Source organism: Amia ocellicauda, chromosome 4 (assembly GCF_036373705.1).
Source record: "Amia ocellicauda isolate fAmiCal2 chromosome 4, fAmiCal2.hap1, whole genome shotgun sequence".
NCBI classification, from domain to species: domain Eukaryota; kingdom Metazoa; phylum Chordata; class Actinopteri; order Amiiformes; family Amiidae; genus Amia; species Amia ocellicauda.
The window spans coordinates 36,132,169-36,257,689 of NC_089853.1; the positions used below are offsets into that span (position 1 = coordinate 36,132,169).

The 125,521-nt window shown below is 38.5% G+C and overlaps 3 protein-coding genes across 7 annotated transcripts; 2 read left to right on the plus strand and 1 right to left on the minus strand.

Annotated features, from left to right (window-relative positions):
• The first annotated feature begins 35,675 nt into the window (after positions 1-35,675).
• Positions 35,676-57,476, plus strand: rgma (repulsive guidance molecule BMP co-receptor a). Its single transcript, XM_066701985.1, has 4 exons — positions 35,676-36,296; positions 42,425-42,540; positions 49,609-50,111; positions 53,096-57,476. The coding sequence occupies exons 1-4, from the start codon at positions 36,283-36,285 to the stop codon at positions 53,813-53,815; spliced, it is 1,353 nt and encodes a 450-aa protein (XP_066558082.1). The 5' UTR covers positions 35,676-36,282; the 3' UTR covers positions 53,816-57,476.
• A 3,676-nt stretch (positions 57,477-61,152) lies between these two features.
• Positions 61,153-99,071, minus strand: chd2 (chromodomain helicase DNA binding protein 2). 5 transcript variants are annotated; one of them, XM_066701986.1, is made up of 39 exons: positions 98,372-99,071; positions 97,902-98,014; positions 89,709-89,946; positions 89,044-89,130; positions 88,214-88,278; positions 86,755-86,901; positions 86,018-86,167; positions 85,531-85,667; positions 85,106-85,331; positions 84,884-84,984; positions 83,158-83,202; positions 82,564-82,742; positions 81,961-82,085; positions 81,446-81,662; positions 81,004-81,093; positions 78,987-79,177; positions 78,466-78,654; positions 78,199-78,358; positions 77,907-78,059; positions 76,967-77,038; positions 76,248-76,397; positions 75,987-76,135; positions 75,685-75,781; positions 75,438-75,530; positions 75,066-75,239; positions 74,710-74,879; positions 74,375-74,416; positions 73,890-74,029; positions 73,530-73,668; positions 73,137-73,287; positions 72,369-72,503; positions 72,155-72,277; positions 71,915-72,055; positions 71,614-71,730; positions 69,540-69,718; positions 68,633-68,732; positions 68,097-68,301; positions 67,344-67,593; positions 61,153-64,527 (listed from the first exon to the last, which is right to left on the minus strand). In XM_066701986.1, exons 2-39 carry the CDS (start codon positions 97,961-97,963, stop codon positions 64,224-64,226), a joined length of 5,493 nt encoding a protein of 1,830 aa, XP_066558083.1. In that variant the 5' UTR covers positions 97,964-98,014; positions 98,372-99,071; the 3' UTR covers positions 61,153-64,223. The 5 variants fall into 5 exon arrangements, with proteins under 5 accessions (XP_066558083.1, XP_066558084.1, XP_066558086.1 ...); XM_066701987.1 differs by having other exon boundaries at positions 72,381-72,503; positions 98,372-99,070; XM_066701989.1 differs by lacking the exon at positions 86,755-86,901.
• A 16,705-nt stretch (positions 99,072-115,776) lies between these two features.
• fam174b (family with sequence similarity 174 member B) lies at positions 115,777-120,744 on the plus strand. The gene is made up of 3 exons (XM_066701991.1): positions 115,777-116,576; positions 117,605-117,736; positions 120,337-120,744. The coding sequence occupies exons 1-3, from the start codon at positions 116,302-116,304 to the stop codon at positions 120,338-120,340; spliced, it is 411 nt and encodes a 136-aa protein (XP_066558088.1). The 5' UTR covers positions 115,777-116,301; the 3' UTR covers positions 120,341-120,744.
• Positions 120,745-125,521: the final 4,777 nt, after the last annotated feature.

A 125,521-nucleotide genomic window follows, 5' to 3' on the forward strand; every position in this document is an offset into this window, starting at 1 on the left:
TGCTTAGCTACTGCCTTTCACACTGAAAGGAACAAGATGCCAGTGGCACAATAAAACCCAGCAGTCAAATTCTGGCCAGTGAAGCAGGTTTCCGGAGCCCACGAACAATAAAGACAATCCCTAACTCTCAACAAGTGGCTTAAGAGAAAATGGCAATCGGGGAATCTGAATTTTAATAAAATCCTATTCCCGGTTGTCCTTAAAGCTCATGGAATTTGAATGTCCTTCCATGTGGGGGTTGTTTAATTAGTTTTTTGGACAAAGTGTATTGCTATATACAAGGCTTTGTGAGTGGCACATCACGAAGGTTTGATGTTGCTTCTCCTCCGTTTGTGCAGAGGCTAACGCATATGTCTGAATCTCATTCTTGGAAGAGAGAACAAAGTGTTAGTCATATATCCTGGCAGATGTGCAACTACAGCCTGACTCTCATAGTGAAGCATGGGGAAAAGGGGGAGGAAAAAAATGCAAGTCAGCTAAAAATAACTTGCATATTGATCGCCTTCACTCTTATTCACATATGTCAATGTGTTGTATGTGGTGTGTGTATCAAAGGGGTGGGGGTGGAGATAGGATTGGAGACTTGACAGGCACTTATTGGGTTCTGTCTTTAAAGCCATAAGGTCACCCCTTCTCAATGTGTGGTTCAGGTCAAGTCTCTGGTCGTAGGCAGTCTATATGTTCATAGTATGATCAACTGAAATCAACAGCAGAGCTAGAACAGGCCAAACTAAATTGCCAAATGAGTCCCTCAAGCACCTAAATTGCCTTAATTGATGTGTATGTCTACTATTTTCCTTGTACTGTTATGGACTACTATATAAACAAAGCTAAGCAGAACTATAACATTTTCACTATTGATCTGGATCAAATTAAAACTACGATACACCCACCACTAATACATGAATGGCAGGTTTGCATCAGGCACTAGGCAAAAGGAAGAATCCTCTGACACATTAAAAGCCACCATCAAGTGTTGATTGGATCCAGGATCTAAAACATGTTCAATATTTATGTGAATGAGAGGAAGGGATGCAGCAGTTTGATATATAAATGTTTGTTTTTCTTGCATAATCTGGAAATTACAAGGTATGTACTTGATGTTCCAACGTTTTCTTTAATTAAAATAATCAGAATATCAATTCAGACCAACATCTGCTAATAGGAAAAAATCTAATTATTGTGCTGAAAATAAGATGAGGGCACAACAATCAAAACCAGAGATGTTATTATCAAGAGAGTGAAATAATTCTACAGAAAACTATATAGTAATGAAGACAGCCGTGAACAGTAAGAAGAAGAGGTCTCAATGAACACAAGTGAAATACCAGATGCGATTCCTGAAGTATCTTATGCCATAAAAAATATGAAAAATGGGAAAATCACAGTGGAGATGCTGAAAGAAGCTGGAGAAGAACTGAATAAAATTCTTGCAAAACTCATCATAAAGTGTTTCAGGATTCAAAATATTCCAGATTAAAGGAACAAGGCAACTGCCATCCTCCTTCACGAGAAATTAGACAATGACGATGTAAAGAACTAAAAACTCATTAGTCTACTTCTAATCGTATACAAAGTATTTACAAAGGTACTAAAACATTGCCTTCAAGATACACCGGACTTTGCCCAACCAAGGGAACAAACAGGATTCAGAAGTAGATATAACATGATGGATCATATTGAAGTTGTCTAAGTATTAGAAATATGTAGAGAATATGAGCTTCCATTGTGTCTAGGCTTTATCGACCACAAAAAGCATAACATTCAATATACACAAACTTCAGGGCTATAAGAAATCAATGCATTGAGGAAATGTATATCAATCTTATGAAGTATATCTAAAACAATGCCAACTCCACCAAGATATTGACAAGATCAAAATCTGCAAACGAGTCCGTCAAAGGGAGACAATATCTCCAAAACTCTTCACAGCAACAAGTGTTCAAGACTTTAGACTGGGAAGAGAAAGGAATCGAGATTAATGGAGTCTACTTGAACAACTTAATATTTGCCGATTACATTGCCATCTTTGCAAAAAGATCTTTCTTTGGTGTGGAAGCTTATCAAAATACATTCTACCAGTGCTCACTTATGGCTCTGAAACCTGATTACTAAACTCAAAAATGATACAGAAACTGTTAATGACACAAAGAAGCAAGAAGAGATGCATGCTGTGAATAACAAGAAGAGACAGAAAAATAGATAGATAGATAGATAGATAGATAGATAGATAGATAGATAGATAGATAGATAGATAGATAGAACAAAAATCTGTGATGATTGAAAGAGTGAAAATATTTAATTGGCAATTGGCTGGAATTGAAAGAAGAACAGACCAAAGACAAAAGAAGCCATAGAATGGATCCCAAGAAATGAAAAAAGAACCTAGAAGACGACCAAATAAAAGATGGGAAGATTAAATAATATTTGCTGGCGGGACCTGGAAAAGAGATTTTGTATACAAGTGGAAATATCTTGGAGAGTTCTTCATCCTGTAGTGTATAGATTTAAAGGCTGAAGATGATGATGTTATTGAGTATAGTCAAATGAAATATTTACTGCTATCAGTGTTGAGATTTTTTTTTAAAGATTTCTGATAAAGAAGATGCCAACTTCCCACAGACAATTTCCCATGGTGAAGCTGATCAATACATTTTTAAAATGCAAGGCTAAATTGCTCATCTATATATTCACGTATGGCTGCCTTATGTGTTGTTCATATCCCTTTTCTTAATTTCATATATAGACAGCATAGGTGGTATTGTGTTCATATCAGCAATAAAGATGAGGCAGTCCCTCTGCAGAGGAGGTAAGTTTAATGTGATCAACAAATGTATTAAAATCGGTGTGACAGTAATCCCCTCAGAAATGTGCAGCAGGGAAACTCAATAGAGTTTGCACGGACATGTAGCACAGCTGGTCTTAACGGAAGACAAAATTAAGAAGAAACAGGGCCACAGTAACATCCAGCACAGGGCCTCACAGTTTCCCTGCTGCAATGATTTTGGTGTCTAAACAGACAATAACACCAATGAGAAACACTAACAAAAAAAACTCTCAATACATTCAAGAACGTTAAGCACAGTTAAGTGAAAGGGGCTATATTTAAGGTTCATCCCAACTGGATATATAAGGATTTGGCATAACAAATAAATGTAATACTACATAGTACACTGCTAGTAGTAGTAGTAATAAATACATTAAAAACAAATAACATTTGTTTTGACCATTGCCAGTTCCAATTTGGTGGTTGTAAAAATGTAATTGTGGTTGCAAACATTATTTGTCTCTCAAAGGAGTATTTGTCTCTCCAATATCTTCTCGCTTTCATTTTGTAAAAACAAACAAAAATCAGTAGAATTAAAAACAAAGTTCTACTTCAGTCAAGGTAGATGAACTGAAGTTTCCATGGTGTTAACAAAATGTGTTATTACCTGTTCAGAGAGAGAAAGAGAGAGCAAACTGCCCATGTACGTTAAATTACCGTGAAAATCCAAGGAAACGTGTTGATGAAAAACCATCAGTTTTTTTACGTGCAGTGGTTCCAGGAACTGGCATAATTATTTTGCATTTCATAGTTTTAGTGGTGATGGATTTTATATTCCCGCATGCTATGATGGCATGAGCGTAAAAGCAATTTAGGAAAGAAATTAACAGCCCTGCTGTAGCCTTTCTGAGTGCCCGCTCTGCTGTACCTGCTAATGTAATTGTCGGAAAATAAAACATGCAAGTAATGCATCTGAAGTTCAAAGGGAAATTAATTCCAAAAGAGACCAAATGAAAGAGGAGGAATTGGAAATGACCACAAACAAATCTGGTTTCACATATGCACCATTAAATAGAAACGGCTTATGTCCATTGCAAATGGCATTTGAAAAAAGAGTAATTACAGAATATCCTATCAATCTATCAATCACCAATTGCATTTGAGATCAAATGCAACCAAATAATCATAACCATAATCATAATCATAAATAATAAAAACCAAAATAATCAATCCAAATAAACAACTTAAATAAAACAAAACAAAATCAAAAACATAATACAGCAATACTCACCTATAACAGGCCACCCCGGCCTATGCAAGGTCTCAGTGTAAAGATGCGATATAAGCTTTTATGTAAATATATTGTCGACATTAATGTATTATTTTTAGCTAAATAAGACTTGCTCTTCATCAACTTTTTATCAGACACTCACTTTTTCCCATAGAAATGGTTGCCTACACTGTCAAGGAAATTAACAGGTGAACAGAAACAAGGATCGGCATCAGTCAGGGCACAGGTACTGAAAGAGTGTATCCCTCCTCCCATTGGCTTCCGTTTTCTATAATTTTCTTATCTGTGTGTGATAAGAGAAGCCCTTATGCTGCTCTTTGTAGCCCTTTGCTTTAAGAGCCTGTAATCAGAGCCGTGTGTCTGGCAGTGACATGGTGAATTCGAGTTTTTGGCACACCATTGGAATGTCTGAAGTTTGCCCATTCCACCCCTTTATCCAGGAGGCAGCTATAGGAATGTGTAATGTTTGTGAGAAGAGGCACACCTTTAGACACCAGCAGGTCATCTAGTTCTCAGCACCGACAAGCACCCAGAATGATAAGAATTTGTGTATAAAAGTACAGCCCTTCTGCAATATATATTCTTCTGACTTCTCAAAAGACTTTACACTAGATTGAGCGGTGTTTTGTACAAAAATGTATTTCCTTACTAATATTAGAGAATATGTGTAAAAGTGTAATTCATTTTCTTTTTCTCTTCAGCAGCTCCCCTTTTAATTATCAATTCACATGATGTCACTGACAGGATGCCACTCACACCCTCACCCTGAAACACCTCTCTCTCTCTCTCTCTCTCTCTCTCTCTCTCTCTCTCTCTCTCTCTCTCATGGCTCATGGTCACACACTGGAGTCAGGGTTCAAATGGGGTGGGATGCTTGCTGAGAGTCATACAGTATAAATTACAAAGCAATCAAAACTGCAGGAAACGCAGTCGTTAGTTTCTATATTGATTTGTTTGATTAATTACTGCCAGAGAACAAACCTGGTCTCCTATTTGTGGAGTAGCTTTCCTTCAAAGCATGATGATTTACACAAGGTACACTTTAGGAGGAAATCACTTTCATCCAGGCAGGAAAAGCCCCTAGTTTACAGAAATATATAATGAAAACTCTTTCCCTGCCATGTGATTAAGTGTTGAGAATTGCACTCAAGTATAGATTTACAGAGTTGATTAGTTTGCTTAGTTTCATTATGATAATAAATAATAGCACTGTTCTCATGCACTTATCTGTCCACTGTAAGTTATACTTAAGCATTAGCAGGTATAAGCTTGCATGTTTAATGGTCTGGGGAATGTCAGAAATTGAGGAGATGCTTCAATAGTGGAGTGTGCTGGAGGTGTGCAGTTGTGTACAAGGACAATCTAAAGCATTGAATTGGACACCCAGGGTGGTGTTTCTCAAGAAAATCATAAAAAATCACAAATTACAGTCTAGGCTAGGGTGGTAGGAGGGTGAAAATATGTCACCTGCCTTCTGTAATTTAGCATACAATGGCAATCAGCACCTTCCCTGCACAGAAATTGAAAATCCATGATCCATGATTATTATTTCACATCTGTAGAAGATTGTAGGCTACACATTGGTCAAGCAAAAGAATGAGGCATGCATTCAAACAACAAAATCCTGGACAGCTTGGTTTCCGTGGGTTGGCTTATAATATATAGTGAACGGTTAAACTGACTGTGAATACTGTGAAGGTCTTTTGTTTTTTCATTTTGGGCCACTTGGAACTCTCCCCCCCCACACACACACACACACTCCCAACCACCACCCACTGCTCTCTCCCATCCCACCTATCCAGTCCCAGGTGAAGCGATGAAGAGATAAATGTTGCAGGTATGTTCTAATCACTGATAGAGCTGTGAGTTCTGCAGGAAGTTTCAACAACGGACACCCTCAGGTGCAAGCATGTCAGCACAGACATTCTGCAGCAGGCCTCGGGGGGGGGGGAGAAAAAGAAACAACATTTTTGTAACATGAAGGGAAGCTGAGCTTGATGAGTGATGTCTTCTTTTAACAGACCAAGTTGGTGCTTTTCCCTTCCCTCTCCCACACAGACACGCACACGCACACACACACACACACACACACAGGCTCACAAGATTCTGCAGGGTCACAAGGTCAGGCACATACACAAGCGCACACAAACATGCAAACACAACCTCAGGTGCCTCAGCCAATGAAGGTATCTGGAGCTCTGGGATGAAACGGCAAGGGGCAGGGGAAATACAAATGAGCTTGAACTTTCATTTCATCGTTGGTCTTCTGGGGGCTTAATTTTGATGATGTTTCATTTGTTTGTTTGTTAGTTTTTGCTTTTTCTCCCCCCCCTCTCATCTTGCTTGAGGGTTTTCTGAAAACTATACAACCTCATGAATACGGTGTCAGAAACAGTAGGAGAGGTTGTTTGTAATGAAAGGCACAGTTCACTTCTCCCTTTTCTTTAACTTTTACCAGTTTATTGCTGTAGGAAGAAAAAAAGACACAGCTTACACAGCTTTTTTCATATTATAAAACTATAGGGATTATAAAACTACATAAAGAACCCAGCTCATTGAACCATTGATCAATTCTGAGCCTGAATACAACAGCTGACTTTGACTTTCAGAAAGCTTTCTTCTAACTGTGCACACATATCTATTGTATTTCTATTATACAACAATATATTTCACTTACTGCAGTATACCTGTATAATTATACTTGTGTCTTCACAATGTTGTAGAGCTATGAATTCACTATAATGAATTCCTTTCCTCGGATGCTTACTGTACCCACACCCTCCACCATACCAAAGATAGTATCACCCCCATGTTTTTTTTTCTTTTTTCTTTCTTTGCCACAATGTTGCTGCTTTATAAGAGGTAGGCTTGTCAAGACCTGTTTCCCAAGCCATACTTTCTGACATTTCCATTCTTCCACTCGGCTTTGTGTTCGAAATTTATAGAGCAGATATTTTAGGGTTATTAAAAAACTGGTAAACTGTGATTACTCTGCTTCCGATTTCTTTCAAAGCAGTCCCTGGCTTTTTTTTTGTGTATGTGTCTTTCTTTCTCAGCATAATTTATGTCACCTTATGAGTGAATTACTGTGAAGTCTCTTACCCGAGGCAATCTTAGATAAGATCTAATTGTGATCTTCCACTGAATTGCTGCTGTCCTTTCACGGGCTCTGAACTCATAAAAAATAAACACATGCAATATAGACTATACATATTAAACTAATAATAATAAATTCATAATGAAGCAGTTGCACGCTCAAATGCACCAAAGATCATTACTGTCGCTGGCATGTTGCGAATACGAAGAGCTCGTGCTAAACTGGCTTTTCTCCCAGTCTTCATACACATTAATAACCCCTCATTTTAAGTGAATGTTCGATGACATCATGCAGAAGAGCCACAGATAAAACAATATTGGTGGTTGGCAAATGCAAGATTCTGATTTTTTCCAAAGAGAACAGATAAAAATGTGCTTTTCCAAGACATTTCCTAAACCCTCCTTTGGATGCCATAATAAAACCCTTTCAATGGAAATGACATGTAACCATAATCTGCACCTTAAAAATGTGAAATTGGTTCCATTGCATTAATGAGACTTTAAAATCACTTTACAGATTTTGCCCCTTTTGCAAACCATGCCACCAATGCTCTTTTAATATTAATTATGAATTATCTGAATTGACACTGAGTAGCACTGTATGTTAACACCCACCTGATTTCCCTAACAAGGGAGAAAAGTCAAAGAATTGCAGAAGAGTCACTCAACATTTTGAGAGTGTCTATTTAAGTTAACAAGTACTGTTTTTTTTTTCATCTTTTAAATCAGGGGTCAATTTAACATTTATGTTTTATGAATATTAGCCAGTATCTCAGTATCATTTGTTTTGTTTTTTGTTTTGGAGTTTGATGCACCTATACTTTATTATCTATAGATATAATTTCTTATTATAGGGGAACAGTAGGTAAGATGTGTGTATAATTTATGAATGTATTTTTGCAACAAGCAAATGTAATCCCATAGTTTGATCTAAATTAACCTTTTAATGGGTCAACATAATACATGATGGACTCATATTGTGTGTGTAACCCCTAGTATCTCAGTGTGCTGAATCAGTCAGCGTTGATCTCATTGGTTGTTTATATGCTGTTAAAATCTCATGATTGTAGTGTCATGACTTTTTGTAAGTGCTGTGCTTGGTTACAATTTTTGTATTTTGTGTTCTTGGTGTATTATCCACTAATGGTGTAGTAAACCAAAGCTATTTCAAAATAAAACCAGACAGAATCACCTTTATGTTGCCAGTACCTCCGCTGGCATGACAATGTGTAAACTCTTTTACGCATTTTGTTTACAAATTATGTATTATACAACTAATAATGATGAAAAGAAATTAAATTACTAAGCATGGAGGTCTGTAAGTCTATCTGAGCTAAGGCCACATGGGCAATGCGTTACACAGGGCATGGAAAGAGTTAAGTGGCACCAGATTCGAAACAGTATTACAAAGTATTGTTTGTTTCTTAATAGAAGGTGAAAAGACTTGCAAGCTTTCTCAGTCAGTTTGTTATTTGTTGATAATGCAAACCAAACACAGCTAACCCAGGGAGTTCCACTTGGCAGTGGGCCGTATTTGTACAATAACCGGTTTGATCAAAGGCCGTACTGTACTGGGGTTTGTTCTTGGTATAGATTTAACGGCTTCCCCGTCCCGTACCGGCACCACAGCAGCCCAGGTCCATTTCCGACTGACTTGACAGTTGAGTTGGGTTAAAGCTAAGAGCAGTCTGGGATACCACAAGGGGACCCTGGACAAGAACAGAAAAGAATGGAAGTAAGATAAGTAAGGAGAAAGAGTGAAACATGTGAAATGTAAAGGGTGATACCCTAGTCTAGACAGGTGACTTCTAACACCAACCCTCCTCTGTCACAGAAAGAACTAGTTTGGTATAATATATGTTAAGTATTTCAGACATGATGCCAAGTGGCTGGTGGATAAGTCATTGCGTCGCAGCGGTAGGCTCATTTATTCCAGCTTTTTGTATTTGACTGGAGCTTGTCAGAGTTCATGGTAACAGCAAGGAGTTAATTTTCTCTCATGGAACTTCTTACAGGCCTCACTTCGGTTCCCTTTTTTTTTCCTGAAAGGAGGGCAGTCCAATGTGAGTCATTTCCCACGTTTGACACACAAGCTCTGTTGCCACACTTCTTTAAAGGCAGCAGAACTATGATAGTTACTGAAGAGGCCCATTGTGTCCCGTGATAAATTAAACATATACACACCTCTAAAAGGAGACTTCTTCAGCATTCAATCATTTAAATCGACCGGGCCTGATAAGTAGTGGTACCATTCCCTTAAAAAAAAAGAAAGTCAGCTTACATTAGGTCATAAGTCAGTATTTAATTCAAAGTCCTCTAGTTTGCAGTGTGAGTTCCTAATGTGTCCTTTTTTTGTGATTTTAAGAGATTAAACTTAAAAGTTTTTTTTTGTTTGTTTTTTTAATGTCCAGACTCTAATTAGACATTTTGTTGAGAATGCTTTAGTTACACATGATTAAGCAAACAATGAGACAGAAAATAATTCAATCCCTTGGGTTTAATCACTGTGTTTAAGCCATTCCCGAAAGATAAGGGGAAGAAATAATAAAATAAAAAAGTCTGCATTGAATACATCTGTCATGTGAATGAAGGTTGCCTGTTGTTCAAGACACATGAAAAGACTGAATCAAACTATTTTTCAAAAGTTTTTTTTCTTAATAGCTGAAAGAAGCTGAGAACATAAAATGGAGGAGGGGCGCAATGTTTCTGTAATAATCAGCAGAGCCTGCCCACTCTCATCTCCCTCTTTCCCTCTCTCATTCTCTTCTCCTTCTCCCATTCTTTGGCGCTGTTTGCTTTTGTGGTTGTATTCTATGCCGAGAGAGATTTTTTTTTTTCGCTGCTATTGTGTAGGCACCACACTAGTTGACAGTTGCCTTACTGAAACACAGAGCTTCAGTGCTTTGTCAGTTGGTTGCATTGTGTCAAAGGATTTGCAGGTGCAAAAGAGGGGACTTTGTCAGTGAATGGAAATGTGGGAGGTGGATAGGGGGTGGAGGCATTTTTCAATAAACAGTCAAGCTTCGAGACTCATCGTAGCTCTGGGAACCTGCAGACAGAAAAAACATCCAAAATAAGGAGCTAGCAAGCCTGAGCAGGAAGGCTAGAAGTATGTACTGCTAATAAAAGAATAGAAGACCCCTTAAAACATTCAGATGGGAATATATTCGCTCACACACACACCAGGAGATGTTTACTTAACCATCTTCTGTTGAAACTTTTAAACGTGACAAGCCAAAGCATGAGCTGGTACATAGGCTTTTCAAGTGAAGCCGGCAAAATACTTCACAGAGCCAGTGAAAGCACCCTCATTTCGCATAACAGTCAGGATAGATCATTTGTCCTTGGGTATGAGAGAAATATCTAGCCCCCTGACTGGACTTTTTAAATAGGTAGTGGTTTTGTAGTCTGGCAGTAATGCGAATCTTCACCCCGAAACATCCTATTGAATTTGAATAATTATATATTGTTTTGAAGTAATTTAGCTGCCACCTTTACGCAAGGCAACATGTTTTGTTATTTTATGTTTTTATTGCCTTCGTTTGAAACAATAGTATTCAGCGATTCATTTAGTTTAATAAATATTGTTCATTAAACACACTTTGGATTTGAATTCTATGGAGTATCACTTCAAAGAGTTAAGAGTTAAGTCCTTAGTTCAATTATTTGGAAGCTTTCTCTAGGGTCTATCAGTATTCAGCCAACTCTCTTGTTTAAAATGAAGGGTGTGGATACTTTCAGGTGAACATTACAGATTAAATACTGGTGAGGCTGCTGGGCTAGCAGATGGGATTGGGCATGGTAAAGGGTCAATACCAATTGGTTCTCATATACCCAATCAGTCTGGGCAGAATAATGAGCTGATGGCATCTCCCCCCTCCTGGGTATTGACAAAAGGAGATGCATAGATATTTCTATATTAGTGTGTATGCATTGGTACAAACCCACCTATGTGATTTAATAATTGCCAGAAATACATTTCAGTAGTTTACAACAACGATTGTGATTTGGTGTGAGGTTTAAATGTAAAGAGGTTTGGCTGTACTCACTTGGCTTAGGGAATGAAGGTCTGGCACCACCCATCCCCCATTTGTACGGGGAATGAACCAAGGAGCTGCTGCAGAGGTGGTGACAGGGAAGTGGTGGGATGCAAAATGACGAATTCCCGGGGGATGTGATAAGGACGGGGTATTTATACTTTATTGAATGGAAGCGAGAGAGTTGAATCGGAGTTGTCTAATCCCGAAATTCAATTAAAAATTCAGATTATTTATATACAGTGAGGGAAAAAAGTATTTGATCCCCTGCTGATTTTGTACGTTTGCCCACTGACAAAGAAATGATCAGTCTATAATTTTAATGGTAGGTGTATTTTAACAGTGAGAGACAGAATAACAACAAAAAAATCTAGAAAAACGCATTTCAAAAAAGTTATAAATTGATTTGCATGTTAATGAGGGAAATAAGTATTTGACCCCTTCGACTTAGTACTTGGTGGCAAAACCCTTGTTGGCAATCACAGAGGTCAGACGTTTCTTGTAGTTGGCCACCAGGTTTGCACACATCTCAGGAGGGATTTTGTCCCACTCCTCTTTGCAGATCCTCTTCAAGTCCTCTTCAATGAGGCTGACGTTTGGCAACTCGAACCTTCAGCTCCGTCCACAGATTTTCTATGGGATCAAGGTCTGGAGACTGGCTAGGCCACTCCAGGACCTTAATGTGCTTCTTCTTGAGCCACTCCTTTGTTGCCTTGGCTGTGTGTTTTGGGTCATTGTCATGCTGGAATACCCATCCACGACCCATTTTCAATGCCCTGGCTGAGGGAAGGAGGTTCTCACCCAAGATTTGATGGTACATGGCCCTGTCCATCATCCCTTTGATGCGGTGCAATTGTCCTGTCCCCTTAGCAGAAAAACACCCCCAAAGCATAATGTTTCCACCTCCATGTTTGACGGTGGGGATGGTGTTCTTGGGGTCATTCCTCCTCCTCCAAACACGGCGAGTTGAGTTGATGCCAAAGAGCTCGATTTTGGTCTCATCTGACCACAACACTTTCACCCAGTTCTCCTCTGAATCATTCAGATGTTCATTGGCAAACTTCAGATGGGCCTGTACATGTGCTTTCTTGAGCAGGGGGACATTGCGGGTGCTGCAGGATTTCAGTCCTTCACGGCGTAGTCTGTTACCAATTGTTTTCTTGGTGACTATGGTCCCAGCTGCCTTGAGATCATTAACAAGATCCTCCCGTGTAGTTCTGGACTGATTCCTCACCGTTCTCATGATCATTGAAACTCCACAAGGTGAGATCTTGCATGGAGCCCCAGACCGAGGGAGACTGACAGTTATTTTGTGTTTCTTCCATTTGCAAATAATCCCACCAACTGTTGTCACTTTCTCACCAAGCTGCTTGGCGATGGTCTTGTAGCCCATTCCAGCCTTGTGTAGGTCTACAATATTGTCCCTGACAACCTTGGACAGCTCTTTGGTCTTGGCCATGGTGGAGAGTTTGGAATCTGATTGATTGATTGCTTCTGTGGACAGGTGTCTTTTATACAGGTAACGAGCTGAGGTAACAAGCTTTGTCAGTGGGCAAACGTACAAAATCAGCAGGGGATCAAATACTTTTTTCCCCCACTGTACACCGATCAGCCATAACATCATGACCACTGACAGGTGAAGTGAATAACACTGATAATCTCGTTATCATGGCACCTGTCAGTGGATGGGCAAGCGTAAGGATCTGAGCGACTTTGACAAGGGCCAAATTGTGATGGCTAGACGACTTGGTCAGAGCATCTCCAAAACTGCAGCTCTTGTGGGGTGTTCCCAGTCTGCAGTGGTCAGTACCTATCAAAAGTGGTCCAAGGAAGGAAAAGCGATGAACCGGCGACAGGGTCATGGACGGCCAAGGCTCATTGATGCACGTGGGGAGCGAAGGCTGGCCCATGTAGTTCAATCCAATAGACGAGCTACTGTAGCTCAAATTGCTGAAAAAGTTAATGCTGGTTCCGACAGAAAGGTGTCAGAACACACAGTGCATTGCGTAGCCGCAGACCAGTCAGGGTGCCCATGCTGACCCCTGTCCACTACCGAAAGCGCCTACAATGGCACATGAGCATCAGAACTGGACCACGGAGCAATGGAAGAAAGTGGCCTGGTCTGATGAATCACGAGTTCAAGGTGTTGACTTCTGATGACCAAATTCCCCTGATCTCAATTGAGCATCTGTGGGATGTGCTGGACAAACAAGTCCGATCCATGGAGGCCCCACCTCGCAACTTACAGGACTTAAGGGATCTGCTGCTAACGTCTTGGTGTCAGATACCACAGCACACCTTCAGAGGTCTAGTGGAGTCCATGCCTCGACAGGTCAGGGCTGTTTTGGTGGCAAAAGGGGGACCTACACAATATTAGTCAGGTGGTCATAATGTTATGGCTGATCGGTGTATATATATATATATATATATATATATATATGTGTTAGTATATCCACTTCTGAATCCTGCTTGTTCTGAATCCTGCTGGTTGGGGGGGGAGTACAGTGTGTCTTGCAATATCTTTGTAAATACTTTGTATAAGATAGGAAGTAGACTAATGGGCCTATAGTTCTTCAGATCTTCTGTGTTTCCTTTCTTATGAAGGAGAATGACAGTTGCATTGATCCATTTATCTGGTATTTGTTGATTTCTGAGACACTTTGTGAAAGGTTTTGTCAGAATCTTCTCAATTTCTTCTCCAGCTTCTTATATAATCTCCATTGTGATCCAATTTTTCAATGTTCATCTTCTTTATGGCATGGCCTACTTCTTCTGAAATTACACCATATTTAACTTGTGTTCATTAAGACCACTTCTTCTTTACTACTGTCATCTCTGCTATACGTTTTTGTAGAAATCTTCCACTCTTCTGATTAGTGCATTTTGTTGTGTCATCATCATTTTTGATGCCAATGATCTGATTCTTTCCTATTGCTAGGAAATAACTGTTTTGAATGGTTTTGTATTTGTTTTACATGTTTGATATTCCCACTATTGTCAATGGTTTCTTTAACTAGGTTGTTGTTAAACTTTCTTACATCTTCAGTAATAAGTTTCCTCATGGTTTTGCACAGCTCAATGTAATTAATGTTTGAATTGGGGTCTTGACTGTATTTTATTTCTCTTATTTTCTTCATATGTTCTCTTGTTCTTGTGTACATTTTATCTTCTTGTCATGTGTTGAGTCCTCCACATCTTCTTGCAATTTCAAATCTGTTTACCGTGCAGTCTTCTTTTATATGGTCATGGTTCATTGAGATCCTCCATTAGGAATTCTCCAGGTCCATTTTCATTTTGTCTTTTTCTTGAAAAGAGAATTTGTGATACAATTTGTGATGCAGCAAGGAAATGATAATCCATTGAGGTTTTTTCTTAAACTACTCTTTGATTTGTTCCTGTGTGTCAAGTATGCCTGCTGAAATCTTTTGAATTATTTTCAAAGTCTCGTACTCATGTATATTGGCAGTGGTGCCAGTGCATGACAAACACAGCTGTACACACACACTGCTGCAATCAATAGTTTGCTGTTGCACTGGATAGTTCTCCATTGTTTTTTTTGTAGCCAACCCTCTCTCCTATCTCTTTCTCTTACTCTCTCTCTCTTGTTTCACTCTGCCTACAGTATCTCTGCAAAACATCGACATATAGAGAGCCTTCAACCATGTGACTACCACTGACGTGTCAAGAGTATTCCATCCCACATGGGAGGTGTAGGAGGTAATCACTACCCTGCCAAATGGGGTAAAGGTGGGTTCCAGTGGAAAAAAGTGTGCTCTGTTAGATACAGCTGGGGTTACTGCTGCAGATCCCCTTACTGAAGAAAAGACACTAACAGATGATAGGTATGAAAAAAAAAATCTGCCAAGGCTGATGAGCATAGGCTATTTGGGTGTCTATATTTTATTTAATTTATTCATTTTTAATGTGTTGATTCAGTCTATGCCAATGCCTAAATATATTCCTTTTTTTTTACATTTCACTGGTGAAATAAAATAGTCTTGTTAGCAATGTCTCTCTATCTATCTATCTGTGGACTAGCTATTTTAAAATAGGTGAAACATTGATGAAATAGGGGTTTCAACAGTCTATAGCTGCTGCTGAGAATCTAGAAAGACCTTTTAAACACACAGCTATGAAAAAGGATAATACATGTTTGCCTCAGACTGGAATTGCAATAAAATATAAATGTTCACCCTGTCAGAGTTGAGGAATTCTGCATCTGAGTTCATTTATCCCCCTCCAAAAATATAACTATATAAACAACCTCCTCAACCCACTCATGCCGAAACATTAGTATGAACACATCTGCAAAATACATTAAAATGCAATTTTACCAGAAATACTCTGATTTTGTTTCATAAACGAATGTTTTTAACAGCCAACACGAAAAATAGAAGTGATACAGATGTCATCAATGCAATGCATCAGACAACAAAAGGGAGACCGTGTGTTACAATATGATAAAAGGTGGCAAATTTTAAGTGGAATTCTCCTCCTCCTTCTCTTTTTAATTATAATGTAATTCCTTTTTGTCTCATATATACATTTTAAATATATATATATATATATATACTCGACCTACCTTGCATATGTGACAAAAGATGAGACTGTACATTATAATAACTGTCTTTTTATTTTCACTTCAATGTAACATGATATACTTCTCTCATTCACAAAAGTGTGTGCAAGTCTCGGCTCATTCTTCCCCTACCTTCTTCTCACTCGGAGCCTGAAAAAAGAGACAGACAGAAAAAAAAAAACAGTTGCGTGACCTGGCAAGAAAGGATGGGGTCACCTGCCACAAAAAAACACAACTTCCTGCCTACAGGGCTGTCTCCTAATATCTCAGCAACCAGCTCTTTCATACCTGAGCAGAAAACAAAGTCAAGATACATAGAACAACTGACACTTTGTTTACCATTCTACAGAGGCTCAGCTAATATATCTCTTTTTTCTCTTTCTTCTTATTTTCACACATCTACTTTATGCTGAGATCAGAGTCATGGGATGTGGTATGGAAAATTATTAATTACAAATGAGAAACAACTGTGTCCTAAAGATTGTTGGTATGCACGGCAGGGATCATTCTACATGTTGGTTGTTGGAGAGAGGATAAACCCATCCATTATCGCATTTGTCTATGTATACATATATATACACATCTATAGTACACGGCTGTGTAGAGCTCAGACATGGAGTTCTGCCGTAGGAAGGTTTAAAGGAAAAGCTTTACTACATTGTTGTACTTGTAAAATGCAGTGATATATTGGCACACAAAAAAACATAAGTTGTGTGTTCCCGTCTCACATAAAATAAATAAGTAAATATGGCTTAAACAAACAGTAAAGAAAACAAAGAGTCCTGGAATGCTATATGTTTCCACTGGCCTGAGCCATTATCTAGCTAAAGAAAATGGGATAACCTAAGCCTTCAGGACTTGCTTAGAAATGAAATGTGTTTATTCAGCTGTGATAGGCAACCTTTGTGCTGCTGTGACATGTATTTACTAATTCGGCAGCTTTCGGTAATGTTTGATTAACTAACATTACAGTTGTATCAGATCCATTGCCATGAAGCTGGGCTGAGCTTGTACCGAACAGGCAGATTCCATTTTAAGATTCAAAATGACTTCACTGCAGGTCTTTGTTGTCTCTTCCTCTCAGTTATAAATGTCTTCATCTAGGAGAGACAGCTTCCTATGTCTTTGTTGTTTGCGATTTGCTTTGTTTCTTATTTTCCCTCATATTAAATATTGCCCAACTGTAGTTCATCTTTACCTTCATGTGCATATTTCTGTGTGCAAATTAGTTTTAGGATATTATATGATTAGTCATGTGTTGATCGCAAAGCTGTTCTATAGATTAGAACTGATTTGATTGATCTTTTTTTGGAATGAAAACCAGGTTAATCTATGAAGTTCAGAGGGCATCGGCCATGCCTGGACTTTAAATTGGCTCCAACAACGAAAAACATTTGTATGCAGAGTTATACAGTACAGATCTTTATTATGGCCCATTGGGTCTAATCTAATTAAAAGATTGCTATTGTAACTGCAGACTGTAGCAATTACGGTATAATTGAAATGATCAATAAATGGGTAATTCAGCCAGCTTTCTGGCCTCGTTCCACCTAGAAGGCTTGGATATCTATTGTTTACTTGAAAACAACAGAATCTATAGCAATGATAATTAAAAAGCCCCCTTGCACTGACATATGTTCAGTTACAATCATTTTCTGCAACATTCGTTATGAGTATTGAGTGAGCAATATGTGCGTTAGCTGTTGCAGATGTAACCTGTTACACATGAGAATTTCCTGCCCCTCCAAGCAGAAAGAGGAATTATTCACTTCTGCTTCATTCTTCTGTGCTTTATGTGTAAACTTTCTGTTTGTGATTATATCATGTCCCCTAACACTGTTTGTTTCATTTGAATAAGTTTTGTTTTTGTTGTTTTGTTTTCTTTCTGTATCTTAATCAATTCTAAATGAATGTATGTGTTGTAATGGAACAGTCATTTCCACTCTGTGGGATTTAAAGGGAACTGCAGTGCATTTCTACCTATAACTGCTTTTCTAGGAATTAACAGTGGCAAATTAGTTTCCTCTGTTGACTTAAGGTAGAATTACACCTTAACGTGCTAACCTTGTGCAATACCGTCTGAAAGTTAGCTTCATTTCACAGACTAATTGACATGATTTCACACCAGTAGAGAAAAATAATAAATATATTTTCAAATATTTATATTATTCCACCACAATATGCCTGAGTGCAGTAAAGACTAAAACACATTCAACAATCACTAAGAATTTAATAAACATTTCCTCTGAAAATGTATAATATTTATTCATTTATTAACAAGCATTCTTTTAACTCATTTGTTTTCAGACAGTATTTCACAGCATTTGCCCAACTGTGTTCATACCTTAAATGGAGATGTAAATTACTAATGAACTACTGGCTATTTTTAAAATGAGTAAGGAGTTCAAGAAATTAACAAATGTTTTCAATGTCTGTTTATAAGTATAAAGAAATCTCTCTGATTACAGTATTGCATGTAAATTACTGTCTAGGCTTTAATTACTTTCAGAATTTTACAGTCATAGCTGTGAATGTATTGAAAGAATATTAGGAAATAGACGTCATTCTCAATCTCAGTATGACTGACCTGCAGTTCTGAAGGTGATGGCTTTCAGCTGTCTGCAAAGGATAAGACCTGACAAAGCATATTGAGGCATTGGTAATTACTTTATAGCTGCAATAACTGTTGCTCTTCTTGCTGCCACTCTGCCAGGACATTGGCAAAGCGAAACACAAAGGGCTGAAAGGAAAACTAAGATAAATAGAGGATATAAAAACACCTCACATTACCATGGTCTTTAAACGTTAAGAGTCCAATTTTGTTCATGGCACAGTCTCTCCAACATGGTAATACTGATATTACAAAATACGTTACACTGGTCAGATGTATTGATGAAAGCATAATTAAAAACTCAGAGTTCACTGTACTAAACTGGCCCCCACAGTCACCAGATCTCAACCCAATAGAGCATCTTTGGGATGTGGTGGAACGGGAGCTTCGTGCCCTGGATGTGCATCCCACAAATCTCCATCAACTGCAAGATGCTATCCTATCAATATGGGCCAACATTTCTAAAGAATGCTTTCAGCACCTTGTTGAATCAATGCCACGTAGAATTAAGGCAGTTCTGAAGGCGAAAGGGGGTCAAACACAGTATTAGTATGGTGTTCCTAATAATCCTTTAGGTGAGTGTATATATATATATATATATATATATATGTGTAAATGTGTTCGTATTTCAAACTTAGGAACAATTTGAGTTATTGGGGGGAGCACTGTGGCAACATTCAAACCTCATTTTCCTATAGCAATCTTGCATTGGCAGACATCAGATGAATGGAATAGGACAGCAGATTTTCACATTGCATGTTAGGTGCGATGGCACATTGTCAGCTCTGCTAAAGATCAGGAATGGCAGTGAGGTGGTTTAAAATTCCTATCAAGAACTGTTTTCGAACAGTGTTCATTAGGCCAAAGCTGTCCATTCCTATGTGGCATCATTATTTAGGAGTCATTGTAATGTGTTCTCCATTTCCCTAGGCACCAATGAAAAGCTAGTTCGGTGCTAGCTTTATAGTGGCAGGTAATTTGCAGTGGCTTGATTGAAACTCACTATCTGTGTTTGTCAGCCAGCCTTTTTCATGTCAGTGCCTGATGTTAGTTAGCTAAGCTCCTGCACATCAATATTCTATCAATATACAGCCAAACAAAACTGAGACAAAACTGTTGCATCGCTCCAGCACTGCAGATAATGCAAATTATCCCATTTGCTTAAGGAAACTCAGGATGTGAGCTCTGTGCATGCCAAATGTGCCTCTGTGAATCAAACCTGTACTCTAGTGTGTTTAGTGTTTAGGATTGTTTTCTAAACCCTGTCTTCAGGCTATATGCATTATCCAGCAACAAATGTGAAATGTACACTTGCTTGCATATAATGTTCTCTATCATGATGCATCACAGTGTTCCTTTTCTGTGGACCACAGATTAGTACATGTCCTATTTTGTTACCTTCCCTACATCTCATGCTATGTATCGGAAACAGGACATCTTTTGAAGTGCTTTATAACTTCCCTTATCAGGCTGTTAAGTTTACTATAGTGATCATTTACAAAAATATATACAAAAACCAAATTTTGCTATAGCGGGAAAGAAAGCAATAGAATATAGCAAGCTCATCTAAAAAAAAAAAAAAATCTATATAGTCTACAAATCCTGCACTTGGGTTGATCCATCGTCTGTCAGTTGTTATACATGGACTTATTTTGTAATCATAAGGAGATATATACTTGGATGTTCATATCTGGGAAAAAGCTATCATTATGGGTCCACATTTCAGTGATGTCTATACTATTAATGGGAAATGGGATTCAGTGGGTGGCAAGGGATATTGATTGAGATACACACTTTATTATCCCCTCTGCAAAGATTTCCTTTGCCTTAACAGCAGCAGCCTATAAATAAAAGGTACGATACAGGACTGACGAACCTCAATCTCTGCAGGCTCTGTCTCCTGCAAATACGCTCTAGCGCCAGGCTTGCTGCTCCACAGATTAGATGATATATTAAAGCCCTGTTGCATCAGCAGTGAGTAGTGCAGCTCTAGGTCACTGTTGCTTTCTTTTCCCCTGCAAGTAGCTTGAGGCTGCTAGTAGGCATTCGTCCATAAGTTCAATACAGGATTGCTACCAAGAGTGCCCACGACGGCTTGAGGTAAAGAGATACCCATGCAGAATTACATAGATGTCAGGGTTGTGTAAATATAATTGATAGGAGAAAGGGTTTGATTGTATTTTTTACTGCCATAAGTTGAAATTGACATATTGTTGGAGTGGGAGACATTCAAGACAGAAAGAGATCATCCTTTTCCAGTTCCAGTTCATCCTTTTGTGGAATGCAACTAAGATTTCTACCAACTTGAGGACTGCTAGTCAACAGTATTTGAAACAGGATTTTGAAATTGAAAACAATTTCCTATTGTATTTATGGTGGGAGGCATGGTGGCACTGTGGTTCTGCTGCTTCTCAGCTCTTGGGACACACAGCCTTAGGTTCCTGCCCGTGTGGCGTTGGCATGTTTTCCTCATTGCTGAGTGGGTTTTCTCCTGGGGCTCCGGTTTCCTCCTGCATCCAAGCGAAAGGCTACTTTATTCGGGTGAGTGTGGTATGTGTGTTTGATGGACTGGCATCCCATCCAGGGTTAAGGTTAAATGCTTGACGAGGGAAAGGATGGAGTAAGCAGGTTAGGAATACATTTAGATAAGGTTAGGATCAAGTGCTTAATAGCAATAGGATTAGGTCCCACTGAAACCAAATTGAGTTCATTTTCACAGTGTGGCTCCGGACACAGCCCAACACATCACCCTGCACCTGGGCTGCCCAGCCAGAGCATGACCAAGAGTCCAAGTTATTAATACAAAATAAATGGAAAAGGCATTTCTCAGACTAATATCATAATGAACAGCATTGGCAAACCATGCTGTTACTATAGCAACAAAGCCTCCCAAAAAAGGCTTACAGTGTAATTGCTTTTTTGTGTGTGTGTCCTGTCACCTCATTAACATTTATCTTCTTGTATAGATAATCATCTAAAAATATGGGTTTAGCAAATTTCTAAGATGGCAATAGATCTTCAAACACGATATTCCTTTAGAGATGGTTGGAAAAACTGTGCTGATCAGGATTTTCTGTGATGCTTTTCTTGAAATATAAGTCAAGTATGATATTATTTTATTTTATTTTTAATTTCATGAATTATTTTGTATAAATATATAGGCCTTAATTGTGATTGTGAGTGCTTTTTCTTGATTATTTTATAGAGAGAGACTATCATTCATCCCCAACACACAAAACACAGGCAGACCATATTTTTCAATTATTTTGATGTGTTGTCCTGTCATTTGCTATGTGTATTATGATTAAAATTTTTCCAATAAATAGAATTTAAATAACAATAATAACGAAACGGATGTGTAATAAAAAGAACACACCAAGCTCCTCTGCATACTGTGCTGTCACAGTGCATGTCAGTTTAATACCAATGAATTATCATTTGACAGTGAATGAGTCTCTACAGTGATAGTTCAACCTCACAGACTGCCTGGGTCTCACATCATATTGCAGCTCAGGTATTCACAGGTGGCTTCAGCAGCATAATGTGGCACATATGAACAGAGCCCCTGTTAGGGAGAGCCTTACTAAGTAATTGAATCTTCCAAACAGTACAAAACTCAATTCTCATGGTTCATAATGACATAATGAGACATGAGTAGCCTTCGATTGGATAGCGAATGCATGTCCGTCCTTCACGTTCCATTGTTCAAGTCTGTTTCCCCTTTCCAGATTTCAAATGATAAATCAAATACATCCCAGTCATAATTACTGGCCTACTCCTTTTACATTTGATTCAGCTTGATACCGAGTAGGAATCCATCCTAAATGACTGTGATCCAATCAGGCTGAGAGCCGCTTTATGGCGGGCTTTAATTTACAGCCCCTCGTTGCTCATTCTGAGACACCTTATAGGAATGGACAGCTATAAATTCAATCAGCTGTCTTGATTGTCTTTAAGATATTTCAGAAGCACAACCTGGCTTTGCATACTGACAAGAGCCCATGCTCAGTCCAGTCCAATAAGCTTGTAAAGCTCTCACAGAAGTGCACTGATGATGTTATTGTTAGTTTTTTTAATTATTAAAATAAAAAAAATGGAACTGATTTCTGTCAGCTAAAATGTGTGCTGCCATGGAGTGGATTGTTTTTGGCTGGACTGAGTTTTAAGCAATAAATGGGTTTCTTAACCAGCAATGATGACCAGATTTTTCTTTTCCACAGTATCTCATCTCCACTTACCCAGTTGGATTTATGGTGTGGGTTTAATTGGGGGAAATGACAGGGTATACTTTGAATAAACACGGGGGCTACCAATTAATGGACTGTGAAATGGTTGTTTGACTACCCAGGCAGAGTTTTCTTTCAGGGGTCATAATGCATTTCTAATGAGGTTGTGTCCATGTTACCACACAAAATCTCATAGGTCCCTGTTATTTCGCAACATTGCCCTGACAACATTCGAATCGTATTTATTTTCCTCAAGAACGCTTCTAAAGATACTCATTAACTTTTCACTGAGGTTTTAAATTAACATAATTTATTTTGCACTTAATTAACACCTGCAGTCATTAACCATATGTCAAATTCTTTAGGTATGCCTCAATGTGATTTCAAATAATGAAGCCATAATTGTCACCAAATTTCTATGTGAATACTGGTCTGAATCAAGAATTCCTAGGAATGATATCAAGGAGGTATCCATGTATTATTTTGAATGTATTAATACAATTTTAGCAGGCTGTTAAATAATATATCAAAGTCAGCTGCTTAGCTATAGACTCTTTTAAGCTCTAATAACTGCAGCAGAGAGAGAAATTAGGGGGATGCAAATGGGGGAGTTCTGGATTTTCAACATGCATGGGATTTTTTTCCTATTAGGCAAAATAAAGCAGTTTGGTGGCTTTGGTTTACAAAAAAAAAAAAGTGATGGAGGGATTCAGTTGAAGAGCTTAAATGTGGACAGGAGGTGGAACAGTTGCTAGAAAAAAGAGCCGCCCCTCAAAAGAAAAATGTTCCTGTCTCGTTTTTCTAATTTAATTATTTTTTTATTTCTACAGATTCCTTCCTTATAGGCACCGAGCTTAACAGTGAAAACTGTGAAAACAGTGAATATGGCGAGTGTTTGAGGGCTTAAGGATGGCTGTCTGCTCTCGTTCCTTTCTGGGAAGTGATCAGAAATTCCCTTCCTAATGCCCCCTCTGGCCTGTCTGGATGGAGATGTCATCTCAGAGAGAAGTCAGCAGCACCAAAGGTTAACCAAATATCAGTGCCTGGGGCAGCCCAACTAAACCTGTATAACTGCATTAGGAAAATCTCTTCTATTGACTCAAGAGCACACATGTCTCTGCCCTAGCAAATAGCCTGAAATTATTGCAAGGCTTTGTGCATGCAGGTAGGTGAATAATTGATGAGAGCCCATTCTGTATTTATAGATACTAAGGTATGGCATAAATAATTATAGGATTCCTTTTTTTTATCTGTGTAATTGTAATCACTAGTCAATTGTTGTTATAGATGGGGGGGCTCATGTATTATTCATCGAATCCACATGTGAGGGGATTATCTTGTTAAATATTGTGAGTAAGAGAGATAAATGAGCATCTTTATGGTAGCAGGCACACAATTCAAGGGGAAGTGGCCTACAGCTGTTAAACCAACTGCTATGACTTTGTCTTGATATATCATCCTATCAGATTCGGCTTTCAAATCCTTTGACATCTGTCTTCATCGGTAACTGAACTGATAAAGAGGACTTGTTGAATGCCCCCCCCCCCTCAAGTGTCTGTCTTTCAGCATTAGTGAAGATATACAGTTTTGAATCATGAATTACTAGACTGCATAACATGAAAAACCTGCTGATTTCAAACCAGTTAATTGATTGTTTAAGATCTGTTATTTTTAGAGGGGGGAGGGGGTTACAAAAATGTACTACAGTTTTTATTGGAATTTAAGTATATTTCTTATCCTAAATCCTAATTTTATAGGAGAAGATATTTTCTATCAAAAACTTACAGCACACATCCAAGGGTAAATTATTGACAGAATACTTTGTTTGGTGTGTTTTAAAGGCGTTGTTTGTTATCTCTACAAGTAGGATATTAATACATTAATGTTATTTTTGCTTATCATTCTTACTCTATAAATCATATTTTATTGTGGCAAGGTATTTATAACTTTTAATCTTCCATTATTTTATATTAAAAATGTTTCTATTACAAAGGATTTCATTTTTTATATCAGTCTTTTTGTCTTCTCTTTCATTCCTCTTTCATACCTTTCTACAAGTCTGAAAAGGCTGGTGGCATAAACAGTGATATGAGAACAGCCTGTAAATAATGCATTTTCGGTAGAACTACTGCAACTTGTTGGAAAATTTACAGAATCAATTTCAAAGGCCAGAGCAAAACTGAAAATGGAAAACCTATTTATTCCATTTCCCTTTTCCTACCTCATGTGTTCCCTTGTTACATTTAATTTTTTTACAATCCATGAATTTCAGAAGATGGGAAGTGAATTGTTCATGGAAGTAAAAGCACAATAAAATGACAATGGAAATCCTCAATGAAAATACAAAATGTAACTGTACTCTTGGGTAATATATCCCACGCAGGTTGTGTAATATCAACAAATAACAACGATCATTTTTTATATCAAAACCTCTTGAATCTGATGTCAACAAAACATTCTTGCATTCTAACAAATACCCTCTGTGATTAAATGAAATTAGAACTAAATGTTGAGATGGCTTTCTTTGCATATTTAAAATGTGTAATCAGAGGTAGTATCTCATGTTCTTGGTGAGTGAAATGAATAATATTGCTTATGTAACTGAAAGCTGTTTATGAATTATCATCAATTTGTGTTCGGTCAGGTGTTGCCTCAATGAAAAACTGAAAAAATGGTATTGTCTTTAACCATTGCTGACTTTGTAGAGTACATTCAGGACCAAGTCTCCAAACTCGAGGAGCTGATCTCAGAATGCCCCTGCAGCTAAAACTATGACTGAGAATGTAAACAAACTTGATTTGAAGCAAGGGTTGTCATCGTGCCATTGAATGGATGGGGACCTGGGTTATTAAGAAAGACAGAAACAGGCAATTATCTTCAAATATTATGATTTCCCCGTACTGGGAAAAAGTAGATGTAATTTACTTTCCATTAAGGGGATGTTGAGAAAGCAACACTGTCTGATTAATTTGATTCATTTAGTTGATCTTATTGTCATTTACATGGAATGTCTTGAGGATGTTATTTGACAGAGAACAGAAACAACAAAGGCAATGACCATGCTATGGCCCTCTTGTTGGCCCTGTTGGTTGACAGCCTGTGTGGAAAGCTGTTGGTGTCCATATCCTGTTTCTATTCACCCCAAAGGGTGACAATGACATTTTGCAACTTTTTTGAAATGACAAATGATTTAAAGAGAGATGTGTGTTCAGGGTATTTTAGAAGCTGAAAGACTCACAATATTTATCACTGACACCTTTTTTTAACTCCCCTCCAGGTTCAAGCATGAGTCTTTTCTTAATTCTGTGAACCAGGCTCCTGTTTTCTGTCTGGCCAAGGTGACACCACAGAGTAAATATGATTTTCCTTCACACGTCAGTCTTTGATAGACAAATAATGAACTTGCATAATGGGCCTAAGATAAAGTGGAGACGGGGGTATTTAAAGTGCTGGGATGCAGTTTATAAGACCTACTATGCATTAATTCATACATGCAGACAAGGGCTGATAAGGTCCAAGCTGTCTGCAAGAAGAAAAACTGCTAACTTGTCCAGTCCTTCGCCTTATCTGCTACATTACACTTAATGCAAGAAAGATAAGATAATGCTCTCTTTGAACACCAGGGCCTTTTTATCCTACACTGCATGGCTTCTTAATATGCTAAGGATATTGCAATAGAGTTGTCTAAGTGTATTTCAGCCCTGCCTCTTTATTTATGTATTTATTTGAAATATGAATGTTACCTATGACCTGCTTCTTAAACCCCTCAAAAATAAATAATGTAGTCTTTCCTAATCAAATTAGGCATGCTAATCTACAACTCTCCCATACAAATCAATTAAAAAGTATGTATCTAATTTGCCAAGTACATGCTTAAATAATCTCTACAGTGAAAGACCCTCCCAATCCACGGTGACACCCATCCTGACCTTGAATTTCTATTACATTAGCTGGAATTTAGAAGTTCACAGACCTAAGAGAATCAAAGTAATTGATGAAATGAAAGATAATGAGATTCCCTTTCTCTATATTCATGGGCTCGGGCAAATTAAAGGAAATCACAGGGAACAGAAAGGGACCTCATTGATTGTTCCTTTCATTGTGATAATAATGGTTACATGGCTTCGGCTGATTGTATCTGATTTTCACACAATGAGAGCTCAGATGCACAGATCTTCATTACAGCCTAAACACCACACAGAAAGCTTCTTCACACGTTTTATTTAGAGGTATTCACAACCCCAGACGGGGCGTTTCTATCTCTATGGTTTTAGAAAAAGTCGATGCAAAGTGACATTATTAGGGCATCACATACAAAGAGGAAAGCAATCTGTGGAGAAACGTTTCACGGCAACATTTATAGACTTTACATCACGTTTATAGACAGTGTAACTTCTTTGCATCCTTTTTATCAAATTCCACGCCTGGGTTTAGTAATTTAAACGCTTGTATCATGTACCCTTGGGTTTTCGTAGTGTCTCATCTCTTAATTGTTGCATTTGTTTCCTGCTCTGCTGATCAATAAAACATAGTCATGATTATTACTTCACTGCCAACAATCCAATAGTGCACCTTCTTTTTGCTTTATGAGGATTTTACCTTGGCAAGGACTGTGATCTGTAACAGTTTTCATTTTATTTTGTATTTGAGTCTGCCAAAACATCACACTGATTACTTCATAATGTGCCTCATTCTGTTCCCTCCAGTGCTGTACAATGTTCTTTTGCTGCAGATCTCTGTGCTGATTGTGGCGTGCTGTGCATATCAGTTGAGCCCAAATTTGCTCCATATCACCACAAATTACCTTACTGAAACTTGTAGAAACCATATTTAATTAGTTCTTCCTAACCACAGTTCAGAAATTCAAGTGTGTTTTCCTGGTTTATAGTCAGTGTGGTTTTTATTTCTCATATAGCAACGGCTTCGTTTTATTGCTTTAACAGTCTCTCATTATGCAAAATCTATCTAATGACTTTACCCACAGAGACTCACCAATTTTTATGAAGTAACTGGTGCACGGTTAACAGGATATTGTTTTGATTATTAACTGTATACAATAATTATGGATGTTTGGTGTGTGTATATATGTATGTATGTGTGTATATGTATGTGTTTTGCCCTGGTTACTTAATATAGAGCGTCCTTGGGGAATATTTATAGATGAGATATTTAAATGTCTGAGGATTGTTTGTTTTTCCCTTGGGGTTCAACTCCTGTATTTATTTATTTGGGTGTAAACAGAATAATTAAATGTTTATTTCACACCCCTAAAATCTTTAAACAAAAACCTTTGTGTTATTAAATGTCATTTTCACTCCTGAATGATATGAAGGAACATGCACATAATTTCAGTAGTATTTGTTATATAAGTTTTATACTATAATTTGGGAAACTTCATATGGGAAGCTTTTAATGAATGGTGATTATGATAATTATTTACACTCTAGGGAGTCAATGTGACTGATACTCTTCAGTTCCTTCAGTAGTTCAGTGGCCCAGGCAAGCTTTAGTTGTTCCTGTTGGCTGACTTTGGAGTCAGGCATTAATAAATTGCAGAGAGAAGTGAGGGGGGAATGACATTTTAGAAAATTAAAAAATTATATTTCATAACCAGAGAACTCTTGCCAGTCTTTCATACTTTCAAAGATCAAACTAAATCAAAGGCACTCGTGTGCACTTGTCAGGGACATGATGTGCTTTCCGACTCTTATTCTGAAGAGGGGAAAAAACAAAGTCCACATTTTAGTGAAGTGAACACCGACACTATTTGCTGTCTACGAACCACTGTTTTGATCAGTTCAATAGACTCTCATTATCTGGGCCTTTGATGTTGAATCACACACTCCTGCTAGGAGAGAGCTGGATCAGTGAGGCTCTTGGAGTTTATTGCACTTATGTCAACCGGCCTTGCGCTCGCAGCTGAGTACCGTCTTGTTTACCTGCTCTCGCTCTCATACCTTCAGCTGTGTTTGAGTCTGAGGCTCCATATCCGGCACTCTGGGCCCCATTCTTCACACTCGGGTGGCACCGTTCCATAAAGGAGATCTAGCACCAACATGTCACTGTCCAGTTTCCACCTGAGCCAGCACAGGCTGCACTTCCTATGAGTCTTAAGAACAAGAGACATGCAGCATGTAGTTATTTATATTATAACTTCTGCTATAAGGAAATATAGTCAAGTGTTGGTATTGTTGGTGACTACTGTTTGTTAGTTGTTAGTTCTATCCTTGTATCCTCCCATAGAATCACCTTTTACTTCCTTCCTTTAACTTCACTGAATTCCTGCAATTACAGGAACGCCCCCGTGTGAGTATCATTCAATCCCAAGATAAGAAATAAAACAGCAGCGAAATGTCACTGAAAGGAAAACTACAATAAATGGCTGCTAAAAAAGACTTTACATCACCATGAAATGTTACATGTCTAAATCACACATTTTGTTTATGTCAAAACCTATACAGCTTGTTAATATTGATATGACAGATTACATTACTTTGAACTGCCTAAAGTTTGATGTCTAGGTGAAAGCATAATTAAAAACTGTGTTCTTCAAGCTATAATGTCCCTACAGAGACAAGTGATTTGTTGACATTGTGGTCCAGATGCAACAATGGTCCTATGTCACTTCTAGCAAAAACTAAAATAATCTTGAATTGATTATTTTCTGAGTTCCATTAAATAAGGAATATGTGTTTCAATGAAATTATTTTGTGCAAGTGACAGATGCTAGATTACAGATAAAAGAGTAATTTGTAAGATAGCGATCACTCTGAACATTTTTTGCAGGGTGCAAGCAGACCCAGTGATATGTAGGGGTAACCCTAGCAACCAGAACCCATGTTGGGTACACAAAAATTATGATTAAACCCAAACAGAGAAATATATAACCCAAAGACCTGTGTGCGGAAAGTAGATATGGCCACGTGACTAGTAATGTTAAGAAAGCAGCAAAGACAGCAAAAATGTCCCCCCAAAAAAATAGTTTATTGAAATGGTGAGTTGAATAGGCGAGTTGACAGCAAAGCAGCCAAGAAGCTGTCAACCGATTAGGTGAAGAAGACAAAACAAACATTAAACAAAACAGAAATTAAAGAAAACTGTGCAGAAACTATATTACAAAAAATATGTCCTAACATACTCTTGGTTACACCTTTGTTTAAGAGTCTAATAGCTCTTAATTTGAAGATTCAGTCCATAACATAATAAGCCTGTGGACACCAACCACCACTGATGTATCAGCTAGAACTAGAATAACCACTGGCACGGTGTCGGACCTATAGCTTTCCTGATGCCCCTCCCCATATCTGGATGGGTCTAAAACACACATTAAATAGGTAAGCTTATCATATTACAAAATATATTGTTATTATATTAACTCACAATAACATACAGAAAAAATAAACAAATATATAAATACATTTTACATTGTATACATTTAATTGTATACATTAATTACATTATCAGTCAGAGCTACACATGTAAACAGCACTTTACAGTATTAAGATTATCCCCCGCTTACAAATAATACTTTGCTCCATCACTAAAAAGTCGTCTGGGGTTACGCGCTACACGTAAGCGTCAATGTTATAATTTTTAATTAAAAAACGTAACAATTTCTTAAACTCTTTAAGCGGTTACAGCAATCATCAGAGCCTTAAACATGTATGCTCTCCATAACAGAGAAACCATCAATAATCAACAACAAAGTTTTTAATTGCACATGTCACATTGTCACAGGAATACCTTTACGCTGGCTGTACGTCCCTGTGCAAAGCTTACACTGCGAGGTACGACATACTTGCCTTTAACTTTATTTCCCTTTAACGTTATTTTCTTATAGATGATTTGAATAATCTCACAAGAGGTATACACTCACCTAAAGGATTATTAGGAACACCATACTAATACTGTGTTTGACCCCCTTTCGCCTTCAGAACTGCCTTAATTCTACGTGGCATTGATTCAACAAGGTGCTGAAAGCATTCTTTAGAAATGTTGGCCCATATTGATAGGATAGCATCTTGCAGTTGATGGAGATTTGTGGGATGCACATCCAGGGCACGAAGCTCCCGTTCCACCACATCCCAAAGATGCTCTATTGGGTTGAGATCTGGTGACTGTGGGGGCCAGTTTAGTACAGTGAACTCTGAGTTTTTAATTATGCTTTCATCAATACATCTGACCAGTGTAACGTATTTTGTAATATCAGTATTACCATGTTGGAGAGACTGTGCCATGAACAAAATTGGACTCTTAACGTTTAAAGACCATGGTAATGTGAGGTGTTTTTATATCCTCTATTTATCTTAGTTTTCCTTTCAGCCCTTTGTGTTTCGCTTTGCCAATGTCCTGGCAGAGTGGCAGCAAGAAGAGCAACAGTTATTGCAGCTATAAAGTAATTACCAATGCCTCAATATGCTTTGTCAGGTTCAAGAAACCAATTTGAAATGATTCGACCTTTGTGACATGGTGCATTATCCTGCTGGAAGTAGCCATCAGAGGATGGGTACATGGTGGTCATAAAGGGATGGACATGGTCAGAAACAATGCTCAGGTAGGCCGTGGCATTTAAACGATGCCCAATTGGCACTAAGGGGCCTAAAGTGTGCCAAGAAAACATCCCCCACACCATTACACCACCACCAGCAGCCTGCACAGTGGTAACAAGGCATGATGGATCCATGTTCTCATTCTGTTTACGCCAAATTCTGACTCTACCATCTGAATGTCTCAACAGAAATCGAGACTCATCAGACCAGGCAACATTTTTCCAGTCTTCAACTGTCCAATTTTGGTGAGCTTGTGCAAATTGTAGCCTCTTTTTCCTATTTGTAGTGGAGATGAGTGGTACCCGGTGGGGTCTTCTGCTGTTGTAGCCCATCCGCCTCAAGGTTGTACGTGTTGTGGCTTCACAAATGCTTTGCTGCATACCTCGGTTGTAACGAGTGGTTATTTCAGTCAAAGTTGCTCTTCTATCAGCTTGAATCAGTCGGCCCATTCTCCTCTGACCTCTAGCATCAACAAGGCATTTTCGCCCACAGGACTGCCGCATACTGGATGTTTTTCCCTTTTCACACCATTCTTTGTAAACCCTAGAAATGGTTGTGCGTGAAAATCCCAGTAACTGAGCAGATTGTGAAATACTCAGACCGGCCCGTCTGGCACCAACAACCATGCCACGCTCAAAATTGCTTAAATCACCTTTCTTTCCCATTCAGACATTCAGTTTGGAGTTCAGGAGATTGTCTTGACCAGGACCACGCCCCTAAATGCATTGAAGCAACTGGCATGTGATTGGTTGGTTAGATAATTGCATTAATGAGAAATTGAACAGGTGTTCCTAATAATCCTTTAGGTGAGTGTATTTCTCCATTGAAAAAGGCACAGCTGAGCTCCCGACTCTCGCCTTTGCGCCTCTTCAGGAAGAGTGACAAAATCATGCCGTACATCTCAGTTTTTTTATTTTTTTTATTTTAATGAGTTGTAAAACTAGAAAGTAAGGCACTAGTAATCAATTATTATGATTGTTTGTTGGTCATAAAGCAGGATTTACTTGACTCTGAAATTATTGATTATATCATTATGTATGTAGATGTTGTATTTGGTTTGGCTTGTTCACAGTGCTGCCACCTAGGAAATCGCGCCGATGTTTCCTGTCCGAATATCGAATTATGGATGACGTCAGAAATGATTTTATAGTTTATTTTCTTCGGATCGGTAGGGTTATTTGTAAACTATAATAATATAATGGTAATCTGAATAGCCTATGTACTTTAATTAGAACTACACCCATTGTACTGGGCCTTAAATACATACAAATGTTCTGACCATCAATGGATTTTATCATTTTCTGACTGCTTCTAAATCCACCCCTGTTGATGGGTTTGTTTGTTTGTTTTGTTGTTTTAATTATACAATATCCTTCGAATATCCATACTCTTAAAAAGTAACAGTTTGGGAGGAGTGATTACATTTTAGCCTCCATTATTTATATATAATTCTGAATTTCCACTTTTCCATTGTAGTGGGAGCCTACGCACCTGTTTTGCGGAATTCAAGATGAACTTTTGGAGTAGGCGCAAGGGACTAGTACAACTATTTTAAGTAAACCATTGTGGTATCTGACTTACATAGAATTAAATAATCCGAAAAGGGCAAAGTGTTTTGCGAAACATGAAGAGAACAGCCACTGAGAGCCACAGTGTTCCTGCAGATCGATGCGAGGTCCTGCCTCTTCTTGCTGCTGTGCTGTTTTCTCTGGCTCTCTTCTGCTCCTGCACTTTAATGGGAAGTAAGGCAGTGGGGGTTGCTTCTTCAATCTCCAATCTCTGGGAGCCTGGCTGGCCCTCACCTCCTGGAGTGTGGCTCCCTGCCAGGACAGTGAAAGGGGGTGGGCAAAGGAAGGGAGGGGGTCTCTGAGTTTGATCCTAAACCACAGCTGCAGCCCCATCCTTTCCTTTGACATTTCCATCTGTTTTTTCCCTTTCTTTCCTATTTTAGTTTTAATCACTTTCAAATCAAAACATTCACCATAAGCTGTCTTTTTTTTTTTTGGTGATCAAAACTGATTATTTCAAATGTCACAGCCCAGTAATTTATATATTTTTGTATTTCTTTATATGCATATTTTACTGTGTTCTCGCTGTTACTCCTATGATGAGGCAACATAAAAAATAGCGAAACAAAACTATAGGTAGAATTCATGGTGTGTTCTGCCTGTAAATGTGGGCTTCATTTCTCAATACACAATTCAAACCTATGCAGCTGAGACACTCACTACAGCATACTTTAGCACAGCAATTGCAATGGCCTTTCAACTCCTTTCTCCTCACGCCGGGGATGGAAGGATGCCATTGGTGTTTGGATGAAAATCAATGGTTCACTAGGAAATTAATGTTCATAAAGCATGCAAGTGTCCCACAACATATGTATAGTTAATAGAGCTTGACTCAATAACCTGAAGGAATTTTCCTGGCAATGCATGTGCAAGGTGGCCTACTACATGTTTGCTAATGGTTCCTCAGGCTGCACTGTGGTACACATCACTGTATAGGCAGGTGCTTACATAGAGGGGACAAGGAGCTTAGCTTACTAGAGGCACATTGCAGTTCCTACGTTAGTAGAATGAATGAAAATATGTTCAATTTTAAATGCTAGCTCATATCTTTCAAGTGTCCCAGTACCAAACAAAAAGGACCCTACCGCCATGATCATTCAGATTCAATATTGATCATGTTGCACTCAGATCAAATCAGTTACAGTAGGGGATGCAATTGATTGGTGTTATTGTATGAACAAACCTTCATGCATCACCTTTTGCTGGTTATAACCATGTTCATGATGAGTTTTTCTGATTGAAAAGAAAAAAAAGACCACATTTGATTAATACAGTAGAGCGTAAACAACACTATAACCAATCTGTTTGTTGTAATATGTAGATACGACCACATTTAATATATTTAATGTAACGGTTTAATTTAGATTTATTTCTTAATTGATGGTGAATTCCTGTGGCTTGAGAAGGAAAGGACAGCTTTCTTCCAACATTGTATTTTTGTGCATTTAGCTGTGATATGTTGAAAGTTTGTGTAACAGAAATATCATACTTAGTAAATAAACAAGTAAGCTTCAACCGACTAGCTTTTCTAGTTGATTGTGAACCCAGCCCTCCCTGGACCAACTCGGTAATTGCGCATGGGTGACTAACGGGTGCTGGAATCCAGTGGATTAGTCACACATGATCAATGTTCCCTCATTTCTTGCCCAAACACCTGCACCGCGCACGGAGTTGCAATTTGTAGTGCCATCATTTTGATTATTCAAGTGAAACGCACGCAGGCAGCTAAGAAATGCGGGTGGGAAGCGGGGGTAGTTATGGAAATGAGTTGTAATCAGAGATGTGTGATTTCTCTCTTTCTCTCTTGCCTTCCCCTCGCGTCGTGCACGAATACTTTTACGCATGGCTTCTGACTGGAGGGAAGGGGAGGCACATACGTGTTTAATAGCCTATTTTCTTAAGAAGTATTGTTTGATCAGAGGGAAGGGGAAATGCGTTCACCCAGAACACGATTCGATGTTTTGCATTTAGGTTGCAAGAGTTGCTCTTTGGGAAGATGTAAACGACTTTATGGTGTATCAGTGTTACCTAAAACGACAGTTGTAACATAACCTCAAAAGGATTTTATTCGCCTAGACGGCAAATGATGAGTGACACTAATCACATGATTTCTGATTATGGAATTCAATAATTATAATTCCCAATACAGAGGGCATTGTTGGAAGGTGCATTGCCGCTCTCAAGGCTTGTGAACACCTGTGTTTAAGAGCATTTGCAATTATATATATATATATATATAAAGGTGGAAAGACAATCTACCCAATATGTGTGTGTTCAGAAATATATATATATATATATATATATATATATATATATATATATGAACACACACATATTGGGTAGATTGTCTTTCCACCTTTTGAAATCCACAAGTAGTAGCAGTAGTGCCATAGAAACCGCCTGATGTACGTAGGCAGAAGACCCTCTTGGGTGGGAAAGCTTGATGTTCCGAGCACAACACCAGAACCACTACTATCCGTGGCATGAACAGTCATTAGATAAGACCCCTGTTGAACATGTGTGGTCTATCAACTACTGTGCACCGTTAACACAACCCCCAGTACAGACATTTGCACCGCAAATGTGTTGCAAATGAATCCCAGCAATAATAATAATAATAATAATAATAATAATAATAATAATAATAATAATAATAATAATGTATTGATTTATAATTGCCAATATATATTTAAAATTATATCTTCCTCTATCCTGCAATAAAGGGAAAACCAATCTTCTGAGGTGTTATTTTACACCACAGCAGGGTGTCTATTAATTTATTAGAAACCTCTCAAATATTTTAAAATTATTCTTATTATTATTCTTATTATATTTCATTGCAGTCAGAGATCTTCGAGCACATCTGCCCTCCCTCTATCGTGAAGATGATTGTCGTGCAGTTTCTGGGTTGCGGGACAGTCCCAGAGGCGACAGGCAGCGCAGATGGTTTTGTGCGCCTCTCTCTCTCTCCTCCTAACTCACCATTTCCCAACAGTGCGGCTAGGAGAACAGCCAGCGATAGGAGCACGTGTGGGATCACCACTGGTGCCCCTCAGCGTTATATTCTAGAGCTTGCGATGGAAAAGAAAAAGAAACAGTACGGGACTTACAAAGCTAAAGACAATCTCTATTTTCATTAAACAAATGTGCCATAGAAATATATATTGAAAAGCTCACATTGGCGAGATACACATTCTGGAGGCGCATTCAATGCACAATTCCCCAGTAACACCGCCAGCCTGAACCACCGCCGCTGTAACACCTCACAGTTGACCAGACCTGTTTCTGCAGCTCAGCTATAGGCGACCGATCTTGTGCGAAATCACTTTCATTGCACACCCCTGATCTGGAATACTGCCACTGCAGACACCATGCACAGAAGGTTACCATATTGTCCACCCAGCTGAACAACGGGGTTCATTTGTGTCTCTTGCTGTGGATTGTTACAGCTCTGCAGATTGCCTTTCATTTTTTGTTGCATTCACTCTTGGTGGATCGGGCTCCGTCTGCACTCGGTTCCGCCGCTGCGCTCAGTCCCACGCCGGGCTGGAGAGCTCCATGCAGCCGCAAAGGTAAGCTCGGTTATTGCACAGCACAGGCAGACAGGCTTACTGTCAGCAATAGTTACTTTGATTATTGAACTAAGGTGAAACCAAACCTCATATTGTTACAGAACTGCCTTCTGTGGTTCAAATACGGTAATTTATATTTCATCCCGTTAGTATTTCAATTATTCAAGTTTCAGCATCGTTCTTGTTTTAAGGGACGTTTTCGTCACAAATGTGTTGCTGCAACGTTAAATTGTTACCTGGGCAAGACCTTCTCGGTGGTAAAACGTCTTTGAAATCAACTTTAAATGTATATTGTATCCTTATATACGTCGCATTTCGTATTTCATCCGCATGAAACACGTAGAGCATTTATGATGTAGCCAATTTAGGCTTGTGTTTTCAAATCAAATGACAATTATGCTACAGCCATTAACAGGAAAATATTGCTGTTTTATTTGACACATAAAACCACGCACGACGTGCACTGGAAATGAAATGTGTAGGATTCTGCATAGGACTGGTCAAATATGAATAGAAACTATTAAAACAGACACGACTGAAGTAGGTTAACTAACGGTAATGTCTTGGTGGGCTGCGTTACAAGTGAGCAGGGAAAAAAGTGAATGACAGATGCAAAAATGCACGTCTTTTTTGGTGCTCATATTCTACAGGGCAATGAGTCCTTGTGTCGGCATTGTAACACTGACTGCCAAAAATAGTTTTGGAAGTGGAAGCTGATTTTAAATTTAGGATTTGAGAGAACAGTTGTTCCAGCAGGGATTCAAATCTGAACATGAATTTAAAGACACTGGCACTGCATGGACTGAAATAGCTACTGGGGTCTTTTTTTAAAGATTGCTTATGGGGGTTGCGCTGTGGGTTTATATATTTGTTTAGAAGTAAATATGGGTTTCTTTACTTCTTTCTTTGATATAACCATACCCACATTTATATTTGCGGTTGGGAGGTGACAGATGAAAGTAAGCAAGTGTTTTGATGCGACTCTGATTGGTGTAATTGCATTTCAATTGCTCAGAGGTGGAATCAATTTCCCCAAATTGAGATTTTAATGGGAGAGCTGCGCTTTTGCTATAGGATGCCATGTGGATTTGTCAGGGTGTTCGGTTGCATTTGCTGGAAGAGTTGTAGGATGTTATCCCACAGCAGGTACTAAAAGCGCCACCTATTGGGAAATTGAAATAGCATCGCATGTAACAGTCATTACTGCTTCACCATCCAGCAGTCTTAAAGTCATTTTTGCAATACTTGGTTTCTTAAGATGATTAATGTTTAACATTTGTTATGCATTTTCATAAGCTAGAAAAAGGATGACACTGGAAAAGTGCTGTAATTTCTCACACACAACAGCTGTCATTCAGGTGCTCTGTTTTAAGGTCTGTTCAGGTTTGATTTATTTAATAGAAATCTATACAATTAACAAATCCTGGTCAGCATTTTCCTGTGCATAGCAAGTTTCTGAACTGAACTGAACACTACAACGTAATGAGAAAGCAACTTAGTCTCCTCTTGGGTGGAATTCAAACTAGTCCCAAGAGGAACCAGCAGCACATTTGTTACATATATCCCTTAAAAGACCAAATGTGGTGTAAAATATGTTGGCTTGACCTGTGATGTTATCGGACTTTCCCCATGTATGAGACAAGAACATGGAGGGAAGTTTTAGCTGTTGCTTCTTTTTCCCCAATGTTGAACTGGTTTGGTTGGGACCCAATGCATCTGATAGAGTAGCGTATAATTACCATTCTACTTTTGCCAAAATATATATGTATACATATTTTAGCATTTGTATAATTATGATTAATTATTGCTGTGAATGGTATGTCCGTATTTGATATTTTTGATATTTTTATATTGTATTTGAGACATTTAATTTGTGAATTAGGCCTACATTTTTATTTTTATTTGTATGTATGCATGTGTGTGTGTGTGTGTGTGTGTATATATATATATATATATGCTGTGACATAGAAAAGAGACACTGTACATCAAAACAAGTGAAGATATCTTGGGGAGGCCTTCATCCAGCAGTGAGTTGATAAGGGCTGATAATAATTATATATATATATATATATATATATATATATAAAGAGAAATATCAGTGTTTAACTATTAATTAAAGTTCCATATTTACGTGACTCTCTTCTTGAACTCATGCTTTATTTAAAAACTGCAAAAGCTTTTTTCCGGGCTATTCCTTTCTTATTGATGGAGGTTTATTATTAATGCAATGTCTGTTGACTGTACTTAAACGAGGACGTTCATAGGGTTATTCAAGGCAGTGTTATAAATCATACTGAAAATGAAAATGCTGTTATAAGAAAATCATAAGAAAATGCTGTTAAAGAAAGAGTGAGTGGAACAAGTGTTTGCATACAGACCAATGCCGCAGTGCTGCAGATCTCATTCTTTCAGGATTTCCTAATCACTAATGCTATTTGTTTCTCACTTTATACCAGTCTTCCCAGTGAAAATATTGTGGAGAGCCACTTCAGTAAATCTTATGTTTTTTGACTGGCTACTTGTATATCATTCATTCCCCCATAACTGAACATTAAAAGCAGTGTGTTTTTAAGTTACCCTTATGGACTGGAACTTCAGATATAAGGGAATTTGTTTCCAAGTTGTTGTTTTTAATATATAAATAATACAAGTAATGTTAATAATATAAATTAAATGAAGTTTATGGGTTATGCAGGGGCAAATGAGGGTCTGCTCTTAGCCCCTACCAACAAAAGACCTATATACCCTACCAACAAAAAAACAAAAGACAAGAAAACAGTACAGAATAGTACTTTGGTTGTCAACATGGATAACTATAATCAGCTGCAACAGCAGTCATCTCAAGCATTTGATTCAATGTGCCATTGCCATATACAGTGGTGGTTAAAAGTGTTTACACCCTTCTGTGATTCGTTTAGTTTATTAAATATTGTTCCCTAAGCTGTACTCATAGAAATCAATACAGTGTGTCAGTACAAAATGTACACACCCCTCATCTTCACTCAGATCATTAAGCCGGAATCTGGACACTTTTCTCGAGGCAAACGCTGGAAATATATAACTGACAAGAAAGTGTTGTTCAATGAGCAATATTTATAAAACTAAATGGACTGTGGAATAGTAGTGTTTCAAATGACGAATCTGACTACATCAGCAACAGCTGTGCTCCAGTCAAATCCTTATATACATTAAAGTGTGTACATATACATATAACTGTATGTATGTATGTTTTTTTGCATATATATATATATATATATATATATATATATATATATATATATATATATATATATATAAATACGATAGGTTTAAAAATACAAATGTTTATAATTCAATGTGTGTGTATAGATATAAAGATTCATAATTGGAAGAAGGATTGTGTGTTAGAACAACAAATACTCATAAAATGTAAGTACCCTCAATTGATTTATCAGGCCAGACGCACCCCATCCCCAATTCTACAGTTTTCCCAATAAAACGAGGATGACCAGTACCCTTCTGAGACTGCTTCTGGGAACACACTGTAAATAGCAGTGTGTGTATATAGGAAGAAAGCTTTAAATAGGCAACTTGCATAAAAAATACATATTTTCAAGTGTATTTTTGGTAGGAGCTGATTCATAACAAGGATTCACCTTTCCTTTAATAAATCTGCCTTAAAGTATTTCTGCAAATGAGGTAAACTCATTATCCTGTGCTGTATCTGTGCATTAGTGACCATATGTGGAAACTAGGCCATTTGCCAGGGAGTATATGAGGAAAACAGACCAGTTGTAGTAAATATATGATTTTTTATTTTAATAAAGTGGCAGCCAGAGTTAGCAGTTTGTCTTTTAATTACTTTGCATCGAATATCATATTTGAGAAACATACTGACCATCGTTGCTTCTGTATGGTCCTGAGATGTGTTTCAGAGTCATATGTCTCACGCCTGAGCTGACAGTATAGATTTCAGGACTGATTTTTCTGAAGAAGCCTGAAAGGTTATCCAATTCCCTAGGTGAAAAATGACCTACAATAAATCCAATTCAATCTTAAATTCTGCTCATAAACAGAGGAACTCAAACCTTTAATTCTTATTTAAATACATTAAAATACCTTCAATGTTTTATGTAGTGAAGCTTTTCTGTGCTTAATACAAATGGGACACATATATAGAATGGCAGACTCAATTATACACAGAATGGACCATCATAGCAGCCACTTCTCCACACAGATTTCACATTATTGATTCAATGCAATGTTTTAATTTTCACTGGATTAGCATTCGCACAAAATATAGTATATAAATGCAGTTGTGATTCTGTTTTATTCAATGTTCTTTTTCTTTTTCTTGAAGAACAATAACAACACAGAATTGTGGCTTTCTTCCACAGCCGTGTCATTAATCAAATCTGTGTTCGTCTTTTCTTTTCTTTTTTCTGCTAATAACTTGAGCTCACTTTTAAGGAATGAGCTCTATTAGAAACATTTGTGAGATGTAAAAAGTGTTACTGTCTCGTTGAAGCAATTATATTTCCATTTCAACTGCACATGCACAGCCAAATACCGAATATCTCAAAGATACACTTATAATGCAGCCTCGAAATGTATTCAGATCCTTAACGAAGTGGTATATTTGACACAAAAAATGTGAATGTTATCAGGAAAAGTACTGGAGCATATAAGAGCGCCTGAAATGCTTTTGGCGGTTTTGCATTCTGCACTCCTGGTGGCCTCATTAGCCCTGAAGGATAGATTAATTCCCGGTGCAAATGGACTACCCATCTGAAGCATACATCTATGTCTTGGGCCAAATAGTTAAGGGAGCACATAAACAACACTCTGGAATGGTCATCACAATCTCCAGAACTCATTCCAATAGAAAGTGTGTTATGAACTGGATAAAAACTGTCAACCAGTGGAAGCCATCCTTGAGAGATTCAGCATGGAGGAATGGTTTAATATCTCCTGGAAAGTTGATGAACCTATTAAAAAGCTACTTGAAACTCCTCCTCTATGGTGCCAAAGTGCATTTGCAAAATGCTGAATAATTAGGAATGATGTGTTTAGAAATACATGTAACTAATATTTACATAATGCTATTTTTTCCTTTTCGGTTGATTGTAAACAGCTTTTAGTTGCATTTCTTTAAGAGTCTGAATACCTTTGGAGGCTACAGTGCATTGACACAAATGCATGCTGCACATGTATATTGTACATAGAGCATGTTAGGACTTGCAAGTGTGCCTATGCTGACAAATAAGGGAAAAGGATGGCCACTGACACGAGTGTGATAATGAAGTGACATTGAATTTGTTTCCATTAATGCGTTTATTGATTGATTTATTTACTGACTTCTGGAATTGTTTGGGTCTGTATGTGGTTATGATACAGACATTGGGATTGATTCACACTATACATGATACCATTCAATGCTTTTCATTGAAAAAAGGGGAAATATTATCACTCGGCTATTTGACGTTTCTTTTTGATGGGATGCATTGGGATTCAAAGGGGGACATCTTTATTTCACTTTCAGAAATATATTCTTACAAAAAATGTCATTTACGTTTAGACACAAGAAGATATTCAGCCAGTTTAGCGCTATGGCATATTTAGGCTACGGTTCCACAGATATAGTGAGGGAGTCCACTTATTTATAGTTGTAGGTGCATGTGTGATTTATACATTAGTCTCATTATATAGCTATCCTGTAACTCGTTCAAGATGCAACGTGACTTGGTGCTGTAGTACAGCGAGCCTGGAGCGTCTCCAAGGTCGGGGTGTAATTTGAGACTGGAAGGGGGCCGAGGGCACACCGAGCGGCTGCTCATTGGAGAAGACGGGGTGGGAGGCTGCAACTTCTTGACACCAACGGGGTGGGAGATCGATGCCTAGTTTTCCTATTCGCTTCAAAGAATCCCAAATCACGGAGGGAAGGCAGAGGAGAGGAAAGGGACGGAAAATACACTTCGCTCCGCCACATTTAGACTTGATTAGTTTTTCATTCTGATCCGAAGGGATGGTTTTCCGTCGCTGCTCGCCTTCCGCCTTCGCTGCTTTGCCTTCCTGCCTGGATTTGCAACCTTAAACCACCATGACACAAGTTCATCTCCTGATTGAGTCTGTCCGCCTCTCTTGAGCAGGGAGAGGAGAGAGGTGCGAGCCCGTGCTGGATGGATGGTTATGGGGAAAGGGGCAGGACCTTCGGCGCTAGAAGTCGGCAAGATCCTCACGGTCTTTCTTTACCTTTTTCCGGCAGGTAAGAGTGGAAATCCGCTTTCTTTTTCTATGTGCTCTGCTTTAGACATGTACGTTGTGTGGTTGTGACTGAGTAACCGTACCTGACAAGATACAACCCAGCTAACAGTGCGCTGCTACGACGTTGTGGGGTTTTGTTGCTACAAAGTTGTGCTGCAACGTTGTCACAATGTAACAATGTCCGTTGCACCACAACTTATATTTGAGCCAAGTAACATTTCGTGTTGACCCCAACCAACCCACAACATTGAACAACGTTGTGAGAACTTCGTGTGTTTGTTGGGAACAACATTTCTTAAAGTTTACAGTCAAAACTGTGTGTGTGTGTGTGTGTGTGTGTGTGTATAGCCCAACGAATGCTTAATTCATGCTTAACCGCTATGGTTTATAACATATTTACACTAGAATGTCTAAGAAACATCAAATCTGAAATGGGTAACATAAAGTATAAATTACAGGTAATTTGTAGCGTTGTATTCCTGACTTGGAGTTGGACCGGTCTCCACACAATCTTTCAAACACAATGTAATGATGCTACAATAGGCAACAGTTTGGCATTTTTCATTGATGCATTGTTTTTGTTACTCACTTCTGTGTTAATGTGTGTTAATAAGCAACTTGTCTGCACTATTTACAAAATAAGTAAATTGTGAATACGAAGTCAAGCTGTTGTTATGCGTAAAACAAGTTTGCATAAACAACTACTATTTGGACGTGATGGTCCTGGCACTGTATGGGCCGTTTTCAGGTCACTTTTGCAGCTGTCCCACGTTGCTTTCCTTTTTAGTCACATTGAGCTGGGGGGACATGGAAAAGGACCCACAACATAAAAGTGTGGATGGCTTTGTAATCAGACTCCCACTTCAACACCGCCTCTTGATTGTTGTTTTCTCACGCTAAAAGTGAGGAAGTTCAGAAAAGGAGGTTCTGGACTCTCCAAATTGCATGTCTAATAATTGAGAGCAAAACTGCTGTGCCTCCTCTCGTTTCCCCGTTTTATCTTGTTTTCATTTTCTTGTGCAAAACAGAAAGAGCTGCACATTAGGGAGTCGGAGTCATCTGTTTCCAATGAAACCCTGCAGTTTTTCACAATGCTTTTGGCAGAGCCGTGTCTATGCATTCCTGCGAGCCCCCAGTCCTGTTTTGGGTGGGGGAGGGGAGGTGAACTGCGAAAGAGGGGGGGTGTGTTTTTAATTTTCCAGTGCTTCTTAAATAGTCTTGCATTTTTTAAATATGTATCTACTTGCAAGTTTTTAGTACGTAAACGAGCCAAACATCCATTCTGCCTCGACATTCCCCAGTAAGTGCTACATAAGTTGCACTGTTCCCAATACGCGCAACAGCGATTTATTGTGTACCAGAATTGCATTGTATCTATATTTGAAGAAACAACATAACCCTTAGAATTGTACATGGTAATTGTACATGTTTTGTTTTTAAACAAAGTTTTACAAACTACAGAAATAGTCTTTAAACATTCTTACACTCAAGGATTTGGCTAAACGAGAGAATTCTGTTACATGAGTGTCCATATGTGAAAGGTAATCAAGATCAGTCATTGATAAATCAGTGTATATTGCAGTAGCAATAAGGCCAGTGTTGGTTATGTATTTGAATGCAGCACATCCACTTAAAATACTTAATGGGAAATACAACACATTTACAATATTTGAATATTTAACTGCATGATTAAAACCATCAATCTATTATACCTATAACTTCCATATTTAATCCAGTTTCAAATTGAATCTTTAATTAACTTACAGGGTTTTTAATGAATAAATCACTATATGTTGAAATACAATTTTGAATGATAAAATACATCCACACAAAAGGCGAGAGGCATGCTATAGACCTCACACTTTACAGTTTATATGTTTATATATACAGAATATGTATTTTATATTCTCTACTACTTATCTCCTTTATCAAACACAAACTAATGTCTGGGACTAACTCCTATCATCTTATTGGCATGGGACATGAGGGAGGCTGTGGTAACTTTTCTTTCTCCCAATACAAACTACACTCTTTCATATGCTGTCTAATAAATGCACCCTATCTTTCTCCCTTTGTTTCTTCTGCCCACATATCACCTTTTTCTTTTATATAGCACTCAAATGAAAAGGAGAGAGAATGTATGTGTCACCTTTTGACGTTTATTCTAGATTGAGATTGGTTTATTGGTGTTTATCTGATGGGTGATAAATGCCTTTTGTTGTAGCTGGGAGGCTGGGGGAAGGGAACTGAAACTTGAGTTCAGCCTTAAAGTGGTATTTTCTGCAAAGACAAACTAAGTTTAAAAAAAGCACCATGCTTAACCACCAATCCACAACAAACCCCATATCCAACAAATAATCTTCATCAGAAGAGGTTTACAGTTTGTAAAGTGGTCTATGTGTAAAGTGGTCTATGAAGCACAATGTAAATAATAATGCAACACATTTAACTTTTCTCACCAAGATAAGGATTTATAGCTTCTTTAAGTACACAGGCAATACATTTTTTCTTATTTAAATAAGGCACAGATATTGTCATGGGCATGACTTGTTGTATTTTTTGGAATGGGCCTGTTGCATGGCTTATGTTTTGAATAGAAGTCTTTTCTATAGCTGTACAGTCCAATGCCATAGGTGCTTTGAGCTGTAGCAGATATATTTCTAGTTTGTTAAAGATTACACTGCCAAATTCCTCTCGTCCAGAAATGATAGCTCCTCACAGAAACTTTATCTTTTTAGGCTTCGATTGCAATCTGGAAAGGAAAAGAAAAGAAATAAAGTGTCCTGACTGATCAACAAGATCCTGCTTGTACCGTGAAGTGGTGAAAAACGGTCTGGCAAAAGAAATGCAGTGCTCTGGAAGTCTGCCTTTTCTTTTGATAAAAATGAGGAATGGAGGAGAATTAAAAGGGCTGATGCGATGGTGATGACTGAGTTACTTCTTTGCAGGTTATGTAGACATACTAAATACAAAAAAAATGTCACTGATAGAAGTCATTTTGTGATGGATTAACCTGCAGATTAACAAAGCATGTTACTCCCACGAACAGACATGCCCATTATAGTTCTATATCCCGGGGAAGCTTAAACTTAAAACCCCTGACATACAATTTCAACTTCATGAACCCATTTTAATTAAAGTAATGGTCATGGGAAACATATTTCAGAATTACCACCGAGATGCTTGAAAAGGTTTCTTTGATGCAGATTACATGCCTTAAGAAAAGCCTTTGAAGGGGAATTTATTGTTTTGTTCTTAACATGTGAATATGAGATAATGATAACAAAAACGGATACTATCATTGTGAAGGCACAAAATGAAAGTGTATGGTTTAAAACAATAAATATACAGTGTTTTCACTTCCTTGATATCAGCAAAGTCGGAACATTTGTTACAGAGCATGTATATTTTTGGATGATATTTGTGGGTGAGGTAAGAGATAAGAGTTTTAATTTATTTGGCATCATTTGTTGGAATAGCCTTGTGGACTGCAAGCGAGAGAATCCATCGTGTGCTACAAAAGGCACAAGAGCTTCTTCTTGGCAAGAATCTGCTTTACAAGAAGTTGCCTTTTGCTGTAAAAAGGCGGAGAAATGCACCTTTATTGCTTGATGTGTTTTGGAGGTCCAAAATCAATGTGTACGTGTCACCCCGTATCACCACTATTCTAAACAGTTATTGATTAGTTAAGCAAGTCCCTTGTTCCAATATAGGACATCTAGACCTTGACGGTATTCAGCTGAGGTGCTTTTTTTCAAATAGTGGGGAGTTGACTGAATTGACCAAAACTACAGCTTCATGGATAAGAATAACATTAATAAATGGCAAATTTAAGGGGTTACCTATACTACTGCTGCTGGACTGGAGCCCAGCAGGCCCAGGGTTTGACAGCACAGTTGCAGTAGGAGATTGAGATGTCCAGACAATCATCTGACAAGCAACTTCCTCTCAATAGGTTCCTGTGGGGGTGCAGTCAGACCACAAACCTTGCACAGCGCTGCTGTGACATTGTGTATCTGGTTTTGGGATGTGGAGAACCTTTTTACACTTCGACACTACCCTGCCCCAAGTGTAATCCTAACCCATAAGTGCTGTCTTTTGACTAGAGAAGATTACTGAAGCACAAACATAGAGGGTATTTCCTGTTCTGAGTGGTGGTGGTGTTTTTGTTTGTTGTTGTTTTTGAGTACATTACTGTAGGTGTGGAACAAAAATGAAAACCAATGGAACAGGTGGCATGTTTACATTTGAATATTCTTTTACATATGGGCACACTGAGGTGCAGTTTAGTTATTCCAAACAAATGACCTGCACTTCCAAACATTTAAACTATAGCATCAGATACACCCTCATCAATAGCTACAGTATTGTTAGAGACTTGATCAAGCTGTCAGCTGTAGTTTGGCATTTGTTTATTCTGTGAGAAGGGGGTTGTTCCAGTGGATAAAGCCTTGCTGCCTAGTTATGATGGTGTAGTCTCCTTAAATTTATTTACTTATTTGCTTGTTGGTTGTTTATGTTTTGATTGGTTGACTATTTAGTTCAATATAATGTTTGAATGAGATGTCTCCTGGCTTTGTCCTTTTGTTCTCACAATTTAAGCAACCTCTTTCACATTTAGAAGGATATCAAGCATTTGGCTTTAAGCTCAGTACTGGATTTTATTAATTAATGATTAATCAGTCATGTTTAAGTTTTTACAGTTGGTATTAAACTGTGCTTCAATGTACTGGCAGTGATTACAACAATGAAGAATACCATTAAGATAGCAATTTGTTTGTCCATGGCAAACATAGTGCCACATATAGAGATTGGTATAGTAACAGATCTAGAATTTAATTGACACTTCAAGGAGCTATACAATGAAACAACACAGTCTGTGATGCAGCAAGTAATTAATAAATGAGCTGATCCGTGTGTCTGTTTTGTATTTTCAAGAAAAGACTATTACATGGCAGTCTGTTCACAAGGATTCAATTTTTGTGCAAACACAATGGTCCTGAAGGCATTTTGGAAATCTCTGTGTGTTCGTATTAACTCTAGGAGAGCGTCGAAGTGACTCCAGCGCTTGGGAGCACTTAGACAAAAGAGGCAGAGAAGGGAAAGAGAGAGGGAAGGAGTTTTGTTTAGCCCTTAAAGAGTAAGCAGCAGAAATACAACTTTGTTTTTGTGGGATTTGTACTCACTCCCACCCCCCCCCCCCCACCCAAAAGCAATTTCAGTTTCTGGTCAAGTAATTTAAGTCTCAGAGAATGCATGTTGAAAATTAAGTTTCCTTTAATTACAGCCTTTGCATCAGGCAGGTAGATATCTTATAACCAGTTTGACCTAGGGATTGGGAAGGCAGCTTTTCTGTTCACTGCTTAGAACCTAGAGGTAGAGCTGAAACCGCAAGGGGAAGAAAAAAGGGATCCTGTTTCTTTAAGAGAGCTCTCAACCCCCTCCTCCCCCAATAGATGGCTGCTGAAACTCGATCTAATCCCTTTACACAGGGGTAATTTATTGCTCTGTTGGTCTCCTCTCAATGGCAAATTACATTGTCTTCATTCAGAGCCTAAAGACTAACCCCCCCCCCATCACCACCCTCCTTCTCTTTTTTCCTCTGAAACAGAACTGAATTCTTTTAAGGTGCTTTTCTTTCCCCTCCTCCCTTTTAAGGGGGCGGTCTTACTTTTTCACACCCTTTGCTTTGGAGGCTATTCAAAGGCTTTCTAATAATGTGCTTTGTTATGCAAAGGAGGTCTGTAATAATCAGTCTATTATGATGTGTGATTTCCCCTGATTAGCACTTCCAAAGGAGCATCTCTCCAGAACCATGTTTTTGCTAATGGATGGTGATTGTGATCGTTTTGTTTCAAAATAATTATTAAATTTCACATGGTTTTTGTTTTTAGAAAATACATTAATTGGGCAACAGGAGTTTGTTCCTTGAATTTGTTTTGTGTATTTTTTTGTCTTCAGGTTGTGTTTCTGTCCTCTTATATTTAGTTAGTTAAATTAAATCATTATTGGGTGAAATCCCAATCTTAATCTTAAATGAACAGAAACAAGCAGGGAACTGATTTTTGTTTTTCTTTATTCCCCCAAACTGGATTATCACAGTTCTTTACTCCATTAACATCGCCCCCTCCCTGCATTTGTTTTAAGCCTGGAATAGTGCCATTCCCAGTAAGATAATCGTGTGAACTGATCCAGCCAAAAGTGCATTATATACTACGTAATGAAAGCAATTCAAATTCTTACTGGACTAGGTCAGGAGCTGTGTTTATACATTTTATTTTGCATTATTCTTTTAATTGTTCACACTTTTTTTTATCCTTTTAACAAATTCCAGTCTAGGTGAACAGCTGCCTCTAAAAGCTAAAAACTGAATCTTGCAAAAACTTTAGCTGCTGTGATGTAAATTAAAGTGAAATACCACATAGTGTGAATGTATATAACGGTTTCTACAAGAATGCACATAGCTGGAATTTTGAACAACGTGCACCAATGTTCCTTAATCCCCCAGACTGCATATGGTTTTCTGCAAAACTAAAACTGCTTTCATGGAACCGCAGTGGAATCTCTGGACAAGTTCCCCCAGTTTAAACCCAGACCTCAGATGGGGTTGAAGCTGAGATCATATCTAGCAGCTTGCACCAACCACAGTTTTTTTTTTTTTTTTTTTTGGAACTTGTTTTCTACTTTACTTCAATTACATAATTAGAATAAATTGTTCTTTTTGCTATAATTAACTGTTCACTGATTTTATTTATTTATTAACTTCTTTTTATGTCACTGAGTCCTAGTAATCTTTGGGGGCTGGCATTTCTTGGTCTGTCACCCTATATGGATTGATCGAGTACAGTGTGAGATGTGTGAACTAGATTCTGCTTTATACAGGAGGAGATATAAAATGAAAGCAGCCCATATTCTCCATGAAGTAGCAGGAGTTGCAGATGAATGCCCTGATTCTTTCTGACATAGTTTGACTGTCATTCCCCCTGACCAGAAAGCAATCTTTGGTGCTAACTGGGCTGCGTGTCCTTGTTCCCTTCCTCCCTCCCTCCCTCCCTCCCTCCCTCCGCAGTGAGTCTGCAGTGCAAGATCCTGAAGTGTAACTCGGAGTTCTGGGCCTCCACCTCCAGCTCCGGCCCCGAGGAGGAGTTCTGCACAGCACTGAGAGCCTACAACAACTGCGTCCGGCGGACCGCGCGCACCTGCCGAGGGGACCTGGCTTTCCACTCGGCCCAGCACGGCATCGAGGATCTCATGAGCCAGCACAACTGCTCCAAGGAAGGCCCAACCTCCCAGCCCCGGCCCCGCACCTCTCCGCCACCCAGACCCGACAGCCAGGAGCGCTCCGATGGCCCAGAGATCTGCCACTACGAACGCAGCTTCCACAGGCACTCGGCGCCCCCCAACTACACTCACTGTGGCTTCTTCGGGGACCCCCATCTCCGCACCTTCGCTGACGACTTCCAGACCTGCAAGGTGGAGGGAGCCTGGCCCCTGATCCATAACAAGTACCTATCGGTGCAGGTCACCAACACTCCGGTGCTGCCCGGCTCCTCTGCCACCGCCACCAGCAAGGTGAGAGGCGCTTTTGTTCTAAAGACTGGGCTGGAACTGGTCCTGATTGGAAGCATAGAAAGAAAGTAACAGGGCTCTCCCAAAAATGTAGCATTGTATATCATCCTGCCAAGTCCAAAAATGCTAGAACATAATTTTTTGTATAATTTTTTGCTTGACAGATGCACTTAAGCAGTGAATACCCAAACCTATGTAAACTGACATACTAGAAGTCACTAATTTAGTTGGATTTACACGATACGATGAAAACAAACTTTATCACTACTTGTCCTGCAAATCACAGTTTGAGATCAGATTCACGTCAAAAGGAAAACGTGGCAGATGAAGCCTTGATATTATTGGTGTGTTTTGCTTTTCCTTACACCACCGCTGTTAACAGGCAATGCCCCTGTTGGTTTAGTGGCATTTTTATTGTTTCATGTCTTGAAAAACTAGAGCTAATGATTCTCAATGACAAGCAGCGCTTCTGAATACCTATTTCTTGCTCATGCAGCAAGACACGTTTTCCAAACCCCTCTAGTTCAGCACTGATAGACCCAGGTTTGAGATATTCAGAGAGACTCCCAGCATCCTCTACAGAAGTACTGTCACCATTTAAATTGGTTGCTTTGGTAACAGCGTTTTCGGGGGATTCTGTTTTACAAGTGTTCTGAGCTCAGCACTTGGAACAGCGCTGCAACACATAGAGCTGATAAGCTTTATAAATACCATGCTAGATTTCTAATATTAGTCATAAATCTTAATTTCACTGAACCCCAGTGCAAGACCAGTGTAGACGTTAGTCAGAACTGCAGCGTTGCAGAGACTGGTGTTTCAATGAGCTATTCTTGCATATGGATTAAAATTCTACCACTTAAATCAATAATCTAGTCTATATAGAAACCACACACACACATACAAATGCATACACACATTGATTGACTACATGTTGCTTTATATCTGCCCTGGCTTTGTGTCAATTACGGTTTTCCTAGCTGTTTTTTTAAACACCATTCTGCTGAATAAAGTCTTCCTTATATCTGTATTTTATCAGCAAGTCCAGGCCTTTTATTCCTGAGACGGCTAAAAGTATCTTGCAGATACATGTTAAACTATTCAAACTGTCCAATCGACCTCAGAGAGTGGGAAAATATATATATAACACAGCACAAGAGCACCTGCTCGAGCAAGATTACGGTGTTGCAGAAACGGCTCATTTACCTTGACGGGATTTCACTTGGAACAGTTTGCAATGGTTAGCATGTGTTCCAGTGGCACAGCAAAGCACTATCTGCAAAGCTGGGAGCCGCCGGATGTCAGGACGCTTGACTGGTTAATTACAGAGCAGCTTGCAGCTCACAATTCCACCTCCTTTCCCGGCACAGAGATCTGAACCAAAGTGCTGTCCCGGGGTCACACTTGTGACAACGGCCCACTGCCCTCCTAATGAAATTACAGCACAAGAAATCTGACAAGCCTTATTAAATTGGCTTTAACGCTTGCTCTTACATGCTGGCCAGACTGCAGTTTCCCAACGCCTGGGTCTGAGGTTCTCAGGCAGGTCTGAGATTCTGAATGCTTCGCCTTTGTGTCCATAGACTGAGGCCTAATTTACCATGACTGGGCCCTGTTCTGTGGCTGTGCTTAGTTTGGCTCCTATGAGTTGAGTTACAGCTGAAATGAGGCACTCATGCCACACAGGATCTGTACTGTACAAAGTAGGTGTTTTTGGCTGGACTGCATGTCTCTATTCTGTTAAAAATAAAATTTTAGCAAAGTCTCTTATTTTAGGCAAAATTTTGGTATTGTGAAGAAAATGTAGTTTTTTTCCCCCTAAAAGTTACTTTTGAAATTGCCTGATATTAGAATAGCACCCTCTACATTATATTGCTTAGATTTGTTTTAATAATTTTTTCTACGGATTGGTTATGTGAATTAAGTTTTTTTTTTTTTGGGGGGGGGGGGTTGGAACAGAAAACCTCCAGCTTTGAGAGATTAACAGTGTTCTTAAAGCAAGATTACGTTCCCTAAATTAAGTGGAAAAATTGTGTTTTTGGCCAAACAGTACTTTATATTCTAGATCACTATCTTATCTGATGGGCAGATATTTTCTCTTAAATAATTCTGAAATATAATAACTTTAGGTACAACTTTCTTTAATGGTGAATTTGTTCAATGTAGTCGTCTGCTTTGCACTTAGAAATCAGTGTAAGAAAATAGGGATCGCTCTTTTATTATAGTAGTGATTTGATGTACATAATTACTTTGTAGATATTTGATTAATAATCCTGTAAACATGTTTCTGCCCCCTGATGTTTCCCTTCCTCTAAATTAATTTAATCTGCATCCCTATTAAAGCCTAGAATGGAAATTCATTTGCAAGAAACAGATAGAAATCAGAAGGAGCTTACTCTCTCAGTCAAATTACAGAGCGTATTTTGACAGCGCAAGAAAAGGCAACACAGATCCACCCCTTTGTCTTTCATAGCCCCCTGGATGACTTGTAGGAGTGCGTGGGTATCATTTTTAGACAGCTATAAAACTTGGCAAGAGTGGAACACTAGTCTAGGCAGGCCTCTTTCATTAGTCTGGTCATGACTCACGCCAGTAAGCATTCTTTCTAATGTTTCAAGCAATCATTCTCTTGATAAATTGTTTGCCCTCTTTCCTCTCATTCAATTCAGGAAACAACTGCTACTCAAGAAACTCTTCCCAGTCAAATAAAACACCTTAATTTAGTTTGCGACCGCAACGCATTCCCCTCACAGCTTTTCCTCGACGTAAACGAGGCCTTTACAAGCCAAATCAGATTGTGGCCTTGTTAAGAAAAACAAAAAAATGTAAAGCCTCTGCAAATACAGTGCTTTTTAATTGGGGACGATTTCTTTAATTTTAAGAGAAAAATAAATAAAGGGGAAAAAAATCACCACTGAGTATGCTGTTGACAAAGCATGGATTTGTATAACATTTTCGATTTTGTTTGTCCCCTTTTCTTTTTTTTACAGCTCACCATCATCTTCAAGAACTTCCAAGAATGCGTAGATCAGAAGATGTACCACGCGGAGACGGATGAGCTTCCAGCTGCCTTCGCAGACGGCTCGAAGAACGGAGGCGACCGTCACGGTGCCAACACTCTGCGCATTGTGGAAAAGGTACCTGGGCAGCACGTGGAGATCCAGGCCAGGTACATCGGCACCACCATCGTTGTCCGGCAGGTGGGGCGGTATCTGACATTTGCTGTGAGGATGCCAGAGGAGGTGGTGAACTCCGTGGAGGACAAGGACAACCAGGACTTATACCTCTGCCTGCACGGCTGTCCACACAACCAACGCATTGACTTCCGGACCTTCAGGGCCCGGGCAGCCGAGAGTCACACCCACGCTGGCACTGGAAGTGGGGGCAATAGGGCACCTTTGCCACCACAAGGCTTCACTTATCAGTCGGCCACGTCTAAGTGCAAGGAGAGGCTGCCAGTGGAGGATATGTATTTTCAATCCTGTGTCTTCGACCTGCTGACAACAGGAGACGTCAACTTCACCATGGCGGCCTACTACGCCTTTGAGGATGTCAAAATGCTCCACTCCAACAAGGACAAGTTCCACATCTTCGAAAGGACACTAAATGTGGGGAACGCAGCCCCCAGGGAACCCAGTTCTGCATCTCTCTGTCTCCTTAACTTTTTAGCCTTGCTCTTGTGGATTCAGTGCTGTTTGGTGCATCTATAGTCTTGCGTTCAGCGTGTGCGTGTCCCAATCGTGCCCGTGAGAGACTTTCTTTATCACCACGTCATACCTCAGCTCACTCCACCGTCAGGGTTACGTTTCTCACGACCCTTTCCCATTTACATCAGCCTGGCATTATTGTCCTTCAGCCTTGCTTCCATTACGCTGCGGTGAAGCAGATGAAACGGGGTGGGACTGCCCAGTGCAGGCATGAGCAGCAGACTACATTACATCCCAATTCATCGTCATCCGCATCATCCATGGACTTTTGACCGGTGGTTACCAACATGGCGTCTCCTTCCAGTGTGTTTGTATGTTTTATGGAAGGATCGTGATCATGTAACGATCAGCAGGTGGAGAGTAACCCTAGGGTCTTGGCATTCTAATCCCAACTCGGACATGTAATTCCTCCAATACTTCAAAGGGTAATTTTCCTGGGGCCCTGGTCTCCAGAGAGGAGAACAAAGCTTGAGAATAAACCATTGATGATGGCAGCATAAAGCACATGTAGCTTTGTTCTAGTGTTAGAAACTAGTTTGCCATCCTCTCTGGGCTCTCTGGGCTTCATGGAGTTTACAAAGGAATTACCGTTGGAATGGAGTAAACTTTCAGCCAATAGCATTCATTGTCGGAGCTCCCATTGCGATGAGGTTCCAGGCTGAAAGTAGGACTTTTAGGTGGAAATCCACAGCCAAACAGCAGTCAGATGGGCTAGTCAGGTTGTCTGCAGGGGAGATTTATCGGCCGTAACTCAAAGCGCTGTACAATTCCAGGTCACTCGTACAGTATTTGGAGTATTTGTCTTCGGAAGAGTGAAGGGAAAGTGTTTCCTAATGGCTTTAAATTGCACCCAGGGTTCTAATTTAGATGAGACGGGGTGGCCCAGGGTCAGCTAGTATTGTGTTGTCCTGCCAAGCAGTTACTCTGGAGTGTACTGGCAGTCAAATCACAAAACTTCCTGTTTCGCTGTCTGCCAATCCCAGTGTGAGCGCTCAGTTCATTACATCCCCTGTAACTGTGGCATTAAACTTGAATGGTAGGCTTTTTAGATTTTATGGGTGTCAAACTTCATTTGGGTCATAAATAGGAAAATGGGAGAGAAGGCAGGTAAGAAACTACACAGTGTGGAGAAAAAGCAAGCTGAAATTAGGTCAGACTCTGGGAGTTTTTTCTCAAAATCTTAATTTAGACTCACACACCCCTCCTATTGCAAATACTTCACTTGCAGGCAGTAGTTTGGCGAATAATTACTTTTTGAATACAGAAAAACATTGAGAATTTGTCTAAAAATACATGTGGATGTATCTAATTGGAAAGTCTGACAAATTAACATAAACTAGAACTCGTATTATTAATCATAATAATAATGGCCATTTCCCTCTACTGTAATAGCTCCATATTCCTTACAAATATAGCCTCACTGTCTTGCGATCAGCCTACCAAAACAACAAACGCAAACAGGAATTTTGAGGTAGACCAAGTTGAAATCAAAGTGACATGTACAAGCAGGCCATATTCAAAGGTTGAACTGATACTTGGCTTTAGACCCTGACTCCCAACACTCGAGAGAGAGGTGTCCTGCTGTCACACGGACAGCTCCCAAAAATAAATTAGAAGAGAAAGAACCTTAGAGGTAAAAGAGTGGCGACGCAGCTGTGCTGTAGAGCTTGTTTGACTTGTAGCTCTCTGCAGACTTGTGAATTTATGGCGAAACCCATTGCCAAAGCACAGGACCTCATGCCAACAACTTCCAAATAGCTGAACTCTTTTTTTTTTTTTTTTTTTCTCCTGAGAATCTTGTGGTCAACTAAAGTATTCGGGCCGAACAGAGCCCCAGATTGTATGAAACACTTTTAAGGTGCTGCTAAACAAAATGAGTGGGAGATGGAAAGGTGGGTGGGGGGGATTTTGAAGGGTGGAGGGAGGGATGGGGATATGCAATGCTGTCCATTGATGTACAGAGTCATGACAGCTTCTCTTGTAGCATGGGCACTGCTAACTCGCTTGCAACTAAGACACTTGTGGTGTTTGTGGCATCGTTGCCTTGTTTTGGTCAAGTGATTCCATTGTTGTGATGTGTCAACGCTACCAGGTGTCTGTCTGTCTGTACGAGGGCAGGTCGGGGTTCGGGGGAAGCATTACAGAAGCTACACCAGCGTTTAAACCTCCATAGCAGTAATGCGCTTCTTTTTCGCAACCGACATTGCAGGATAGTTCGTCTGGCTGTTTTGCAGATCTGTGGAGATGTCTTCTGTCCTGCAAATTGGACATCGCGAGGAGCTCATCTCCCTGTCTCCGATTTGTGCAAATTGGAGACAGTGAGACGAGCTGCTCCTGCTACTGTGTAGGACAGGCCTGATCTATGTCAGTAAACCGGTTCAGATGCCTGAAACCCACTCCTACTTCTGTTTTTCCTTTGTGTCATTTGTCATGTACACCAGACATGCAGATTTAAATCATTTGCATTTTTCTCCAAGGCTCAGCTGTAAAGCACCCAAGTTCAGAGACGTGCTTAACGGTGATAAATCGCATGCCCCCATTCATTGGCAGATGCACTGAATCCTATACATACACCTTTACGGTCTGGGCAGCGATGCGCAGCCTTTTGGGTGGGGAAAAAAAAACAACCTTATAACTGCACTTACTGCTGGCTGTTCTTTCTTGCATACCAATTATTGTGCTGTAACATATGGGATGCATGTTAAAGTCAAGTGTAATCCATTACTTAAGGAATTGGACTCACAGATTCAACCATTTAATTACCTGGCTTTTGAGGTAAAGGCCTGTTATTTCTTAGTCACCTCGAGTTTTATCGGTCTTTTCTGGTGCTTAGTTATTGCTATGGAAGGATTTACTGGTGCACTCGAAAATGAATGCAGATAATTCATGACAAGAAAAAAAAAAAGTAATCGTAACATTGAAACTTGTGTTACTTTGTGTAATTTATATTGTCTAAATGATAAATGGATCTTCATGTTAAACCCATGTGATTGTACATAAAGTTGTAAGTTGTTCAGTTGTGAAAGAATAGTGTGTTACCTGTTGTGTTGAAACATTTCTTCTACAATTTTTCTGGGGGGAGGGCATGGGGGGTTGGTGAATGTGACCTTTTTGATTTAAAGAAAAGGATGTGCTAAAAACAGGTGTATCACAGTACTGTAAGACCATTGCTGCTTGTCCACTCGCATTACTGCTACAGAAATGTTATTTCTTGCTGTACTGATTGGGAATGGGTTGGCTTTTAGGTAGATTTTTCTGGGGGGAGCAATTGGGAGCAATCATTCTGATAACGCAACATCCAAAAATATCTGATGGTAAAACTTGTAACAGCTAAACTGTACAGAACAAGAGTTTGGGTCTGACAGCACTGGGATATTCCTGTTTTTATTTTATTTAACAAGAAAAGAAGCACTTTATGATTTAGAGTTCTCTTTTATTTAGCCGTTTGGTTGTAACTTGATTGTGAATAGAGGTCATCCTGACTGGTATTGCTCAAGAAAAAGGGAAATAAACCGAACTAATGTAAAAAGATAGGGAGGGGGAGCAGAGGCCCCGGCAAGATCAAATGTTTGTATGTAGGACGAGAGCGGCTTGTCACCGCCTGTATATACTGTAAATTATTTATTGAGAAAATTAAAGTTTGTTTTGTTCATTTGTTTTTGGACATTGTGTACTGTATTATTGTTGTCCTGTGTCCGGGGTTGTCTGAGGAGGGATGGGATGAGTTTGTGAAGATGTGTGTGGCCTTTAAAAAGGATTTGAATAGGCTTCTGATCCTCAAATGTGGTAAAATCACAGCTTGAGCCCCATAGTCCAGACAGACAGGGCTGGTTTCCGGTCTGGACTCCCGTCAGCTCTTCTGTTTGTATGAGTGTCATAGCCATGAGCCAGGATGGGAACCGTTTGGCAATTCCACATCTGGGAGGCTGTAAAATGCAGAATATAATTGGCAATTTCAAAATAAAATTAATTTATCTGGACTTCATTAGTATCGTCGTCCCCCTTTTACAAGGATTATAAACTTTTCTTTATAAATTTTCGGATCTGATACCTTTTATTAAAGCCTGCTGGAGCATATGTTCTCTCTTGGGGTGGGGTGGGGTTCAGATGACATCCATAAAAAGTTTAAAATGTGCTTATTCCAGGACTAGAAAAAAGTAGCCTAATCTACAGGAGCAAGTGATGCATAGAATTTTGTTAAATATTTTCAGAAAAATATATTTAATTCTCATTTATACTGTTGTATTTGTCTTTCTATAGAGCAACAGAGCAACAATGCTGATGCTTTATATATGTGTGTGTGTGTGTGTGTGAGAGAGAGAGAGAGAAATATAAATATATAATATTCTCAAACCACTACTTTGTCAAGCAAGATAACAAACCGATCCCTGCCTGTGGTTAGAGATGATACACCCTAGTAAACAACATATTCTCACTGGAAGGCAGGTCTCCTAGCAACTGTGTCATGCTTATTTCCCAACTGATAAAAATCTCAGCGGCGCTTTTCCCTTAGATCAGTTCTTCCAATTATTACTTGCCAGCAAGAAACACCTGCTGCTCCCACTGGGCGATAAGAAGAAGGCTATCATACTTGTTTGGAAAATGAGACGGAGACATCCAGTAAGTTCAGTGTGCATCTGCTGAGGCAAACTCAATTCAATAAGCCCTTGTACAAAGGGGCCGCATCTTTCTAAGGCTATGACCACGGGCACTGTTGGATTGATTCACTGCTGAAAAGCATTGAGGCCATTCACCAGTTAAACTGTAAGATTTGGTATGTTTACATGAACGTTAATGTTAAAGTCAATTCTATGAAAGTGAATCGCCCCACACCAAACACACCCCACATGGTCGCGTCAGTGCTATTGTAGCCCGGTGCACACCTAACAAAAGTATCTGACAGTCGCCTGCATCGCCTCAGAAAGATATTCGTTAGTGTGTATCACAACAGATAGTGAGATTTACAGAGATGGCTTAAGATTGGGCATTTTTGAAGTGTGTCGTCAATACTTGGCAGTACACGATTTGATATGCTTGGGAGAAGCTTCCGGAACAACCGAAACCCTTGAATGTGCTGACAAGCATACATGAGAGAAACGTTCATTGCTTGTGTTGTTTTGTGGGCGCCGCAGTTCATAAAAACAGCCTTTTGAATAAAAACACGAACGCTTCCTGCAGGTAAGCCGTCTTCTGTTTTTGAATGCATGTCTTTGTGTTCTTTAAAAAGATGAACCTCGTGTTACATGTATTTAGGTCTGATCATACTAATCAAATTCAATATACTTTATTGTCATTTTTGCTTTCAGACCAAATTCAGGAATCCAAAATGCAAGGCCCTGCCTAGACTCGTCCATGGATTTTAAATTACTCAATGCATCTTGGAAATTTGGCTTATATTATGAAATAATAAAGTGAGGATAAAATGGTAGTAATACGAGGTTCTTTGGTGTATTGTCTATGCATCTTATGTGGGAAAAAAATATTACTTTGATGGATAGATATTTTAGCAAATATAAGATTTAACCAGAGCCATTAGGGTAACCAGAGCCAGTATATTGAAGCATTGTTTCAGCCCCCCCAAGACAGTTTCTCTATGTTTTTACATCATTTCAAAATTAAACTTCACATTCCAACACAAGGTTTTGCTTCTGTGGGACCCCATTACAATGTTAAGCATAAGAGTGGACACCCCACTGAGGTGAAACCAGGCAGGGTTAACAGAAAAACAATGATGCTTAAAAAAGAAATACTGCGAAGAGCTCTGAATAGGTAGGAGAGGCACCTATAGTATCAGGACAGGCCAATAGTGAAGTCTTCAAGTCCAGTGCAGTGATGACGGAGCCCTTGGAGAAGCTGTTGCAACTGGTGGTGGATGCTGCCCTCCAGTGTGGAGTTGTGGACAGTGCACGTTTGAATACAGCGTGAACACATTCTACACGGTTTCTCCACAGGAGAGAGCAGCATGTCTCCTGAAAGAAAATGTTGCAGATTTCTAAATTACATTTCATATTCCTGAGTATCATATCAAATGTACAAACTGGGTTTTAACATTAACATGACATGGGTTATTTTGCACAGTGCTGTGGCTATAGAATGTAGTGTGAAAAGAATAATGCAGTTCAGGGAAAGAAAGGCCATCTTTTATAGAAATATATATCTTACCTCATCCAGGGCGACTTGTTTCAACACATCACATTATTTTTACATACAGCTACTCATTTATACAGCTGGGTTTTTACTGCAGCAATGTGGGCGCAGTACCTTGATCAAGGGAACAGCAGCTGCGTCCCCCACCTGGGATTGAACCCACGACTCTCAGCTCGAGTCCAGAGCCCTGGCCACGTTCAAAACATATAGACCAATGTTCATATTAAACCATTCATTCATATTTTAAAACTGGGCATTCCCCCTTAACACCAAAACTGGTTTCAAGTTGCATTTTATCCTGTGTGATGAATTTGAAACTCTGGATCAAGGACAAGCAACATTCATATGCTAATTACAAAGCAACAACAATGAAAGCATAAAGAATCAATGACATACAGCTGTTCCTAATGATTATTTTAATTACCTGCTGTCATGTATAATTTCGGCCACCAGGGTATCCTGGGCGTTGAATGCATTTTTATTTGATTCTAATGGTTTACTGTGACAAAACATCAGTGGTTTTCAGTGAAACTTCTTAACTACCCCACCCTTAAATTAAGTTTGTAAAGGATACAGTCCTTTCTAATCAATCTAAAAAGCATGTATAAAATGCAAGACCTAACCAAATCACAAAATCAAATGTATAATAATTTCAACCTCACATAATCTTTAATTATTTTTTAACACAGTGGCTGACAACCCTGGTCCTGTTTCTCAATTACTTAATTGAACCCATAATTTATTAATTTCCTTATAATCAGAACCTTTTAATAATTTTTAACAGCAAGTTTTAATTATAACATTGTTAAAAAGCAATTAAGGAACCAATTTTGTATCAGTTACACAATTTTAAAAGTCAAATGTAAGCAAATTATCTATATCAGGTTTGATTATGAACAGGAGAATCACAGCAAAATTAATTATTTTATTATTTCTTAGTAGACACCCTTATCCAGGGATAAATACAGTCGAGATGCTTATTGTACATTTCATTTGTATTTAAATGGTCTATAATGTAATTTTAAAAATGGTATTCTTAAATGTGACAAAACCACCAATATGCACACGTCTTCATCATCGTAAAAAATCATCGTATATCGATATTTAAAACGTGCGAGTAAAATAAAGTTGAAAATATCCACAACTCTGCAGACTAAGAAAAATATATTGAAATAATGCATACGAAAGAAATATCTCAAGAACTCTCTTTAATAAATCCTCAGAGGACAATGGTTTACAATGTAGGAAAAATTTAATACATATAGGACTATAAACAACATATTTACAGCAAAACTCACTTAACAGTGGCTTTTTCACAAATATAAATTATTTTTTCTTCAAAGTTCTTTTATTTTCTTATTTTTTTTAAGACTACACATCGGTGTAATCCTGGAGAAAAAAAAAAAAGCAAATGAGAAAGAAGGGGCTGTTGGCAATGACTCGTCTTCACCTCTTGTAACAATAGAAGTGTCTGTGTCTTTCTGCTGAGGTGTAGTATGCCGTTTCTTCTGTGCAGCTGCATGGTTTTATTCCAGGCGAGGTGTGGGAAAGCCAGCCTCTAAAATTCATGATCAACACTGGGCTGAATCTTTGGGACCTGTAGAAACTGGGCGACACGTACCAGATTTTGCAGTCCATTCCATGCCCCTCACACAATCCATACATAGTAAGTTGCTGTCCTATCAATTAATACTGCATTAATTCCGTATTGTGACAATATCAATATTCAAACACACATTGACGACAATATATCACAAGGATATAAGGCACAGCTGGAAAAGCACACTACAACTTCGAACATTTAACACTTAACCTGGTCAAGACTGCATGTCATATGGCACTGAAATGTATTTAAGATTAGCAACAGCCATTTCAATCACGTTGAAAAAGGTCTATTTATCCCATTTTGAATTCCATCAAGGTTGTTTTCCCTTGCACTGAAAAATCATTGGAGTACAAAAGAAACGGCCTTCTCAAAGATCTATAGATTAAAAAAAAAAGAACATGTATTAAATATCTATATATCCCACAACAAGGACACGTTTTCCTTCCAATAATCATTTACCTGTTGCTACAGAAATACTCAGAATAAAGGAATTTACAACTAATGTTACACATTTCCTGTAACTGAAATACTGTACTTTCAGTGCAAGAGGAGCTTTAAAAAGTACCACATTCATATTGTTAGCTTTTTGTTTCGACGATGGTATTAAAAGATGTTGCAACAGCTCATCTTTCAAACACCAGAAAATATGATTTAAGAATAAATACATTTAGAAGAGCAGTTTTAAAGTAGTGTTTTTTTTATGTGTGTATACAGACACATACATACACACACACACGCACATATATATATATATATATATGTATATATATAGCCTATATGTGTGTTTGTGGTTCTGTGTATAGACAGATGGATATGCATATACATGTATACATACAAATACATATGCATACACTAGATTACCAAATGTATTGGGGCAACACAGAAGAGGCTCCTATTCAGAATGTTTTTAATACCCATCCTTGGCCTTAATTACTTCTAGAATCCTTTGCAGAGATTGCTGGAGGAATACTGTGTAATTCCTTCTGCAGCACCATTGTTTAGTGCAGCGAGAGAAGACTGTGTCTGTGGTCTCTGGTTTGCAATTCAAGTCCATCCCAAAGCTGTGCACCTGGAGTGAGGCCAGAACTGAGCAGGCAGTGAAATGGGTTTCAGCTCTATTGGTCTAGAACCACTGTGCCTCACTCCCAACTGCAGAACGGGCTTCAATCAGGTCCCTTGACTGGCCTTCATGAAACCCTTAACATTAAACCAAGCTTTATTTAGCACACAGCCTCTGGCACGGTCCCATACCAGTGGAGGGAGGCTTATCCCATTCAATTTGGCAATGAAGTGTGTGTGTGTTTGTGTGTATATGTATATATGTATATATGTACATATATATATGTATATATGTATATATATATATATATATATTACACACACACACATTGCCAGTGAAAAATATTTTTTGGAAAGAAAAAATATAGGCTTTTAACTGGGCTAAAAATACATTATCTTGAGATAGAATTCTAGTGTCTTTAAACTTCCTAGTGAGGTCTGTGACAACCTCAAATACTGGGTAGTACCTGCATGTCAAGGTTGACATTAGCATTCAGCTTCATGGATGGCTTAATTAAGATTAGCAACTGATTAGACAAATAAACTATAGCTTAATGACAGGAAAGTGCGGTCAATGCATTTCATAAATCTGAGCGCAGCAATGACGAGTGTCACTTTTATCGAAATATTCAAAGTTATCTGGATAATTAAAAGGAGAAAATAAAGATATTTGCTCTCTGAAAAAGGATAGGCAGTGCATCTGACAAACGGTTTCATCTTTTCACCTTTTTTCCACTAGAATATAAATAAGGTGCAAATATTAAAAGAGTATTTGAGAATTATAAAGAAAACAAAAACATTGCATCTGCCTTTAAAATCAAATTATAATATATCTTATCAATCTGTGTGTAATTTTTTTATATATATATCAAATCAAACTGTAAAGAGACAAATGTTTTCCATTCACATTCATCTGACCTCATTGATAGAGACTTACACTAGCAGGCTGGATAAACATTTGTCCCCATAATGAACCGTTCTTTGGTGCCTCCAACCCCAAAAATCAAGACAATAGATTTGACAGAGAAAAAAAAAATCTACATATGAACAAAATAACAACTTAGGAAATACATCAGTGACATCCAATTGAATACTTTCAAAATCAAAAGCCACGCGTTTTGAGGCACTTTCACATTCTGACCCTGGCCCAGTAATAAAGGCAAAACCAACTCCCAACACAACAGTCCACAGGACTCACCACATTGACATCCTTCTTGTTCATAGCAAACACATAGAAAGATCGTTATGTTTATCATGTTCTTTTTTTATGATCTGCTCTCTAGCATAATGATCTTTCCAGTTGAATTCAAGCACAGGGTATATAAACCATTTTTAGACTTCCATCTGTGCCCATCACATAACCACAGCCACAGGTATGTGAAAAAGTCAATACAAAACGGAGAGGATTAGTCCGCTGGTAAATAGAGCTTTGTCTTTTCGCTCTCTTCTTCTCTCTTTCTGGGTCACCAGATTAAAAACTGGCAACTTCAAAGCAAAGAAGAGTCTAATTCAAAGTCAAGCCATGACTGGTATTTAGCAGCATTGATCTCTTCTCCAGTATCCTCAATCCTTACTGGTTGCGAGTTTAGCCACCGACGTCTATGTTTTTCTGGCGTTCCAGTTGAAGTCAGGGGTTCCTTTCTGTTCTCCAGTCCTTTCTTGTGGAGACCGAGAGTCATGTGGGGATTTCTGGGACGGTGGGGATCGGGGGTCCAGCAAGGCAGGAGGCGGTTTGTAGTCCGCTGGTTTGTCAGTGTGGAAAGGGCGATAGTGTTCTGGCCCCCCCGGGCCGTGGTTGCCCTGAGCTCTGTGTTCAGGCATCCGTCTGAAGTCCTGGCTGCCACCTTGGTGGTAGTTCTGAGAGCGAAATTCATCTGAGCGCCTTCGCTTCGGGTCTTGATGCCTGAATGAAAGAAAAGGACAGATACAACAGTGTCTATATTACCAGGTCGGGGGCAAGGCTGTGATACTAGAAGGGAGTGTAGTATTTAATAGTGGACAAGTTGTGCTCTAAAGAGAGAGTGAGAACTCTATGCTGGGAAAAAATGTTTCTAAACTGCTGATAAGAGGAAATACATTTTTTCTAATTCCTGCTGAAATTCAAATGATCCTTCATAAATAGTCAACACAACTGCATGCAGTTTAAAAAACAAATTACAAAATCACAACAATAACATGTAGAGATATACACTCACCTAAAGGATTATTAGGAACACCATACTAATACTGTGTTTGACCCCCTTTCGCCTTCAGAACTGCCTTAATTCTACGTGGCATTGATTCAACAAGGTGCTGAAAGCATTCTTCAGAAATGTTGGCCCATATTGATAGGATAGCATCTTGCAGTTGATGGAGATTTGTGGGATGCACATCCAGGGCACGAAGCTCCCGTTCCACCACATCCCAAAGATGCTCTATTGGGTTGAGATCTGGTGACTGTGGGGGCCAGTTTAGTACAGTGAACTCATTGTCATGTTCAAGAAACCAATTTGAAATGATTGGACCTTTGTGACATGGTGCATTATCCTGCTGGAAGTAGCCATCAGAGGATGGGTACATGGTGGTCATAAAGGGATGGACATGGTCAGAAACAATGCTCAGGTAGGCCATGGCATTTAAACGATGCCCAATTGGCACTAAGGGGCCTGAAGTGTGCCAAGAAAACATCCCCCACACCATTACAGCACCACCACCAGCCTGCACAGTGGTAACAAGGCATGATGGATCCATGTTCTCATTCTGTTTACGCCAAATTCTGACAGAAATCGAGACTCATCAGACCAGGCAACATTTTTCCAGTCTTCAACTGTCCAATTTTGGTGAGCTTGTGCAAACTGTAGCCCGTTTTTCCTATTTGTAGTGGAGATGAGTGGTACCCGGTGGGGTCTTCTGCTGTTGTAGCCCATCCGCCTCAAGGTTGTACGTGTTGTGGCTTCACAAATGCTTTGCTGCATACCTGAGTTGTAACGAGTGGTTATTTCAGTCAAAGTTGCTCTTCTATCAGCTTGAATCAGTCGGCCCATTCTCCTCTGACCTCTAGCATCAACAAGGCATTTTCGCCCACAGGACTGCCGCATACTGGATGTATTTCCCTTTTCACACCATTCTTTGTAAACCCTAGAAATGGTTGTGCGTGAAAATCCCAGTAACTGAGCAGATTGTGAAATACTCAGACCGGCCCGTCTGGCACCAACAACCATGCCACGCTCAAAATTGCTTAAATCACCTTTCTTTCCCATTCAGACATTCAGTTTGGAGTTCAGGAGATTGTCTTGACCAGGACCACACCCCTAAATGTATTGAAGCAACTGCCATGTGATTGGTTGGTTAGATAATTGCATTCATGAGAAATTTAACAGGTGTTCCTAATAATCCTTTAGGTGAGTGTATACACTCACCTAAAGGATTATTAGGAACACCATACTAATACTGTGTTTGACCCCCTTTCGCCTTCAGAACTGACTTAATTCTACGTGGCATTGATTCAACAAGGTGCTGAAAGCATTCTTTAGAAATGTTGGCCCATATTGATAGGATAGCATCTTGCAGTTGATGGAGATTTGTGGGATGCACATCCAGGGCACGAAGCTCCCGTTCCACCACATCCCAAAGATGCTCTATTGGGTTGAGATCTGGTGACTGTGGGGGCCAGTTTAGTACAGTGAACTCATTGTCATGTTCAAGAAACCAATTTGAAATGATTCGACCTTTGTGACATGGTGCATTATCCTGCTGGAAGTAGCCATCAGAGGATGGGTACATGGTGGTCATAAAGGGATGGACATGGTCAGAAACAATGCTCAGGTAGACCGTGGCATTTAAACGATGCCCAATTGGCACTAAGGGGCCTAAAGTGTGCCAAGAAAACATCCCCCACACCATTACACCACCACCACCAGCCTGCACAGTGGTAACAAGGCATGATGGATCCATGTTCTCATTCTGTTTACGCCAAATTCTGACTCTACCATCTGAATGTCTCAACAGAAATCGAGACTCATCAGACCAGGCAACATTTTCCCAGTCTTCAACTGTCCAATTTTGGTGAGCTTGTGCAAATTGTAGCCTCTTTTTCCTATTTGTAGTGGAGATGAGTGGTACCCGGTGGGGTCTTCTGCTGTTGTAGCCCATCCGCCTCAAGGTTGTATGTGTTGTGGCTTCACAAATGCTTTGCTGCATACCTCGGTTGTAACGAGTGGTTATTTCAGTCAAAGTTGCTCTTCTATCAGCTTGAATCAGTCGGCCCATTCTCCTCTGACCTCTAGCATCAACAAGGCATTTTCGCCCACAGGACTGCCGCATACTGGATGTTTTTCCCTTTTCACACCATTCTTTGTAAACCCTAGAAATGGTTGTGCGTGAAAATCCCAGTAACTGAGCAGATTGTGAAATACTCAGACCGGCCCGTCTGGCACCAACAACCATGCCACGCTCAAAATTGCTTAAATCACCTTTCTTTCCCATTCAGACATTCAGTTTGGAGTTCAGGAGATTGTCTTGACCAGGACCACACCCCTTAATGCATTGAAGCAACTGCCATGTGATTGGTTGGTTAGATAATTGCATTAATGAGAAATTGAACAGGTGTTCCTAATAATCCTTTAGGTGAGTGTATATATATGTGTGAGTGTGTGTATAAGAGAGACTCCTATATTCTAGACCAAGGGATGACTTTAAAACCCACTTTTAAAACACGGATGTAGAAGTCTGCTTCTTTACCTGTCGTAGTATTCCCTGTGGCCGCGGTGGTCACGGTCATTGCCATACTGGTCATACGGCCGCTTCCGGGGGGAGCCGCCCATGCGGTAGTTGCTGGAGCTCCTGTAGGGGTCGCTGTGAGGTCTCCGATCCCCGTAATGGTGATCCTTATAGCGATGCTGGTCGTATGGGTGGTGCCGATCGCCTGACCACGACTGATTGCTGTTTCCCGGGTAACCGTATTTGCGGTCTCTTTGCCAGTCTCCTCGTTCTGCGATGAAAGACAAAAACAATTCTGCGCTTTAATCACGGTTTCAATACTGATAGCAACCGTGGTGCTTCCTACTTCCACAGTCTTGGGCAAAAAGTTGATCATTGGGAGATAAACAAGAAAATAAAGAGCACAATGATACACAGAATTATTAATAGAAAATAAAAAGAATGTACTTATTTGATAACCATTTTGACTTATTAAATAAGAGAAAGAATAAGAGAAAACTTTAAATAATATATTATTACCCGATTTCTTAGCAGACACCCTTATCCAGGGTGACTTACAATTGTTACAACATATCACATTATTTTTACATTTGTACCCATTTATACAACTGGGCATTTACTGGAGTAATCTTGGTGAAGTACCTTGCTAAATGGTACAACAGCAGTGCCCCCACCTGGGGATTGAGCCCACAGCCCTCCACTCAACAGAGTCCAGAGCCCTAACCACTACTCCACCCTGCTGCCCATGAATTCTTGGTAGATAATCCAACTAACCTGCATTCCCAAAATGCCTCTTGTTTGGTTGGTTGTAGGTGTCTCTGTGGTGCCCATGAGGTGGTCCTTGTGGGGAGAGGTGAGACTGAGGCAGGTGTGGCTTCTGGCAGGGCTGGGACCCTATGGAATCGTGACTCGAACCAGAGGGCTCTGGCCGGAATGGCTTTTTACTGCTTGAGGAGTCGTCCTTCTTTTTATGTTCCTTCTGAGGAGATCGAGGCAAAAACAGCAGACACTTAATGAAGGGCAGAGGTCTGCTAGCTTGACACTCGATGGCCAGCGTGTTATTTGGTGGAATTTCAGCTAAGCGCTGAATAACTTAATTGCATCGAATATAAGCTTAATCAGTCAAGATGAACATGATCTTAATGAACAATACATTGGCAACTTTTGTAACTGACCAGGACCTGGCATGGATTTATAGGGATGCAAGACAAAAGTGTCACCCCACCCCCCAACACACACACACACACTGTTCCCCCAACACTTGCAGGACTAAAAATAAAGAAAAAAAGACAAAGGCAAATGAAGCTCACCTCTTCCTCCTGCGATCGCTTCTTTTGTGCCATTTTGTACAGCTTATGAAGCTTCCTGGCATCAAACTCAGTAAACTTTGACACAAAAATCCAGAGGTTTCTGAAATGCAAATTGGAGAGCACGTTAAACTTGATTTAAATGTCACAAGCCACAGTAAGCTGCAAATGTCCCTCAAATGTCACTGTAAACGATGCCTACACCATTCTGAGCTGCAGGATGTCATCCGAAGTTCAGACAACTATTTTCACTATTTAAAGTTTAGACATCTATATACTGCAATATTATGTTACAAAAATAAGCCACATGTACAACAGTACAGATGAGCAGCTTGTACTATTTATTATAAATACTATTTATACCTGTATAAATTGTTGATGGCATTACACTAATACTGTTCCCATTTGAATTTAGTGAAAATAACCAATTCTACTATAGGCTATGATAAATGCATGTTGTGCAGAATTTAAGCTTCCTGCTTTGATTATATGTGAAGTAAGTAAGTCTGCAGCATTTTCATTATTTACATGTAATGATCACAATATGCTATGTTTATAATGTACTGACTCCCATGGTTCCTTGGGGAACGTTGTAAGGATAAACTTTTGCAATCTGCTTAATTATCATGTATTGCAAATAATGGTATAATAATATCAATAATAATAATAATAATAATAATAATAATAGTAATGTATATCATATTTACAAAATACTTTTTATGGATTTCATTATTATTAATCATAATAACATTTAATTTGTTCATATGCAGACACTTATACATTCTGCAATGAAGGCTACGTGTGCTCATGGAGGATGCACAGAGCACAGAAAAGTCGCCGTATTGAGCACTAGCTTTTGACAAACTTTACCCCCACACCCGCGGTGTTTATCAGTGCTTTGTTGTCTTACCGCCTCCATGTCTTCACATGATCCGGGTCGCTGTAGGCTTTAAGGCATTCTGTGATTCGGTCTCCGATTTTCAGCAGGCAAGTACGCGTGTGTTGCAGCTGCTCCTGGACGGACAGGCCCTCATCGGGCTTGTCCAGCTGCTTCAGCGCCTTCTTCACCGGCCGCATCCTCTCCTTACACTGCAATGAGGCAAGGCACAGACACGGCACTTTAGCAACGCATCAGCTGCACATCACTTTCAAAGGCAGCCGCTCTAGTCAGGGGTTGCAAATTAAATATTGAAATCCACCTTTACAAGAAGACCAAATAAAGGAGCTTCGAGCTTCCTCATCTTCCTTTCCTGAACCCGGGTGTATTCAAATAAGCCAGCCTTTTTCAGCTCTTATATAGTTCAGCAGTGTGGAGTAGGGGTGTAACAAAAAATATCACGATATTATAGTATCATGGTATTATGATAATATTATTGGCAATTTAATTTTTAATTTATTAAAAGGTGGTGCATCATCATTATTTACACTTTTCAGAATTCACTTTTGCTGCTGGTAGGTCAAAACAACTGTGTAGATTTTATGTGGAGGTTTTAATGCTAAATGTATAAAAATAGGTCTGAAGTGACGCCTCCGTGAAAAGTCCAGCTTGCTCGAAGCTGAGGCTAATTTATGCGTGACATCATACCAGGTATTGCTCAATGTTTCTCAGGCTGTTTTGCATATAGTTGCATCCAGGAACATAACAACAGCATCTCTATTATTAAATCCTTAAAAAAACTGACAGTGAAGAAACGAGTGACAAGCTATTTTGTGCAGATTCCTGAGCTGGGAGACGCACCTCTCTGTGATACGCTGCTCTGGGCTGCCACCTGACCCACAATCCCAGGACATTGAGACAGGATGGGGTTCAAAATTAGCTGCTAAATTTAAGTAAATTAATGTATTAATTATCCCTGCACTTTCAAAAAAAATAATCAGGTTGCTGAATGACTGACTGTGCAGCAAACAAGGAATTATGATGATCAGTTCAACATCCCGCCTCCGAACAGCCAAGCAACGTTACTGATTGGGAGAGTAACAGAAACTAAACTACTTTAATGTATAAGTGTCTGCATATGAACAAATTAAATGTTATTATGATTAATAATAATGAAATCCATAAAAAGTATTTTGTAAATATGATATACATTACTATTATTATTATTATTGATATTATTATACCATTATTTGCAATGCATGATAATTAAGCACTATCATTAATTTGAGTGAAGGTGTAGGAGCTAATTATCAGGTTAATTTCTCTCAGTTAAGGAGTGTCTCAAAAGTGCAACAGGATTACAACAGTGCTCCACTAAAAAGTGTATATGTCATCCTGCTCTGCTGTCTCTGATGTCGGGGACCGTGGGGGTGAACTGTCGTCCACAACAACACTTTCACACGAAACATCCGAACCAGTGACTTCGCTTTCACTGTCATCTGCCATCGAGCACCAGTGGTTTAAATCAGTGAAATACCTGGTGTGACGTTACGCACTCTCGTTCTTCCGGGTACAGGAGTCAGAGGTTTTTTAAAACGGTCTAACAAAAGAATAGCTTTTTCTCCCATTTTATAAGAAACTGATGTTAATGAAACTTTTAGGGCACATTTAGAAAGTATAGGTACAACTTTTAATGTAAAAAAAGATGATATCCCACCTTTAATGCAATACCTCGAATGAGAAAATGGCAACAGTATGACAACCGTCTGTTTTTAACACCAAGGTGCACTGTGAAACCATTACATCCCTAGTGTGAAGCAGTGGTTAGAAGTCCCAGGTGCAGGACACTGCTGATGTACCCTTGGGCAAGGTACTATACCTAGATTGCTCCAGTAAAAACCCAGCTGTATACATGGGTACACGACCAGCAAGTCACCCTGGCTAAGGGTGTTTGCCTAGATATCTATGATAATTATGCAGTGCCTTTGCCCTTATGGATGTGAAATGGACATTGCTTTGCCACCCATTGTTTGCAGGTATTACTTGTCATGCAGCTTACAACTGAATACACATACAGCTCAAAAGGAAAAGCAGGAGAGGTACTCACAACACTGAAAGTCTCCTGGTCCAGTTCGTCGTCTTCGTCTCCGATGGGCACCGGCTCGCTGCCCGCAGTGATATGCACAGGCCCCTGGGACTTCTTCCCTTTCACTCCTGATTTGGTCTGAGCAAAGGAAATGAAGGACAGGTCAGAGTTCACCGTACTCTGACAGATGACTGACAACAGGGCTCAATGCACAAAAGACACAGGCATCACAAATCAACAGGATTGACTGGTGCTTTTGAAATAACGAGAACAATAATCTCTGTCTACACACATATATGGAAACTAGAGTAAAAAGACGCACCTTTTCTTTTTTTGGCTTTGAACGCTTTTTGTCTTTGTCTCCATCTTTTTCTTTCTTAGGGGTTCCCTGTTTCTCTTTGTTTTCTTTATTATCCTTCTTCTTCTGTTTCTTCTTTGTGGGAGCCTTCTCAGTGCCATCATCCTGTCAGAAAAAATAAAATAAATAAATATGTCCTCCTCAATAATGGTTCTCGAGTCTTGGCTGCAGTAGGGCCAGCCTAAAACATCTGATCAGACGTACCTTGACCTCCCCTTCTTCAGACGCGTTGTCGGAAAGCCGAGGTGAGGAGATATCATTTCCATGCTCATCCTTGGGTGCCTTGTTTTCCTTCTTCAATCTGGGTTTCCTCTTCTTGACTTTGGTCTAATAAGAACACGGCATGATTAAATATAGCGTTTATGATGCAAAGTTATCTGTATATCTGAAGGTATATACAATATTATGAGATAGTCACCTCTTTACTGACCTCATCCCCTTGTGCAGAGGCATCTTTATTTTCTAGCTCCTTCTTCAGCAGCTTGAGGAGGTAATCGGCTCTGGACTGCAACTGCTTCCCTTGGGGCTTCTTTTCAGGGTCGTCTGGCAGAATCTAAAAACGAGAAAGTAATTACCGAGTCAGTTAGCAGACGCTTTTATCCAAGGTTTTAACAGACGCCAACATTCCACCAGCATTCTACATATAAGCAATAGTTTTTCACACCACTCTATGCAGCTTTCAAGTGTAGATGATTATTTTAAAGAAAGACCTGTAGAGCAACGGCTATCACTCTGTGGATATTTCTTCAGTGAAATAATTTACAGTGGTGAAATCTGTTACACAGGTCAGTAAATTATGTTAATAGTTCTTGTTCGCCACATGTATGACTATGTGCACTGTTCTACTTACTAACTCTCAACCCACCGGCTGTTAAAAACATACGATCTGTATCAACAACTAGTCCATACTTTAACTCTGAACAGAAAGAATAATCCTAGACTCAAAGGTGGATCATATATTTGCTTCTCGGCCAAATAATAAGATGATGATAAAATTCATTTTGTTATTACTAAACCTAAAATCTCTACAGATTCTATTTTTCACTTGTAGATGGTACCTTTATTTCTAGACAACTGAGTGGGCACAGCTATCTATGCACACATTTAAGCATCCTAACACAGATCCCAGCAAACGGTTTCAAACATGCAGAATAAAACATGAATTTATAGGAGGAGTGGCTAGTACCTTATTGGCCAGGTTGAGATCTGGGTCAGTTTTGATTAGATCCCAGTTGCTGTAACCATGCTCATAAATCCCCAGCAACAGCTGAGTGTCTTCCTCCACACCCCAGTCCACATCAAAATGGGAAGCCTTCACGCGACAGTGCAGCTGAAACCTGGAGGAGAGTCAAGAGGAGAGCTCTACTACACAAGCCAGTCATGTCCAGCACACTCTCAGGACTGACATCAGTTTCACTTGCTAGGCAATAACAGAGGACAAGAGCTCCAAGAGACACAGAAGACCCAGCACTCAGTTGGACCAAATACATTTTCTTGGATGATAAATGAAGGACACACTATGATACTTATAGCTAAAATAAAATAAAAAGCTTCCACTGAATCTAAGAGTTAAACTTACTTCTTCCTTTCCTCGGTGTCAACAGGTATGGCTTTATGCAGCGGCTCAAACTCTTCCTCGTGTTGAATTATGGACTTGGCATTGACTTGCACTCCTGAAATCTTGATGGTGATACCTCTCCGCTTCCCTGGGCCTTTAGCTATTGCACAAATAAAAAGGACATAATGCGTTATGCTTACAGCTGTTCTGATCATAATTGAAATGCCCCGGCAGTGAAGAACAGTCACCACCATCATATCCAGTTATAGAAAGGTCTATGTAACGATCACTCATAAACAGCTGGTCAGCAGAGATAATACTACTACTAGTAAATTAGAAAATTTCTCAGGCTGGTGTGTGGATGCCTGGATCGGCTCTCACCTTCGCTGGGGTTTTCTTTCAGGTGCTCCTCGTGTTCTTGTACTGCTGCTGCACAGCTGTTGTGAATGAGCTCCCCCAAGCGCTTCAGGTCAGCAATGGACTTATCAACCAGCTCGGCGTCACGAGCAATGGCTTCCAACCTACAGCAGAGACAGCCACCGTCACAAAGGAGCCCTATTCCGCAGTCTGCCATAACGACTGAATACTCTTTCAGGGGTAACTCATGATGGGAACTAAGAACAATGATGTGACCATGTTTCTGCTCGTGATTGCTTTCAGAAATGCAATACCATGCTGAACACCCTCCCCCATTTTACTTTTAGGTTTAAAAAAAATAATCAGAAGATCTTTCTATATTTTTGTCATTCATGTTATAATGTTACAAATTATTACATATTCTAAAAATAAATGTGGGGCTTTCTGAAGTTTCCCATCACAAACTCAGAAGTCTTTATTTGTGGCCTATGTTAATTATTTGTTCTCACCTTTCCAGAGGCGCTCCAAACTTCTTATACGCCTTGATGAACCTGAAGAAATTGATTAAATCAAGTTCACTGGTGCTTTGATTCACAATGATTTGTATTACACAATCTTCCTCTTTAATCTTGTGTGTACACTGGTTGGTAATAGTTACAATTTATCGCTCTGTATTGAGGCTGCTAACTCAGAGAGGCTGGGCTGGATACTGGAGTGGCTTCTGTTGTAACACTCTGAAGTACCAATATAGCAAAGATACCGTCCAGTTGATTTCAAGAGAAAGAGCATTTAACAATCTGTCAGCCATCTTAAATCGACACAAAACACGAGTAAAATAACTCACCGGCGAATCTCGGCGTCTGTGAAGCCCTCAACATTGTTTTTACGTGCACGTGGCCGACCCCTTCTCTTCGGCCGTTTGTCATCGTCGCTGTCATCGGTCTCGCTTTCCGAGCCTGAAGACCTCCGTTTTAACTTGGAGCCAACATCGGAGTCACTGTCGTTTGCCTGAGCCTGATAGAAGGCAATATACATGCACTGTGTTTGAGACTTATTTGCAGTTAAAAGCTACATGACAGCTGGCTTACTCTAACTGGTTAAAAGCAATCATCCAGACGCCACATGGTAAGAAACTTCCTGCAGTAAGCCTATGTGACTATGACACTCAGAGAGCAGCCCCTTTAGGAACACCTCATTTACCTTCTTGGTGGAACTCCTGCTCCGGGGCAACATGTAAATATCCTCCATCTCCTTTTGCTTCTGCTCCTCCTCCACCTTCCTCCTCTGGTCCTCAGGGATGATGTCGTCCCAGTCTGTGGTCTGCCTCTCCTCCAGCTCAGGGGCACTCTCTTCCATCGTGGAAAAATTGGCCACCTGAGGAGATGAACACACACAAAAAGGGTGTGAAAAAGGGTGCACAAGTTCTAAATAAATATATTTTTCACATCATATACAACTTTTATTAAGTTCTATCCTATTTTTTAATTTTTTTATTCTATTTTGACTTAGCTCCTGGATAGGATTTGATAGGAATCAGTTGGACAGGAAACTCCTCCAAGAAACGGCAAATACCTTAAACTGAGACAGCAGCTCATCGGTGGCGCTCACTGTCGGGTCACTCTCTCGGGTCTCAGCCAGGCGCAGAATCTCCTCTATGTCCATTTCCTGAAAATTAGACATTTCACATTATCGTTTGACATTTCATCTCTACTTTGAAAACCTAATCTTACCACTGTGGGTACGAAGAGTACAGAAGAGAGCAGTACTGCCATACAGTGAGAGCATTAATGTTCATTTGGAAAATGATTTCTGGCAGTACCTGAGGCTCCGACTCCTCGCCTTCGGGTTCCTTGAAAAGTTCCTCTGCTCCAAATTTTAAAATAGCACTCAGCTCCTCTTTGTTAAATGGATTTGAGCTGTAAAACACAGTAAAATCAAAAGATGTAATTCCTTGGAACAGACCACCTTCAGATCAAGCCTTGTTTTGTTACAATTACAATTATATTTAAAACAATATTTTTTTTAAATGTCAGAAAAATTTGAATATCAGAGAAATTAGTATATTAAAAATGCACATTAAAGCAGCATTTCATCTTCGCTTCCATTTCTGTGCCCTCTTACTTTGAATTTCCTGAGTTGTTGTCCAGCACTGTCCGTCCAGTCGTGTCCATTCTCTGGATGACAAGATGGTCCAAAACCATCTTCTTCTTGGCTCTTTCAATGATGTCTTCCTCTACTGTCCCCTTGGTTACCAGCCGATAAATATTCACCTTTAAATAGAGACTATCACGTTTAGAGCCCTGATCCTGTGGTGATAGGTCTTGAGGAGAGAGGGTGTTCTCCTGAAGCCAGGGAGGATGTGTGAAGGGAGTGAAGTCTCACCTGCTTTTTCTGCCCAATCCTGTGGGCCCGGGCCTGTGCCTGCAAGTCGTTCTGAGGGTTCCAGTCCGAGTCAAAGATGACCACAGTGTCCGCGGAGGCCAGGTTAATCCCCAAGCCTCCTGCGCGCGTGGATAACAGGAAACAGAAGTCCTGCAGCAGAGAACAGGTATTATACAGACCGTACATCAACTGTATCCAGTAGTTGAAATCTGCGTCTCCACTATGGCACAGGCAAGATTTATACAGCACTTTCCTCGCTCTAGGACAGATTGTGCTAATGCAAATATGAAGAATGCACCAGCTCTTATTATAGTGTGGATGGCATTAAGCAAATATGACAACATGGTCTAAAACACTGTTTATTTTCCATTAAAACACATACTAATTAGCATACTTATTTTTTAGGCAACCTGTGCTCTTCAATGCTTATAGATTGTAACTTCTTTTCCTTCCTGAATCAGAAGCCTAAGAGCATTTTATACATTCAAGATGACATGGTTACTTTGTATTGCTCTTATATTTTGTATAAATAAGGGCGTCTGCTAAGAAATAAATAATATAATATATGCTTTAACAGTTAATAGTGGATTAAGGTTTAAATTGATGGGTAAGTATTGTGGTTTCATGCAGTGACAGCCCTGTGCACAACCCTAGCAATGCCCGTCACGGCACAGACTCAACTGCTCTATCCCTTCAAGGAACATGAACCACACACATACCTCAGAGCCTTCAGCATTAAAGTGATCAAGTGCTTGTTTTCGTATTTCTCCTTTTATTGAACCATCCAAGCGCTGAAATTTAAACAGACAGGGGTTGAATTCACATCTCCGATTCCTTCCACTTCACAGAAGTTATCTTTGCAGAGAAATCCATCTGTGGCTCTTCAAACAACATATCACAGCATTACACTTGTATATTGGTTTTCCTTTTTGAAAATTTCGATTTTCTGCGTGGAATCGATATTTAAAACGTCTTATAAACCAATATTTTTAAAGAACTTACAAGCTAGTGACTGTTCTACAGCCCTGCCAGTTCCTATTAAAAATAACCTCAGAATAAAAATAACCCCAGTGCGTATCACACAGCCCAGCCAGCATGCTTATACAGCAAGCCCCCACTGCGACATGTGATAGCTTCAATAACTAAGTAAACATTTAAAGAAGTATAGTAATTCAATTAGAAGTCCCCTTCTGCATGGAACATTTCAAAGTTATAATTGCAAACACAGCAACTTCATTCTTAAGTGCATTTTTAATAAATAAATAAATACATGATTACCATGGCATATGGAAACAATATATATTTACCAAGATAATTCGCTCAATTACACCTGACCTGTCAGAGTCTTGAAGCAAGAGTACAATCCGTTACAATTTGGCATACATTTTCCAGTTCTGTGAACAATTTCAAATTTGTTTTTGGAGATAAACCTGACTTTTAAGCCTCTTTTATTTTGCGCTTCATTTACCAGTATTTCCCCTATATTGCTTAACTAATAATATCTATGCTTTTACTTCAATCAAGAAACAGAAGGCTTTACTTGATGAACTCTGCCTCCTCTCTGATGCCTTGTTTACTAGTATGTTCTTTTATACATCGATCGACACCTTTGACACTGTTGTGCTAAAAGCCCAATTTAAAATGGCAAACACGTTGTACCTGGAACGGATAGTGCTTGATGGCCAAATACTCTGCTAGGATGTCCAGCATCCGCACCATCTGGGAGAAGATGAGGACCCGGTTGCCTCTCTCCCTGAGCCTCGTCAACAGCTTGTCCAGGAGCACGAGCTTCCCACTGCCTCGGACCAGCGCCTGCAAGGCAACAGCAACCACTCTCATTTATTGTGGATGAACAACCAAGTACCAAACGAGGTGAGTGGTTCTCAATGGATAATCAGACAGGCAACATCAATCGAGAAAAATGAAAAGTAATAATTGTTATGCAACTCACCTGCAAGTGTTCCAGCTGGGTTGTTTCGTTCTCATCCTGATGCCTGATCAGATAGCAATGGTTACAGCACTTTTTCAACTCCATGACAATATTGAGAAAACCAGAGGTACTTCCCCTCGTCCCTTTGGAGAGGGCCCTGTAATTCCTAGTCAGAATCCACCTGTTGAAGGAAAGATGTGCTTGGAATTAAAAAGCTGACATTGAAAAATTAGATTGCAGGAGATCAGTGACTTTGCAGTGCTGACTGAAAACTGGAATGAAACATACTTGTAATACTGCTTCTGCTGGGCTGACATCTCCACCCTGAGGATTTGCTCCACCTTAGCAGGCAAGGATTTCTCTACATCCTTCTTGACTCTGCGCAGGAGGAAGGGCTCCAGGACTTTGTGGAGACTCTGATAGCCATTATCCCTCCCCTTGCCATGCTCATCTTCAAAGTCCTCCCACAACTCGAATCTGATGCGGAAGTTAACACAAAACATGGGAATGATGCGTACCTTGTTAACACACATGTGAAAGATGTGTCTTTTGTTTATATGAGGATTATGGATTTTTCCATTTATGGAGTTCAATGTTATTAATCCAACTCCTAGTTTGTTGATGTTCCACATCCACTGTGATGTTCCTATTATTGAAAAACCTAATATTTTTTATCACCTCTTTGTAAACTACTGCGTTATCATAAGGTACACTTCTCTTCAAATCGAGATTCTGGTCTAATGCAAACAACCCTCACTGGTGAACTTTGCAACAGGGCTGAGAGGCTCCATCAGTAGGCTGGTGCTTACTTTTCAGGCATGAGAAAGTGCAGCAGTGACCAGAGCTCCTTCAGAGAGTTCTGCAGTGGTGTCCCTGTGATGAGCAGCCTATGGTTGGACCTGAAGTCAATCAAGGTTTTGTACAGCAGAGAGTCGTCGTTTTTCAGTCTATGGGCCTCATCGACTCCCAGGAATGCCCAGTTTATGTTGCCCAACACTGTCTGCGGAGGAAGCGAGTAGCAAGAGTTTGACCTCTTTCTTGACCGTGACTCACATTATAGCTTTTCAAAGTAAATACAGGAGACAAGGAGATTCAGCATACATTTTTCACAGTACGGGGTATATGGTTTATGTACAAGCAAGTATATGTACTAAGCATCTCTGAACCCATAAATACATTTCTTACTACTGCATATACACTCACCTAAAGGATTATTAGGAACACCATACTAATACTGTGTTTGACCCCCTTTCGCCTTCAGAACTGACTTAATTCTATGTGGCACTGATTCAACAAGGTGCTGAAAGCATTCTTTAGAAATGTTGGCCCATATTGATAGAATAGCATCTTGCAGTTGATGGAGATTTGTGGGATGCACATCCAGGGCACGAAGCTCCCGTTCCACCACATCCCAAAGATGCTCTATTGGGTTGAGATCTGGTGACTGTGGGGGCCAGTTTAGTACAGTGAACTCATTGTCATGTTCAAGAAACCAATTTGAAATGATTCGACCTTTGTGACATGGTGCATTATCCTGCTGGAAGTAGCCATCAGAGGACGGGTACATGGTGGTCATAAAGGGATGGACATGGTCAGAAACAATGCTCAGGTAGGCCGTGGCATTTAAACGATGCCCAATTGGCACTAAGGGGCCTAAAGTGTGCCAAGAAAACATCCCCCACACCATTACACCACCACCACCAGCCTGCACAGTGGTAACAAGGCATGATGGATCCATGTTCTCATTCTGTTTACGCCAAATTCTGACTCTACCATCTGAATGTCTCAACAGAAATCGAGACTCATCAGACCAGGCAACATTTTTCCAGTCTTCAACTGTCCAATTTTGGTGAGCTTGTGCAAATTGTAGCCTCTTTTTCCTATTTGTAGTGGAGATGAGTGGTACCCGGTGGGGTCTTCTGCTGTTGTAGCCCATCCGCCTCAAGGTTGTACGTGTTGTGGCTTCACAAATGCTTTGCTGCATACCTCGGTTGTAACGAGTGGTTATTTCAGTCAAAGTTGCTCTTCTATCAGCTTGAATCAGTCGGCCCATTCTCCTCTGACCTCTAGCATCAACAAGGCATTTTCGCCCACAGGACTGCCGCATACTGGATGTTTTTCCCTTTTCACACCATTCTTTGTAAACCCTAGAAATGGTTGTGCGTGAAAATCCCAGTAACTGAGCAGATTGTGAAATACTCAGACCGGCCCGTCTGGCACCAACAACCATGCCATGCTCAAAATTGCTTAAATCACCTTTCTTTCCCATTCAGACATTCAGTTTGGAGTTCAGGAGATTGTCTTGACCAGGACCACACCCCTAAATGCATTGAAGCAACTGCCATGTGATTGGTTGGTTAGATAATTGCATTAATGAGAAATTGAACAGGTGTTCCTAATAATCCTTTAGGTGAGTGTATATCACAAAACTGTGCTTAATACTATAACTTGAGGCATAAAAGCTAGTTGTGGCAATTCTCAATCTCAAAAGCAGAAAAGGCATTTAATTTATTTTGAGAAAACAAAAACACTACAGATTACTATACCTAGGATACAAAAATGTCAAAAAAAAAAGCCAAAGCACATAATTCAGTGATTAAAGTCAGTAATATCAGGTCAATGTTATGGCTTGAAAAGTGAGGGGGACACTTTAATTTCCTTTCTATGCCAAAATGATTTTGCACAGGTCTCTGGGAAATTGCAATTCTAATCACCATTGTATTCTAGTTAATCACCATAACTGGAATACATCATATGATCCCGAGGTAAAACACATCAGTATACCACATTCTTGCCAAGTAAATCTTTTCAGGTTTCTTAACATACCTTGTCTTTCAGTAGAATTTCATAGGTGGTTAAAAGTGCATTGAACTTCATTCTCTTTGTCTGTGAGTGAACCCATTCATAGTCACGGATCTAAAAAGAGCAGAGTTACACAAGCTTAAAAACACATTCTACTCATTTTTCATTTAACATCTTAAGAAAGTGGCCCATAAATACTGTTACTATTGTGCAATAAAACACTAAGGGCCATACTCAACACTTGGTTTTCCCAATTAATTAAGTTAACAGAAGTAAATGTCCTTTGTTTGTACCATTGAATATTTTCAAAGCCTGTGGTAATTGAACATTATTTAAATAAGGACCTAAGTGTGATTCAATTACTTTTACACCAAAATAGTTTAAAGATGTCTTGTGCTATTTAAAGACTTAAATAATGAAAAGAAAACACTGCCCCCCTTAAATAAGTATCCAGAGAGAGTCGTACCGTTTTCCTGCTCATGACATCCCCAAGGTACACCACTACATTCATGTCGGGGGCCCAGATATCAAACTCCCTTTGCCAGGAAGTGAGTGTGGACAGAGGCACCACCAACAGGAAGGGCCCGTAAAGCTGGTGCTGATGAAACAGATAGGAGAGGAAGGAGATTGTCTGGATTGTCTTTCCCAGGCCCATCTCGTCTGCCAGGATCACACTGTTACACCTGGAGTTGATAAACAAACAATTCAGGAGTTTGCTGGGGTGGTCCTCCCCCCAAACTTCAGTTTAAAACTCCAATAAATAAAATATAATAACATCAAGGGTGTCATTTAAATCGGTTAATTATCTCTTGAAGTTCAATTTAGGTGGCGGCGGCAATTTTTGGTGTTGTATTCAGATGCACAAAATAAAATCGGTATCTTTACTTTAACATTAGGCAAAATATATCATTGAAGTATTACTATTAATTTATAATAGTACCAGGTTCTACACTGAATTAAAAATGGTTTGGCATTTTGTACCTGCACCACGAATGGGCCAGCCAATTCAGACCATCTAACTGGTAATCTCTGAGCTCCAGGTTCTCTCCTCCGATGTACGATGGCTGTTTCTTCAATGTAACAAACCTTGGCCTCTGTTTCAATACCTGGATTAAAATAAAAAATTATTCCAGTATTTATCAACAAGGTAAACATCCCATTCAGCCTGAAGGTATGTAAATCATACAGTAAGGATGAGGCATTTTCAAGTAATTTCCAAAGTTAGAGAACAGGCTAAGATCAATTACAGTACAAATCGAAATCAAAAGATTGTTGCTTTTTCTTTAAATGCTACATTATCCTAACAGGTTGAAAATGACTACTCTATCCTACTAATTATTCTCCTCTTGTGTTAGTTGGGTCATTTAGGTAGTTAACAGATTCTGGTTGATCTTGGTTAATGCAGGACAATGTGATATTAAAGTGCCCTTTTCATGTTACAGAGGAAACAGAGACTGTACACTAAGATGCTGTTATGATATATAGGGCCGTGATGCCAGTCATGAGATGTATCGACTACGATTCGGTGTGATTAGTTTTCAAAGTAACCAACCTTAAGCTATATATTCAGGACCTTTCACTCACTTTGCAGTCTTTAAAAGGGATAGTTTTGCAGGCGTTGCGGTTGTTGAAGTTGTCTATGCAGTGCTGGAACTTTTTCCCAATGAGAGCGCCATCTTCCCAGCTGCATTCAGCATAGGGAAGACCCATCCATTTGCACAGGTACTCCGGTTCATTGGAGGTGGAGGTCTTATGACTGTGAGCTGCCGGGAAATAACCACACAGTAAATCAAAATGAAAGGACTTGCGACATCTAGACAGATCAGGCATACTGTTCTCCCACAGGTTTTAAGAAGTGTTTACGAACAAAATCCTATACCAGTCATCAAGTAACTGATTCAAGTAGCAGGGAAATCATGACATCATCATGGGAAATCACCATGCACCAAAGATACGATCAAAATATTTCCTTACAATTAAAAACAGACAATTTTACTGCACACACTCTCATCATATTCATCTTTAAATGATGGTTCTGAATTTAGCTTCAAATTAATTTAACAATTAAATGCTAATCACAGGCTAGGTCTTATTTAGCTCTTCAATTGATAGGTGTTAAAAACAGAACAGCAGTTGAGGTGAAAGTAGAAACTGAACAGTAAACAGAAGATGACTCACAAGGAAAATCGGAGTGGCCCTGGGATGATTTTCCAGTCTTCACTGCTGCTTGACAGAACACGAGAGAGATTAGTATTCTTTCCAAAACACACCCAATACCAACACTAAGAACTGGAATTCAAAAAAGTGTAAAATGTATATTCTATTTGAATATAGTGGGGTAAAAAAGTATTTGATCCCCTGCTGATTTTGTACGTTTGCACACTGACAAAGAAATGATCAGTCTATAATTTTAATGGTAGGTGTATTTTAACAGTGAGAGACAGAATAACAACAAAAAAATCCAGAAAAACGCATTTCAAAACGCATTGATTTGCATGTTAATGAGGGAAATAGGTATTTGACCCCTTCGACTTAGTACTTGGTGGCAAAACCCTTGTTGGCAATCACAGAGGTCAGACGTTTCTTGTAGTTGGCCATCAGGTTTGCACACATCTCAAGAGGGATTTTGTCCCACTCCTCTTTGCAGATCTTCTCCAAGTCATTATGGTTTCAAGGCTGACGTTTGGCAACTCGAACCTTCAGTTCCCTCCACAGATTTTCTATGGGATTAAGGTCTGGAGACTGGCTAGGCCACTCCAGAACCTTAATGTGCTTCTTCTTGAGCCACTCCTTTGTTGCCTTGGCTGTGTGTTTTGGGTCATTGTCATGCTGGAATACCCATCCACGACCCATTTTCAATGCCCTGGCTGAGGGAAGGAGGTTCTCACCCAAGATTTGACGGTACATGGCCCAGCCATCGTCCCTTTGATGCGGTGCAGTTGTCCTGTCCCCCCCAGAAAAACACCCCCAAAGCATAATGTTTCCACCTCCATGTCTGACGGTGGGGATGGTGTTCTTGGGGTCATTCCTCCTCCTCCAAACACGGCAAGTTGAGTTGATGCCAAAGAGCTCGATTTTGGTCTCATCTGACCACAACACTTTCACCCAGTTCTCCTCTGAATCATTCAGATGTTGGCAAACTTCAGACGGGCCTGTACATGTGCTTTCTTGAGCAGGGGAGCCTTGCGGGCGCTGCAGGATTTCAGTCCTTCACGGCGTAGTGTGTTACCAATTGTTTTCTTGGTGACTATGGTCCCAGCTGCCTTGAGATCATTAACAAGATCCTCCCGTGTAGTTCTGGGCTGATTCCTCACAGTTCTCATTATCATTGAAACTCCACGAGGTGAGATCTTGCATGGAGCCCCAGACCGAGGGAGACTGACAGTTAATCGCACCAACTGTTGTCACCTTCTCACCAAGCTGCTTGGCGATGGTCTTGTAGCCCATTCCAGCCTTGTGTAGGTCTACAATCTTGTCCCTGACATCCTTGGACAGCTCTTTGGTCTTGGCCATGGTGGAGAGTTTGGAATCTGATTGATTGATTGCTTCTTTGGACAGGTGTCTTTTATACAGGTAACGAGCTGAGATTAGGGGCACTCCCTTTAAGAGAGTGCTCCTAATCTCAGCTCGTTACCTGTATAAAAGACACCTGGGAGCCAGAAATCTTGCTGATTGATAGGGGATCAAATACTTATTTCCCTCATTAACATGCAAATCAATTTATAACTTTTTTGAAATGCGTTTTTCTGGATTTTGTTGCAGTTATTCTGTATCTCACTGTTAAAATACACCTACCATTAAAATTATAGACTGATCATTTCTTTGTCAGTGGGCAAACGTACAAAATCAGCAGGGGATCAAATACTTTTTTCCCTCACTGTATGTGCTTCTCTCACAAACTTACCTATTACTCTTTCTACAATTTGGAACTGCTTATTCAAGTCAATAGTCAGCTCTTGTTGGCAGTGATAATACTCAACATCTTCAGGGGATGCTTTGGACAGCCTGGAACAAAATAAAAATCGCAAACCCATTGAGCCCTCTGGGATGAAATCTGCAGCATTGTAAAAGGACCTCCGCAATCTACACTTCGTGGGAAAAAACAACACCAAGGAAAAGAGATTACCATGCGTTGATTTCATCGTTCTTCTTTTTGAAGTTTTCCAGCTTCTTCAGTCCCTTGACTTTCTGCAGGGTGAGGGTGTCGATGCTCTCCCACGTGTTGTGTATGTATGACCAGCCTTTCCACTTGATGAGGTACTGCGTCTCTCCCTCGTCCTTCTCGGGGTCAAAGTCGGCACCCGGATCGCCATTGGCTGCCACTGCATATACCGTCGTTGAGGCCCCTGTGACTATATACAGAAACAACACACACATCTAGTCTAGATTTCTAACCTTAGCTAATATGTGTATTAGAGCAGTAAGACAAAATCATCCTAGCTTATGACCAAAAGGAATGGGGTCATTTTGAGAAGAACTGGAAGTCCTCTTGTCTCAAAAAACTACAGGACATTGGTGTCAATAATTGAAGTTACTTCAAGAGAGCAGTACCTCCTTTTTTTCCAGTCCTGGCATCCATGACCTTTTCAATGGTTTCGCTGTCATCCTGCTGTTCTTCTGTGCCCTCCCCTGCCATTTCTATCAGGTCATCAGAGTCTGTTTCAAAGTCATCCTCATCCTCTTTATAACTGTGGGGAAAAATAAAACGGTTAATAGAACTGGCAGAAAATGGTTCACTCGCAATATCAGTAGCTCTTTAAAATGTAACATGTATGTAACAAGTTTCTGTAATTTGTACATGAAGAGATTCAAGATTAGTTGATACTGAATGCAAATTTAGTTAACAATCCTTATTAGGTTGTATTAGCTCTCAGATGCGACAAGTTAAATATTAAAATACACAATAAAATATGGCCGATGTTTCTCCACACAATTAGAAAATACATTATTACGAAAACTAAAACTCACAAGTACTTAATGAATACGAAGTAATGGAGTAATGTCTCCAAATGTTGCCGAAGTTGTCGTCTCTGTGTACCTGACGTTTTTAGCTGCCTGCCGCCGCGTCTGTCTTTTCGGAGTGTCGTCGTCATCGTCATCATCATCATCTTCATCAGACGACTCCTGTTTTTTCCGTTTCTTACCCCTCTGAGTTTGTTGCTTCTTGACGACGGTTTTCGGCTGTGGTCTAAAAAGAAAAAGCGGCAAAAAAACATATATTAAAACTCCCTGAAGTAATCTGCTTGACTCAACGATTCCCTGATCCTTGTCCATCTGTGTTTATTCCACATCACACTGCAAATCCCCACGAGTCCTGCTAACAACCTGCCTCCTTTTAAAAAGTGGCCTTAAGACAGCTTTCAACTTTTATGCATGGTTTAACATCTGTCTGTCATCTGAAAGGTTAACAATCGCACCAGGTTCAAAATTTGGAAACCTAATTTGTATTGCTTACCCTGGGATTCTGCATGCTTTCACGCATATTAACACATATCAATCATTTTATGGCATGTTATTATTTATTTCATAAATCGCTAAAACAGAAAACCAAGGTAATGTACCTCAATTCACCTTTACCAATTGTGGTTTACTGATTGTGTAATGATTCTGGTAAATAGGATCCACTTCTCATTAAAATAATCTCAGTCCCAATGTGGGGCTTACATTTTTATTGTATTAAAATGATTTATAGGAGAGCAGCAAGTCCAGACAGAGCTTGCTGCACTGTACTGAGGCAACAAGCTGTCTAAAGGCCAAGCTTTGCTACACCCTTACCTTCTGGCTGGAGGTCGTCTGGATCTAACTTTTCTCTCTTCCTGCTCACTTTCTGAACTGCTGGCATCCACCTCCTCATCCTCATCACCATCCTCATCCTCATCCTCATCTTCTTCGTCATTAGAGCCATCATCTTTCCAGATATTTCTTTCAACACAGAAATACCACAGTTTCACCCTTTAAAAGCCTAATTACTCTAACCTTCACAGCACCACCCTCAACCACCTCACATATCAGAGGCCACCAAAATGTGAATTGCTCTGAGGTCAAGCAATCACTTGTTCTTCACTTAATTTACCCCCCCCCCCCCCCCCCCAAAAAAAAAAAAAAAAAAAAACACTAGCTAAGATCTGAGGATTTAACAACTGCAGTCGCTAAAACGCTTCCTTCTCTCAAGGCATACACAACTTGAGCAAGACCAAGTGGGTGACAAGAAAAGCTACATCATTTCTTTGCATGTATTTCAGTGAGCCACGAATCCACAACGCTGAGAGGGAGAGTAGAAATAATAACTTTGCTTTTTGTTTTTCTCTTTCAGCGGTGTAAGCGTAAGTCCACCTCCACACTGTATCAAATGTTCTATTCTCTACCAATAACGTAAAACACTTCACATTCATCCACCTACTGATGCAAAGAAGATCAGTGACTTAATTCTAACATCAACAATAAGCATGTGTATACTGCCATTTCTGATCCGGATCAAATCCATCGGTACATTTGATCAGGATCAGGATCAGGATCAGTAGTGTCGTGGCTACACTGCCATCTGATCCAGATCAACTGTCAGCAGCCCCACGGGTCTTCATACCTTCACAGGCCAAACTTAATTATATGTATATATTTAATTAGTAATTTATTACTTGCAACTGTTTACGTAACAGAAGCACTTACAATAATTATTTTTCTAGTATAAAAAACAAGCCATTTACAGTCAAATTTAACAATATTTTATTTATAATAAGGGGAGTAGGGAGTCTTCTCTTCGCTTCACTGATTCAACTGATGTTTGTCTGCCACCTGCCTTGAAAACAATCTACATACTTAAAGTAATCAATTAATTAAATGCCTAAATGATTTTGATACCTCGGCATGAGTATAACAGGGTCTTTCTGTTCTACCTGTATTATACTGAAATGTAATTGACTTCACCACATTCATACCATATTTTCATTTGCCTCTAGAATAACTTGGCATATATTTTTTCAATGAAATAAAAAACTGTGCTTACTGACTGGTCCTAAGAAAGCATACAATTCCTTGGGGGTTATTTTGAATAATTAGCAGAATGCCGTGAGAGAATATGTTTTGAGTCCATTTTGGTCACACTGTGAATAAACAAGGTGAAATGTATAACTCCAGCCCTTTAGTCAATATCTTAAAACTAAAATCAAAAAAGTGTGGGATTTGGAATGGAGTATCCAAAACCATCCTGCTTCCTTAATAAGACCACTGTACTCACTCTTTTGCCTTCTTCGGTCGTAATCCTTTCCTTTTAGGACTTTCACTTTCAGAGTCGCTGCTGCCCTACAGATTATTTGAAAACATAAGTGGCATAATAAATTAACTTTCTTCAAAAGTCCAAAAACAATGTAAATGAAAGTAATTACTATTAAATCTTGTTGAACCACAATACATGGGACAAGATTTCTACTATACTACTTCTATACATTTTTAAAATAAGTGAAATATCAGATGACAAACGCAAACCAAATGTGAAATACCAGAAAAAGTTGGAACATTTCAATGTACAGATCCCCTGGCTTCTATCATTATCATAAAAACTGTTTCCTTCCCAGTTTTGTATGTGTGTACATATGTATATGTAACACCATGATGCTTACAGAAGTATTTTTTCATTCCCTTCTGCAATTCCTCTCATGGACCACTAGAGGGTGCAGGGAGGTCTTTCAGAGCCCTTCACTCGCCCTAATGGCCACATGGTGGGGAATTCAAACAGTGAGAAGCCATAGGTCAGCATGCATTTTATCCTTTGTGGTGGGTGGTGGGGGTTAAAATGGGTAAAACAGTGTTACCAGAATTCCCTTGAGCATCAAAATAAACCTTTAGCTTGTAAATCGGGCAAGGTCACCAATGGGATTTCAAGGTAGAACTTTATTACCAATGTGTTTATGTTTTCATATGTGCGTCAATAGCTTACTTTATCAATGCTATGAAATTAGAAGCCAAATTGACAGAACCAGTTATGAATTTTGAGTTTATTTTCTGACTACATTAGTTGTCTAATCTTATGCTGCTTGGCGTGCAGTTCCTTGACTCTTCCCAGCTTACCTCCGCTCCAAAATTAAGACGAGCAGGCTCTTGTCTGCTCCGGTTCGACCTCCTGACCCCATAAACATCTGGATGTTCTTCCCACATCTGTAAACATAAACAGACCATAAGATGGCCTGCTGCCCTCCCACCAATTTATCCTCTTCCTTAAAACCCTACACAGTTTTAAAGAAAAAGCTATTAAGGCTAGGAAGTAACTTATCTTTTTTGCTTTGTTTTTTATTAGTTTCTTTGAGCCATAATTATATATCAATCGCATTGTTTTTCGTTCCAAATATGGGGGAGGGTATTTAGTAAAAAGTTCTACGTTGAAATGTGGTCAGAATATTAATGTGTAGCTTTCTTATAGATTAGAGATGGAACACCAGGTTATACCCCTTCAACTATTTGAACACTTGGGAGTCAGATACCTCACAAAAACAATCTTGAAACTGTTATTTACATACATATAAAAGAGTGGGAGGAAAACAACAGTATTTTCAGTGCAATGATCTGTCAATCTTTCCTCAAAACAGGGATGTTGAGGCAAGTAAGCCTTTGGCTGTGTATGTGTCTTATTCAGGTAAGTGATGTAGAAGCACACAACACTAAGTGCTTAGTAAATGGAACGTATACTGCTTAGAGGCTATTATCATAATAATAACCAGATCATAATAACCAGGTACCTTCTTAACATCTGCTAATCTATCCTTCTTGCTGACTGGCTTATCCTTCATCTCAGAGGAGGCTTGCTGGGATTTGGATCCTGTCGATTCGCACTCTGAATCGGACTGGCTCTCCGACTCAGAGCTACTGTTGGACTCGGTGCCACGTGCGACGCTGCCTCGCTCGCTGCCCTGCTCGCTCTCCGACTGACTCCCAGACTCCGACACCGAGTGGTTTGATTCTTCTGAAGCAGAATTGCTACAAAGTCAAACAAACTGGAAATTAAAATCTAACCCAAAGCAGGCCTGTAAAAGCTTATTACAGTGTTCCGTCTAGAAAAAAACAATTGACATTGTTTGGTCATACTTTACAAATGCTGTCAAACATTCTGTAGTGAAAGGGCTTTACTTTGTGTAGTGATAACATTCATGATGACATTTAATAGTATTAATGTAAAATAAATCAATGTCAATTCACTGGTTAGATTATGTAAACTGAAATGAAACTTGGTACATTCTGGTCAGTGCTTTAACAATGTATAAGTAATTGTTACAGAATACAACTCAATCTGCCTTGGAACACTGTGTAAATACGGAGTGGTTTCATAAAAAAATTAATGTAAGGAAGACTTTAAGTCAATGTTTTTAATTACCATTTACCCTTAAATGGTGACTGAAATTATTGCTTCCTTATTTTGGGAGTCCAATAGATCTTAACTTTAGCATGTGCTACTTTTTCCTCAAAGTTCCTTTCAAAAGAACACCCATTTGTGTCTTAACAGAATAGCTCAATATTTCAGTTTAAATACTCAAGCTTGTTTTAACAATACGGGAAGGAAATAGATTTTATATAATTTATAGAAGTAAGAATAGACTATAAATAAACAGCTTTTTAATAAATGTATACATATAATTTTAAAATGATTAAACTCCATTTGCACAGTTCTCACCCCCTAACACAATTTTAAGAAATCTTCATATTTCTGTTCTTCACCTCTTACTCTTAAATGTCTAAAAATATTTTATCTGCAGGCAGGGGGCAGCATCACTGCTCATCTCAGAGATGGACAGATATACAGTAGTCGTAATACTTTGGCCCCTGTGCTGTTCCTATTCACCATTTTAATTTGTTTCTTCATGTTAAAACTTTCGTAAAACTTTGGAGACAGTGCAAGTTCTTCCTTAATAACTATATGCATATGTATTCAGACGATAAATAATAGTTATTGAATGGATCCCAATGGACAAAAAAAGCATCTAGAAGACAACCACATAAAAGATGGGGAAATTAATTAAACTTTGCAGGGGTGACAAGGAAAAGAGAAGATGTAGATAGAAGTGGAAACATCTCAGGGAGGCCTTCATCCAGCAGTGCATCAATATGGGTTGATTGTGATATATTTGTTTTTTCTTGCATTGTCTGATATGAACCTACCTTCTTTCCAAACAAACAGACAAATTGATTGAAGGAACTGGAGTGTTAATATAAAACCCTGCTAGTTTAATAAGATTGTATTTCCATACAAGTTACCATTTTGTTCTGAAGCTTGAGGTCACAAAACTGAACTCTCTCGAATATTGACCCCAATTAACCAAGACTTTAAATTCCACCTTCAGAGAAGGACACTACTCAGCATTTTGTTTGATGAGGTTGAACAAATAAGCTCTGAGGTAATTTTAATAATGATAGTTAAGGTTTCATGCTGTTCCTTCAATCAGTAGTAAACCCATGATAACTAAACCACTGATCACTAAGATATCACACACTTAGATTCAGTTATACAATATGTAAATGGTTTATAAGTGTTTTTTTTTTATTTATTTTTTATGTGGGACATTGTAGGCATCTCAGTCAGACCTTAACATCGTCACTTGATGTTCATCAAATCTCCCCCCAAAAAAAAATAAGTGGCTTCATTCTTAATTTTTCACGTTTTTATTACCAAAATGTTAACTTACATACATTTTGCCTTCCCATACTATTGCCTATACACAAACGCACACACAAATACAGTGTTGGTCACAATAATGTGGTGTGGGAAATTTTACTGAAAACTATACTATAACCATTGGTTTCTACAAAAGTTTAATATCAGTCCGAAAGCAAGTGGACACTCTACTGAAAATATCCCTTACAGAACTGTTGGATGAGCGAGCATAGCTTTGAAAAATATATATTAAACAATGTATTGCGGCTTCCCTTAATAAGTGAGTCAAATTTTTAAATAACAAGCCACAGTCCAAAGATATAGACAGACTGATAGCTATTTAAATGAAGTGCAGAAAGAAAAGATTGGGGAGACATTACACGGCTTTCGAACACAAGGATAATCCTTCCCTAACTGAGTCAATTTGCAGCCAATTTCGCATCACGGCTCCCCACATCAAAGAAAACAGGAGAGAGAGGTCTTCAAGACCTGTAGCTCAAAAAACCTTTGATGTGATATGGAAAACATAAAGAGTACTAAATCATAGATGTTTGTCAAATAACCTACATTATGTGTTACAGACAAGCACAAAAAAAACATTTGTAAATTTGTCAACTATAAAAGGGGACAGATTGTAAAAATTTAAATATTCCAATAGCAAAACATGAAGATAGTAGAATTAAGATTTGAAATTCCTTTGCTACTGCTCAAAGAGGAGATTTAGTGAAAATGCTTCTGTTCTTCAAAGTCAGGCAGTAGCCTCAGGACTACAACATGTGGGTGAAGGGTTAGTATGTCTTTATGATAATGGCTCTAAAAATAAAAGCAATAAAGAATAAAGAAGGTGTTGACATTGATGCACCAGAAAGGAATTTGCTGTAGAATGCTTAAATATATAGTCAAACGTTGACTTTTGAGAAAGGCAATACCTTTTCACATAAAAATCAATAGTTTATACTTTGTTGTATTTCAGTAAGATTCACTAGTTATTTCCAGGGGTACTTGTTAATATGTAGCCTACATCTATATGCACACACACTTAAGTACATTCCTTAGAAATGCCCATTGCAATACAAACTGTTCAAACAATACAAGTATCTCTTCCGTTTCTATCTGAATTTAGATTCTAATTCAGTACACACATTACTTAAGGTAGATGGATGTCTGAACATGTATTGGACCTAAGGCAATCTAGTCTTTCCCTGTAATGTTTTTTGTTGTTGGTTTTTCATGAATGTCAAAAAAAGGTATGTATAAACCCTTTAAGTCCAATAAGGTTCCAGTCAAGTTGGTGTAACTTATATTTCCATAATGTATAAAGATTTCTGCACAGACTGCTTGATTATAGTCACTGTGATTGAGAGTGTGAACAACTGTATTGTGGTAGCATGATTAATCCATTTTTTAACATACCCATATGATTACTGTTATTAAAATTATTATGCTTTCGGTTACACATTTATATACTACATAATGGAAAACAAACCTGTTTGTTGAAGCAAACTGAAGACATGTATTCACTCTTCCAGTTATCAAGATGTGTGCAAGTAGATTGTGTGTGTGCAATGTGGTAAGTTACAATTTTGGAATCATCATTTTGAGCTTTTTATATTTGAGATTACTGAACACTAGTATTAAAAGCAAGCTTTTCTTTATGACTTTTGGTGTATGGAGATCACACTTAGTGACCAGTACTGCTACAAATATGGGCTTCGCATGTATGTAGAAAGGATGTAAAAGAGTAGGGTAGACGCAGAAAATGCATAGTAGAAAGTAGTGGTGATTTTCAGCAGGATGATCGAAGTTCATTTTGCACTAAAGTCCTGAAATATTTTATCCACACAATCCAGTTGCCAAATAAACAAAAGCACAGAATGGCCATGGAAGACTGTGAATGTGAAGACACTAATATAAAAATGTATAATCTGATATAATTATCAGATAAGAGACTTATGCCTTCTATTGCAGATGTAGACGGATAATAAAAGTACAGAAGGACATAGGAAATAGCACTGTATAAACATACATGTGTATATATAGTATACATATATAGGCCTATATATTTTTTTAAAAACATATACAACAGGCCACTATACAAGTTCTGTGAAAGACTGGCCTGATTCTGCAAATGTATTACATTTTACAGAACATAAGACCAATGTTCACCATGTACAAGTTCAAATTCACATTTAAAATGACTCATTTTGGAGAAATAAGGGAACTTTTACTTTAGATAAAAGACACTTTAAACAAGGGCAGGGCTGTGATGGACTTCCTTTAGATTAACGTTGCCAAGTGTTATGCAATGCCATCCCCTTGCAGGAAGAGCCTGTGTTTTGCTTGTTTGTAAATGTGTGCACCGACAGGTAACCATCTGTTTTCAAAAATGAATCTCATTTATATTTGTGCAGATCAGGTAATTGAACACTAGTTGCCCCAACTCCTTGTGTACTTCACCAGTTATCCAAATCCTTCCCGTATGCTATTACAGAGACATAAAATATAACAATCTTGCTGGCATATAAGTGAAGTCAGTCCTGTAGAGTTTAAAGATGAATATAAGGTTCCACTCTAACTGGCAAATTGTAACTTCAGGTATTAATTGATTTACTGTGTCACGATAGCAGTCTTAAAACTTCACAGCTGCAACTGGCAGATTTGAAAACTTTAAAATTACATAAAAGGCCTGGCCAAGTTTAGAACCTTAATCTTACTGGATATATACAGATATAGATGTAGAAATAACTAAGAAGTAAATAAAATATAAATACAGGTTATGCATGATGAATGAAATGCTTGTATTCTGAGAGGATTTAACAATTGTACATTAATCTAAGTAAAAAGTTTAAAATGCCTAAAATCTTTTCTCACTAGAGAAAACAGAAGTAGAATATAAATTGTAAATTTCCATCCTTGGTTTATTTTCATTTGTAGATGATATATGTAATCTAGGCCAAAGGGATTATGTTTGTTTTTGCTTCCTTGCTTAACAAAAGCCAACAAGAACTACAGTCTTTCAACATTCAGGACCTTAAATGGTCAAAATTACAAAACTGCTGACCAAACAAGACAAATATATTCCTTGCTCATATAGATTGAACAGCTGCACGTTAGCCAAAGATTCCTTTATCACAAAACAATTATCTTTTAAACCATCATTAAGTAAATTAGAACATGCTATCTTTAGAATGCCAAGAAAAATTAGTTAATGGTTATACACGTAATTGTATTAATACCAGAGTTTAACTAATGTAATGTGTAATTCAAATTATTCAAATAAGCTGATCTACTTAATTCGACAATATTATAGAAGGGGAAACAAAAAATGTAGAACCAAAACTTGAGTGAAATTTTCCTGAGCAGCAATAATACATTCAGTTTATTATCAGGAACAAAAATAAAATAAATGGATTACAGTTATACTGTTTATTCTGTTATGGTGTCTATCTAATCCTGCCGTAATATAAATACATCAACTAATAAAATGTTGCAAAAACAACAAAGCTTTTACTGTGCAGGTTACTGTTGTAATGTGTTCAAAATGTTATACTTTGGTTTCACATTTATTGTAATATATTGAGAGCTTAAACTCTAAAATTATTTAACAATAATAAAAATTAAAATGCTTCTGAATGTAATGCTTTCTTATACCTCAATGAGTCTCAGCCACCAGGGGCAGCAGCAGCAGCAGCAGCTGACAAAGCAGCAGCTTCTCACAATGCTATGAATGATGTCACATGGGGGTGGGACCAACTGTGATACAGAATTACTATAGGCTGCTGTGTTGCTATGTGCTCAACTAACCAATCTCTGTTCAAAACATACACTTCTGACCTTTGAACCACATCCTGCTCCAGCTTCCTGTAGTTCTGAGTACACACTGTGTATTGCAGCATGTCTGCCTAGCTATGCGGCACAAAGCAAGAGCCATTTTGTGACTTTGAAGTGGACGTGCAGCCATTTAATGTTAGAAAATGACTGATATTTTGAACAGAATTGAATATGCACACCCTCTGGCACACAAAAACAGCTTTAAAGTAAAAAAAAGGGACGTCTTCCTTCCCTTACATGTAAAAACACAGCCATGTGTACCTTAATAATGCAGTAAACTACTACATTGATTTTATTTTAAATAAATCTGCACCTATAAAATGGCTGCCACAAGAATACTGAAGCACAAAAATTGAAGAACTGTAGCTTCAGATTCTGTAAAATACAAATGCAATTGTAGTTTACACTTAGTAAACACTAAAAGCTTGCCTTACATAGCTATGTCTAACTTAACATTATCCTGGCACACAGGCTGTCAGGTTAAGGTAACAATAAAAATTGATAAAACAAAAACAAAATATGTTGCACTAATACAAAACTGTATAATGTACAGTGTACAACTAAATACAGATTGTATTAAATCAACAAACAGCTCCACACCGCATGTTCTTCTTTATTATGAACACAAAAATTCCTGGAAAGAAAAAAAGTGTTTTGCAAAAGCTCCTTAAATAAGTTAAGAGTAGATTTTTTTTTAAAAGCATACACTGACATTTAGAACAAGCCCACCTACTGTGACCTTAGCATTCAAATCTGAAAAAGAAAAGGACTTAATATGATTTAAACTTAACTTTATTGTACTTTGATCTGAAAGGGAAATAATAACAAACTTAATTCCTTAAGACTATAAAATTGGCTTAAGTTATGCAATACACTGTGCACAACAACAATACACTTCTGAGAGTAACAAAGATTAAAAAGTTGAGTTAATGGTGAGCCTGATAATTGCTGATATCAGTTATACTGGAAAGGTAAACTTAAATGGTTATGAAGCTGATTTAATACCTTTATCTCATTCACACATGCTTCTTGTGGATTATAGTCTTTAACATTGAGACCACAATACTTAAACATGGGGTCAAAGGCAGAATCACATTATGCATGTAAATCAGCTTCATGTTTTTTTGAAAAGCTACCCCACTTTATAAAACAGACATACAGAGGCCCTCCCCTTGCACCTAGCTTTAAATAAAAAAGAAAAGAAAAAGAAACAAGTATCACATGAACCCACTTAAATCACACAATTTCAAAGAAAGACATAACTTACAGCTATAATTTATTAGAAACAAGTTGCATAAAGGGTGTCTATGTAGACACTGATACAAAGAGACTTAAAATAAGCTTCTATGAATAAAAGCAGCTTTTAAATCAAATAGCTTACATTCATTACTCAACATTTTAAGCTGGGAAAAGGGTATCATAGTATCCAAAGTCACACAAAAGTATTTTACATTCATTCAAGTATTTCAAAATTGTAAGCTTTCCATACATTTGTTGTAGGTCATTTCAATTTGACAGACATGTCATTATTTCACTCTGGTTGTTATACATACTAAAGAAACAATAGCTTGCTTGGACAAGATATGATTATTATAGATATTAACTTAATTTCAACTCTCTAAAGCTTCTCAATGAACTGTCAACATGTTCATTCAAGAACAATGGTTCAAAGTGCAAAGGGAAATGTAGAAATGTTGCATTTATTTAATCATATTAACATTTAATGTTTAACCATTTCTAAAAAAAAAAAAAAAAAATAGAAAGTGTATATATATTTTTGTGAACCAATAGCATTATAATGTTATATAATATAAATGTTTTTTAAATATAATAACGCAAACTCTTCAAGCTGTGAATGGAAAAAATAGATACAGATATACACACGTTTATAATTATATATATATATATATATATATATATATATATGCATGCATCAAGTGAGTTCCACAACAATAGATACTAACGAGCAGTTATTCTTTCTATTGGGAAAAGGTCGCTTTGTAAATGATCACTCAATCACTACAATGGTTTTATTTCTACAAAACAGATGAAAAAGTAACGATAAATGTTTTTGTAAATGGGAATCTGCATTGTATGTAAAATGGTGCAATGCAGCAACGACAAAAGCAGACAAGGTCATTTTCTGCTGTATCAAACGGACAGAAATACTTAAAAGAAATCGCATATCTGCTTTTAAAAAACAGACGACTTCAATCGGGTTGGCATATAACAGGGTACCGATGCTTTATATGGGCCCTTAAGTCTGGTCTTAAGTTTTAGAAAATGCTGGCAAAATTAGGGTGTGGCAATTTAAGGATCCCAAGGTCATGTATCCAAAATAGAAACAAATCGGAGAAACTGGACACTAAACAGGTGTACAGGTGAGCACCCATGCTTGTCGAGGTAAACAATCAAGGCAGATGTCAAAAAAGGTGAAAAACATGAAAGATCGTACCTTGATGCATTGCTTTGGGTCGACCCGTCATCTTCAGCTTTTTTGTTCTTATTCTTCATCATCTTTGTATCCTGAAAACTTTTGTTTCTGATGTTCTTATGTCCTGGTATTTACTGTCAAAAGTTAAAAGAAAGGTAAGATGTCCTGCAAGTTTCATTTGCTCGCTTTTGCTAGGACAGCAAAGCCTTGACGCTGCGACGACATTACAGAAACAGCACTGTCTCGTAAAAGGGTTACAATTACATTTCAAAAGCACAAATACATTGAAAATAAAAGACACCTGCTCGATTGAGCATCCCTATAAAAAAATAAATAAAAAAGCAAAGTTAAAGGCATATCGCAAAAAAAAAACATGAACCAGCACACACAGGATTAGAACTGCGTCATCGGACAAAAGGCGAGACATTTCAAAAATACATTTTCAAAATAACAAAATATTTAATGGATCAAAAACGGAAATATAAACATACCTCTTCCATGTACAGACAGGTAGAATGAAGTGTTGCTTTCCAGTCTGTCAATGAAGTCCTTTATTCCGTTATTGGGTTTCCAAAAGCAAATATTCCGTTTCAAATATATATACATATATCGACAGATTATTGTTTTATTCAATACAAATAAAAACATGTAATCGTAAGCTAGTATTGATGAAATAAGAGGCGGATAAGCAGCCTAGCAGAGCGCACTAAAAATGGAGGTGCGCCATGGCTGCCGTGCTAAGCTGGGAAAACAACGACTCGCACATAGACTGTACTGTATTTCTCCTCTCGGTAAAGGCATCGAAATCTAACAAAAGGCTTCACTCTTTTCCGAATAAAATAAGACGTAAGGAAGCTAAATTTACTAATAATGCAGATCATTGGCCCCTGCGGCGGCCTAAAAGTTGCTAAAAGTTACACAAAGTGTTGGAGAAGCTCAGCTACTCTCAATGCGCTCTCCTCTCCAAGGCTCAGCCGCCATCTAGAGCTCCTTCCCAGCTCTGAGAGCTCTGCCTTTGATTGACGCTCTTTCCATTTACCCCAGGACTCAGGTGATGTACCAAAGACCCACCCCTTTCATTTTATTCAAAAAATACAAAAATTAAACGGAAGTCTTTTACCACTTCTATCACTTTTCCCTAAAACAAGTATGGGGTCATTGAAAACCAAGTCCCATTCTTGGTATAAAGTCACACATTTTCAACAAAATAAAATATAAATTTGGGTAAATTTAAATCTTGGAGCAGCTATTACTTCCTGTTCAGACAGGAAATGAGCCAACTGGAGCCATTTTATATAAGCAACACAAAAGAGCCTTGGACACCATTACAACCACCTTCTCAATTTAACCCTTTGCACATAACACTGTTGGGTTGTGTTTTCTTGAAGCATACACAATAATGGAAAACAAAGTTAAACAGCTGGTAAAGCATCCATGGAAATGGACTTTAAAATCTGGAAACTGAAATGAAGGATAGACAATCCCTCAAAACTGAACAAAAAATAACCCAAAGCCCAGTAATGGTGCAACACAGATGGGAGGGGGATGGCAATTGCAATACTATTACAATGTAGCAATTGCAACACAATGACATACAAGAGCACTATGGATATGATAACAGTCAGGTGATAGACTTGATACTTTAAGTTGAATCTTGAATAGATCCTTGATCCACTCTATCCACCAACTGGCATCAGTTGATTGGGACAAATGCCATATGGACCTTTATTGGACTGGACTCATTGCAAACCATCTTCTACCAGATAATGGTCAAGGAGGGAGTGATCTGTATGCAAGGCTATAAGAATGTAATGGGTGATGCCCTTCAAGAGTCCAACTGAACAAGGTCAAGGCAAACTTAACCAAGACTTTGATTGTCCCATAAATAGCAATGGGAAAATGCAATACATTACATTTTACCCATCATCCAACCCAACACTTTGGGACATCGTTCTTTACATTTCGTATTAAAAAGATCAGGCACAGACCTCCAGGATGTCATTACCCACAAATATTATTTGCATATAGAACATCGATAATTCTTAGAATACGTAACTATGCCAAAAAGTACACAGAGGAAGAGAAGATTAATTGGCGAAATCATGAGCAACTTGAACACCATGTGAATACATTCATTGCCTGACACCTGTATTCATTTGTAGGTGCTCATAGTTCTTTCACATCGTATAAAGTTCATTTCAATTGTTTGTTTCCATTTGAAACCGAGGTATTCCTCAAAAAGCCAAAACCAGGAAAAAATAAAATCCCAAGAAATGCAGAAATGTGAAGGAAAATTTTATTGAACAATTTAAAGCAGTCCAAATATCCGACAATTAAAATTACAGTTTGTTTTGTATGTTTTTTAAATTCGGGGGTCAAACAATTGGCCATGCAAGGTTTTTATTCCAGGAAAACACATTTTTCAAGATATACAAAATCAAATGCATTTTAAAATGGGTTTCCAATTACATAGTCAATTTCTTAAAACAAAAACAGTCAAGTCCAAGCAATGCAGATCAAGTCCATTTTAACTCAATAAATCAGCCTTCCCAATTGACACAGTAATCCCAATTCACAGAAAGGAGGCACCATCTTGATGACATACCAGTTGTCTCCACTTGAACCTCTTCAGTATGGGGTCTTAATGGAATTAAACAAAAAAAAATATATATGTAAACAGCCAATATAATTTGGCATTAAGAGCAGGCAATATATTCAAAACCCTTACCTTAGAAGTCTTCACATTTTAAAGTTTAATGAAAAACAAACAACCTCAAAATAAGCATAAATCAGCATAAAGCCCAAAGGCTACAAAATGAAACATCTAAACACTATGCATGCAACTACTATTCTGTCAAGTAGTCTTCAAAAGTCTATAAAATGTATGAATAAGATAACTGTTCTAAATCTTACTTATGCATTAATTAACTAAAGTAAATATGCCAGTGAACATCACAATGTTACAAAACAGTGGGATTTAATTTACCACTGTGGAGTCCACTCAAATATGAATTTTAAAAACCCTTTATAAATTTGTTAAACCAGCTCATAACAAAATAGTCTGAAGTGTTATGATAACCTACTGCAAATTTCCTTCAATATCTGCATACTACTTCATCAGGAACATTCTAAACTGTCAATAAAATCAAAACCTTTACTTCAAATCTTTGAACATTTCTCAACAACTAATGTAAAAAATTACTTTACATTCTAGATGAATAATTTGAATCTTGAAAAGTACACACATCTGAAAACTGCAAATCTAACCAGGCTCACAAAATCACAAAACAAAATCACTGCTCTATAAAATGTTACAGTATTCTAACCAACAAAATCAACTCAAAAGCAAACTGTCCCCATTATTAAATCTAGCTATACAGTCTACATCTACTCATGGTCATTATCCAGACATTGTCTTAATGTGAACAGATGCACTTTAATTGTAATGGGGAAAGCAAAAATGTAAACATTATCCTCAAGTACCTCAAGATAACTCAAGATAAATCTCAAGTTTGACCTATGTAGTTGATAAAATAATGCTCTCTTGAAGAACGGTACATTACACCAACATTCAATTTAAAATCAGATAGACAAATATATCATACAAATAAAAGGCAAATCAAGTCCCACCAATTTATAAAGACTGAGAAAATGCCAAAAACAAACAGCAACTCACAACATATGTAAGCCCACTTTAAAACACCATACACTTACAACACAACAGTTCAGTTTAAAATTCACTCAGTTCAGAAGGTTGTCATTTACATCGTTCAGTGTCTTTGCTAAAATCACTGTTGTTGCAGGTCTAAAGTTTACATTGTTTCACGTGAGATTAAAACTAATCTTTCAGACCATGAAAACTCAGATTAGAGTAGCCTACTATTTTTGCAAAATTGATAGTGTTTTCACAATGCAGGATCTCTTGCAAGTGTTTTAATCAATTGTAATGTTGCAGCAAAATTTCTCATTTCAATATTTCAACCAATAAGGTTGACTACACTTTTCCTCAATGGAAATTTGATTAATCATACATACATGAAATCACCAAGCTCATGCACTTCAGTCTCAGATAGGAGATGCTATTAAAGTTCACACAGTAATGAACCATCTTAAAATAACAGATTGAATATCCAATTCCACTAGGGACATTTGTATAGAACTAGGACCCTAAAGCCCAAGTGATGGCAGGAGTGGGATGTCTGCAGTATGAAGTGAATTGAACTAGGAATGGAAAAATATCTTGAATTGCACTGCAGTTGATGGGAGTCCTAAACTGAACAATGAAACCACAAGTGCAATGTACACTAAGAAGTTTGACTTGAGAAGCTAAACTAAACTTGGTTGGCACAGTCAACTCAAAGAGGCAGAAGACTGTTGGGTATTGAGATTGTATCTGGTTAAGAACTCAACAGCAATACACTGCTATACCAACCTGCCATGCTCTCTCTATAGAGGATCAAACTCCATTAATTAAATTATAGTAATGTCTAATTGACATAGTTTTCAAACAACTATGTTTTGTTGAGTGTCATGTGTTAACTTGGGAATTTAAATGCCAAGGATTTCCACATTCTGAAAGGTAACTGGTATACCGAAAAAGTGGTACACAAGTGTGGTTATACATGGTGTAAACTTGGATTACGACACCAATAAAATCTGCTTTAATATGGGATCTCAGTTGTGAGATGTGTTACACAAGCAAATTTTAAATGAATGTGACCTAATTGAGAAGACCTTTCTATACACAGCTTCATGGTGCTGGTATATGGTCAAGATGCTTGATCCATCAAGCTCCTACAGACAAACACATGCAACAATGTCTGAAAGGGGCTTGGGTTGAGTAAAGTAGAACACCTTCGATACAAAACCAGCCTTCTTCATGAGCTTGTCCAGACTTGATTATACGGAGATCCAGGCTAATGGGGCTATATGGAAACTTTGTGGTTGATGTTGCAAAACAGATGTGGTGTAGGATCTGTCAGAGTCCAGGCTGGTACATTGGAAAGAACTGACTATTCTTTCCTCTGGAGCAACACCTTCACGAGTGTTTTGTCACAAGACAAGATTCTTCAAAAGTTTGAGAAACTATATTGGTGCCGTCAACCCAACCTTCATTTAGGTTGAAAACATTGTTTGCATCTTATCTTGAACAGGAAGGCTTTGGAAGTGCTCTTGACAAACCTGATTGACTATGCAAGACATAATGCAGAAGGTGGCAGTGTCCCAACCGGTCAAAGATTTTTGTAGATTTTATATGCCTACTTTCTACTAGCAAAGAACCGGCCTAGCAATCTCAACATGCCTGCCATCAGCAGACAGGCCTAAAAGGCTCATTGCACACTATCAGATATGTAACACTGATTTCATGCAAAGAATAAGGAAGTGGCTTTCAAAAATACATGTGAAGGGTGTGGTATATTCCCCCATTTTAATCAAGTTATTTTGGAATGCATGTGTTCAAAGGCTAAATGTATAGCAAGAATCTGTTGTCCAGAAAATTACTATAAAATGTGAAACATATCCTCATCTTTTGAAGTGTATGGGCTTGGTGACTTTATTCAGGTGAAATGACAAACATCTGAAGAAAAATTCCATATACATAAACACCATTACAACAAAACTCAAAGTAAGACTTACCAGGGTGTCTTGAAAATCACTGGTTTTCAGAAGCATCTTGGTAGGGTAATACTTCAGAGATGTCCAATTCTGAGTCCTGTAGATATAAGTGTTCAGTTAATAAAACCTTATACTCAAAACATTTAATTAACAAAGCTAATTAGCTAAAAATCAGAACCCCTTTCATGAATCAATACATGCTAGAACCTGTTCCTCAACTTCACACAAAGTAATGTGACTTCTAAAACCGACTTATTTATTTCCACAGTCTAGCAAAGACATTACACTAAATTAATTGACTATTTGGCTTTTAAATATTATTCCAATGACATACAAATTATTATATACATTTTTTAAACTGAACATTGTGAGCACAGCCTCCATTCCCCTTTGCTCCAGCTGAATCACATGACCTAACCTATTTCGAGGTTGAGAACTCAGTCCTTGTGCAACTCCCCAAACCACCCAAACCACACCCACTGCACATGATCTTAGCTCACCTTAGGACAAAATCCAATTATACTCTGGAATCTATTTTTGGTCAAATGAAAACATCTTAAATATTCTATTAACAATTTCCCACGCCCCCTCCAACTATACGATGCACTTTTAGAATAGATAAAAAATGTTTCACACTATATATGGTTAATTTATCACAAAAATGGACAAAGTTACATATGCCTTGGTTTGATTGTGTTACTTTTAGGTTTAATAAAAAAAAAAGAGGGGCCTTTATGAAAGGAATCATAACATGGGTTAACTACATATTTGTTTTTCCTGTAAGGAATGTGTAACGTTTCACACTTTAGGCATGCTGAGCTACCGTGAAAATCTAAGTGTAGCCTACTAATGCAAAATGTATTCAAACTATATAGACTAAAAAGGTCAATTCTACAGGGACAATTCATTCACATTGTGTCTCAATGGGGTAGAGCTATTCCGTAAGACAGTTAATCCTAATGCCCCCAAATTTGAATCGGTTTAAATGATTCAGGAGCCTGGAAAATAACTGCTTTAGTGGACTGTTTTCATATCAAGTATTCAAGTTACATGAGAGCACCATGAGGTCTTAAGATCCTTTTCAAGTAATGGAGTCTGGCTCCTGTAATGGTGCAACGCTCAAGGCAATGAAATGAAGACTCCTACTGTATCGAGCAAGCAACGCATTATGTAAACTGGGTGGATTTGTGCAAGAACTTGAACAAACCTTGCAGTCACTCGGGTTCAGGATTATGATTGCAGACATTTGAGGTTGAGTCAAGAATTTAAAAAGGCATGTGGGAAATGAATTAAGGGTTAAAAATATTGAACCACTTACCCATGAATTTACAAAAGCAGTGGGAGATTAAAGTGTTTTGGTTCAACTAATGATTGAATAATTGTGATTGTCAAATATGAAAAGCTAAATACAGCTATAAACTTAGAATAAGTTGGATCACTTTACAATTCTGCAGTAATCCCCAAGAATCAATTCACTATCTGGGTATGTATTTATATTAAAGTTGAATACAGCAATACATACTCCAGAAGAAATGTTGATAATCTTAGCCAATTAATAGTATGTTATGTATGAAAATGCAATTAAAATAAGTAACTTATCCCTTGTGTTGTCCTATATGAAGCACACTGCCATGTTCCTAGATTATGAGTACTAAATCTGCTTTACATTAACATCTAAGCTTACTGACTTAGTGGAAGCAACTAATTTAATATTTAAATATACTATACATGAAAACCTTGGGATTTATCACAAGACAAATAGATTATGAAATTAAAAATAAGTGTTGGTCAATACTAAAATATGTACATCTTATGCAATTGTCACATTGCTAAACAGAGGGTTTTTAAAACCCTGAGCATCCAAACAAAATACTTACTTTTTCTCTTTTGTTAACTGCACTCCCTCGGAGGACGACCTCTCAACTGTGCAAACTAAAAGGAAAACAAAATTAGCTACTTTGCATCAAAATATAAAACTAAGGAAGATCAATTATTCATTTCAAAATAGAATATAATAATAAAATGTGATGTCCTTTACAGCACATCCTACTGGTAACTCCATGTAAAGAAATAAAAAACACTAATGAGGTTAATTGTAGTCTCACTTACCATCTTCAAAATAAATGCTAAGCACTTTCTCTTCTATTCATCCATCTCCAGTTTGTCCAAGTTCAACCTAAAAAGAAAATGCACAAATGCGTTAGTCATAACTTCAAATACCTGAAACAGCAATTTCAATAAAGAACAAAAAAAACAAAAAATGCTGGATGTACTTTTAAATGTAACATACAATATCTTCAACTTTGCCCCCTTCCAGATCAAATGCAACTGTAAATGACAGTTACCTATGTAAAATGTAGTGAATAATGCACAACAATTGTTGTACAGAAATAGGATAATTGTCCATTGAGAAATGTCTAGGAAGAACCCGTGTCCAAATTTAAATATAGTGGTAAAACAGTATGCCAAATAAAGACTAACACAAAAATTTTGATTTGGGTAAAACAAATATTTTTTGAGTTAAGTCCCAGTATGCCAGGGAAGTATACCCAACAATAAAACTTCATTTCTAAATTAGGCTACATCTCATTGTAGAATACAGAATTAAACAGAAGAGGTTTGACTGAACATGGTTCAGGTCAACTCCATTTAACCCTCTCTCAAAACAACCACCTAGCCACAGAAATAAGTTTCAAAACAGTGGTCATCTGTTTAGCAAAGTTCATTATAAGCTGTAAATACGAATGTGAAAAATAAAAATGAAAATACACTCATCCCTTCAATGTGTAATTAAGCATGATTTAAAATAATTAAGTGTACCCAATGTGCCTGCAATAATTAGCCTACTAAATGAAAATATAGCCCTATTTGATTAAATGCAAGCCTGCTTTAAAGTCGAATGGCTTGGGCTTTAATACAAATAAGCTTAAACATACAAATTTAAAGCTATATGAAACTATTGCCAAAAATGTGGTATACCTGTAAAACAGGGAGAAGAAGATTATTATGTATCCTTCACTACGTATATTTTAAATGGAAAATAAAAACCTAATTATGAAGCCAAAGTGTTTAATTAAAAAAATAAAACTTCCAAAATAAATTAACCAGTTCTAACATACTGCTTTACTTAATATTTATAAATGTACAATTAAAATTATGGCTAAGGCTGGCATTATAGTTTCATAAAGGATATCTATTTAGACACTGGAAAACAATTTTAGTATTTTTTATGATATACAAACACCAGTGTTTGTGATAATATGATTAAAGTTTATATTCACGAGTACCATAGTCTACCCTCTTAAATGTAAAACTAAATGTCAAACCAGAAGACTTTTAGCTAATTTTGTTTTATAAAAATTGTCCATACTGTACCATAAAGAGTTAAAAGCCAACACCCATATTTTTTCCCAAAATAAAAAAATAAATCTTAAAATATATATTTGAGTTGATAGAATACATGAGGTTCGGGTATCATAACTGAAACAGTAACACTAACATAGTGCAGTTCGGTATTATTATTTTAACAGATATTTATTAAATACGCATTTTATTTTTTATTAAATCTAGAACAAATCCAAATTTGAAGCTCCAAGACATCATAAAAACACCTGGAGCCCCTTTAAATGTCAATGCATTCTGGCCACAGGTCGTAGAACTGGTCGTCTCTTCAAAATACATTTAATTTTTAAAAAATGTTATTTAAATATATACTGTAAAAACGTAGGAAAAGCTTTTCTAAAGCCCCAATTTGCTACAAATCAGATTCATGATGATGTCATGAAAGCAGATACCTAAAAGTTGATGCTATCCAAGCTTTTTCGCGTTATATTTTGTGCATTTTAGTTTATTTTTCCCCTACATAGAAGTCTGACAAGGACATTTGTTCTCTCAAGGACAAAGCACATTAAAAATGCGCAGGGTCTAAAACTGCACAATTTTCTTCCTTCTTCCATCTTTGTTTTTGGCACTTCAAAAAAATACCGCCTTTTCTCTTCATCCTCCAACAGCCAAACCCCGTAGATACAGCCCGAAAAGACAGCTTTACACCCTGCTTTTCTCCTCTTGGCTGGAGCCCCACCATAGCCATTTTTACCCTAGACTGGAGAACCTTCTCCTTTTTCCACCATATTGGCACATCTCGATTACCCGTCTGATGGCGCTTAAATCTACTAGGATTTTTAAATCTCTTACCCTAACTCGGCTGAAATATTTTCTCCTTCTCCTCCCTGTGCTCTGTGGCGATTATTTCCGCGCTGCTCCTACTCTTTTTCTCGATTTTTTTGTCCCTGCCAGATCTTCGCTGCCCTGCCATTTTGTGCTGTGGGTGTGAGCTCGTCTGCTGCGTCCGTCCTCCTCCCGCTCCTGCTCGCTGTGTTGTTCTCCCGACACGGGCTGCCCTTCTCTCTCCTGTAACCGAGCACAACTTCCGCTACAGCACACAAGCATGCTGGGTAGGCAACCGAAAGCTCCCCCTCCTTCCCGCCGCGGATTGGCTGAAAGGGAGCGGACGTCACCCCTCCATCATGCCTCGGATTGGCCGAAACGGAGCGGACGTCACTAAGCTTTTCATGTTACCAGTTTTATTTTTAACAAGAGACTAGAGATACAGTATCTAGATGTTTTCTTTTTCTTTCTCTTTTTCTCTTTTCAAATACGTTATTTTTTAAGGGCGAGTTTCAACTTTACAGACGCGCAATAACAGTACAGTCTGGGGAGCAAATTAAGTGCGAACCTTTAACAAGTGGCCTCATTCTACTTTGCTAGTCCTTAAAATGTTTAAATAATATTAAGGGAATAACTGGTGATGTTTAATTGATGCTGAAAACATGTGGCCTATGGTAGGAACTGGAAATAGAGAGTCCCGAGTTTAAATGCATACGTTTATGTGAAAAACTGAAAAACTACCTTTTGGGCCAAACTTACTTCCTCTTCTCACTCATACTTCTTGTTTTGTTTTTGTTTGTTTGGTTAGTTGACAGTTTATGGTAGTGTATGTAGATCTTCATGTGTGCATTGCTTTTGTATGTACCCCTAAAACATGTGCAATGCTCTTCTTTAGGTAAGACAGGGAGTGTGAGCTGTTTTGTTTTAGCATTGGCGGTGTTTATACAAAAAAATATAGTATGATTTGTATTAATGTAATGTTTTAGCAAACATTTTCAACAGTTTGATTTACAGTAAAAGATAAGTGAAATACAGAAATATATATCCTAACTACACAAAAAAAACATCCCAATATCACTAGAATGGAACATTTGACAAGTGTGTTTGCAGGCTGATGTTTAACAATTTCTAAAAACAATGGAAATGACCAACAAAAAAGGCTGATTTAAGTATATTAATCATAATAGGAAATAAAAAAAAACATTACTACTGTTTATTTTGTCATTAGTTTTAATTTATTTTCTTCTTGCCCACCCTCACTTTAAGATATTGTGACACATTGGTAAAAAACATGCTTGTAGACTGTAGATTGGCCATGAATACCCAACCTGGTGCTGCTTCTTATTTTTCGATACCAGATTTCAGCAAATTGTACAATCTCAGATCAGACTTTAGTGTAAAATTTGAACCTGATCTGGCACAATGTTGCCTCTATAGGAAGCCTGACAGTTGAAGCAGAAATGTAATTAAATGCAGGTTAATGCTTGTATTGTGTGGTACAAGCTCTCACAGCAGGAACTGCTTTGGGACAGTTGTCTTCCTACAGCTTCACCTGTAAGGCCTGTGCATTTCTAAGCATGTCAGTCTCTAAAGTTGGCTTTGGCATATGACTATTAAAAAAATAATCTCTTCTCTTACATTGTCCTTTTTTTGTTTGTTTCTTCTTGTTTGTATTTTATACTTTAGCCTTGCAAAAAAAAAAAAAAGTTTATAATGGGCTGCAAGTAGTTTCTTCCTCTTATCTGTCGCTGCTTTTCCTCTTAACTCGGATATTAATGTGCAGATATAGCCTTTCAGCTATATCCTCCAGGACATACTTGCAAAACCATAAACTGAGCCTTTCCAAATCTTCCACATTCCCTTTGAATCAGTCTAATGATTTGAATTTAATCTGCCTCTCTTTCTCATCCTCTGCCAAGAACATTGGTGCTTTTCTGCATCCCTCCCTCTTCTGCTTTCAGCTCCTCTTTTCACTGGCTTCACTCCCTTACTCTTCTGCCTCCCGTGTCCTCTCAGTCTGTTTCTTTGCCCTACTGTAGATTAACCCGTTACCTAGAAACAATAGGTAGTATCTCCCAGCTTCTTAGCAAAACCCACCTATTCACACTGTTTACTCATAATCCACCTCTCTGTTTTCCAACCTATAAATTAGCAGTCATTAACAGTGCTGTACTGCCTGACTCTTCCTGACACAGAGTGTTTCGTATTGTAATATTTTACAACATGTTCTGCATTTGCTACATCTTGCACTACTTGCACTATGTTGTGTGTTATAATTTGTCAATATATTCATACTGAAATATGTATGATTTGGCACTGTTTACCTTTTCATAGTTCCATGTAAGCTTAAAATTGTTGTTATTAATCAGGAGTACCTTTCCACTATCAGACAGATAGTACAATAATACATAAAATGCATGTTATTTCATTTCATAGATACAGTGCTTTAAAATAATAAAAAGGTTGGTAAGCATATAGAAATAAAGGTTGTACTTTTTAAAGCTTCTGTTTTGTTAAATGTTTTTCAGGTGAACAATTAGAGTTTGTGATCTTGTTTTTTTCTGTTCAAGATCACTTAAGCAGCTAAAACCTCAGCTCAAAACTCAGGCTCATACAAGCAACACAGAGCATGAAAGTTCTCTTTGTGCACATCCCCCACTGTGGCTAAACTTAACACTAATAAAACACTGCAGTTTTTTTTTTGTCTCTCCCTCTCTCCTCCCCTGTGCATGACCAATAGCATTCAAGCAAGTGCTTTTCTTTCTGTTCTTCCCCAGTAGATTGCGGCAGAAAAGTGCCCCAGCCTAGCAACAAGAAGTAGCCAGTGAGTGCTTCGTTTCACTAGCAATGGATAAAGTACTCCAAATGAAGAGAAGAAGAAAAAAAAAAAATTATATATATATATCCAAATAGTAAATTACCATGTTCAGCACATCAATGAATAATATATATCTATAACTATCTATAAAATGTTGTTTATATATATATATATATATGATATAGCATAGGCGAACATTAAACTATAGTCTGATCTGTAACTGCTGGGTATATTAAAGATTTCAGGTTTATTTAGTATTCATTGAGAGCAGTAGGTTACTACTTAGCTTGTCTCAGTTTCACACTGTCCACTGTGTTGTCACAGAGAAAAGGTTGCTATATGTTTCCTATGCACACTGCTCCCCAGGATATTCTGTGACTGTCGATGACACTGCTGCTGCCAGAGAGCTGCACTGTGGAACTCTTGCTTTGGCTGTCCTTCAGACTGTGAGTTGGGGTTGACCTATGTATTGCTGTGAATTGTTGTGCCTTTGAGTAGGATCCCTGGTTAATAACAGGTAAATGTTATTGTAATTTATCTAATAACCCTGGTATTCAGTGTAGCAGAAAATAATTGGAGATCTATGGGACAACAATACACAACCATATTTCCATGATCATGTTCTTCTAAAGAGGCACAATTAATCCTGACATTTTTAATCCCGAAATTTGATTCTGATCTAGTGACGTTACTAAACCTTATTCAGTGCTTGCCATAATAGATTTCCTACATTATGTTATATATTTAGTTAATATATGTAAACATATAGGGAACAAACCACCCAGCTCCTCTTAGAATATAAAATCCTATAAGGCCTTTGCTCAATGTTTTTTTTTTTTCTCCTCTTCATGTAATGCTGACTGCATACCAACCTTGGTAACTAAGCAACTGTAACCGGATCAGGCCTGAGCTTTCTCCCGGTTGCCTCACTGTCACAATAACTATGCCTGCCACGTAGGCAAGAAGCAAGATGGAAAATTACTGCAGTGTTGTTCTTAAAGGCAAACGCCACCATTTGAAACAACAGCAGTGTTTCGATATTTAAAAATCAAATGTGTGCAGCAGTGAAAGATAAGGGATAAGGGAACATGCAATTTTAAATTAATTAATGTACACAATACACAATTCATTAAATGTTGTTTTATTTAATTCATATATTCATTATTCAAGGAGATTCTGGCCTGCAATGCTGATCAAGAGATAAGGTAATTGTTTGATTTGTATTGAGTCATATTATGAAAGCTCTAAGGGATTTTGGCCTTGGAATCTAGTAAAATATATATCCATGGGATGTGGATGACCACACAGTAGTAGCCCGTTAAAGGTGACAACTCACAAGCTACAACACAACATTCTGTACTGGGGCGGCAGAAACTGAAGGCTGCTCACTTTTAACTTTCTAAAGCCACTTTCTATAGCACACAATTTCCCCTTGACTGGACTAGCACTCTGTTCACAGGGTAAGACTCCAGCACACCATGATACTGTACTGCTGGATGAAGCAGTTATTCATTATGGATGGATGAATAATATAATACAATACAAATTATACATTGTAGAATATACATTTTAATGCCTTTATATTGGAACTGTTATAGAAGTTTAAATGTAATTAAGTAAATTACATTTTACATATAACATTTCTTATCCAATGCTGAAGAGCAAGTTAAACTGAATAGATAATAACAGTTTCCACTTACTTGACAAGTGATTCAGCTTAGTAGACATTTTATGTATGTTTTCTCTTTCCAAACAAGTTTGAAGAACTGAGAATTGTTTTCAAAACATGAAGTATTAAAAGAGACAATCTATCACGTGTACTAATGCATGTAACATTCACAAGTAAGTTTAGTGTGCCTATTACCTGTCAAAACAAGCACCACACCTGTCTTGTCCAGTTCCGGGTGACCTTTATTGACAACAATTTGATGCAAACATTTTTCATTAGATATGACAGGAAATCTGCAGCCGCCAAAGAAACATGTCTAGTGATGGCAAGTGTAATTTGTTATCCACATGCTGTGCTAGTTTGAATGCAAAAGAAAACAACAGAAAATAAACAAAAACAGCTAGTCCTGCAAACAAAAAACTAAACTCTTCTACTTTGTCTGCTTCTTACTACTACTACTACTACTACTACTACTACTACTACTACTACTACTACTATACAGCATCAGGTTTGTAATATGGTGATGTTGTTTTCAGGACTTGCATTGTGGTATCCTGTCTTGTTTATTTATAAGCTTGGATAATTATAATAATAATACAACAAATGGTTAACATTTTTTTTAAGAATATATTCCAAAAACATAATGACTCTTCCCAGCTGATTGTGTAATTGCCTTTTGTGTTGGATTTGAGGTCAGCAAAAGTACTACTTGTGAATTCCATTATCAAGTTATTTTTACATTACAACCAACATGTAAATTGTTATCTCCCTTCATGCATTTATCCATGAGATTTATTATTAGGTCCATATGTTGAACACTATTCGGTCCCCATCTGATTTTCTTTAGTATAAACACAAACATTGAGTTAAAATATCGGATATCATTTAATTAATTAATTAAGTAAGTAAGAATGTATGTAAGTAAGTACATATTGAAACGACAAGTTCTTGGTAATTTTATTTACATTAGTACCTTCCTGTTTATTTTATCAAATTCTTAACTTTCCAGTTCATAAACAAACTTCCATTTGGTAACACGATATGCAAATTTGGGTTTGTACTAATTACGGATTCATTTTCAGACAGAATTCAAAGGTATACAGGTGGACTACAAGTATCTGTTTGGGAATGAATCCCAGCATAATAATATTAGTACTGTTGAGCTAGAGAATATACGCATTGCCGTGAAAATACTGAGAAAAACAGCCAGTGAAGTATAAAGTTAGGTTAACTACACCATCTAGTGGCGTTATCCTAATAATGTTCTTCTGAAGGTGTCTGACCCTGAAAATGTCTGACTGTGGTTTGAAATCTGGCTAAAATGGCTGATGTAGCACTTGTCCAAGAAGATGAAACATATATTGTAAATCAGATTAACTGATATGGAGAGAGAAGAAAATGATGTTGCATCCATGTACAGAACAGACTAACAACAGTGCAAGATGCATAAAAATGTGTTACTATCTAAAAACACATAAAGGTTCAGTATGTAGCACCCCTTCCATATACAAACCAACAGTCCTGTCTGTTGAAAACATACCAAAACATATAAGACATAGCAAAACTGATTAGATAAGGCTTGCACTTGATGTTTAAAGCACTTGTGTTAAATGTTGAATTTAGATGCACATTTTCCTTCATAGGGGCAATAGATTTCCATTGATTTTCAGGTCAGTTCAGTCACATGGTCCCCCTTTACAGCTGTCTGTTTCTATAGCAAAGGTTTATCCATCCCTACCTTAAGGATTAGTGTATGTAACTGATATGGACCATCCGGTTCTTTAATTACCTGCCTAGTGCATTATACTATATGTTTTGTAATCAGATGTTGTTATTTCAATATATTAGATAACTTGATAGATATTAACATTATTCCAGGAAGGTGGCTCTCCCAAATACTATTCCACTGTGTTTAAATAGAAAGTGAAAGAGCATAAATGGAACAATAAAGGACTTTATTTGTATTATTTTGTTCATTCTTTTTGTCAGATTTGCTCAAGCTCTCTTCGGTTGCTTGGGGATCACTTAAGACAGCAGTTTTCAAATCTTTCCACAGATTCTCAATAGGATTCAAGTCAGGACTTTCTTCAACTGGGCCACTCAAGGACATTCACTTTCTTATTCTTTAGCCACTCCAGTGTATCTCTGGCCTTGTGGTTTGGATCATTGTCCTGCTGAAAGGTACATGAAACCCAATTTAAAGTATTTAGCAGACTGAAACAGGTTTTCCTGTTTGCCTGTATTTTGCTCCATCCATTTTCTTTCAATCCTAACAAGCTTTCCACTTGTTGTCCTCACAGTGGTATCCCTCAACAGTTTTCTCCATGCCCGGCTACTTACAATGCAGCTTCCATTTCTTGATGCTTGAGTAGACTGTGCTCACAGGGATATTCAGAGATCCTTCTCCTGACCTGTGCTTTTCAATTACTTTATCCCTGACTTGCTTTGAAAGCTCCTTGGTCTTCATGGTTTAGTCTTTGTGTGAAATCCACTACCTGACCACGGAACCTCACAAAGACAGGTGTTTTTATTTTGGTTTGCCACACCAAAGGGTTTCAATGCTTATGAAACCAATTTTTATTTCATATTACTGACTTCATTGTATTATATAGTACTATGTTACTATGCAATGAAAGGTTTAGGGGGAAACTAAGTGGCCACTTCACTTGAACTATTTTATGTAGCTGCCCACTGACCCACGAAGAACCAACATGGGCAGAGAATACTAGTGTGAAAGAGGCTCATCATTTACTAATTCAGCGAAGGCCAGAAGAGCAGATTACAAAACATTGCAGTATCCAAAAGTTAGTAACCACAGGTGTATGAATTGCTCAAGAGAGACGGGGTGAACGTGTTTAACATAATTGAAAAACGTTAACCACCTGGATTTAACATATATGATTAAAGAGAAGCTGTATTTACACATCACGCATATATAACAATACAATAATTTAAACGATCAACCTGGGAGGTTGTGTACGCTGTCTAGGTAAATTAAATTTAGTATGGTAACATACGGCTCCGCTCGAACAACTAAATCGCACATGATAACGAATGTACATTGAGTATTTCTGCACCGCAACTGAATGAATATAGGCTGACACTTTGCATCGCTGTTAATGTGTCGCGTTTAATTTGTGTCTTCCGCCGTTATTAATACACTGAAAGCACGGTTTATCCTTTACTATCACGTTGCATAAATACTGACGTGCGAGCCTGTAAGCCTGATGGTGTTCAATGCTACTGTCTATATATTTGTATTATTATTATTTGCACCAAACACATTGCACAAAGCTGTAGACGTGGGCTCACTGTGCTTTGCAGGTTACATTCAATTTTCCAAACGCTAGGAGATGTAGTAGTTGTTCAAACCCAGTGGGCTTTTCCCGTGCTACTCGCTGGTCGCATTTGCGCAGCGCAGATCTGCACAATTCCACCGATCCCATTGGCGGAGCAGCGCAGATGCCCGCAGATCTGCACAATTCCACCGATCCCATTGGCGGAGCAGCGCAGATGCCCGCAGATCTGCACAATTCCACCGATCCCATTGGCGGAGCAGCGCAGATCCCCGCCGAACTGCGGACACCTGCGCTGCGCCAAAGTGTCGAGGCAGCAGCGAGATCAGCGAGATCAGCGAGCACGGTGGGGGGGGTGACAGCACCACGTTATCGCAACCTTAACAACACAGTGACGCCTTTCGTGGTCCCCATCAAACAGACCAATGCGACGTGGGTGACGAATTCTTCCGGGTTTATATCATCCACATTTCCTCCCATTACCTCCTATTCCACATAAAACAACCAGGAAGAGATTGCACTGGGCACAGCTCCGTAAGACAGACATGCTGCGCCAACAGGAGGGCTGCAAATAACGAGCACAGCTGCTGTCCGAGCAAAGCAGGTGAAATGAGGCTCTTTCAGGAGCGCCTTGCATACGTCGAATTGCATTTTCTCCAAATCGTCACGCTTGGGATCTCGGCAGTAGACTGGCAGAGCGAAGAGTGACTTTCAATTTAACGCACAACTGGAAGTGCATGTTCTAGCTCGTATATCATTAATAATCATATCCGTAAACAAGCTGGGTCAAAAGTCACGTTTGAGAGGCAGTAAGATCACGCTTTTGTCTGCCTGTGCATTGAAGCAGGTGACGGTATGTACCGGTTCTGCTTTGCCTGCACTTGCGTGGCTGCGGTGGCGTGGGGCGCTTTCGCCGTCCCGCAGAGCCCGCCGTCCCCCGCCGCGCCGCTGAACGCGTCCACCGCGGCCACCCCGGACGGGCTGTCCAGCAACCGCACACAGGACCGCCTGTCCATGGGCTCCCGCATCTCCTCCCTCGTCAGGGACCTGCCCACGCTCAAGAACATCGTCATCTTCATCTGCGGCTTCACGGCGTTTCTCATCACCTGTCTGGTCGTCAAAGTGTGCAGGTGAGTTTGTGCGACAAGGCAAACTTCGTAAAGGTGTGTATTGCGCATGAGTCTTTTGCTTCACGAGTGCAGATGTGTTGTAGTATGTTTGCATTTTAAGAGGACATTGCAGTTGTGCAGGTTTTTAAGACGTGTGGCAGGTCCCCTCAATCCTGGCCCTGCTAGAGTTTGGTCCAACACATTTCAGTCCCATAATTGAGCTAATAATCGGTCTAATCAGAGCTTACTAATACTGTTTAACCTTTGGAGATGTCAGGTTAAATACTAAAGTATATAGGCACCTGTATTCTCCAACTTTTTGTAAGTTAAGCAATTAAAAAATCGAATGAACCAAATCATAAGTTCAGTTAAAGTTTCAATTAATTGAGTGCAATTGGATCAAAAACCAGATGGACAGTGGGCCGCCAGGACCAGGGTGGGGAACCACTGGCCTAGGTGGTCTCAGTGTGACGTTTATTGATTTGATTACCTGCTGAGTAGGCAGTGGAGAGTAAGGGGTTGTTGTGTGACTTAACAGTGTTAAAATCCTTTGAAATATGTTCATATAATTGACTTGAACCATGATTGAGGACTGGTCTTGGTTTTGCATTACAAATAACCGACAATGGAACTAGTACAGCATGTTCACTTTCACATTTTTAACCAATGGCATGGATCCTACCTAAATAATGAATACGATTACTATTCGCAAATGTGTGCAGAGTCCATGTACTGCACCAGAAAGTGATCTTTCATAAGTGGGAGCTGATGAATAAGCAAAAATGTGTGCGAATGTAAAAACCTGAAATGAAGTGAAGTAATATAGATTGAAAGATATCATATTAGCAAACAAAAGTAATGAAGTTTCCATTTTAACAACTGCAGTTTTACCATACATCAAACATCAGTGTGGCACAATGCATCTCCAACACGCATCCTGTATTTGTTCAATTCAGTAATTAACATCTTTGTTCGATTTTTTTTTTTCTGTCATATGAAAACCTCTTATCTTATGTAGTCGTTTGTTTACTTCTTAATTGTGATTAAAGATCCGGAAGGAAGATCAGAAAGACACGCAAGTATGACATCATCACGACCCCAGCTGAGCGGGTGGAGATGGCGCCGCTGAATGAAGACAATGACGACGACGAGGACTCCACGCTGTTTGATGTGAAATACAGGTGTGTCCAGTGACCATTACCGAGCATGGAGACGCATTTGCAAGTAGATGAACGTCAAACTGGTGTATTTGTTCAAAAAGTTACGTGGATAACTTAGATGTTGTCTGTCCATCTATTTAGTTGCAAAACTAAAAGTTGAAGCACACTGTCATATCTTATAGTGTTAATCTAGGGCTTTTTGAAGTGAGTGGTTTCACAGACCTTGATCAGCACTACTCTACCTAAAATAATTGTTAATCCAGTACTAGTGCAACTGTAGATCTGTGAAACCATGCCTATATTAATAACCTTGAGCACTCTGTGTTGCTTAATGTATTTTGTCTCTATTATAATTACTTACTTCTTGGTTTGAAAAAGAAAGGGAACGCATGTCTTCAATTCTGAAAGGTGGGCTTCTTGCAGTAGTTTCCCTCTTCTGAAATATAAATAACAGAAGCATCTAAACTTTACTCAGACTGTAGACAGTATAATCCAAATGGTTGAACATGTCTGTATTATTCAAATCTGTATTAAACCACATGCATTTAACTATTGTATTCCAACATGAGGAGATGGTTAAGTGTATTCGTGTAAAATTATTGTATAACAGTAGTATGCATTTTGCAAGGAGTTGAAGAATGCAGTACTCTTCTTGGGTATAATATGTTGTTTATATTAAGATACAGGCCTTAGTATTAGCCTGAGTTTTTACTTGGAAACGCGCACACACATCTCTTATGTAAAGCGATTATTTGCCTCGCTCTGTCTGATAACCACTTCTGTGACAGATACAGGTGACGGGAGGCTGTTAGAGCAGTTCTCTCATTTGCTTTTAAATCATCTACGGCCTTGCATAGATGAAGCATAAAATGAGCCGGTGTTTGCAGTCGGTTAACTTGCCCAGTCCATGATTGTAGAAAAAAAATTAACATCAAGAAAACAAAACGAGGTTGATTTACAAACAAAGCACAGGGGAAGCTGAACTGCTAATGTTCTAAAACTGTGATTGAACCTCCATGGCTGATTATAGCCACACACGTTGCTTTGGCTATAAATGTGAAATGAAAGAAGAACCGCATTTGAGTAAAAGTCATTCTGAAGCCATGTGTTCCATATGGTGCCTTATATTAATATGGGAAAAGCACAACGAGCCGTGTCCAGAACAAGATGCCATCAAAGCGTACAAATCTTTGAACTAGCTAACAATCTTGTACTCCGTTGGTGGTTTGTTCAAGTTAGTCATAAACAACTTCAATATATTATCTATTTAAATAATGCAATTAACTTGAGAAACCGAGATATTTCATTATAGTTTTCCAGATATTATCCATCGCAATTTGAGACCATGAAAAAGTAACATATGCTGGTATAATGCTTTGTTAATTAAATTTTATGCTGCTATTTAAATGGTAACATTATGCACACAGGATTATGCAGGGTGGTTCAGCTCCTGTTTTTTTTAAACTGTAGAACACTTAGAAAACCAAACAAAAAAAAAAACTCACACAAAAAGACTTGTGATCCTAGTTGCAAAGTAAACATTCCACCCTGAGCAAACAGTCCCGGAGGAAAAATAAATTCTGCCACATTTTTGCCAAGTTAGAACCTCTCCTCTCGCCTTTCCCAATTGTTTTTGAATTCCTTTATTTTTGGACATAAATGAAACTGATAATGCCTATTACAAAAGTTACACAAATTTCTAAAAATACCATGCACATATTTAAGAAAAAAAGACATGAGCTAACTTCAAAACAACATTAGCTGATATCTCTGAACTCTTTCCAGAAAAGTCAGATCAAATTAATTAACTCCATCCAGTTCTAACTCCTTACCACCTCCCTCCAGTTTGATCCCCATTTCAGAACATAATCAAGTGCATTTCATTCCATTGTAACACTAAATTTATATAATTATTTATTTAGTAGGCAGTGATCTTTTCTTTTAATGAAACACCCCTATGTTTGTTTCTACACAGTGAATGTTACTAAAGATACAAATTGAACGGCTTTTATATTAAAGACGTGTTTTCTCTGTGCCAAATTAAACCTCTAATGTTGCATAAAACTCTCATGCCAAAAATAAGAGCGTGTTTTTCTAAAGCTCTAGAATACTCCCTTCCTCCTTCACAATTGTTCTCGCAGTTCTCCGACACACTCACTTCCTGTTTACCTGACACTCCATTCCATCAAGTCAAAGGCAGCCGAGTACGTCATTCCTGTTTACTGGAGCTGTCAAAAACCTAAACAATTTGGAAAACAAACAAATATTTGGAGATTTTCTCGATTATATGGTAATGTTCTTATTTATAATTTGGGTTCTACATGGAATAAAATCACATTTGAGTGTTTGGGAGTTACAAATTATTTCCTCTCGTTATTTTGTGCTGACTTCATCTTGTGTTGGGAGTTTTCACCAGTGAACACTAAAATAATAATAGAGATTGATCGTAAGGGAAGAAGAAAAACCTTTGAGATAAGACCACAGTGTGCAAATGATTGTGGTCGATGAGTGCAAGTTCCCTGTTTGAAGCGATAGTTTGGTTGCTGGTGCCCTCAAATAAGAAAACTAAGAATGAGGGGTATTGTTCTGCTGTCTGAATTCAATGTCTTTCTTTCCTGTAGGTGAAGACTGCTGTGTTTCAGAATGATCCTTCTCCAGTTTCCATGGAAAACCCCCCCACAAACAAGGGACAAACATTATGCGTATTGTCTTTTGCTTTCGTCCACTCCACTTGTTCAGTGTCTCAACCAAACACTCCTGAAGCAACCAGAACACAAGAGTTGAAGGTTTGGTTCACTGTGCAACATCAACCAGTCTAATAGTATAAAGAAAAGATAGGTCATGTGTATTTATTTTATTTTTGTTTTTGTTTTGGTGTAACACTATCAATGAAGCCTGAAATAGGACCAGCTAAAATGTGTGAAACCTGAAGCATTTCCAAGATTGGAAAATGATTACAATGATCTTCTTTGAACAAAACCTATTCAATTGCAATAACAGGAAAATAAACTTCTCAACAGATTAATGCATGTACTGTAGTTGAATAGGAGCCTTTTGTCTGCTGCCTAAGGGAACTGAACAGGCCGTCTTTCATTGGCCAGTTCCAGCATAACCTAAACCTTGGACTTCATGCTGTTCACATATGTTCCCTCAAGCTTTATGTTGTTTATTTTATGGCTATTTATCAGAGCAGAGTTCAAATTGCACCTATAGTCTGGAAATGAACTGCAAACTAAGCAAAACTGAAACTTTCATCTCGTTTCATAATCAGGAGTTTATCGGCAGTGAGAAATTACTGCTTAACAGCATCTGTGTCAAACGTAACTCTCCAAGAAATTACACAGAGTGAGGTGGTTTGTTTCCAACAGCAGTGTATTGTTTCTGCTTTGCTAAAGTCACCATGCAGACTGACTTACATGGTTGATGAATAATTCCTCAAAAGTGTGTTTCTGGAAAAATCTTAAACCAGTTAAAAAAAAAGAAAAAAAAGTCCACAGCAGGATTTTTCAGCTTTGCTTTTTTGAGTCCCCGTGGGCCAAGACTACTAGTGCCAGTGAATGTGCCCCCTTCTCTGCCCTGTGGTGTCTCTGGCCGGACGAAGAGCAGCCTGCCCTCACACACAGATTTTGAAGTTTTTGGATGTTATACTGAAGGATTTCGATCCATTTTTATTTTGAGTTTTCTCCAGGAAAATGTCAAATCAGTGACACATTAGCCATTTCAATGTTTTCTCATTTCAGGGTTCATTGATAATGTCAGTCCAGCAATACTGGATCTGTGTGTGTCTGCCTCACAAAAAAGTCATCATCACTCAAATGGTAAAAATAAATTACTTCTGCCACATAAACTTGACGGCTGTGGGGCTGGGGCAGAAGCAGAAAAAAATAATAGGAACCCAATACACCCAAAACATATACAGTAAAAAAAATAAAAAATAAAAATACGCATTTTTATAAACTAAAACTGGGTCGTTTGAGGAGAGGAAATCCTGAAAACTCATCAATGCTTACTTGCGAGTTATCGTGTGTTTCCTAACTGTTTCGTATTGCTGTAAAAAAAATAAAAAAAAACAAGACGAAAACCTATATGTAAAGTTAAATCGTGTTCTAAATAGAGATAGAGTTTATTTTCTATAGTTATATACCTTTGTGGTCAATGTTGAAAAGATGAAAAGAATACAATGGATGTTTAAATATTGTGATTTACATGTGCTCGATGATCCTTGGGTATTCTGTTGTATAGAATATTACCTATCCACTAACCACTAGTCGTGCGTATGAACTGTTTGACTGCATTGCAGATTGCTTTTTGTGATGCCCTTTAAAACTGGGCCTCCATAGGTGTTTTTGTTGTATCTTTGGGATTCCCCTATGTTGCTGCTACAAGGGCTGGGATTGGAAATTATTTTTGCATAAGGAACTACATGTTGTTTGAAGTCGGACAATCTTGCATAAAATGTATGAAAGCACAGTTCCTGATGAACTTGTTTTGGGCAAGAGCATAGGACGTGTTTATTCTAGTGTAGTGAATGCAAATGAAAGGTGTACAATTGATACTAATGCAATGGTATTCCAAAAGCTTTATTAGTTAAGAGTAGTTGAGTAGTCTGTTCTGTTGAATACCTGAATAGTAATATCCCCTGTTGATAAGCTGTATTTCAGTGATTATTCCAGAGGATTATCAATTGTTTGATTGATTTATCTCTTTTGGTTGTATTTTTTGTGAACTGAGATCAGTTTTGAATGTGTTATTCTTAAATGAAGTGCCCAAAGTGTTTCCAGTATTATCAGTCTACTGGTGGGATAGTTTCCTTCAGGTCCAGTAGGGCCTAACAATTTACAGTGTGGGTTTTTACTAGCCTATATGAAGGGTCTTGCAGAAGTATATATTTATAATCAAATTAAATGAAGACTTTCAAGCCACATCTTTAGTTTTTTGCTCAATTTAGTTTTGCTTTACCCCTTTGATAACTTTATTCTACTTGAATTGAGTTTGAGGCATACATCGCCATCATCGTTTACGGAGACGGCAGCACTATCGCTCAGAAACATGTTTTGTGATTATGTTCAGGCAAAGCAACGATGGCACATCTGCCTGCTCTCCCACGAGGCTCCCGGTAAAGGATTGCTGCACTCCGTGGGCAAGCCGGGGCAGCTTATCTCAATAATGACCTAATCACTTTCAGTATTCAAGCACATCTACTCGTCGGTGGCAAAAGATAACGTACCGATTCATCACAAGACGGCTGCCGGCATCGCACCCGCAGTAAACATCTTTGCTTGTGTTGCAGATTCAGTACCGGCGACTAGCTTTTTGTCCGGTAGATGTGATAAAAGCAGCTTTCGAAATTGAAATGCACGAATCCCTTTTAAAAATAACAAAAAAAACCCAAAGAAAAACAATTCCAGTTGAGAAAAAATATAGCTGTGCCATCATTTGTTGAAACCCTTATTATTATTATTATTATTAATATTATTATTATTATTATTATTACAGCATTGTTATTTAAAAATAGACCAAATTCCTAAAGATGTGCACTAGTAAATGCATTAGAATTGAGGACAAAGCTCTAGTATCTGACTAGAGGTCACGTTTCAGGTAGATTGTCAGTAGAGTGCTTTAAAAGTTATTGCAGAGATTGCATTGAATGAAGGTGACCTTTGTTCTACTAATTCAACTGAACACTGAGTCAAAAAGGGTATCCGCCGTCGGAGAAACCTAAAGAAAGTTGATCTCTTGAACTGGGCTTATTTTTCAATCAATTGATAATTGCACTTTGCCAGCGAAATGAAGCCAATATCATGAATGTCAAATATCTAGATCACGTGAAATTCTACTGTTAAAGTCATGCATGGGAAATATAAATAAAAATACAATGTTCAAGGTTATTGTGTGATTCTGATAAGGTGTCCGAATAAAGGTGGTGAGGTAAGCGGCGTCTTTCCGACTCCAGTCCTGTTTCAATCACACTACATTTCGGGAACTACTACTACTACTGCACTACTATATTACAAGCTAAACCACCAGATGGATGTTTCTGCCCAGCTGCTATGTAATTAAATTGTGTCTCTGATATTAAACTGTTACTATTAAAAGATGTACACAGTGTGTTGACCTATGTAAGATTCTGTAGTTTTTGTTATTTTCCCCTCGACTCTAGCTGGTCTTAGGTATTGACTTTGTTCCACTGATCAGTCTCATTTTCTGCTCCATTAATCAAAGTAATGTAACCAAACTCCCATCCTCACCCCCATTTGTCGATCTGATCCCAGTGTGGGGATTTTTCCATTACACATTTGCGTTCCCTACTAGCCAGATGAAATGAGTGCACCTGCTGTTGACCTGCTGCGTAGGTAGAGGAAGTCATTTTCTATTCTGGGTCCCAGGTTGCAAGGAGTCAATCCCTCTAGGCAATGAGTTCTGAGAGGTGTGTTGCTGTGTCTGCTCTTGAAAATGACACGTTATTCCCTAGAGAGGACAGATTCCTCAAACAGGGTGTCAGTTAGGATCAGTCAGGCTTGGTCTGTGGAGCATACAGCTGTTTCAAGATGAAGAGGGTCCTTGACCTTTTAACCACCTGTAATTCCTCAGGGCTTCAGAGCATTTCAATAGGGCCTCCTGGGTAAGACGATCTATGGTGCCAGTTAGACACATCACTGCACTGTTTCTATGTAACCGTTTTGTAGGTGCACTTAAACCTATTGCCACGGCAGCCAAGTTACCTGGTTACGTTTGCAGATCTCTTTCCCTGGCAACCTGTTTTGCAAATTAAAACCTAATCTCGCAATGTGACCTTTATTAATAAAACTAAATAGATACCTTGTTGGGCAAATGTATTGTTTCCCTGGAGGGCTCTTTAGCGATACCCCAGCTTAAGTGTACATTAATTTGTCTTGTCGAGTTAATTATTTAAAACAATCCCACCTTTTGGTCCTGTCTGGTATTTATTTCAGCCTGTCTGTCCTACATATCCACTTACAAACTGGAATACACAACATATAATAATATAATATATATATATATATATATATATATATATATTATATTAAATTTATTCTATTTTGTTACAAGAACAATTTGAATGCAAATATGTTTATTTCTTTAGTGGTTCTTATGAATTTACTGTCCATAAAACACTATTGTATCTTTTTCTTGTAAGTGCATTTCTTGGTGAATGTTTTTGTTTTGTTTTCCTTCATTTGTGTCACTTTCCTGTTCACTGTCCTGTATTTTAATGTACCTGTACAATATAGTTTTCATTGCCAGTGAATACACATAAATGAATGAATAATAAGAGCACAGTTCCTTTCCTAGCTCTTGGAACATTACTTTTTCATTTGTCCCATTTATGTAAAATGTCACTATGTTCTTATCGAAATGCCCTGTTAGCTGGCATCTTGGCATTATAATGACGCTGACATGGAGAAAATCTATTGCAGTGTGTACTGACCCATCAGTGAGGATCATGCTACCTGCTACACTGTGACTAATGCAATACATGTGGCTAGACATATATTTTTTATAACCTTTCATGACATGTAAGCAAGTAAAACATATCTCGGACATCGCAGCAAAGCTTACAGAATCATGCACGTGTTTACGGTTTTATGGTCTGAACAACATCCTAGAATAGAAATTTGACAAGCCCTTTTTTATCCTTTTAAAATGATTGAACTCAACACATAAAACCCCAGTGTTCTGCTGGTCTCATGTCTGATTTCACAATCTTCTGTACCACATTCTTGTTATATATATAGATGTTTTTTTTCTGGTAACTCTTTACTGTGTCATTCCAATGATTGAACT

Coding starts and splice junctions, on each gene's coding strand:
- rgma (XM_066701985.1), top strand. Junction 42,541..49,608: donor TCTTTACCTTTTTCCGGCAG/GTAAGAGTGGAA, acceptor CTCCCTCCGCAG/TGAGTCTGCAGTGCAAGATC. Junction 50,112..53,095: donor CTGCCACCGCCACCAGCAAG/GTGAGAGGCGCT, acceptor TTTTTTTTACAG/CTCACCATCATCTTCAAGAA.
- chd2 (XM_066701986.1), bottom strand. CDS start 97,963: ATGATGAAGAATAAGAACAAAAAAGCTGAAGATGACGGGTCGACCCAA. Junction 78,359..78,465: donor CAGCAGAAGCAGTATTACAA/GTATGTTTCATT, acceptor TTCCTTCAACAG/GTGGATTCTGACTAGGAATT. Junction 72,278..72,368: donor GGGATGAGGTCAGTAAAGAG/GTGACTATCTCA, acceptor TGTTCTTATTAG/ACCAAAGTCAAGAAGAGGAA.
- fam174b (XM_066701991.1), top strand. CDS start 116,302: ATGTACCGGTTCTGCTTTGCCTGCACTTGCGTGGCTGCGGTGGCGTGG. Junction 116,577..117,604: donor CTGGTCGTCAAAGTGTGCAG/GTGAGTTTGTGC, acceptor TTGTGATTAAAG/ATCCGGAAGGAAGATCAGAA.